The sequence below is a fragment of the Pleurodeles waltl genome, chromosome 8, assembly GCF_031143425.1.
Source record: "Pleurodeles waltl isolate 20211129_DDA chromosome 8, aPleWal1.hap1.20221129, whole genome shotgun sequence".
In the NCBI taxonomy this organism is placed as follows: Eukaryota; Metazoa; Chordata; class Amphibia; order Caudata; family Salamandridae; genus Pleurodeles; species Pleurodeles waltl.
Genome location: NC_090447.1, coordinates 463,780,495 through 463,924,673, shown reverse-complemented (window position 1 = coordinate 463,924,673; position 144,179 = coordinate 463,780,495). Strand labels below are relative to the sequence as shown.

Sequence of the window (144,179 nt, the reverse complement as noted above, 5' to 3'; positions counted from 1 at the left end):
GTTAAACCAATCAGTTTTAAACAATCTAATCATGGCATCCCTCCCAAGATGAGCTTGTCCATGATAAAATCTTGCTATCTGTGTCAAAAGGCTGTTTGGAAGAACAAATTTCCCTTCACTTGAAACCCATAAATCATCTAGTCTCTTTACACATTGTGATTTGGTCCATGAGAGTTTCTCATCCTCACTGACATCATGCTGTAAGGATTTCAATTTGTCCATTGTATCTATAACCTTTAGAGCAAAGATTTCGCTTGGTTCAAGTTCTGGTTCACTTATCAAATTCCATTCATCCCTGAGCAATATACAGTTCAATGCGCAAAACCTTGCGACTTGATCCGCATATCCATTTCCCAGGGAAACGTAATCTTGTCCCTTCGAGTGTGCACTGCATTTTACCACTGCTACCTCTCCTGGTAACTGAATGGCATGTAACAATTCTCTTATTCTTTCACCATTTTTCACTGGTGATCCTGAAGAGGTCATGAAGCCTCTCTGTGACCACAATTGTCCGAAATCATGCACTATTCCAAACCCGTACTGGCTGTCAGTGTAAATGGTAACTTTCATTAATGCAGAGAGTTGGCAAGCTCTGGTAAGGGCTACCAATTCTGCTACTTGTGCAGAGTAAACTCCTTGAAGCCAAGATGCTTCCAAAACACCTGTTACAGTACATACAGCATATCCTGCCTTCAATATTCCCAATGCATCTCTTAAACATGAACCATCAACAAAAATGATTTGATCGTTTTCTTCCAATCGGGTGTCTTTGATATCAGGTCTTGGTTTGGTGCAAAATTCAGTCACCTGAAGACAGTCGTGCTCGATGTCTTCAGCGTTCTCAATTTCAGCATTTTCACTGGGAAACAAGGTTGCTGGATTCAACGTAGTGCACCTTTTCAGCTGCACAATAGGTGATCCCAGAATTATTGTTTCGTACCTTGTGAGTCTAGCACCAGTCATGTGCTGTGTTCGGGAACGTGTCAAAAGTATCTCGACTGAGTGAGGGACCATGACTGTTAAAGGGTGTCCCATCACTATTCCTTCACTTTGAGTGAGGCTGATACCAACTGCGGCTACGGCGCACAAACACCCTGGCAGTGCTGCTGCGACCGGATCCAAAGTAGCTGAAAAATATGCTACTGGTCTGTTTACACCGCCATGGGCTTGAGTCAAGACAGACAAAGAGCAAGCATCACGTTCATGACAAAGCAATGTGAAAGGCTTTGTGTAATCAGGCATACCTAAAGCTGGAGCCCTGCACATGCATTCCTTCAATTCAATAAAAGCATCCATCTCATCTCCTTTCAGCTCGATTTCATCCAATGCATCCTTTTGGGTCAGTTTCAGTAAAGGTTTTGCCAGAGTTGAGAAGTTGGGAATCCATTGGCGACAGTAGCTCACCATTCCCAAAAACTTCCTCACCTCCCTCCTCGTCTTTGGGGGACTCATTTGGAGTACACTTGTTATTCTTTCCTTCATTATCCTACGTGACCCTTTTTCTATTTGATGACCCAAATATTTCACTTTCTTTTGACAGAATTGTAGCTTTGAGGGGGACACCGTATGTCCATTTCTTCCCAAATGGTTCAGTAGGGCAATGGTGTCAGCTGTGCAGTCACTTTCTGTCTTGGACGCGATCAGTAAGTCGTCAATGTACTGTACTAGGGTTGACTCGAATGGCAACTCCAGTGATTCCAAATCTTTCTTAAGAATCTGATTGAAGATTGACGGTGACTCCGAAAACCCTTGAGGAATTCGACACCAACTGTAAACTCTTTCTAGGAATTTGAAACAAAAGAGAAATTGGCTGTCCTCATGAAGAGGCACAGAAAAGAATGCTTGCGATAAGTCGATAACTGAGAACCATTCGGCATCACAGGGAATTTGAAACATTATCACAGCTGGATTCGGTACTACGGGACAACATTTTACTATTATGTCATTTATTTTCCTCAAATCCTGAACAATTCGGACCTTTCCACTGGGTTTTATTAGTCCCATTATTGGCGAATTACATGGACTGCTCAACACTTCTTTCAGTACTCCCTGTTTTACAAACTCATCAATGAGTTGGGCAACTTTTATGAGGGTGTCTTGTGCCATGTGGTACTGTGGGGTCTGGGGAAAGGTTACATTGGGTTTTACAGTCACTTTCACTGGTTCCACTCCTTTCACCAGTCCCACCTCTTTCCCTGTCATGTCCCACACTTCCTTTCCGACTGTTTCTTGTAACTCAGCAGGAATGTCTGCCTCAGTGACCATTGGATAAAGGGTAATCAGGGGATACTCTTCATCGACAGTTTTCACTTCATCCCCTCCTACACTGTCCTCTTCTTCCCCATCGCTACTCGTCTGAATTTTAATTCCATCATTTGAACACATAATTGAACATCCCAATTTGCACAATAGGTCTCTCCCTAACAGTGATATCGGGCTTGAGTCACACACCACAAACTTATGTGACCCTCGGTAGTTGCCAATTCTGACTTGTACTGGGTCTGTGATTGGGTTCGTCAGGTACCTATTTGCAACTCCCACTACCTGTACTGTTCTTCCTGAAAGTGGCAAGTTTGGTACTTCAATGCTCCTAACAGTGGAACGTGTAGCTCCTGTGTCAACCAGGAATGAAACGCAATGACCCATAACTGTTCCCTCCACATACGGACCCTTTTGATCAACTTCCAAAGATGCTGCAAGCACACAATTTCCCTCCTCATCTGAACTTTCACTCTCCCATACATCGTTTATTCCATTCTCGCTGTGTAATGGGAACTGGTGTACTGTGTCATTTTGACTCATTCCCTGACCCGCAACCTGTTGAGGAAGCATTGCTTGCTGCTGATTCATTGGTGCTAAGGGTGTTTGCATTTGCTGATTAGTTACCATGTGAAACTGCTGTTGCATCGGCTGCAATTGTGTCATCTGCACACGGGGCATTTGCACCTGTTGCGGTTGCATGGGTTGTAAACCCTGCAGCTGGTTTATATTGTTTTGGAAATTTGGATTTGGACCTCTGAGTTTCGGTCCTCTCATAGTCTGAAATACATTGACATCATTGTTTTGCTGACCTACACCTTCCTGCACCATCATTGGGCACTCCCGTTTCCAATGCCCGACGATTCCGCACGTGTGACATGGCATCACCTTCTTCATTGCCTGTATACCATTTGGAATCATAACCGTATTCAAATCAGGACCATTATTCACAAAACCTCCTCGGCCTCTGCCTCTCATCTGCGGCTGAAACATAGCATTTCCCTGCTGCTGCTGCTGCTGCGGCATCTGTTGTTGAAAACCTTGCAAACCTTGTAAACCTGTCTGAGAAGCTCTGAGCTGCATCACCATCACCTTTTCTTTCAATCTTTTCTGTTTGGTCTCAATCTCATCACTGCAGTATTTCGCATAATGCAACACTTCATCGATCGACTTCGACTGCCAACAAATCAAATGCGTTTTAATCATCTGGCTGATTTCGGGTCTCAACCCTTCCACAAACCTGAACACAAAATGGAGCATGTCCTTTGCCTCAATCGTTTCCGTGCCACTGTAATTTTTAAACGCTTTCAACAACCTCTCATAATACGCATGTATAGACTCTTTAACCTCTTGGGCTGTTCTATCAATCCACTGCCAATCCACATTTTTCGACGCAACCTTGGTTTTCAACCGTGGTGGTACAAGCTCATTACCGTGGGTGATGGCGCACCTGTGTCCCTGTCTCTCTCTGGTTCACTCGTCGGCCAACCTACAGCCCTTTTACAATCTTCCCACAGATCTGCCGGAACCACAATTTCAAACAAAATATTCAAGTCTTCCCAGAGACATTTCACGAGCTTCACAAATCTATCTGTTTGTTGATACCACTCAATCGGCTTCTCTCTCAATTTGGGAAAGTCATCCATAAAGGATTGAATATCGCATCTGTGCCACGGTACATGTACAAGATTTCCCCCTGCTGTCTCTCTCATTGGTAACATAGTTATCAAATCGTCATTATGTTGTTTTTTCTCATTCCTCTCTAGAGTATTTTCTTTCTTTTTATCCTTTTTCTTAACCCATCTGCTTTCCCATTTGTCTAAACATCTCCATACCTGTGCACTCTGCAGTATCTCTTTAAGGTGAGTTTTCATCCCTGCGGATCTCATGGGTTCAAAGTCTTTTGTGTCGAAATCTAACCTGTAACTTCTACTCAGGTGTTTAGTCTTACCTATATCAATCTCGTGTCTGTCTGCAATTTCTTGTAATTTCTTATATATGCTGCTCACTTCTCTTGTAATCCTAGGGCACATGTATCTTAGTTCTTCCTCTGTGTACGATTCTAATCTGTTCAAACCCATTGTTCCCTCAACCAGTTCATCTGCCTCCATACCCAACCTTATTTTATTCAGGTATTCTTCTCCCTTCCCACTAGATGCACTCTGTGGGGAGTTCAGGCTGTTGAACCATTGTGTTAACTGTTGCGTGTTCAGTCCCATCAATGTAGCAGTTACATCAACTGCCACTGACGGTTTCTGTAATGTTTCAGTCTGTGAGGTTAACAGTACTAATAGTGGTGGATGTGACCTTACCACGGTCGACGGTGCACAAATTGGAATTGGACTAAATTCCGACAAGGACCCAGATCCATTTGGCATTGACGCTATCGGAGTAGTCTCTGGAGTGGTTTCTATGCATCTCCTCCCTGTCCCGTTCTGTATCATTGACTCTTTGTCGCTTGTGCTTGAATTTGCCTGTATGTACAGTGGTACTGGTGGACCTACAGTGATAGGTAGAGATATTGCGTCTAGATTCTGTCTGTTCCCCGAATTCTGTGGCATGTTAATTCCCACATTGTGGTTCATCATTGCTGGCATACCTAACTGGCTTTCTATTACTCGCACTTCTTGTGTCTGCTTTTGGGGCATCGAGAACTGTGTTGATTCAGCTTGAATCAATGTCGGTCTCTTATAGTTTTGTCCTCCCTGCGCCATTGAATCGGAAGTCCTTCCCATGTTATGCTCATCACAACAGTGCCTCTGAACCTTTGGCTGATAGTTATCAGCAGGTTTCAATGTAGGCACTTCTGGATAAATTCTCTGAACCTGTGGTATTTGTGGGGAAAAAAGGCATGTCGGAGCTGCTCGGTCTCTGAGATATTCTCAAATTGGGTGTTACATTACCCTGTGTTGGTTCTGGAGGGGCAGTACTGATACTTGAGCCTTGTTCGTTTTCCACATACGGTGGCGGGCGATCATTCAACAATTGCATAATCAACTCCTCATCGTCTGACTCGTCTCCCCTTTTTGAGTTTCTGTTGCTCTCTCTATCTCAGGACTGACTCCTGTTTGTCTTATAGGTAGCTTTCCTTCCTTCCGTTTCCCCTTCGTCAGTAATTGCTGGAAACAATTTAATCCCCTGCAATACGTCCGATCTCCAAACCTTTTGTGTGGTGTCCCATCTAGCATCCGCTAGTGTCTTTTCTTCCTTTCTCATTCTGGTCTCGAACTTCTTTTGTTGTTGGTTTCTAGCTATCAGCTCCCAAATTGCTAGTGCCTCAAATTGTGCTGGTCTTGGAGGTACTTTCATGTCGTATAGCGCAAATCTCAGATTTTCTAAAACCCTCAGATTAAACGACCTGTGGATAGGGAACGCTACACTCCCATGTTTTTCCGTTAATTTGCACCATTGTTTTAACCATAAACATGGCGCTACACCCTTTTCTTCAATGACAATGTAAGCTGGTGTACCCTCAGGCGGTGTTTCTTCTCCTACATTTGCTTTAATATAAACATCTCCCCTCATGGCACTCTTAAATGCTTTGAAAAATTTCATCTTTCCGTCTCTTATTTTTCTTAATATGTGTAATCAATAAGTGACTTTAATTCCCGGAATACTCTTCGCTTGCCTTTCCCCTTCCAATTGCGCTTCGCGGACTGTGTCCAGTCCGTGCGCGACCCTTCTCACCAACCGACCTATCCCAGTGCGGCTCCTAGTGACGTCACACTCACACACTGCAGCTGACAAAGTCCTGCGGCTTGTCTTCCTTCACTCGTTTCTCACTCACAAACTAATTTCTGCAATATAATGCGAGCACTTTACCAATATAATAAAACAAATCTGTCGGTTTACTACAGGAAGGGTAACACAATCGCTTCAGAAACCTTAGGGATTTTTCACTAGCCTCGGCAGTTATTCCATCTTTCTCGGTTTCCCACTTTCGCAAGCAAAATTTGACCCGCAAACTTTACTCTCAACTGATCAATGAACTATTCTAGTGCACTTTAGAATTCGTCAAATCTCAAAGTCGAAGTTTTCTTTCACTCCGCAACATTCATACCGACTCGTTGACCACGCCCGATCAACCTATTAAACCAACCAGATTACAATATTAAACAAGTGTCTCATACACTTTTCAACATACTCCGGAGTCTCTTGACCTCGCAGGGCCCGTCTCAACATCAACAACCACGTGGACAATTTTTCCTGCTCAAAGCGCTACACACACATGAAGTTCGACGACTTCCCTACTCTCACACCTTTAGAATAACACTGCCCTTAACCCCCTAAAATCCTCTCACAAACTCCTCAATTAATCTGCGGCAATAAGCTATGCATGCGCAAAACCCTAACTTCACTCATACCGTCACTAGAAACGCCGAAAACATTCTCACACCTCCATGTCCTCCATTCGCAAGCTCCGAGATCCCGGGAAAGTCACTGGGGACTTAGGGCATCATCATTCCTCCAACTTGTTTAACCAAAGAAAATTCTAACTTGACTCTGTCTATTGTTCGGATGGGGTCCCAAAGGGCAAAACCATCCTCTGCTACCATCTACTGGTAACGCGTCCAGCCCTTATAAATTACCTGTACCTGGACACGTTGGAGGTCGGTGGATCTTTTAACCGAGTCGGGCTCTCCTCATCCTAAAATAGCTGAGTCATTCAGATCAATAATCAATAACTATTGTAATCGATAGTCAATACTCAATTAATAGATCAATATAGCACATCGGAAATCAATAACAGTTGGTATTTCGGTGCACCATGACCTTTCAGTCATGAATAACCACACCAGTTTATTAAAAGTTAGTGAATTTATTTCCCTATATTAACAAAGCTAGCACGATGTATATATGTCTCAAAACCAATTGATATATGTATATGAACATTACTAGCTGTCCATAACGGCGGAAGAAACGCAATCTACGTAAAATCTGAATAATGATACACTCTGTTATCGCAATGCAAATCACCAATATGACTAACTGTATTTGACTAATTGCATACATTGGTCAGCATAACAAGATTTAAATTTAGCATGGTACATTGAATGAATACCTCGACTAACCTCTAATTAGCATCAGCATGTGGGGCTTCATGCAAAACGAATTTAGTCAACACAAATTTGGAAAACTTCTAGCTAGGACCCTACCAAAATAGCAGTTGGTACCTAAAAGGAAAAACACAATGCATAATACATTTATCCTTTAATATTTACCAAATACAATCAGCGTTCAAGAAAAGTCTTCGTCCTTCAGGTACCGGTTGATCAGCATGGGGCAAGTTTCAATGGGGCAAAGTTAAGGGCAAGCTTCCTTGCAGCGGCAAGGAGAATGGGGTAAAGTTACTGCATGGGCAAGACGGGGGCAAATCAAAGTTAAAGTCTCTAGGGTGAGAATTCTTAAAGTCTCTTTCTCTCATATAGAGAAAAGGGTATCAGGGTGTTGTCCAAAATGGAGTCTGGCATTAGGCTTCAAACTGGCATCGAGGAAAATGGCTGACTTCTCTTTGTCCGGTGGGTTTAAGTAAGGGTCATTCCAAATCCTGCAGGGTCTTCATTGGAGGGTTCATAGGTTGGCTTCAAATTGTCCAATGAAAAATTGTCTTTTACTAGAACTCATCTATGCATACATTAGCCTTGGAGCCTTGGAACACAAGTTGTATCATGGTTTGCCAATTATTTTTGGTATCTGTACCTTCATTGTCCGCACCTGCAGAGACTGACCTTGTATCAAAGGGGATGAAACCGGCCTAGTACGAAACCTTGGAGATAAGTGTATTAGTCATCTCTGTTGGAAAATACAACTTCAAGCAAGAATATATGTTTCATTAGTTCAAGGAAACGCCACGCAGTTAGAATTTGAGACCAGGCAACTAGGCCAAAGCCTGTACTAAATTTAAGCTAAGCAAAACAGTTTTCAAACAAGAATCATGGCATACATTTGTAATTATGACGGATTACTACATTTTCAATACTTCATGATTAATAAAGCTTGTTTACAATGATGGCGAACTACCCCGAGGGCACAATTTCCCTTGTACATTATTTTATTTACTAAAATCACACCACAATATATGTTTTGATTATGCGATATGTATGAATATATGTCGGACCTTCTTTTTCTGCGTCATCACCAGTGATTAAGTATTGGGGTGAAGTAGTGGGCCAGCTTAAGGAAGTCACTGGGTGGGATATCCCCCGACCATTAATAGTTGCCTTCTGGGTTTACTGCCTAGAGACCAGAAGCTAAAGCTCAGCAGGCGGTTTGTGTTCTGGGTCTCACGGTGGCTAGGCGAAGAATCGCAATACATTGGATGAGTCACCGGTCCTCAGCCAGAGAGAGAGAGAGACCTGCGGGAGTTGACGTGGAGGAGGACCACATGAGACAGACAAGAAATTATGCTAAATTACCTGAGGTGTTGCTGGCATGGAGATGAATGATACAGGAACTGCTAGGATCCGATCTCGATGGGAAAACCATGCCAGCGAGTAGGCAGACTCCCAACATAGAGGGTGGGCGGGAATAACCTGACCTATTATGAACCTAGTTGCCTGTGTACAAACTAGACTAGCAAATTCTCTAGACTTTACGTGTTTACACGGCAATCTGTTGGTGAAATGTTTGATAGGCGAATGGTCCCGGCATGGAGGGTTTCTTGATGGTTGGGGCGAAAGGGGTTTGTTGGGTTCTTTGTAGATGCATTGTTATGGTGCAGCAAACGTCAGTCAAAGAATTGGCAAAAAATATTGGCAACATGTATAGCTGGAACTGTTTTTTCCGAGTAATGTGTGCTCTTAGATAAAACACCTTAATAAACACATTTTTTTTTAATTTATTGCCGATGAGCTGTTGGTTCACTTTGCCATTTTTTCCATTCCATTCCTACATTTTTAAGTCATCTGTGCGTGTTTAAACTGTATCTTCAAGTTACAGTAATTCAAAGTCAAAATTAAATTTATCTACACCAATAAGGACCATATTTGCCTGTGATGCGATAAAGTTAAGAATGGTTTCTTTACTTATTCTAGGTAAACCTGTCTGCTAGAAAGCAACCATACTGTTCTATTAAAACTATATGCAAATGTATTTCTTTTATTTCAAACGTGCGGTCACCATGTTTAGGTGGTGACGTTTTTTTTTCTGTTTTTTTATTTTTGTGGCATGTGTATGCAATTATATATTTGTTTTAATTAACCATTGCACCAGTTTGCCAAGGCCATACCTAATTTGCTTTATGAAAGGTTATAGATAGGTTTTTTCAATCACCACAAGAAGACAGAAACAGAAGACTGGCTTGAAAAACCGATACAACGTTTATGAATGAAGTGTTTAGATGGTCCAAGTCTTCAAACTTGTTGTCCTTGAATGTTGACAGTATCACATGCTGTTCAAATTGCCTTTCATCATAGCTTTAAACATCTTATCATTTGCATTGACTGAGAATGTTAGTCTAAGCTTTATGTCCCAATTAGTAACATGAAAACTAAGAAAACAGCAAAATGACAAATGCTAGTTATCATTGCATTCCTATTCTTGGCATTACACTGACAATGAAATAACAATTTCATTACAAATAGAGCCATGTCACATAGTTCAAACAAGGACATTACATTTCAAATGAAGAGCAGTAATCATGTGGCATACTCACGCTACTTTGTCATACAAGATCTGGAAAATGCATGATTTGTGCATGATTATTTTGCAGAGATCAGATACACTTACACACCATCTTTGCCTTTGCACAAAGCAATTTAGATGGCCAGCACAACTGCAAAAAACTACTTTAACTCGAGCAGTGCTATTGCCGAAATTGGCACTGAGGATAAAGGGTCTAATTTGCATTTTTGCAGTACAGGAGCATAACCATGAATTCCATGAAAGCTCCTGCCTCCCCAATATTGCTACATCCTTGCTCCAATAAGAGCATCATCTGGGTCTGCCAGTCGAAACCTGTTGACAAGGTGGACCATCCACAACTGAACTGAGAGGTCACAGGTCACAGTGACATTAGCTCTACCATATTTAGAGCAGTATGACATAATTGCTTTTTCCTTCCAGGGACTGCTATGTGAGGCAATGAGTTCTTAGTAAGAAGATGTGAAAATGTCCCGAACGTGCAGGGAGAAGCCTCTTTGCACGTCAAGGACATGTGGCCTTTGCTTTTTAAAAACAAACCACTGCTTTGGAGATTTGTTGCTGGAAAAAACTGAGAATGGCAACTGGCTAAAAAAACAACAAGGTGGCTCATTGGTTATTCAAATGTATTGAAAGTGCACCCTCTGCAATATCAATGCATTTTTATCACAGAAATCCTCACCATGTTGGCAGGGATCTTTAAATATCAGAGATGGTCATCCACCTAGGGAGGAGAGGCCAGGGCCTTATAGCTGACCTGCAAGGCTCATAGCACACTGGCCATATAATACATGACACCCAAATGCTGCTCTAAACCAATAACAGAAATAAAAGCAGTTACCCATCAATCAATCACTTGCAAAGCGCACTACTCCCCCGGTAGGCATTGGGGGAGCTGGGGGAGAGTTGCTACTGCTCAAATAACCAGGTCTTGTGGCATTTCTTGAAGGTCAGAAGGTCCTGGGTCTGTCGTAGGTGGACGGGGAGGGAGAGCCAGGTTTTGGCGGCGAGGGGTGAAAAGAATCTGCCGCCGGCTGTGGTTCGATGGATGCTGGGAACGGTGGCGAGTACAAGGTTGGCGGAGCGGAGTTGGCGGATGGGCACGTGGAAGGTGAGTCACTCGTTGAGGTAGGCAGGGCCTGCATTGTGGAGAGCTTTGTGGGTGTGGATGAGGAGCTTGAAGGTGATCCTCTTGTTGACGGGGAGCCAGTGTAGGTCTCAGAGGTGGGTTGAGATGTGGTTGTGGCGTGGGATGTTGAGGATGAGGTGTGCAAATGCGTTCTGGATACGTTGCAGTTTCTTCTAGAGCTTGGCCGTTGTTCCCGCGTAGAGCGCGTTACCGTAGTCCATTCTGCTGCTGACGAGGGCGTGGGTGACCGTCCTTCTGGTTTCGATGGGGATCCATCTAAACGTCTTGAGAAGCATGTGGATGGTGTTAAAGCAAGAAGATGAAACACCGTTGACTTGCTGGGTCATGGTGAGCGATAAGTCTAGGAGGAAACCTAGGTTGAGTGCGTGGGTGGTGAGAGTTGGTGCGGTTCCTAGGGTCCCTGGCCACCAGGAGTCATCCCATGCGGTGCAGTTGGAGCCAAGTACGAGTGTCTCAGTCTTGTCCGAATTCAGTTTGAGGAGGCTCATCTCCATCCAGTTGGCGATGGCATGCAGTCCATCGTGGAGATCGTTTTTTGCGGTGGCGGGGTCCTTGGTGAGTGAGAGGATCAGCTGGGTGTCGTCTGCGTAGAAGACGATGTTGAGACCGTGAGATCGGACGATGTTGGCGAGTGGAGCCATGTAGATGTTAAAAAGAGTTGGGCTGAAAGAGGATCCTTGGGGAATGCCGCAGATGGTCTTGGTGGCTTCAGACAGGAAAGGAGGGAGGCGGACTCTCCAAGTTCTACCGGAGAGGAAGGATGTGATCCAGTCCAGGGCCTTGTGGCGGATCCCAGCGGCGTGGAGGCGTGTGCGGAAGGTGTGGTGACAGATGGTGTCAAAGGCTGCCGAGAGGTCTAGGAGGATGAGGGCAGCGGTTTCGCCTTTGTCGAGCATGGTCCTGATGTCATTGGTTGCGCCGATGAGTGCAGTTTTGGTGCTGTGGTTCTTACGGAATCCGGATTGGGAGATGTCTTGCATGCTGTTGTCCTCCAGGAAGCGGGTGAGTTGGCCGTTAACGATCTTCTTGATGACCTTCGCTGGGAAGGGAAGGAGGAAAATGGGCCGGTAGTTCTTGAGGTCTCCGGGGTCTGCCTTGTTTTTTTTTAGCAGGGTGCTGACTTTGGCGTGTTTCCAACTCTCCGGGAAGGTGGCGGTCTCGAAGGAGCTGTTGATGATCATACGGAGTTCGGGGGCGATGATGTGGCTTGCTTTGTTGAAGACACAGTGGGGGGGATAGGGGTAGGAGGGTGATCCGGAGTAGATGGTGCTGATGGTCTTGGAGATGTCCTCGTCGTTGTTGTGGGTCCAGGTGATCAAGAGGCCGTGGTGGTAGTGGAGGTCAGAGAGTTGAAGCTGCTGGTGATGTCCGTGATCTTGCGGTGAAGAAAGGTGGCGAGGGAGTTGCAGAGGTCTTGCGAAGGAGGGGGGTCGATGGAGCAAGACTTGGGGTTGTTGAGTTCTTTGACAATGCTGAAGAGCTCTTTGTTGTTGTGCGCGTTGTTGTCGATGCGATCTTTGTAGAAGGATCTTTTGGCAGTCTGGATGAGCTGGTGGTGCTTGTGGATGGCTGTCTTGAGGGCGGCGTGGTTGCTCTCTGTTTGTTCGTGGCGCCACATCTTCTTGATTTTCCGGCACTCCCGCTTGGATGCTTGAAGGTCCGCAGTGAACCAGAGTGCTTTAGTGCTGGTGCAGTTGTTGGAGGGTTTCCTCAGCGGAGCAGGGGTGTTGGCGCAGTCGTTTAACCACTGTTTGAGGTTGAGGGTGGCTGTGTTGGAGTCAGTGGTGCTAGGTGGTGGGGCAAGGGTGGAGATCAGCTGGTCTTCCGAGATCTTGTTCCAGCTGCGGCAGGGGATCTGTTGTGGGCGGTGATGAGCTGTGGGTTTCTGGAAGGTGAAGTGGACACAGCGGTGGTCGGTCCAGTGGAGTTCGGTGGTATGGCTGAAGGTGATGTGGCTGCTGGCGGAGAAGACAGGGTCAAGTGAGTGGCTGGCTGAGTGGAAGGGCGTCGTGACAAGTTGTTTGAGACTGAGGTTGGCGAGGTTGGCGATCAGGGCAGAGGAGTTGCTCTCGTTGGCGTTCTCTAGGTGAAAACTCAAGTCACTGAGGAGAATGTAATCCGTCGAGGCGAGGGCCTGGGTGCTGATTGTGTTGGTGATGGCATTGCAAAACTGTGGTCGGGGGCCTGGGGGTCTGTAGACAAGGGTTTCTCTGAGAGTGGTGTTGGCGTTGACGTGAATCTGGAAGTGGAAGTGTTCGGCGGCATCAATGGTGCCATTGGTGTTGGTTGAGATCCTGATGGTGTTCCTGTGAACTATGGCAATTCCTCTTCCCAGTTTGTTGGTGTGGTCTCTGCGGGTAATCTTATAACCTTCAGGGATGGCTATGGCGATGTCGGGTTCTGAGGAAGGGTTCATCCAGGTTTCGGTGAGGAAGGCGACATCTGGGGAGGCTGAGGTGAGTAGGTCCCAAAGTTCGATGGCGTGCTTGTGGACGGAGCGGGTGTTGAGGAGGATGCAGCTGAGGTGGTTGGGTGTGGTACTGTTGTGGTGCTTGGTAGCTTGGGTGCAGGTGAAACTGCTGATCCGACAGGAGAAGGGTCCATGGGTGTGCCTTGTGGTGGCTTGGACGCAGACGGAGGAACGACCTGGATGTTGAGGGCGTGGAGTTTGTTGGCCCTGTAGCAGCGTTTGGCGATGTGGGGGGGGGCGCTAGGGCCAGAGGGACTGGCGGTGGGCACGATCAAGGCGCGGACGGGCGCAGACGGGCTTGCCTCTGGCGGGAGCTGGGAGCGAATGGGGAAGTAAGGGGGGCGGTGCCGCAGGGACGAAGCGGAGGGAAAGAACGGCTCAGAAGAGCCGAAAACAGGCAGAAAGCGAGCCTAAAAGCAGCAAGGCAGAAAAAAGGGCTAAAAGGACAGAAATAGCACAATTTAAAAAAAGATACAAGCAGATACAAAAACACACTCACAGAACTTACGGAACCCACTAAACACCAGGGATGAGGCACAGGCAGGTGCCTGCGGGTGGTAGAGGGCCACGAACTCACGGCAGCAGCGAGGGCAGGGTGGAAGGCACGGGCACAGTCTGGTGGAGCTGCGTGACGTGAGGCACGAGCTCTAACTCTAAAAGCAGGTCAGTGGTCACTCCACTCCGAGCACCGTGCAGCGACCGCCATTAAGAAGGGGAGGTGGAAGGGAGGAGCAGCTGGGAGGCGGGAGCTGAGGGCGAATGAGGGCGCAAGGGGGGTGGGGCCGCAGAGACGCAGCGGCTGGAAAGAACACTCAGAAGAGCCGAAAACGGGCGAAAAAGCGAGCGCGAAGCGAGCGCAAAAGCAGCAAAGCAGAAAAAAGGTCTAAAAGCACAGAAATGGCACAATTCAAACAAAGTTACAAGCAGATAGAAAAACACACTCACAGAACTTACAGAACCCACTAGACACCAAGGATAAGGCGCCGGTGGGTGCCTGCGGGGGTGGAGGGCCTCGAACTTGCGTATTGTGGAAAGGATCATTTGAAATCATAGACAATTTTCCAGTGCTACACTAAACAAAGGAAGTGCAACCCCAGGGTAATCAATGCTGCAAATAAGTTAATCTGAAGCAACTAAAAATGCCCTTACTTCAGAATGTAGACTTTCCATTTCAAGCACAAACACACCTACAAAATGGGCATTTAGACTCCTAGACTTAATGCAAAGTCTAAATTACATATTCAATGATAATACAGTCCCAGTATTAAATAGCAGTATCTTGTTGGAAAGCAATGTAAGAGAATAGAGTTGACTGTGTTTTCCTTTCTAAAGATCAAAGGGCTTTGGTTCACTGGAGAAAGAAAGAAAACACTGCAATAGAGTTCTTGTACACTGCGACACTTTTACGCTTCGTGAGGTGGCACACTCCCATTGTTACTTTACTCTATCGACCTGCAACACTACACTTTTGATTCTATGGGCTCTGAGACGGTGGCCCAAACACACATGCGCTCTGAGGGGGAGTGCTGTGCATTGTTTATCATGTTTCTACTATAAAGGTTTTGCAGCTGCTGCTGCTGGCAGTGCGGCGATGCTCCTCTGCTATGGCGTAGTAGCCGCCCCTGTGTATTAGCAATTCGTCTTTTGGTCTTACGTGCAGTAGCAGCCTGATTCTGCGATGACTGTCCGATTTATTAAAAGTTACTAAAACAGTACTGCCTTTGCTCAGTCCCCTACAAAACTTTTCCATCCATTTTTAATAGTAGTCAGCTTTGGGTTTGAATGCTAAGATGCTTCAGAGAATGTTAATTATATATGACATAGACCACAGTCCACTGACAGGGATGCACTTGGTCAGAAAATAGGCCTGGACACGAAAATAATAGTGAACCCCAATACCTAATCAGATATCTAAAAAAGTGGCCCATGCTTGCAACAGTTTTGAACTTGTAAAAACATGCTGTGTAAATCTTTTAGAAGATGTGGAGGACTGCGTGGATTTGAGCTTGCTTCAGGCTGTGTTTATTTCAACATCAGATAAATTAACAGTAAAACTCAACCTACCAGACCATAAGATGGGCCCATGAAGAGCAGATGTCCTACTTACCCATGAAAGAAGCCCTTGATACCAAGTTTGGTCTCACCCCTGAGAAGTACAGGCATAGGTTCAGGGACAGCCACAAACTGTGTAGTCAGACTTGGGTGGATTTCTTTAATTATGCCAGTAAGGCCATCTGGTTGGGTGAGGGGCAGCAAAGTATGAGAATATAACAGGCTGTATGATCTGATTCTGAGAGACTACCTGCTTAATAGTTGTTTTAAAGCACCTGAGTGTCTAAGAAGGTACCCGGGAGTGACCCTAAGAAAGGTGGTTCAGGATTCCCCCAAGCAAAGGGAGTGGGTGGTCCAGGGTTACACAGTGAAGACCCTGAGTAAAGTGGGAGGAAAGGGTCCCCATGCCCTTTCTGAGAAACAGGAGGGAGGTTCTGGTGGGCGTTAGCCCAGGTGGGCCCATTTCCAACCATGATGCTTTGGTTGTTCTGAATTAGGACATAAGCAGGGGTACTCTCTCTGCCCAAAGAAAACACTCACTGGTGGGATCTCTAAGGTGATGGCCAATGTGGAATTAGGGAATGTAGGCCCTCATTATGAACTTGGTGGCAATCACCGCCGACTGCTGCGGTGACAGTGAACAGAAGACCGCCAGTGGCGGTAGACTGCACACTGCCAAATTGTGATGCCAAAAAGTTAAACCTCTAAAAATCCTGCAACCTCCACCCACCGCCAGGGCCCACAACGGTGGAAAGGCAGTACACCCTACCCCGCCACTGCCAAATCCTCCACCCAACAAATAATGATGCACAAATCAGCATGGCGGATAGTGGATGCCGAACGACCATTGGCGGTACGGACCGCCACGGCCAGCAATGGGACCCACTAACAACACATTGGCAACTTGGAAACCCACACACCTGACACACATCCACAACACTATAAAACACATACACACATACCCCACAATCCTTTGCATTACCAATAGCACAACTGAGACAGACTACACAACACCCATACACTGGACACAACGTAACACAAGTCACATACACAAATACACTACCAAAACACATACAAACCCCAAACCATTCATCAGCCACACACAACCACACAACAACACCCTCACAAATACCCCCACAAAACACCACCCACAACACACACCATGGCACCCCCTAAGCACCCCCGCTTCACAGATAGGGAGCTAAGGATCATGGTGGACGAAATACTTAAGGTCGAGCCACAACTATTCGGGGCACAGGTGCAGCAGACACCCGTGGCCAGGAAGATGGAGCTATGGCAGACGATTGTCAACAAGGTCAGCGCAGTGGGAAACCATCCACGCACAAGAGAAGACATCTGGAAGAGATGGAATGACCTGCACAAAAAGGTTAGGTCTATGGCATCCAGGCACAACATTGCCGTACAGAAGACTGGTGACGGTCCCCCACCTACCCCCTGAATACACCGACTGGGAGGAGAAGGTCCTAGCTATCCTGCACCCAGAAGGTCTCACCGGACTCACTGGAGTACTGGACTTGGGTAAGTCAACCACAATACCCAAACATCCACCCCACCTATAATGCATGTATCACCCCACCCCTCACACTACCACCAGGACCCCATCCCCAGCATGTCCACATCACCCACATCCAACTACCCTGCACGCCCACTATACCACAAACAGACGTCCATCCTATCCCCTGTACACAGTCACCCCCCGCATGGAATCCCAGTGGCACTACAGCACCCACAATGCACATCCACCCCCCACAAAAAATGCAAAGAAAGTTCACAAAGGGACCTTGCATGCCACAACGGGGAAATATAAGCACAAAATAGGGCAAAGCAGTGCATCAGTTGTCCAGAAACTAAATGACACCCACATGTCTATCCCCCCCCCCCCCACAGGCACCACCACCCATGTCACCAGAACAGAAACACCAAGGAGTGCCAGTGCCCCACACAAAGACAGCGGCCCCACTCAGGGGAGTGCTGAGGGACGTTTTGGATTTGAGAAATACCCAGGCCCATTACACAGTCCTGGACTGTCACCCTCCACCAGCCCCACCCAAGATACCACTGCCTCCATACCACCCAGCCAACATCATCAGTTCTGGCCAAACTACCCCACACCAGTGTCTCCCGGCCACAGACTGGCGGACCACATGTACAGAGGCCAGAGTTTCCACCCACCAACAGGCAGGATGATGAAGGGCCCAGTGCAAGAGGGACTTCCAGACCTGTGCAGGGGACACAGGCACAGGGGGCTAGGCCCAGTGGAAGGACATCAGTGGTCCTAGGAGCATCCCACCTTACCCAGGACAGGATGGGCCAGATCCTGGCCACCTTGGAGCACAATCAGAGGCTGCAGGTAGCACACCACCAGGAGGCCATGGAGCAATGGAAACAGCTCAATGCCACCATGGCCACCATTGCAGGGGTGCTGCTACACCAGTACCACAGCCAGTTTCAGACCTCCACACACCTGCAAGCCCACACCACAAGCCAGGATACTGTCCTGCCATCTACATCTGCAGCAGCTATTGGACTGCCGGCACTGCCAGGGGACACACAGGAAACCAGCACCCTTACCCCTGCAGCCCAGATCCAGCAATGCTAACGTGCCCTCGGACCCAGACATGCCACAGAAACACCAGCCAAGACCAAGCCCACCAGTAGGAAGTGAGTGTGCCCTGAACTGACTCCCTTGTGTGCCACTGTGCTCCCTTGTTGACTTGTCACTGCCATCACAACATCTACCAATGGCCACATGGAACTAAAGCCTATGCTACCAACACTGGAGTAGATGTACCTGCACTTGTTCATACACCATGTGCCCATTCCCTTTCACTGTCCCAACACTTATGTATATTTTGCCACACAATCAATACATGTATACACTTAAATTGTATGCCCTTCATCATTATTATTTAAGATGTGAGAGTGTGTATGCATTAGCCAGCAAATTTCATAATCGTGCCTTTATTGCAGGAAGGGATCCAGGGTACTGTACTGTCTGAAGTATGTCACCCTGTACATAATATTGGGTTACCTGGCACATGTCACTTCAGTCATCAGTCAACAGTGTCAATGACTATAGACACCACATTACCAATTACATTAGTCAGACTAAAATATGCAGTGAAAACATCAGCATCATTGAACAGTACCTTATAGTCACTGGAAGTCTAGGCGGATCAGCTGGTTCCTGGAGGTTACATCTTCCCCTTTTTCTTCCTCACCATCACTCACATCGTCTCTCTGAGGTTAATGGGCTGGTTGTTCAGCACCCTCCACTTCTAGAAGGGGGATAGCTTTCCGCACAGCCAAGTTGTGCAGCATGCAGCAGGCCACCACTATCTTATACACCTTGTCAGGGACATAGCACAGGGATCCCCCAGAGAGATGGAGGCAACAGAATCTAGCCTTCAGGAGACCTATAGTGCGCTTTATCATCCTCCTAGTACGTCCATGGGCTTCATTATAATTCCTCTCTGCATCTGTTCTGGGAGTCCTCACAGGTGGCAGGAGCTATTGCAAGTTGGGGTAGCCAGAATCACCAGCAAATGTAGGTGAAACAGGACCTTAACAAACTGACATTGCATGCACATTGGCTGAATGCCAGCTATGTACAGCTACAGATACAGTGTCATACACACTCACCTATGAGCCATCCTCTGTCCTCTTGTAGATTAAGTGTGGTGCACTGCTGTTTCTCAGGAAAAAGGAATCATGGACTGAGCTTGGGAACATGGCATTGACATGTGATATGTACTGGTCAGCAGTACACACCAATTGTATATTCATGGAGTGATACTTCTTCCGATTCCTGTACACCTGTTAATTCACTCTTGGGGGTATGAGTACAATGTGGGTACCATCAATGGCACCAATCACATGGGAGATGTAGGCAAAGGCAAAAAAATGCAGATTTGATGGTAGGAAGTTCAGCCCTTTGGGGAAACTGGACATATGTTTGCAGGCATTGGACAAATGCATACAAGATGAGTCTGAACATTGGCTGTGAGACCCCTACACCCATGCCCATGGTAACCTGAAATGAGCCAGTAGCCAAAACATGGAGTACAGATAGCACTTGCACAGTTGTAGGGATGGCATGCTGATTCCGATTATATGGTTTCAGTATAGCATCCAACAATACACAGAGGTCATGGATAGTGGCTCTATTGAGTCTGTAGGTGACAACGATGTGACGTTCCTCCATAGTTTTCAAATCAACCAGGGGTCTGTAAACCAATGGGGCTCTTCCTTGCCACATGGGTCTGTACATATGGGGGGGGAAAAGACACATATTGAGTGTGAACATGCATGTGCATCACCTGATGTCACTGTATCTCTGTAAGTGAGACACATAGGTAATACACACATTATCAAATTATGAATTATGAATTACAGCGTCAGGCATATGTGTTCTGAGTAAAATCTGTCATAATGGCAACCCAGTAAGGACACAATTCCAAAGATAGGTGCATGTCAGGATCCTAGACTAATGTCAGCAGGTGACTAAGGTTGTAGATTTTGAGGCCCTGGATGAGGCCCCCTGACTAGGCTATGGAGACGTGGTGCTCGCAAAATGGCAGCCTCCTGCCATCCAGGTATGGTGGTGTGGTAGTGACTTCATTCTGCTGGCTTTAGTCATCATGGCAGAAGGCGGTGTTCACCGCTGTGCACCCGATCATTGGATTCCATGGCTGTCAAAGGGGCCTGGGCCAATCATGACTTGACTCCTGATTGCTGTGCAGGCTAGTACTCCACTTCATATGCTGCTGTGTCCTGACTCTGGTCCCTAAGATGGCATGGGTCACAGGGAAATGGGCCCCGGCCTTCCCCCTGGAGGAGCTGGACAGGGTCCTACCCCTGGATGCAAAGCCGTATGGGCAACCAGAGGAGCAGGTGAGTTGCTATGTGTCCTCCTTATATGTGTGTGAATGTGGCGGATGCCTGTACGCCTTTCTTTTCACTGTGTGACTGCTCACCTGTAGCGTGTCTAGCAGTGTATGTCTTGGAAAATGTCCATATCTATGTCTCAATGGGCCATGTCAGGTTGAACAGGCATGACATATTGGACACCCACACCCACACTGACATCTGTTTCTTTACTCTGTGTGTCCCATGTAGGTCAGCGCCCATCAGAAGAGGGGACTGTGGCAAGCCATCGTCAAGGAAGTGTGGATCCTGGGGGTCTACAACCGGCAGAGCACCCACTGCAAGAAGTGGTGAGAGAACCTGAGGCGCTGGGCCAGGAAGACTGGAGAGGCCCAGCTTGGGAGGCCCTCCCAACGAGGAAGGGGTGCCCATCAGACCCTCACTCTCCTAATGGTCCGCATTCTTGGATGGGCGCTTAAAGGCAGCACAGCAGTCACAAGGGTAAAAGAGTACCAACACTGTTATTATACCGCTTTGATGGATGTATGTTGGTGCCGTTGTATGTCTGAATTCTAGTGCCAGGCACATGGACAGGTGTGTTCCTGCAGTACTACCCCCTAAAAGTCCCTGGAATGGTGTGAGGACTAGTTTGGGCAGTCAACTTAGGCACACAGGGGGTCCCCTTATTGTCATTGGGTATCCTTTTTGGCCTGCATCGGGTGAGCATGGTCTCTCATGGGTGTACTCCACACAGTGTATCAGGCCTGTGTTGTTTCTGTGGGTAATTTCCCCTATTCTAGGGTAATGGCCACTAGTCAGGGACACAGTCATGACTAATGTTGTAGGTGCTGTGTGTAGGTGTGCGACCTGGGTGGGAGTGTGTGGGCCAGCGATGTACATATATTCAGTTTTTGACCAAGTTGTCCCTTTGTTTTGTCTCTCCACCACTGTGCTCTTGTGTCCTTTGTGTACATCAGCATCATCTGGTGAGGGAGCAGTGGCACCAGCGAGGGCGGATGCAGCAGTCCACAGTTCCAAGGCAGCAGAGTCGAGCGACGCCAAGGGCACCAGTGGGTTGGAGGGTGAGGGGAGTACCACGGGGGAGGCAACTACCACTGGAGGTAGTGACTCTGATACCTCCTCCGATGGGAGCTCCCTGGTGGTGGCGGACCCTACTGGGCCCACCCATTCTTAATCATCTCCGCCACCGCCCATACCATCACTGCCCTCCCAGTTGCTCCCCAAACCAGTTGCCCGTGCCCGCTCACCCACTAGGGGGGGCATCTCCTTCACCCCAGGCACCTCATCCCCTGCCCCAGTCAGCCCTGCTGCCCTCACGGAGGAGGCTGTTGACCTCCTAAGGACCATCTCTGCAGTGCAGACAACCATCATGAATACCATCCAGGGCTAACATCCCAGATGCAGCAATGTAATGCCTATCTGGAAGGTATTCACAGTGCCATGTCTGGCCTACAAAGATCTTTTCAGGCTCTGGCCTCCTCTTTGATGGCAGCCAGTGTCCCTGGTCTTTCCGTCCCCCCTCCCACCACCTCTACCCCTTCCAGCACACTACTCCCTTCACCCATCCCAAGCGCCTATACAGAAGGCATGCACAAAGATCAACACACAGGAAGCACACAGAGAAACACAAGCACCACACTTCCCACCACAAGCATGCACACACCCCACATACCAATGCACTAACACCAACATCCACTTCCACCGGTGTGTCAACCTCCCCAGCCCCCCTGTCTGTCACCTCACTATGCACTCCCACATGGAATGCACCCTCAGTCACTGCTGCTGCCCCCATTCATGCAGCCATCACAACATCTGACATCCAGACATACACCCCAGACACGACACCTGCACTCACCAAGAGTACATTTACAGACACTTGCAGCACTCACCAGACCTGCAGACAACATCCATGTACACTGGCAGCCTGTTTTGTCCCACTGTGTCCACCCCCCCTCCTCCCAAAACATTCAAACATTCACAGACATCCACACCACACATATCCACCACACATCAGCATACTTTACAGGCACCTGCATCCATGTCTGTCACATCTACACCTCATACAACCACTCCCTAAGTCTCCACTCCCTGACCGGGCTCCAAATCCCCTCCAACTGCCCCTAAGAAGCTTTTCCTTTCCCATATTGATCTGTTCGAACCCACTGCCCCACCTCATCTCGTCCCTAAACGTGCCCATCTCCTTGCCCAGTGCACCCCTTCCATGTCCAAGTCCGACCCAGTCTGCCCTTCCCAATCCCGTGCCCCTTCCCAAGGCGGAAGAAGCCCCATGTTGCCCCAGGTCCCTCTGCCACCCCCGGTCCAAAGCTACTCCCCCTCCTTCCAAGGGCAAGCCCAAACACACTTCACCTCCCAAACTAAGCCGAAGCCCCTGTTCCAGACATAAGTGCCCCTGAGATGCCTGGCTGCCCCAATGATGCCCCCTTTAAATGGAATACCTTTTACCCATGCAGGTGTTCGGGCTATTTTAGCCTTTCATTGTCTTTCACATGGACTGGGCAATGGCCTTATTGGGACATTACTTTTTCTCTAGTTAATAAATTTACAGTGTCCAGTACTGCTGTTGGCACATTATGCTGATGTTGTTTCGTTGTTTCACTGGCGGGGCGTGGTGTGCACATATGTGTATCCTTTCGCGCAGCTATTTGTTGCCTTGTGTCTGGTAAGTACATCTTGCTATGGTATGTATGGCTTGGGATGTGGGAGGGATTGGGAGTGCGTTGCAGGCTGGGTGTGGTGGGTGTTTACCTGTGCCCTTTCTTCCCATATGCGTCTTCGTGTCGGTCACGGTCATGGAGGTATATGACAAGGAGCAGCACTGGCATTATTTCCAACTCTCTCTCCATATCTGCGTTGTCGTGTTGTGTGTGCCTCCGGTGAGTGTTTCCTTTTAAATTGTTCATTTCCACCACACTTTGCATGGTGGTGGTTTCCACCCTGGAACTGCTGAAGTCTGGTAGTTCATTATTTGGTGGGTGGGTAGGACCTTTCCACCGGCCTGTGGGCGGCCTCCTCCATCCTCGTCAGACTACAAAGATGGTGGTGTGTGGATGGACCGCTACTTGTTTCTCATTAACTTCATTATTTGGCGGTCCGGACCGCCAGCCGTTGGAGGTAGTTACCGCCAGCGGGGCTGTGTTTACTGCCATGTTCATAATGACCACCATAGTCTCCAAGGGCAAGTGGTAGAACATGTCCTAATTTCCCTTAGTGGGATGGTAGACTCAGAGAGTGAGGTGGTGATCCCTGAGGGAGGAAGTCATCACTTTCCCCAGATCAAACTGAATAGGGTCCCTGTCACTGCTTTGAGGGACATCAGGTGTGGCCAGACCAGATAGTGTAAGAGTTGGTTTCCCCAAAGCAGTACACTGGTCAACTGTGTAGGGTAATTCAGGCCAAAAGGTGGGACATTTTCTTCTCCGTGGCCCTGGAATTTCTGGAATGGGGTTTCAGGTGACCCAGAAGAGGGTCATAGTTAGTCCCCAGATACCCATAAACTGCATTCTGGGAAATTAGTTGCCACTGGTGACAGGAGGGCTAGGAGGGGTGGCTACCCAGGGTCCCCTGAAAGGTCAGTTTTCTGAGGGTACCACTCCTGTGCGGAGCATACACAGGCCCTGATGTAGGAACAGAGGGAGGAAAGACTCACCCCTGTCACCTGTTCAACCTCAGGGTACATAAGATGGGCTGAAAACCACTCTCAGGATACCACCTATAGAATGGTGGGAGGTAGATTGGAAGTAGGGAGGCTAACACCTGAGGCTGACACCCCCTCTCTGAGAAACCTCAGAGGTCAGAGAGCCCTCAGAAGCCCTTAGTGAACTCCTTGCCAGCCACAATATTGGAAATGAGGCCTGCCCAACTTCCCTCCTTGGAGCTTCCACCTGTGGGTGGATGGCGTGGGGCCTTGCTCTTGGCACTGACAGCTGTCAGCTGCCTCTGTTTGTTGTTGTCCTTATGGGCAGAGTTCTGCTTGGGTTGTGGACTGAAGTCTTTCCAAGCGGTGGAATGGGCAACATCACTTTGCTGGCCATGGTCGTACTGTCTACCCACTGGAATGCATCTATGAGCAAATTAAGGTAAGGTGCTTCACAAACGAGGCACAAAAGTGAGGGGAAGGGTTACCCATGTGTGAGTCCAGTGACTCAGGAGAGAAGTAACAGAGGCATCCAACTGAGTTCAGTGAGGCACAGAATTAACATGGACCACTGCATAAGAAGGCCAACTTTCACGTTCTATTGCCTAAGCAGGTGAACCCATCAAGGTATTGATTAGTTTACCTGGCTTTTGGCTATAGGTCAAACCTGACCCTCTCTCCCAGGGTCAACCACAAATTTTTTACCTTCACACTCCTGTCTCTGGCCTCTTTGAGGCCTTACGAGGACACGTAGCTAAGGTGACGGCCTGACGAGTTGTTTATTTAAACGCGCGTTCATTCAGCGCGTTATACGGCGAAGCTCTAACCTTGGACAAAAGCCGGTTGCCAGCTTCTTGATGTAAAGCAGCAGCGCGCCTGCGCTTCTTATTGAATCACCGCTTGTGCAGCCCATGACTGCATTGAGTTCAAGGCACTGTTTTCATTGTCCTGAGGAGGCCGGATTTGTTAAGGCCGAAACGAGTCGACTATAACTTCTATGGAGTGACTGTTGGAATTCCTGAACATTGGGATTTGAATAACCTGCGGATTGTATCGGACATTTATTTTAGTGATTGACTTTTCTCACTGCTGCTAGATACTTTCCTTCTACAACTGCCACTACCTGTATTGGTGACTGCTTGCCACTGGATGGCCAAGCAGCCTATATTTTATGTATCATGGTGCCCGAAGGGAATTTTTGCGAATTTTTGGGTTGTGTTTTTTGTTAGATTTGTATATAATTAGATTTTGTGTAATAATGTTTTTAGGTGATTAGGTGATCTGTTGGCACTATATTGAATTGATTTAATAGGAATAAAGAAATTACATTTCAGTGAAAAATTGAAGTTTTCGCTTAGATATTTGGCATATATTTATCCCTGCTGGATATTTTGATTTTTGTATTGCAGCCTGTGTGTGCAGGTTCAAAGTGCCATTACATTTCGACCTGATAAAATAAACCTTTTGCCAGGCCTAAACCTGACTTTTTAATACATATGTCACCCATAGGTTAGGCCCTAACCAACCCCTAGGGCAGGGTGTATTGTATTTAAAAGGTTGGACATGTACTTTTAAGGTTTAAATGTCCTGGTAAGGAAACTCTTTAATTATTTTTTTTTCACTACTGCAAGGCCTACATCTCCCATAGGATAACATTGGGTTATCGTGTTGCATTTAATAAATTATAACTTTTTATTGGGAGTATGTAGTGATGGGACGGAAAAAGTCCTTGGCATGGTAAAATACGTGTACCCCTGTCCTGAGTGCACAACTCTATTGTTGTCTGTATCCCTAAGGCTCATTTTTTGTCATAGGCAAACATGGCGTGAATGTGTGCCATGGCATAGGCCTGTCGGATTGCGGTCTTGGTTGACTGGAAGGAGTGCCAAAGCATTACCCTCATGGTGGTGCAAGGCTACCGCCTTTACCAAGAATTAAGCAGCAGGAGCACAGTGGTGGCAGCATACTGTGTAGTGATCCGTAGAAGTGAACAGGTCCTTTTGAACCTGTGTCACCAGGAGTGAGGCCTACAGGTTCAATTCCCTTTGAAAAATTATGCTGCTGTGTGCTTAACTCCTGACTATTATAATTAAATATAAACATAACTCAAATGGATATATATTCGAAAGAGGATTGGAGACAAATATTAAACGAAATTAAATTTCAAAAGTTTATTACATTATTCACATTGATTCATTAATATATAATGATAACATTACCATACATGTACTCTAATGTTACTGATCAAATACACACAATGACAACCAAAAGCGTAAATGAAACAAAATAATACAGTCCAAACGAAGATATTATTCTATTCAACTTCCCAGGTGTTTCGCACAAAAACATTCAGACATCAAATATCCACTCATTCACTCCACACATACAATCCATTCAGTCATGCTACTCAAACTTCAATCAACAAAATCAAAATCCCTAACACTCAGTTCCTGACATTGGACTACTATTTATACAGTAGATCTATCCAATTGTACAACATTTGATTACAATATGTATATGCGTTGTTACATCTACACAATACCTCTATGAGACCCAAGTAATCTCACGTTTTACTGATGACATATATTGCCTTTGTCCATACGTAATGATTTGTTTACAAAATTATCCAAGGTTTCATATAATCCATCCAGGTACATCTCATACTTTTGTCATCTAATGTTTAGCACTGACGTGTTTCAGTGGCAGCCAGACGTCTGCAGGAGCCACCTTCTTCAGGGCGTAACAATTAAAAATCACCTACACAAAAACCCAGTATGCTTCACAAGGCAGGCAAACGAAATAGGACAAATAGAATCTCCTGAAAAATTGCCAGATGGTGCAAAAATCACCTGAGCCACCCAAAGAAGGGAGGTTATGCGAGGAGAGGACAAACCCTCAATCCAGAAAGTCCATAAGTACTATTGCTCCCGAATGTAGGATGCTGCTTACAAAGAGTGCAGAACCAGGCAAAAGTCTCTGCTAGAGTTTCTCAAAAGGAATGCAACCCGGTAGTGTACAGATAACCTAAATTTCTTCAGATGGATTCCATTGTTGGTACGTTTGTCGTATGTGTGCTCGCTAGAAGTACAATAAATGAAGGGTGAAGTGTTGTGCAGCATGCCTATGGTGAGTGAGTCTGCTTGTCATGCCTGTGTTTGCAACTAGCATATCGCAGTCCAATAAGGAAAGCTACAGTGCCGAACAGTGCGCACAGACTGAATTTGTGTGCTGAATGTATGTAGTGAAACAGTGCATGGAGGTAATGGTGCTGGACAGTATACGTACTGTGAATGCACACTGAGTGTTAGTGTGCTTGCAATAGTATATTACATGGAGGACTCTGGGTTCCATTTTGGGAAGCCCAGGCATGCCTGGTGAAGACATGAAGGGTAGAGGAGTCCGCCCAGACAGATTTGTGCATTTCTACATTCCTGTGCGCTGGGTGGGATACACACTGGAGGAAGGGAGGAAAAGATCCCCCCTTTGAATGGTGCTCTTTGATTCACTGATAGATCACAAAGAAGGGACCATAAGAAATCATGAATAGTGGGCTGGGAGCCCAGGATTAACCTTTTGATGCACATATCACTGTGGCTGACATCCAGGTGTGAACCCTTCTCACTCCCATGAACTGTGTTGCGGGTCCATGAACTTTAGAGTATTTCTTGCTGTGACAGTCTTTCAAGAGGGAAGAAGAGAAGGGAAAATGTATCCTTCAAAAGGAGCAGAACCCCAGCATAAACCTTTAAAGGCTCAGAACCTAAATTACATTACAGGGGCCCCACGACACCCGTTCCCGCCAGATACCGCCTGATTTAACGCCGCGGTCAGAATGGGCATTGAAGCACCGCCAGCCTGTTGGCGGTGCTTCCGTGGGCCCCGGCCCTGGCGGTCTTGGACCGCCAAGGTCAGAATGACCCCATTAGTCTCTTCCTGCAACCAGTTGTAACTGTTGTCCAAACCTTACCGGCTTACTAGCAGTACCTCACCAGAAATACAATAGTAAAAGGTGATTTGTAGCAGTCGCTTACGCATGGACTCAAAGTACAATACCTCAGGGTTGTCGTGGTTAAACGGAAATTACCCTTTTCTCACAGATTTATTATGTCTCATACAAACAAAGGCAATAACACAGATGCAGTAAAGTTATAATAGTTTTTATTCAACATAACTGCAATTTGTGATAAGTTGCATGAACTGCAATGATTAGGATAATGAATATACCAAGCAACAGTATTGTGAAGAGGAGAGTCATTGTTATAAAGACCCCCACCATTATGCAATATATGAAAGAAATATATGTATATGTAAAAGATGGAATAAACCCTAATACCCTAAGGAGAGTAGGTCTAACCTCCTACCTAAAAAAGGAGAGCTGGGTTCGTTAAACCTAATCTGCCAAAGCCGTGTCCATGAGAGGAGCCCCCAACCCTTGTTACCTTGGAATGAGGTCTCTATCTCAGACTCCGCAGGGACACGAAGACTGGGTCAGTGTCAAGATGACTGCAGCATCGGTATCAGCGATGGTTGCGATGCCCTCTGGTCGGAATCCCTCTGATTATCTGTCTAAAAGTGTGTTGTATTTATATAGATCTACAAGGTCCCCTGACATAAGTGTTATTCATAACAATAGATAACAGGCATGCTTGGGACGGCAATTAATATCAACAATCCCTCGAAAGTATAGAGAGGGAAAATCCCTAAGTGTGAATGCCTACTGAATGTTTGTCTTTCGTGCTTGATCTTGACGCCTTGGCGCAGTGACACTGATAATAGAACCCATAACAAGTGGCCTAACTATAAACAAGGCCGCCATTTTAAAGGAAATAAATAATTAAATGGACTAAGCCAGAGCAAGCTAAGTAGGTTAAAAGTCACTGGGTGACGGGGGCACAAGTTTACAAGCCTACGGCTAAGCTAACTCCTGTTAACCCGTTAAAACAAACTAGGATTCACTACAGTCCTGTTGCCAGCGGAAGAAGAACTGGACCTGCACCTTGCACCCGGGACCCCCAGGGGGACTCCAAGGACTTCAACACCATTGAACCCTGCACCTGGATTCTGCCTACTGTGAGTCCTAACCGTCCAAGTGGTGCTCCCTCAGTCCTGAACCCTTAAATTCAGGATAAATGTGGTCTGGCTGCCAAGCTATGGTTCCCATCAGAACCAATCAAGTGTGGGGCAACACAACATAGCCCTCACAGTCCCCGACGGAACTGATGCAGCTCGACGCAAATCAATGCGGAACTCATCTTATAGCCCACGCAACCCCTCATCAGAACTGACGCAATGTGGTGCAATGCCCCACATCCAGGACATACGGTATAATTCTCAGTAGCTAACCTGGCCCATGCATCTGGCCCACACTTTATCGCTGTCAGCCTAAATTTATGACTTTGTCCCATTCTGGTACAACTAGAAAACCACAGTTGGCGCTTTGTGTTTAGAGGCACTATTTTTACTTAAATCTTTAAAATTGCATATCTCTGGTTTTACTGAGCTGTTTTGATCTCAAATAATTTATCAAATTTTATTGTTTCTAAATTGGTTGGATTTTTTGTGTGTTGTGTTTTCACTTTATTACTATTTGGGTGCTGCATAAATACTTTGCACATTGCCTCTAAGTCAAGCTTAACTGCTTTTGTGCCAAGTTAACAGAGGCTTAGGCACAAGTTAATTTAGTGACTTTTTGTGGTTTACCATGACAAGGACTGTGGTTGTTGCGTGAACAGGGTTTCACTCCACTCAACCAACAACCGCATTTCTCACATTTATGAAGAGCTGTGCTGCACTTTCCTGATGCCTACTGACTTGTAAACACTGGGTTACCTTTTCATTTGTTTCTAAGGAATATGGGCTGTACACACTAACACTGTGGATACAGGTGTGAATCAGGGGTAGAGACAAGCACAAGTTTGAATACTCGTATTCGCAGCTTAATTATTATGTGATTAAATGCTGTAGGCTTTGGAGCCAATCATTTAAAAAGATTCAGGGGGTAATTCAGACCTCGGCGGTAAAAGGCACTTACTGCCGGTCAGAAGACCGCCATAACACCGCCGCGGTAAACCGCCACGGTCATTCTGACCCGCAACTGGCAAACCGCCAAAAACCCGACATCCACAAAAGTCCGCCACACCAAAGGTTAGCAAAAAACTGGCGATGACCAAACCTCCACCGTCACACCAACAGAAAAACGCCCATGCCATTACGACCCACGAATCCACGCGGCGGTCTTTCAACCGCGGTATTCCATTGGCGGTACACACCGCCGCGCTCAAAATACACACACCCTTACAAAACACAACTGCATTGGACAATTTGAAACACACACACCTGATACACATACAAACAACACTCCCACACACCCAATACAATATAAAACACACATCCACATCACCCACAAACCCCTTCGAAAAAAAAATTCGACAGAAAGCCAGAGATAGACAGCACTGCTTAGACAACACCATCACACAGAGGCAAACCACACCATCACCCACACAATATCCACGCACAAAACACCACACATCACCACACTCACCACACTCATCAACACATACACCACCCCACACCTCCTCCACATCACGCTATGGCACCCCAAAGACACCCCCGGTTCTCAGACGCCGAACTCCGGGTCATGGTGGAGGAAATAGTTCGGGTAGAGCCCCAGCTCTTCGGGACACAGGTGCAGCACACCACCATTGCCAGGAAGATGGAGCTATGGCAAAGGATAGTCAATAGGGTCAACGCTGTGGGACAGCATCCACGAAATCTGGATGACATCAGGAAGCGCTGGAACGACGTACGGGGGAAGGTGCGTTCCATGGTATCAAGGCACAACATCGCGGTGCAGAAGACTGGTGGCGTACCCCCACCTACTCCCCCAGAATTTACAGCATGAGAGGAGGAAGTCTTGCACATCCTGCATCCTGAGGGCCTCGCAGGAGTATCTGGAGGAATGGACTCTGGTAAGTCAAATCTTAACTACTTCTTCCCACCCCCACCCCACCTGCATGCCAGCACATACCCCCACCCTCACCCCCACCCCCATCACACCTACTCCCTGCAAATGGCTCACCATCACAACCCACCCATCCCAACACCAAGACCTGCATGCGTCCACAAAGAATGGACACCCATCACCAAAGCATGCCCACTGCACATACACATCTCCCCCACAAGCCACCCTCACAAACGCCCACACACAGGAATGCCAGCCCTGGGGTACACGGGCACCCACCCATTGACCGATATGGCACACACTGAAGCAATAACCATACCTCTATACCCCTGCAGGACCCGAACGCCACTACACCGCCCAGTAGGTTCCAGAAATGTCCATCCCACCCCCAGAAGAGGCCACCAGTGATGACAGCAGCTCTGTCTCCCTGGACCCAGATGACCAGCCCGGACCATCGGGGACCTCTGGACAGTCGGTTACCCTCACACAGCCACAGGCCACAGCAGACCCAACCCCCTCTGGGAACACCAGCACAGCTCCCACCCAGCGGGCCCATGCCTCTGTCTCCAGGACACGTCAATCAGCGGTGTGTCCACCACTACAGGGCACCCAGGTTAACCCACCACCCCAACAACAACAGGGACCTGGGGGCAGTGGTAGTGGGCACACGGTCCAAGGGACAGAGGCCCAGGGAAACAGGGGAACTGGGAGGGCTGCTGTGCGACAGGGGGGGGACAGGCCAAGGGAACCCACTCTCCACGAGGCCCTCTCCTCCATCATGGGAGCATACCACCACTCCCAGGAGACAATGGCGACGGTACTGGCCAGGTTCCAGGAGATCCAGGTCATGCAGGAGCAACAGTACATGGGGTTCAGGGAAGAACTCAGAACCATCAGTTCCGCAATGGGCACCATCGTAGGGGCACTCAACCAGATTGTCACCACATTGCGGGACCATGTGGCACCACAAAGGGCCCCTGTCACTAGCATGGACCAAGAACAGGCAACCACCTCCGCCGGCGCTAGTGGACAGGAGGCCCCCACACAACAACAGGCCACCAGAACCCCACCTCCTGCAGAAGAAGAACCACCCCGCAAGCGGGGCCTGAGATCTCGTAAGAAGACAGAGTAGGATGTCAAGACCCCCGCCAGCAAAGGATACCCCCTGGTGTCATCCCACTGTCCCACATTGTCACCCTGTCCAACCTTTAACTGCCCCTGCTCCACCTTCCACAGGCATATGGACAATGCACCTGTGAGACTAAAAAGCAGGACTCTGCCATGGACATTCCTCCACCATCACCCATCACCGATTTCCCACCATGTCCCTAAATTCAGCATTTTAATAAAAAAACTTATTGCACAAAAACAATCTGGAGTCTGCCTGTATTGTGAACAAATATTTTGAACATAATGCTGCCAAAATGTCCAGTTACACAGTGATGAAAACATACCACTGTCATTCAGCTGTAGTCCATGGGGAAACAAAGCAGAGGTCACGCAGTGGGGGCCACATCTCTGAAATTAGAAGGGAAAGTCACAACTCAGTTAACATACACAGGGGAATAGATCAGACAGTAGAGACTGTAAGTAACTGTAAAATGCCAGTGTTGATTCTTACCAGTGTGTCATTGAAAATACTGTAGTATCACTGTGTCCCTGTTGTCTGTGTCGTCCCCGTCGTCTTCCTCCTCTTCACTCTCCACAGGTTCCACCGCTGCCACAACACCACCATCTGGACCATCCTCCTGCAGGAAAGGCACCTGGTGTCGCAAAGCCAGGTTGTGAAGCATACAGCAGGCCACGATGATATGACACACCTTCTTTGGTGAGTACATTAGGGATCCACCTGTCATATGCAGGCCCCTAAACCTGGCCTTCAGGAGGCCGAAGGTCCGCTCAATCACCCTCCTAGTACGCCCATGGGCCTCATTGTACCGTTCCTCTGCCCTGGTCCTGGGATTCCTCACTGGGGTCAGTAGCCACGACAGGTTGGGGTAACCAGAGTCACCTATTAGCCACACACAGTGTCTCTGTAGCTGTTCCATCACATAAGGGATGCTGCTATTTCGCATGATATACGCGTCATGAACTGACCCAGGGAACTTGGCATTTACATGGGAGATGTACTGGTCAGCCAAACAGACCACCTGGACATTCATCAAATGATAACTTTTTCTGTTCCTGTACACCTGTTCACTTCCTCTGGGGGGTACCAAAGCCACATGGGTGCCATCAATGGCACCAATGATGTTGGGAATATGTCCAAGGGTATAGAAATCACCCTTCACTGTAGCCAAATCCTCCACCTCAGGGAAAACAATGTAGCTCAGCATGTATTTCATCAGGGCAGACAACACTCTGGATAAAACCTTAGAAAACATAGGCTGAGACATCCCAGATGAAATGGCCACTGTTGTTTGGAATGATCCACTAGCCAAAAAATGGAGTACTGACAGAACCTGCACTAGAGGGGGAATCCCTGTGGGTTGGCGGATGGGTGACATCAGGTCTGGCTCCAGCTGGGCACACAGTTCCTGTATAGTGGCACGGTCAAGTCTGTAGGTGAGTATGACATGTCGTTCTTCCATTGTCGACAGGTCCACCAGCGGTCTGTACACGGGAACAGCCCCCCATCTCCTCACAAGTCCCTGTGGACGGTGCCTAGGAAGGACAACATGGAGCACAGAGTCAATCAACCCACAGGTACGTTCACACAGCTTGCACTGTACACGATTCTCTATGCATTGAATGGCATGTATGAGTGGCAATGCAAGGCCTAGGCCTGTGTGACGCAGTAGAAATTAAGCCATGTGGGCCTTTGAAATGGCGGCTGCCTGACCTGTGAAGTGTGACAATGTGATGTGAGCTCATTGAGCTGGCGTGGCACACCGTGGCGGTAGGCGGTCGAAGACCGCGGTGCAAAGCCGCATTGGTTAACATTGAACCCTATGGGTTTCAGGAGCCAATGAGGATGTGCGCCGGTGGTCGCGGTACGCACCGCCGCGGTACGCACCGCCGCGGTCGTAACCGCCATTTTCTATCTGCCTAATCACTCGAGACCTGATCATCCACAGGAGAGGACCTATACTGCAAGTGCTGCTGTGACCTCGGTCTGGAAGTGACAATGGCTGCTGCGACTGGGGAAAGGGCCCCTGCCTTCACTTCAGAAGAGTTGGAGACCCTCATGGATGGGGTCCTCCCCCAGTATGCGCTACTCTACGGTCCTCCAGACCAACAGGTAAGTACACTGGGACCATGCTTAGTGGCAATGCCTGGGTTGAGTGGGGTGAATGAACGATGGTGGTGAGGGGAGCGAATGAGGAATGCATCGCACGACAGATGAGAGCATGTTCCACACGGTAAGGTTGGGGAGGGGGGGCCACTCACATCGACCATGCAGAAAAGTGATGATGTTTCTTTTCCCACCCTGTACATGTCACATAGGTCAGCGCCCATCAGAAGATCGACATTTGGCGTGCCATCGCCAAGGACGTCCGGGCCCTGGGGGTCCACAACAAACGGGGCACCCACTGCCACAAGAGGTGGGAGGACATCCGCCGCGGGAGCAGAAAGACCGCCGAGGCACTGCTGGGGATGGCCTCCCAACCTAGGAGGGGTGCCACACGGCAATTGACCCCCCTGATGTCCCGGATCCTGGCGGTGGCCTACCCCGATTTGGATGGGCGCGTGAGGACATCACAGCAGACACAAGGGGGTGAGTACCAGCACATTCTGCTATCTTTGCGCGCAGTGGAGGTGCCTGGGTGGGGGAGGAGGGCTGTGGGTATCCCTAGGCCAGGGCGATTTCTGTAGGCTAGGCCCCTCCGTGAGGCATGGCCCTGTGCCCCCGCCCCCCACCTCTGTAGGGTGCCTAGTACAGCTATTCATGGCCCTGTGTCATCTATGTGTGCAGTTGTCGTCCACAGGCTTGTAGGCCATGTCCCAGTGATTGAGTAGTGTACCCCAAGTGCGCGGTGTAGTGCAGTGGGCTTCTGTGTCTCTCCTCTCCGCCAACGGTGTCGCCAATGCATGCACTCAACATGTCTTTATTTCTTCTCCCCCCCCTTTTTTTTGGTCTTCCTGTTCATGTGTGCATTAGCATCATCAGGCGGAGGAGAAGTGGCATTGGCGCACAAGGGAGCTGCATCTCACATGGCCCCGGAGGGCCATGCAACCGACTCCGATTTCACCAGTGAGATGGAGGGCGAGGGGAGCTCCACAACGGGGACCCGTGGAGACGTCAGCGACACCGACACGTCCTCGGAAGGGAGCTCCCTTGTGGTGGCGGCAACATCCGTGCCCACCGCTACAACAGGTACAGCCGCCACCCAGTGCACCAGCTCCGCCCTCCCAGCAGCCCCTCAGCGTTCGCCCCGTGCCCGCTCGGCCAGGAAGCCGGCCATCTCCTTCGCCCCAGGCACCTCAGGCCCTGCCCCAGTTACCCCTGCTGCCCTCAGTGCGGAGATCATTGACCTCCTCCAGATGCTCATTGTTGGGCAGTCTACCCTTTTGAATGCCATCCAGGGTGTAGAAAGGGAGGTGCATCGGAGCAATGCATACCTGGAGGGCATTCATTCGGGTCAGGCTGCCCATCAGCGATCGTTCAATGCTCTGGCCTCAGCACTGACGGCAGCCATTGTCCCTGTCTCCAGCCTCCCTCCTCCAACTCCCTCCACCCAGTCCCACTCCCCTGTTCCTCTGCCTATCCCAGCTACACCTACAGACCAGCCTGCACACACCTCAACACCCAAGGGCAGCTCATCCAGACATAAGCACCACAGATCACACAAGCATTCACCCAAGCAACATCCACATGCAGACATGCCAACAGCCACTGCCTCCTCTGTGTCCCCCTCCTCCTCGTCTCCCTCCTCCCTCCCTGTGACGTCTCCACTCACACCTGCATGCACACCACCATCAGCCAGTACGTCCATCATCAGCACACCCTCCAGAACACTCCGCACACGTGCAGTCACCACCCCCACTGCCATTTACACGTCCCCTGTGTCCTCTCCCACTGTGTCTGTCACCCCCTCTTCCAAACCACACAAACGCAGGCAGCCACCCACCCAACAGCCATCCACCTCACGACAGCCTCCGTCACAAGCACCTGCACCCAAAGACAGCACACTTGACTCTCCTACAACCACATGCTCTTCCTCCACTCCCATACCCACTACAACTACCCGTCCCTGTCTTTCTAAATTGATTTTACTTTCTAACCTTGACCTCTTTCCAACCACTGACCCACCCCCTCCATCTCATAAGACTCCAATCAGCACCTCAGCCACCACAAGCCCTGCATCTACTAGGACCATAGTTCAGGGCTATTGGAGTCCACCAGCTCCTAGGGCAGGAACATCGGCCAGCAGCAAGGGGGCAGCCAGCCCACCCCCTGGGAAGAGAACCAAAAAAGTGAAGGGCCGGCGCGACAGGCCTGAGACGGCTGCCCCCAAGGACACTAGCCTTGCCCCGTCACCTGGCACATCCACAAAGGGAGGCAAGGGCCCCAGAGATTCTGCGAAGGAGGGCAAGGGCAGCAGGGCGGACAAGTCCGGCAGCAGGCGAGCTGCCCAGGAGGGCCCCACCAGCCCCATTTGGGGTGTGACGGAGGACACCCACGGGCCCAGGACTCCAGCACAGGAGGGCCCCGCAAGCGAAAGGTCGGATGGCGACTGAGCGGGGAATATTGGGCAGATCTGGTTCCCTAGGAACACAAGACAAGCACCACTGTACAGGGCCCCGCCAAGACAGGCACTGCTTAACAGGGCCCGCCATGACAAGCACCGCTGAACAGGGCCCGCTGTGAGAAGCACCGCTGAACAGGGCCCCGCCAAGACAGGCACCGCTGAACAGGGCCCGCCGTGAGAAGTACCGCTGAACAGGGCCTGCCGTGAGAAGCACCGCTGAACAGGGCCCGTCGTGAGAAGCACCGCTGAACAGGGCCCCGCCAAGACAGGCACCGCTGAACAGGGCCCGCCGTGACAAGTACCGCTGAACAGGGCCCGCCGTGAGAAGCACCGCTGAACAGGGCCCCGCCAAGACAGGCACCGCTGAACAGGGCCCGCCGTGACAAGCACCGCTGAACAGGGCCCCGCCAAGACAGGCACCGCTGAACAGGGCCTGCCGTGAGAAGCACCGCTGAACAAGGCCCCGCCAAGACAGGCACCGCTGAACAGGGCCCGCCGTGACAAGCACCGCTGAACAGGGCCCCGCCAAGACAGGCACCGCTGAACAGGGCCCGCCGTGACAAGCACCGCTGAACAGGGCCTGCCGTGAGAAGCACCGCTGAACAGGGCCCCGCCAAGACAAGCACCGCTGAACAGGGCCCACCGTGACAAGTACCGCTGAACAGGGCCCGCCATGACAAGCACCGCTGAACAGGGCCCCGGCAAGACAAGCATCGCTCCGCTGGGCCCTTCCTGTCAAGCACCGCTCCGCTGGGCCCTTCATCTCAAGCACCGCTCCGCTGGGCCCTTCCTGTCAAGCACCGCTCCGCTGGGCACCGCCGTCTCTGAAGTGCTCTGCTGGGCCCTTCCTCTCAAGCACCGCTCCACTGGGCCCTTCATCTCAAGCACCGCTCCGCTGGGCCCTTCATCTCAAGCACTGCTCCGCTGGGCCCTTCCTGTCAAGCACCGCTCCGCTGGGCCCTTCCTGTCAAGCACCGCTCCGCTGGGCACCGCCGTCTCTGAACTGCTCTGCTGGGCCCTTCCTCTCAAGCACCGCTCAGCTGGGCCCTTCATCTTAAGCACCACTCCGCTGGGCCCTTCCTGTCAAGCACCGCTCCGCTGGGCCCTTCATCTCAAGCACCGCTCCGCTGGGCCCTTCCTGTCAAGCACCGCTCCGCTGGGCACCGCCGGGCACCGCCGTCTCTGAACTGCTCTGCTGGGCCCTTCCTCTTAAGCACCGCTCTGCTGGGCCCTTCATCTCAAGCACCGCTCCGCTGGGCCCTTCATCTCAAGCACCGCTCCGCTGGGCCCTTCATCTCAAGCACCGCTCCGCTGGGCCCTTCCTGTCAAGCACCGCTCCGCTGGGCACCACCGTCTCTGAACTGCTCTGCTGGGCCCTTCCTCTCAAGCACTGCTCCGCTGGGCCCTTCATCTCAAGCACCGCTCCGCTGGTCCCTTCATCTCAAGCACCGCTCCGCTGGGCCCTTCATCTCAAGCACCGCTCCGCTGGGCCCTTCCTGTCAAGCACCGCTCCGCTGGGCACCTCCGTCTCTGAACTGCTCTGCTGGGCCCTTCCTCTCAAGCACCGCTCCGCTGGGCCCTTCCTGTCAAGCACCGCTCCGCTTGGCACCGCCGTCTCTGAACTGCTCTGCTTGGCCCTTCATCTCAAGCACCGCTCTGCTGGGCCCTTCCTGTCAAGCACCGCTGGCCCATTCGCAGGGCCGGATCTGTGTCGGGCAGGGCTTCACGAAGCACTCTGGCCACCATGCCTCCTCCATAACCAGTGGAGTCTGTAATCCACCTGATGGACTGTGGCTTTGCACTTCCCAGGATGTAACAGTGGTCAACCCACCCACTGTTTAGACTTGAGAGACTGTGGCTTTGCACTCCCCAGGATGCAGCAGTGGGCAATCCACCCACTGTTTAGACTTGAGAGACTGTGGCTTGGCACTCCCCAGGATGCAGCAGTGGGCAATCCACCCACTGTTTAGACCTCAGAGACTGTGGCTTGGCACTCCCCAGGATGCAGCAGTGGGCAATCCACCCACTGTAGAGACTTGAGAGACTGTGGCTTGGCACTCCCCAGGATGCAGCATTGGGCAATCCACCCACTGTTTAGACTTGAGAGACTGTGGCTTGGCACTCCCCAGGATGGTACAGTGGGCATGGAGGCCCCTCGTGGATCTGGCGTCGTGGACTTATGTGGCTGAGGTGCCCCCCCTTCCCTTCCCCCTGAGGTGCCTGTAGTTTTATTATCTGATGCCCCAGCAGTGTTCTCTCCAATGGAATCGGGTCTCGTGTGTGGGCTTTGCCCATGTGTTTATGCACATTGGCCCACGAACAATGGAAGGTTGCCAAAATGTGCCGGACTTTTGGCCTATGTATATATTGTTTATGATGTTATTTATTTTATTTATATATTTCATATTTCACATTACTTCAAATGTGCTATAATATACTTCAATTTTAATGATCATTTTATTTTGTCTTTGCATTATTCCGTGGGGTTTGGGGGGTGTCACTCTGACTTGTTGCTCTGCATTGGTGTGTAGGTATTTGGGGGGGGGGGTGTATCGCGTATGTGTGTGCCTGTAACCTTTCCTCCTCCCCCCTCCCCTGTATCGTAGGTGCAGTACTCACCGTTGTCGTCTGCGCCGGCGTTCGTGCTCCTGGTAGAGGAGCAGGTAGACCATAGCTGGTAGGATGTTTAATTCGGGTTCCATGCTGTTCTGATTCCTCGTGGAGTGTATAGAGGTGAGCGTTTTCCCGTTCGTAGTCTGTTTCCGCCGTGTTTTTATCGGCGGGGCTCCCGCCCCGGAAAAGGTGGCGGATTGGTGAGTTGTGATAGGGTGGGTGGTACATTGTCTGCCGCCTGCCTGTTGGCGGTGACCGCCGCGCTGTTTGTTTGTCCCGCCGTGGCGGTCGGAGTGTTAAAGTGGCAGGCTGGGTTGGCGGTTCCCGCCAGGGTCAGAATTCCATTTTTTTTACCGCCTGCCTGTTGGTGGGTTGGCCGCCGCTTTATCACCGACCGCCAGGGTTGGAATGACCCCCTCAGTCTAAATTTTAAATTGCGACTAACTTTGAAGTTCGTCATTTGCTTACACAAATTAAGAGAGCCAATAGTATTTTATTTATGCCAATTGCTATAGTTATTATGACATGTTAGTCTGTTTTCACTCTCCATGAACTTTAGGAGGGCTTGTTGGTTATGTGTTTTATGGTGATAATGGCGTAAATTGAAATGAGTCCTGTGTTGCCGGTCAAAGTATAAAATAAAGACCTCTCTGAAACATTACCCAAGCAAAGGTGATCTGAATGTGGGTGTCACTGAGAGAGAAGGGGAAAGAGAAATCTCGGGATAACATATATTGAGATAACTTGTGATATTTCATTTTTGAATTCCTTGAAACTAACACTTCAAGAACCTCATTCTACATTTCTTGAAGCTTCTCGGCGACCAGAACCACCAGTTTCCCATTGTTTGTTTTCCCCGGGAGGGCTGCGAGATGGAAAAATTATCCACGCCGCTCTTGTGAGATCTATTCGGTGCAGCTATCAGATTAGTGGCTGAGTGGTTCTGTGTTCTGACACAATTCGGACCAGAGGCCATATGTACAAACACTTATTCCCATAAACACAGAATGGGTCAAAACCTTTGCTACATCTGGCCCCAGATTACCAGTTCCCCTGGTAATTGATCATTGCTAAAGTCTCCCTCAGTGTCCCATTTGTAATCGATGGGAACTCTGCCCCCCTTGAATAACTGGTGCTGCGGTGTCAGTAACTCTATGTACTTAGGCCATTCGAGTGACTAGAAGAGAGGACATAATGAGGCCTTAAGTGACCATCCCGCACCATGCAAGTTACCTGATTCCCTGTAGCAGGTACTTAAAGTGTCCAAATATCTCTAATGGGGGTCAAAACAGAATTTATGCCATTTCAAAGCATTCCCAGTGCTGTCACATTTGGGAACTGAGACACAGGGATGTATTGTAATTAGGCCTGGGTTGAGTTCACAGAGTTGCGCTACACAGAGCTCTGTGAAGTGCCCAAAAAACTCTGCAGCGCTACGCATAGTTCTGCAAGCGCCAGAGTACATTAGGTCACACTATTCGCACTGATTTTTAGTGCGTCCCGCACAGAAAAATCAGCGTGAACGTCTCCTTGCGCAGTGCAAGAGGGCGCTGCTTCTTTTCTGCCACTCAAATTGATTTTCTACTCAAGCTGCAGCTACCTTAATGCAAAATGAAGATTTCTCAACCCGAGCGGTCGCAACCATCTGCGACCGCTCGCTTTGAAAAACCTCACTGGGTGGTGAGCTTGAGTAAGATTTTCCTTGCTTGCGCTGTCACCAACTCACCATTGACGAGCGAGGAAAAAACTCTTCTCCACTGCGCTGATTTTTTCGGAACTCCGTACTCTAAGCTTAACTTAATGTGATCGAGTGTGAAGGTCAACATTGGTACTCCCAGGGCACTATTGCAGGGGACTGCACCAATAAAGCAGCAATTTGCACCGACATTTCCAGAACACATCATGGAACTGTGCTGATGCAGATAAAATCTCGCAATGGAATTTGCACCAACTCAACCCTGAAAGTTGGCGTAAATAAAGAATTCACTGTCATGACTGAAATTTTTCACTGTCTATTGTGGGCTACTATTGTTGCAAAAAATGCACTGGCTCCACTGCACTGTCATGGAATCCATAAATGCTGGAGCAGATAATCTGGTTCCACGTTCTCTGGATCCAAAGTCATTGATTGAACAACTCGACGACACATGCCCTCTTAATCTGAACTCCATCCCTCTTCTGTGATGTACCTTGTGAAAATGTTTCACGTACTCAGAGCTTGACCACTTGCTCACATGAAAAAACGGCACAGATTATTTGCATTTTGTTTTTAGCATCTTCCATTTACTTTGATACTAAGGTAAGTGTCACTGATGATGTCTGTGATAAGACAGAAAAGCAAAGGTTCAAGGGCTGTAATGGTTGTTAAATGCCGTCTCCCAGAGTTTGAGAGAAGAAATTAGGCGCAGGGCTATTAAACGGTGGAATTGACATAACAACTGGTATGGCCATCTGCGTATTATAGTGCCGCATTGGAATACTTTACCCATTGACAGAAGAAAGCTGTAAATTAAACAGGGAAAAATAAAAGTAAAAATAATTATTGCAGCACTTGAGCAGAAGGGGTGCTAGCAGCCATTAAAGCCTACTTTCCAGGGCTATGTCAGTCATTAAAAGCCCACTTTCTAGTATATATGCCCGAGTCTCAGGCAAGGACATATAAAAAATGGCTATTGCACTATTAGAACATTTCACTGAGGACACATTTTCTATTTTAAAGAGGAATAACCAGAAAAGTTAACATGGGACCAGTCACTATTGGCAATCTGTCACTCGGTTGTCTTCAAAGGAGCTGTCAACATTCCAATTTTTTTATATATTTTCGACAGATTTGATGAGGATTCTCTTCTGTTTGATTGTGTGATGGATTTAATATATGAAAGGATGGACAAATCAGCATAGGATGGGGAGCATGTGGAAATACACAATCCAGAAGGAGCAGGACAGATGTGTGCTGTACAAATGATGACATAGCATACTACAACATGACATACCACACAAAAAGACAATAATATACTGTATCATACCATAACAAAACACTAAAGAAAAAACAAAATTCTGTATATTTGAACCTTGAAACAACATAGTTAGGACAGCTACAAGAGTCAGGTAAAAGTGAATTTGAAATATTATAAGTATTTTTTATATAATAATTGATTCTTTTATTTAGACATCTGTATAACACTTTGGGTACACGTCTTCAAGTACATTATAAATGTTCCTGAAAATGACACGTGTTTGACTGTGTACATATATAGAGGACATTCTGCCTGTGAAAAGACCCCAGAATCGTTTCGGATTGTAACACCAGAGGAAATGTCCACATGTTGGCATCAATTGTAAAAGCACTTTTCAAACACCTATGAACGTTAAGGGCCTGATTGTGATTTAGATCTTGGTGGACGGGTTACTCTGTCACAAACGTGACAGTTATTCCGTCCACCGTATTGCAATTTCCATAGAAAATAATGGAATCGTAATGCAGTGTCTGGGATATCTGTTGTGCTTGTGACAGAGTAACCCCGTCTGCTAAGATCTTAATCAGGCCCTTAATGTATTTCAAGATGTGCAAGCTGAAAAAAAGTAGGGGTACTAGCCTCAACTTTTTTCCCCACCCAAAAGGTGGGATCATGGAGTTTGCACCAATGCTAAACATTAACTATCATAGATATTGATCTTGTTTTTGACACACAAAATTATATTTAATACAGATACAATTCTGTTTGCTCTGTTGTTCTATCCTAAAGCAGCAGAAATAGTGACAAAGGGGTTGACTCTATTTTTACATAGTGCAGAATGATGAATCTTAATATTAGGCCGGTCAAGGAGAGTTTGTACCAACCTTTGGAAATGTCTTTGTGCCATGCAGTGCAAGTTTGCAAATGAAATGACACTCAAACCCAATGACTAGTGTAAAATAACATTTGAAACAATGGACCGAAGGAAAAATGAAACTTTTGAAATGATCATTAAGTGCAAATGTGTTGCATGGGTATCAGTGCAAATGTTGTGACCAAGGGCCAGATGTAGCAAAGGTTTTTACCCATTCTTTGTCTACGGGAAAAAGTGTTCGTACATATGGCCCCAAATTCCACTGCGGTTGTGCAATGTTATACAATCTGGGAAACAAAAAACAACCCAATATCGACAGCTGAAGGCAGTGAGATGGACTGGTCTGCAGTTCACAGGTTTGAATTCTGGCACGGTCAACTTCACCTTCCATCCTTATGAGGTATGTAAACCGAGGACTCTTCGTTTAAGTAGTATTCACAAGTCGAACAGCGCATAGCAATGGCACAAGTGCTTGTTTCAGGTGCTATATAAAAATAAGTCATTATCAGTACAAAATATACATGCATTGCATTCCTTTGGCTCACAGTCTAACATGTTTTTTGTTTTTTTTTTAAACAATCATTCATTATTTTTCTTCCAGAACATCAATGTCTTAAATGCTCCTTTCTGCAAAACACGTCTCATCGCACAAGCACATGCTACCCTTGTGAATATTTCCTGTTGTGAAAGTGTGCCTTCATGCACTTTTAAAAATTCAATGTCCAATTGAGTGGGCGGTTCAGCACGAAGTTAAAGCATAGCCTTTCTGAGTTCTTGCGCGCCTGCACCTGTACGCGCAAATAGCACCCGCAATCAGGAACACCGCTGCCACCGGAACTGCTGCAACATACCAGGAAAAAGAGGACTCTGAAAAAATGCAAATAGCAACATTAGCATTTTGGGGCATTAAAAGGGAAATGCATAACAACAAGCAAATCTTAACCAGGAATTCACGTTACAAAAAAACAGAAATTGCCTCAGGTTACATTAACAGCTGATTAAACCAAATGCGGTGCTCAACACAAAACTATTTACCATTTTATTTAGAAGCACAGCTGCGGACAAAAAGTAACAATGTAGATATAGACGTAGAGGGCATTTCTTATTCTGCACTGTTGCTTAAAGACTTGGGCCCATCTTTACTAACATTTTGCGTCAGGGATGCTACATCTTAGACGCCAAATGCCAGTCGAAATTGGCAAAGTAATTCAAGGGCCGATGTGCGTCGCCTTGCGTGCCTTTGTGGGAAAAAAAACACTAATTCAAAGCAGAGCTTTGCACTGTGTTGTGTTAGATTGCATCAGGTAGGCATTACATGGGTGGAGCACGGGTGTTCCCAATCATCCATCCATGTATTTTGATCCAAAGCCAGATTAATTGTAGGCAGTAAACCTGGGTTTGTGCCACAATGGTGTGCCTACCAGAAATAGGTGTAATGAGGATAAATATCTAAATTTTTCCTCATTACTTCCTCTTTGTGCTGCATTCTGCAGCACACAGCACAAAAACAATACTGCCCTTAACACAGGCACTGTTGCACCACGGCACAAGGGTGCCTACGTTGGCACTATGTTACCTGAAGTGCACCAACACAATGAGAGGGCAGAAGTGCCCCATATTTCAGCAGATATGGTGCATTTCCGCCCTCTCCCTTTCACGCAACACCTTGTTGCATTGGGTTGAGTGAAAGGTTAGTAAATTCAGGCAAGACAAGCACAGTTATTGGTTCGTTGCACCAACAGCATTGCTCTGGTTGCTACTGCCAACCAAACAACTATCTGTAGCATTAGCTAATGTTTGACTCCAACTTCACAGGTAAGTGTGTCCGCCTTGGATCTTGGCTTGACTTGGCTTCAAGACTAGATCACTCTTCCTAGTGATCTGTCTCTAAAGATGTCCTTTGGCTTAAATAGGTAGAAAATGAATAATGTGCTTTCTCTTCTGAAGCTCATTCAAAACTGGAAGGTAAATCTGCCTCTCTGGCAGTAAAGCATCATTCATTTCTAGCATTCTATTCTACTAAATTGTGTATGGAAATGTGGTATTTTGTGTAATTAATATGCTGTGATCTCAGTACTAGTGTATCTACTGTTTTTTAATTTGCTTCACTGTGTTGACAAATATATTCCTGATACCCTTGCAATCTAAAGACGCTAATTCTATGTCCTCGGACTTGTGCCCAACTTCTTGAACGCGGCTTTTGGCACAGACCATCCTCTTAAAGAAGTAGGATTATCATGCAACATTTCTGAGCAATTTTATTCAGCAGTGAATTTAAACATCAAACAGATTGATATATTATTTTTTTTTATCCAAAGTGCACTCAAGTTGATACTTATTCAGTAAAGCAAAAATAATGAAGTTAATGCACTAATACCCGAAAATAAATGCTTGCATCCAAGGGAATATTTATAAATCATACATGTTCTGAACCAGTATTTCCAGTCGAACATTAATTCAGCAGTACTGCTTACCTAATAGCTGGTGTGTTATTATATTTTTAGGAACACAGAACCAGTTTGGAGTGGTTTCGTGTTTCAGGTGCCACTTCAGGCTGTTCTTCAGAAATATACTTTGTGCAGTGAGGCTCCCCCCAACAGGGTAGTCTCCATCCTGAAGTACCCACAAAAGTGGCAGAAAGAGATGTGAATTTTCCACACCTGGATATCAACAGCATCACAGACAGTGATCATAAAAAGCGAAAAAAGCTGGCCTCACTCAAAGGACCCATCTCGCCATTAGAAACTGCGACTACAGTCCTAACCATCACCCCCACCTACTGCCAAGTGACAGTACTAAAGAAAGACTTATCAGTAGGCTCTCTCAGCAAAAGGACCTGATCACATTTCTGTAGGAGCCCTGTCTCTCCTGTCCCCACATCAGTGTCTAGGTCTGCTTGATGAATGTAAAAAAATACGCTCCCACTAGCTGAGAAAACAAGCTCTCCTCCATTTTGTGCACAAGCATAATCCAGTGGCATCCAAAATGGACCTACTGACCGCCATTACTTTGCTTCACTTAAACATACACTACATGTATCACATATGGCCATACACAAACGCACACAACAAACTCTTGGGATGTTAACACTGTGGACATTTCAGATCTGCAATGGCTCTTCTGGCTAAACAAACAACCTTGAATGAGATTAGGTAACAAAACAAGGTGTCAATTTGACTGCATTGGCTAGATGCTCTTAGTCTGGGCTAAATAACTAATTGTTAGTGAGTGAGTGAATCATCCTTTCAAACAGAAAATTGAAGAAAGGCCAATAAATGAGCCATTTCCTAAAGAAGATTTTTGCACCACCTCCACTTGTGCAGTGCATGGACACTGTATCGAGCTTGGGATACTCCTAACTATGTTTAAAAGGGCTGCCCTGGGATTGACGCATAGTAGGCTAGAGCTTTTAATGTTCAAATTATGTGCACACTCAGACTTGCTTATTTAAGCACTCGTCCCCAGACATTGAGCAATATATATTATGCTTCTTTCTACAGCTTACATGGTTAGATTGCTTGGATTTCAGAAAGCCTTCTCCTACTATACTCCAAACCCCTGCATGCAAAATTTACCTTGACTTACTCCTGAGAGATTCCTGTCCTTTTTTCAGAGTGACCCTCTCCTCAACTTCCATCCTGTGTATGCCTTCTATTTCTGAGTGTAGCCTCCGCTCAGTCTCATGTATGTCTGTCTTGATGTATATTATTGTAATTCTGCATATGGCTGACACAACAGTTCATAGATCACAATCTTTCCTTCTTTAAAACCCTGTACCAGCAACCTATCAATACCTAACCCCACCAACCTATTTATTTAACTCACCAACCATTTTCCTGAAACCACATAGCACCAGCTACTGATCACAGCCAACTGGAATGCTGTTTTTTTCTTAAGAGCACATGACTAGTCCCAATAACCGACAATACCTATAGATTAACCACTAACCCTAGGTTCCAGAGTAGCATGCTACTCACCATAGAGCTTGTCAATGCCTCGTCAAAGTTAGTATTCACTTTATAACTGCAATTACAATTAAATGACAATTATGGTCACATTCAGCGTCCCCTTATGGGAAATTTTCAATCAATTCAAACCACCCGAGGTGCTCTTTTTTGAGACGATGTCTAAAAAAAGATCACACACCACAATCCTGTGAAACATCTGCTCTCAAAATGAGGATGCCTACTAATCTAAGCATTTTGAGAGACTGAGCCATGGAGGGTGACCACTGAAATTCCTGCCACCACATCTTGCACAGAGAACAGGTCCTTATCAAGGTCCTTGCTAAATTAATAGTGATCACAGTCCATCATATGTGTGCCCAGTGCAGACTAGGCACATGTGTTGTATTAAAAAAAACTGCAAGGTGAACTTGTGCTTGTAATGGGGACAGAGAAGCAGGGAAATATGGAATACTCATTTCAAACCACTCCTCTGTCTTTCCCTGATCTCAGATGATTTGATTTTAAAAAGAAGGCTGGGATCCCTCCTCCCCACTACCTGCCTACAACTCCTTATTCCAGTGAGGCAGGTGTTTTTACTTACTCATTAGGGCCCCTGCACTTTGTCTCGAAAGGCTTCCTGGGGGAAGTTGTGCTAATTTTCTATGTGCACCTCCCAAGAGCCTGCTTGCCCCTGGGCCTGTGTCAGTGAAATGGCATGGGTGCAGGATCACAGGCATTCCCCTCACTTAAGTGGAATCACACCACGCACAAATGAGGTAAAGCCTCACAGTTTGCATTGGCACGAAATGTGCATCCACCTTACTGGTGTCACAGAAGGGGCTACAACAATGTTGATATTTGGATCTTTAAAACAGAAGTGCCTCGAGGACTCAGAAAACGGGTGCAAATGCATAGTCTGCCTAAAGGCAAAACTGTAATAGGACCTATTTTGTTAATCAAAGTACTCACTGTAGCAGACTTCATATTGTCACTGAGTTATGTGAGGTATATTCAAGATAAAAACCATTGCTGAATTATAAACTACTTCTTCTATTGAAACAAGTAATTGGTGAGGCCAGCCAAAGGTGGTAGATTGAGAGAACAGGCATTTTGTGATGTATGGCTTCCATAGGAAATGTCTATAATGACATTGGTTACTGACTGCTGGTTACTCACTGCAATTGTGTAGCAATAGTGGGAAACAAAAGTTGTTTCCCAATGTAGCTATGTCATAAAGAACTTCTAGACTTCGCTGGCAGGGCTCTCTTAGAGCCTCTCAGTAAAGCATTGGCTATTGCACAGCTTTGGGATGGGAGGCTGGGAAGGCACAGAGGGTGGTCGATGCTAGGAAAGGATGTTGTTTTACTTTTGGGACAGAGCAGAGAGGCTTTGTTAAGATGACTCCAATACTACTCTGCCCAGTAGAGCATTTACAAACAGGGGCAAATGGTTTGGGTGGGCCACGTGACCCATTAAAGCATAGCTAGTTAACAGTGAGTAACAGGGATGGTTTACATTTCATGGGCAACTCAAGGTGTCATTGTCTATTTGCTGTAACGCAGAGCCCCTTGATGGAAAACACCTCAATTATTTACTGTTACAATCAACAATTCTATGTATAATACAGGAGCATGGAATCCCTGTAAAAAGGTCTAACTGGAAGTTTCTTATTATAGTAGAGTTGTAACATTTCTTGCCACCTGCAATAAAGAAATTTTGTAGCTGCTCAACTGTAATAAGTTATTACAGTTGACTTCTGAGGCCACAGTGTCTGAGGCCAGCAACCAGGATTAAAGACAGGTCACTACAACTGCAGTTTCAATAACGAAAATGGGAACTGGCTTTTTCTTCTTCTGATATGTCTTATTTAAAAGAAGGCTTGCAGAAAGGTAATGTTCATGGCAACATGCCCTTTTCATGCTATACGTCATTATAAGAAAGATTGAATCTCTACATGTTTCTACACAATTTATGCCACAGCATTTTTAACTAACATATTTGAAACTGCTCCTACTATCTGTCTGTAAACATTACCAGCTGTTTTTGGTGTATTTAATTTCACAGTACAGATTCTGCTTGTATTACTTTTACTACAAGGAACATGAAAAATCAAGACACCAAGGATTTAATCAGTTTTGGAGAAGGTAATGGTGTGACCATGTAATATAGGAAATGGGTGTTCCCCCAAAAGATTGAAGCAGAAATCTCTATGACACCAAATTTCATGGACACAATATTGAAAGACAAAATATTGAAAGGTAAGTGAGTATATACTTTTTATACCGAACGCCACGTGTATGCACCTTGGCGATATAGGTGTAAGTAAATACTTCTTCTATATGCACTTACTTTTCAATATTTTGTCCCTAAATATTCTGTCCACAATATTAGTGTATATTGATATTTCTAGTCTCAACATTCAGTAGTATAATCCAAGGAATAAAGAGTGTTGTGCACTGAAAACTGATTCACAAAACGTGCTTACAAATTGTGCGCCAACTCTTTTCCGAATCAATTCAGTTTTTGCAAATTAACCTATGGAGTTATAGGTGGCTTCACAAAATGCTGATTCGCAAGGGGTGTCAGAATGACCTGCCTAATGAATATACATTAGGCAGGTCGCAATTAGCGACACTTGTAATTGGCCACAATCACAGGGATGGCGGACTGCAAGGGACAGCAGACCATTATGTCTGTGATTGTGTTAAATATTTTTTATGAAGTCCATTTTTCCTAAAGAAAATAAGACTGTGCTTATATTTAAAAAAAGTTTTTTTTGTTTCTTTTTTTAAGGTTTCATTGACAGTTGGCAATGGTCATGGAAACACTGCCAACTCTACCTGAAACGTTTTTCAATATTTGGAAAATGGATGTGACGTCAGGGAGTATTTCACACCCCCTCCTGCTTGTGAATTCGGCACGGCTAGCAAAGCCATTTTACGAACCAGAAAGAGTTTTCTGACTCATAAAATGTCTTTTGTACATATAGAAAAGTCTTTTTGAGGTTACAAACCATGGTAATTTTGTGAATTGTCAGGTCTGCAATATCAAAAGGGCTTTGTGCATGAAGCCCAAAATTCCATCTGTCATACATTAAAATATAATATAATATCATAAATGAACCCGACCTTCAGCCTCATTCCTCTATGTGGTCACATAATTCCTCTGTCTTGCAATATCCTTGTAATGTATGACATGTGGTTCTTTATCCCACATATAATACCTGGAAGCCTACAATTCCAATGTAAAAATCTGTCTCTGATTTCCTTATTATAGACAAAGCTTTCAACTGTAATAAGTTATTACAGTTGTAATGTGATGTCATAATGTCTGCTGACAGAGCCAGTAGCCATGTTTAAATGCAGGTCACAGAGCATTCGTTGCACCTTCAGTTTGAACAATTAAACCAGAACTGAATTTTCTTCTTATGATCTGTGTTTCTAAAATTAACAATAAACAGCAGAAAGGAAGGAGAAATGTATGGCAATGTGTTTATGTTTTGTGTATAGTGCATTTCAGGAAAGAAAGAATGGCTCAGTTACTACTCATTCTTAGCCACAGCTTCATTTTAAACATATTTTTACTCTGATTAGAATTACACTGATTCTCTGCAACGTATTACTCACTGCTTTTTCATATGTTTAACTTTGCATTTAAGAGTTGCTTTGATTCTCCATATCTACAACTATACTTTCTATTTCATACAAAGAGCAAGGAATTAGAGACTTTAAGAGGTTTGTGGGAAGAATGATGGTGGAAATATAATACTTTCTGATGTAGGTTAAAAAGTGCATTAGAGTTCCTTGAACTAAGGAACAAAATCAGCCTTCGGCCTTGTTCCTCTATGGACTCAGAATTCCTCTTTGCAATATCCTTATAATGAACAGCGGGGGTATATTTTCAATGTTAAAAAAGTATATGGGTGTGATCTTAAAAGCCTTCAACATTCTCTGTAAAGCCGCAGTGGTAGCACTAATCCTATGACGTAGGACTTCCATACAGTAAAGAAGTCAGTTTATTAATGCTCCAAGGCCCCACTCTGAGTAGGTGAGAAGAAGATGAGAAATACTATTCAGTGAGGCTTTTGACACGCAAGGCAAATAATTCACATTCCAAATGTTTCCCTAGGAAACGAGACATAACACGCAGAATCTGATTTAGTCCACCTAACTCTGCATTTTTTTCTGGCATTTTACAAGTAATATAGGTAGGTATGATATGTCGACAAATGTCAAGGGAAAACAGCGGAAATAAAATAATCACACAACTCCGAAATCCAACCACTATGTAAACTCTGGTTTACAGCATGATCAGAATTTAAACCACAACTCATAGTGAGGCCTAGGATAAGGACTTCCTGATGCGTTTTCTCCAAATCACTTATACGCTTTTGACTTCTTGAATTCTATGATCTGTAGCGGCTCAAATGTTTTATTTTTTGACATTTTAAGGTGTATTTTGTAGCCTTTGGCTCAAGTGTATCATGGTTTTAGTATTGGGCTAAAAATGCATTTAGATTTAAGGCCACAATCTATTACCACTTAAGGTTTACAGCCAAATCACGATGCATTTGACTAGTGTTGTTAAGCTATGTTGTTATAACTGTACAGTCTTCTACATGGGAACACAATTCTGGAGACGAAGGGGGTATGTGTCATCAGAGGTCGAGACAGTGTAGCAAGAAAACTAGAATAGGAAGCATCCGAAAGGACGATTCCATAATCTAATTATGTTTAACAGATCTTTTTCACACAGGGCCTAGACTACTTGCACAGCCAGGATCTCACACAATGGATTAGAACGGCTCAACATATTCACAACACTCATTTAAGATGTTACAGGAACTTCAAATTAAAGATGATTAAGATGATTAAAGATGATGATCCTCAAGATTAAGCAAGATTTCCATTTTTCTGAAAGAAGAACTCACTGGAAGGATTCTAAGGCATAAAGTTCCCCCACGTAGCAGAGTTGCCAGCTGTAGTCTTACGGCCTCCGAGGTGACTAACCAGAATACATGCTCCAGCATATAATGATTCCCAGAGGAACAGTAGTCGTTGTGCCAAGAGCAAACTCTAGAAGTGATTCTCACTGACAAAGATGCAAAGCGGGGTATGCTAATGAATCACATTGCAATTCTACTCACATCTACATAAAGTTTAATTACGTCCAACGTCAGGTTGATTATGTGACTTTCAAGTTAGTCACAGATAATGTGACACTCTATTGAGGACTAAGGTGACTCCTGTACCCACTAGGAGAATAACTCCAGATGTGTACTAGAACCACTACTGCGGTTGTATCTGTGAACTAAAATCATGTAAGTGCCCCTGTTGTCCAACATGAGGTGCCTGGCACACCATGGAGTGTGCACTATTTATGAAGTGACCTGTCACCCAGCTGCACTTAGCAGCATCTACTACACTCATCAACCACTTAATAATAGTGATACTTTTCTCACTGTCTTGGGAGAAGGAACAGTCTCATTTACTGCCTCTTTGTGATCATTAGATGTGCATCACTTTGTGATCATTAGATGTGCCTTAGGTCCAAGCAAGAGCATCAGGCACATGTTTTCGCTTGCAGAATCTAGGTGGTGTGGGAGACAGTTCTTCTCATTGACCTCATTGACCTGAGCAAGTCTGGGTACACTGAATGCTACCATCATTATCACCATCCAGCCTCTACTGCAGAAACCTGGTGCTATATTAGATGCAACATCACACTTGATGATGCATTGATTTATATGCAGCTATATTCAGGATGAAGGCCCTTTGATTTGCATATATGGTTAATCAGCTGCTCATGATTAAAAAGTTAGAATTGGTAGCCTGTTAGCAGTGCTTAATTTGAGTTGTTGGTGTCCAGTGCTCAGCACATAGGGGGTCATTACAACCTTGGCGGTACAGGACCGCCAGGGCTGAAATGACGGAAGCACCGCCAACAGGCTGGTGGTGCTCCCCTGGTCATTACGACTGCGGTGGAAGCGCTGCGGTCGCACCGCCGGGGCCAGCGGTTTCCTGCCACAATGGCCCCGGCGGTAGTAATCCGCCAGGGCAGCGCTGCCCACGGGATTACAAGTCCCCTTACCGCCATCCTTTTCCTGGCAGTTTGAACTGCCAGGAAAAGGCTGGTGGTATGGGGATTTGGGGGGGCCGTGACCGCCGGGACCATTTGGAGCCAGCTCCCATGTTGCGTCCCACATCCCCGCTGGGCCGGCGGGCGGAAACTCTCCATCGGAAATTCTCCCAGCGGGGATGTCATAATGGGCACTGCGGGAATGTGGCCGCACAGCGGTTACAACATTGGCGGGCGGCGGTTGCCACCCGCCAATGTTGTAATGACCCCCTTAATTCTCAACATCAGCACTAATGACAGGCCACCATATGGTGGTGCTGTCTGTCCAATTTTGAGGTGAGCACATCAACACTGTTTAATAAATGAATATACATTAAAAATGAATAATAGCTGCCGCCCATGTCATTCTTATGCTTTATTCAGCCTGAAATAGTCAGAATTATCTGACCTTTAGGAGTGCCGCGAGCCCTGACTGGTGAAAATGAGTGTAGGAAAAATCTTTAGAGGTTGAGCACTGCCTGTTAATGACACGTTCTAACCTCAGTCACCATGGCACCTGAGCTTTGCGCCGTCTTCATCTACCAGTAGGGATGATCAGAACCTACACAACCTAGTAGACTGGGCTTTGCTAATTATTCCATCAAAAGTGAGTAATTATCAGAACTCACATTAATAGCTTTTAAACAACAATGTGTATTTCACTTATCTAAGTCTGGAAAATGTTTCCTGTAGCTACATGGCCACTTCCGCCATGTGTGCTAAGAAGACAAATGTGTACATTTGTTTAACTTGATTTGATGATTGCATTTTCGATTCAGTTCAGTGAAATATCAAACGCTTGAATAACTGATTCTTGAACTACACGCAGGGAGTGAGAGAGAAAAGCATGGATTATTCCATTGAACAGACAGAAGTCACTGGTTTGGGCCTCACTACTAGTCAGTTAATATGTGAGCTAATACCTCGCCTAGTAAATATTGATAACATGGGGTGTGGCATTCACTGGGTGTAGTAGTACCTTTCAATTATGCACCTTGAATGAGGTATTGTGTAGTTTTACATCTTACTTTACTCTGCTGTGAAGGGTGAAACAATGTATATTGCAGGTATTCTGCAAGTTTTTCCTGCCACAATTTATGCAGGGATTTTTTTTCTGCTTGCAGTAATTTAGCACACGCTGAAATCCAGATATGGTTTGCAGCTGAAAACTGAGTTCCCTGGCCACAAGAGCAGTACATATAAAATCATTAAAAAAAATTATTGAAGTTCCTGAATAAGTTTTTCAATTGGAGTCTGGAGCACAGACAGTACACAAGGTTTATTTTAAACCTTTTTTACCAGCTTATGATATTCCAAATCTTTGATTAAAACACCCACTGTGAGAAATTGCGTTGTGGGTTGACTGGGGTGCGAACCCTGGTCAAGCAACAGCCACAATCCCCTGCAGGGTGAACCACAAAACGTCACTAAATTAAACTACGCTTGAACCATGGTAGCTAGGCACAAAAAGCAGTCAGGCTAAACTTAGAGGCAATGTGTTCAGTATTTATGCAGTACACAACCAGCAACACAGTGAAAACACAACACAATAAAAATCCTAAACCAATTTAGAAAAATAGAGAATATTTTAATAAATTATTTTACATCAAAACCATATACATCTAATTAGTAGAAGCAGAGTTCTGAATTTATAAAGTTTAAGGATCAAAATAGCAAGTCAGTTTTATAAAATGGCCTCCTGGGCACCTTTAGCACCACAACCAAGCGTCCAGAAGTGCGGGGGCCTCTTAGGGGTGCAAGACCCGCTCAGACTGGGTCCAGGTGCAGGTTTAAGATGGCGGGAGCCTGTTATTTCCCTGTGGCTCAAAATAGGAGACCAGCTGAACTAGCCCTTGGAGTCACTTCTGGGGTCCTGGGTATAGTTGGTGATGGAGGGCTCTGCAGCACAGCTGATCTCTAAAAGTCCCAAAAGGCATCAGGCAGCAAATCAGTCCTTCAAGGTACAGCAGCAGTCTGGTAGAGTGCACAGCAGGTCACAGCAGTAGGCAATCCTCTGAGAGTCCTTCCACAGGTCCAGTAGTGAACTGAGGAGCAGTTTGGATAGCACTCTTTTTATATCCTAGTGCCCTTCTCCTAGAAGTTGGGAGACGTTTCCAGAAGGGTTCTCTGAAGTTCCAGGAATTTCCTGCCTTCCCTGCCCTGGTTCCTAGCTGGCTGCACTGGCAATACAGAGTGGTTAAGTCTATTGTGTGGTGGCAGAGCCCAGCCTACTCAGTTGCAAATGGGGCTGTGCTTAGTTCTGCCCCACCCCCATCAAGTCAGTTAATGGCCGAATCAGGCTCTGCTAATCCCTCTACTGTGTGACTGTCTGGGGTGAATTCACAAAGTCCCAATTGTCAGTTATACCCAGTCATGTCACCTAAGGCCAGTTACCGGCATAGAGGGCTAAGGGCAGGAAAGTGACAACGTTTTAAAAGTGGAATTCTGATGATAAATCTGACCTTACCATTAAAGAGGGTTTATCATTACAAGTTCTTAGGTGGCAAAAATGACATATCTACCACCTCTGATTTAGGAATAACAATATATTAATTTTAATAAAGAATTCCCAGTCTTACTCTAAGGGAGGGGTAGGCCTCTCAGTAGTGAGAAAACAAATTTAGAAGTTTTTCAATACTAGAACATGTAAATTCTAAAAAGTACATGTCCTACCTTTTAATTACACTGCACCCTGCCCTATAACCTACTTTAGGGGTGACGTATGAAATAAAAGGGTTTGTTTAAGGCTTGGCAATGGGTTTTAAATGCCAAGTCAACATGGCAGTGGGACACTGCCTTCAGGCTGCATTGGGAGGCCTGGGACACGTTTTAAGGTGCCACTTAAGTGGGTGGCACAATAGGTGCTGCAGGCCTACTGGCAACATTTAATTTACAGGCCCTGGGTATGTGGTCTACCACTCTACAAGGGACTTGCATGTAAATTAAAAATGCCAATCTGGTATATGCCAGTCAAACCATGTTTAGAAGAGTGAGCACATACACTTTAGCATTGGATAGCAGTGGTAAAGTGCACAGAGTCCTAAGGCCAACAGAGCAAATATCTAGACAAAATGGAGGCAAGCAGGCACGAAGTTTGGGGGAAGACCACCCTAAGGCTGACAAGTCTAACACCAACCGAGTGAACTGTAAGTAGTAATCCAAGGCCATCGTTCTGTAAATTACCACTTTAAATCTTCCTTTCTGACAGAGGAAAATTGAATAGAATCAATTAAAAAACTTGCAGGGGAAGTAGGCAAATAGGTGCCAACACCACCTGTCATCATGTGAATTATACCTGCTGGTCTTAGTTGAGCCGGAAGCATATGGATTCCATAGTCATTGTGTGCGGTGCATGTAAAATCTGTGTTAAAATCCTCTTCTTTCACTTCATCGAAAACAAGCTGTACTTCGATATAATTGCCATCATTTTCTGTTGTTGCCCTAGAGAGGGAAAGACAATATAAATGTTTAAAGACCTACATTTAATGCACGAGGCATGATCAAAATCTGAAAAGTGTAACAGCTTGCAGTATTCACATCTACCCCATTACTGAAAAACCTTATAAAGACAGATTACCCATAAGGACAGTCCCACTGTGTTCTGAGTCAAACACAGAAAGTTGATACCTCATAATCAAGTAAGCTTGTGCTTAGATTTGGTGTGTTACAAGTGACGATTCCTGAGCTTAGACCGAGATTAATTCAAGTATTCTATTCATCACTGTTTTGTATAATTATTATTATTATTATAAATAAGTAGGATAGGTATGCCCAGAAGTGGATCCTGTGGTCACTGTGCCAACTGAACCAATCTGTACCCAGCTGATGAGCCCATAACTTGGACAAAAGCGGTCCTGGGTTGCATGTGTGCCGGTTCAGGGAGTACCTGACTTGGCCGCCATCTATCATTCTTTTATATACTTATTGTGTTGCCCTAAGTGGGATGGATACTTCCAGACTTCGGTCCGTGCACACTTTGTCACTGGAACCAACCTGTACCCGGCTGATGAGTCCATAACTAAAGCAAAGCGGGTCCAGGGTCGCTTGTGTCGTGGTTCAGGGACGACCCAGATTGGCAGTTCAGGCTGGACTGCTCCAATGGCAGCAGGCTCAAGACTGATTTGTATATAGCTGGGTCCAAACTGAGGTGGCTTGGTGTGCAAAATAAGGATGAATTTGGATGCGGCCCAGAGTGATTACTCGTGGATGAGATTAATTCAAGCATTCCTTCCATCACTGTATTGTATACTTGGACAGAGAGCTCAGCGGGGATGAGGAATGGGACCTGAGGCATGAAGAGGGAGGGATGAAGATGTCCTAAAAGAAGACAGGATAGTATACATTTTAGGATTTCCTCATTTGCTCACTTTGCTCATCACTTGTGAAGTGAGTAAGTTGGCTGATCAGTGAGAGGTGACAAATGAAGTGTAGTAAAAGAAGAGCGTGGAATGAGGAATAGAGAATAAGACATGAGAAGGGATGGTTGAGGGGTGACAACTGAGGAATAAAGAGGAGATGGTGTGGATCAATGCACGAGGACTAAATGAGGAGTGAGAAATGGGCCGTAGAGACTGAGGGCTGAAGAGTAATGTGAGTTGAAAAGTGAGGATGGGGAATGCGGAAAGAGGGGGGAATAGGGGATGGAGTGTAAGGATGACAACTGAGGGATAAGGAGTGGAGAGTAAGGGATGAGAAGTTAGAAATGAGGAGTGAGGGAGGAGTACAGAGGGAAAAGGCCTGAGTAATGAGAAATGATGGCTAAAGAATGAGGCATGATAATATCCTAAAATAGACGCTGTATATGAGAATACTGTTCAACATGCAGATACATTGACTACATAAAACTTACTTCTTATTTCTTTTGTATAATCTAACTTTGGCCAGATCCATCTCTTGCAAACTATTTCTTGAAATATCTTTGTGGTCGAAGTTCACTATACTATGCAGTAAATAGCAGTAGACGTCAAATATCCTGAGACCCACTTTATCCTACATCCCCCTCCATTGCTTCAACCTCACGTTTCACTTTCATGCTGTGCTTCGCTTGTGCTTTTAGCACACATCCTCTTAGAGACTACCCTCTTCTTGCAATTGGAATGTGAACAGATGTCAGTGTGGAACGGAGGGCTCTAAGGTGGGTACTTCATGGTGGGCAAGGGGGCAGGAGGGGGTATTCACAGACAGTGAGGGTGTAAACATGACTGTGTAGCAATGCAAGATATGGTAAGAGGTTAGCTGCTGATTAGAAAATAATGTCAGTGGTGCAGCGACAGCAAAGAAAGCAGTTAAAAAAGGCAAGAAAAATGCAACACATTTTTTTAGTCTTAATTGGTATATGATTGTAGTGATTTTGTATTACTTTTTTTCTTAAAAACAGGATACTAAGTTAAATAACATAACTGATTACTATGGTTGAGACATCTGCTTTATGTGTTACACTAAAGTACCAATAATATGGAGCAAAGATTTAATCATTGAAAAAAATGTCTTTTGGGAGTTGTGGTGACATTTTATAATGAAGGTTAAGGGGTGGGATATTAGGTATCCAGATCTTGGGAATAGCACAAGTTAAACTTTTACTGCTGGAATAAATGTAGCTTGGCAGGTCAGGTCACAAGTGCAGTTCCTAGCACGGCCATCTTTGCCTTCCATCCGCCTAAAAGTGATACTTTCAGTAAAATAAATAAGGTAACATTAGCACTTCTTAGATAATGTTCTTAGAAATGGTAGACGTGTGGTATAAATTGCCATATAAAAACGAGTTTATTTTATATTACTCAACCAATGAAGACTGATGTGAAGGGCACTCTTGCCCCAGTCATGTAGTGTCTCTCGAAGCCCATGCCCATGTTGGCCCTTCCCTTGTGAAGCTTCTGATATAACTATGGCCTTGCACCTTGTCTGAGACGGGACTTTTTCTCGATGTTTCTCTGTTTGCTCTGCAAACAGGCTGCAGGAGCCTGAGAAGACAATGAGCAATGAAAGGAGAATTTTCATCAAATGCATGCTGAAATCCCAATTATTAGTACAGTGCATGCTGAAACATCAGGGCCTTATTTAGAGTTTGTTGAGTGTGATACTCAGTCACAAATGTGGCAGATGTCCAGTCCGCCATATTGCAGGTGCATTATTTCCTATGGCACTTGTAATATGGTGGACAGGATATCTGCCACGATTTGATCGAGTATCTCGTACGTCAAACTCTAACTAAGGCCCTTAGTTTTGATTATTAAGGTAATTTTAATCTGCTATGTAAAGCCCCAAGTGATGCCACATTTTATGAATATTTTAAGATTTTTAATGGTGTTCACTTAATGGAAGATCTGAAAGCCTAGTGCCATTTGTTTGCAGACCCTCCCACACATTTGATGTTGTGTGCAGGAGTGTGTAAAGTTGCCAATATTCTCTCATAAACTTCCCATAATTCTTGTGAATACTACAATTGCCAGGAGTCCACCAGGTTTTCAGTTTCTGGGTTATCACATTAATATAGGGAACCCTCACAAAGCTTTTTATTTCTTTGAAGGAAAAAAAGATTACAATGATCCATCCGTGTTCAGCGTCCACAATCACTTGCGAGCAAATATTACCTTTGCAGGGACAGACTATCTTAGTGTGGAAATATAAGCAAATATTGAGTTTTCACAGACTATGGGGTCGATTATGGCTTAGGCAGACAGAAAAGCCCGTCTGCCGAAGTCCAGACGGTAAGGTTGCCGCCAGTGCAGCTGCCTCCCCGTCTCCCCATTACGAGTTTCCCACTGGGTCAGCTGGCAGAAACTCTGTGGGAAACGGCCTACTGCATTGTCGCCAGCTCGTAATAGAGACGGCGGCAATGCTACAGTGCGGAGAGTGCACTAGCACCCATTGCAAAGTTCACTGTCTGCAAAGCAGACAGTGAACTTTGCGACGGGGCTGGCTGGGGGGGCCCTGCACAGCCCATGCCAAGTGCATAGGCAGTGCAGGGGCTGCCTTGGGCCCCCCTGCACCCTGTCTCTGCCAGCCGTTTCATGGGTAGTCGTAATCCCCAGGGCAGCATTGCTTGCAACACTGCCCTGGAGGATTAGGACTGCCAGCACTACCAGTCCGTCCTGTAGCAGTAAAGTGGCAGTGCTGGTGGTGTGACCACAGCACTACTGCTGCGGTCATAAGGTGGCAGTCAGACCGCCACCACGACCCTGGCGGTCGAAGACCACTAGGGTCTAATGAGGGCCTATAGGTAAGCCAGTAAAATGTCACACCCCTAGCTGCATGAGATGGTGCAAACTCGATAGGGGCTCAGGTAGTGAATTACTTGTTAAAGAAAGTACGTTTGAGGTAGCAAGAGGAGAGGGAAAGGAGAATAGAAGTCTAGAATTTGCATTTGTCTGCTTAAATGTAGGATAGCAGCAGGTTATATAACTAAATCTACAAAGATTACCCAGCTCAATCAAACACATACGATCAGTCACAGAACGATGACATGTTATGTCAGCACAAAATAATTGAAATCTGTGATTTGTAAGGGTCTATGCAGGGCTCTTGAGTTGACGCATGACTCACCTAGCCATCACAACCTCAGACTTTAACCACATTACGCATGCAGTGTTTTCGGTTTCCATACCCGTGCCCACCACTCTGCCGATTGCAACTCAGTGGTTTGCAAAGACGCACTTTTAAACTTATTACATTCATTTGCGGACTACTTTTAAACCTGCAAGTCAGAATAGTTTGACTAGATAATGCATTTCAGCACAACAGGTGTTTTCCCGAGAAGTTGTAAAATCCTACCAATGCAAGGTAAGATTTTTCCACAAACAACGTGGGTACTGTTGTGGAAAAGTTAGCTCCTCGGTATGATTATGTGGTTAACTTAAAGGTTTAGTTTAAAAAAAATAGATGCTGATTTTGCAACGCAACTTTTAGGTGCATCCCAAATTGTACTCAAGCATATAGTTTTGTTAAAGTATTGTGTTATGGGGCAGTACAGGAAATGTTTGCTAAATTTGCATTATTGCCAAATTCTACCACTGTGCCCAGAGCGGGAATGTATTTTGTATCACGCTACTAACTTAAGAAACGTGAGAGGGTTTTGATGCATTTTCATTAAATATAGCATGTTTCAGAATATACTGCAGGACACTTCCATAAATGTGGTCTTTCATCCCCTAGCCCTTTTAATTATCTTTCTATCAGTCTTTCTTCCCTTCTTGTCTTGCTCTCTCTTTGGATTCTCCTTTGTTCTTGAAATCTCCTCCTACCTGTCTTTTGCTCCAGTGCCACCTCCCTACTGCCTATAAACTGTGCTAAAATGACACAGGGAGGATGATATTTAATGTTACGCGAATAAACCTTTTTCATCCAGGAGGCAACAATCTGGTCCCATTTTCCCCATGCGAAACACTGCGAACTAGAGCTCTATTCCGATTGATTTAAATGAGGTGAACCAGCAATAGATTTTCCACATTTGAGTTGAGCTAAAATAGAAAGACCCGGACTGGACTTCAATGTGCGGATGACACGGAGTGATCTGGTAACTTTACCAGCAATGGGAGCGGAAGATATTTGAAATGTAATACATAAGTGAACGACTGATCAATAAATAACCCCAAAATCTATTGACACTACAAAGTAATCCCAAAAGATGGCCGAAATGTGAGCTATATTGTGCTTCAGCCAGAAAGCTTTTATGCCCTTTTCATTGGCTGAAATGTAAAGTATTTGGGGGCTGGCAGTCATTTTTTATTGTACCACATGGAAGATGGAGTATTTATTCTGGAAGACCACTTATTAAATGCGGAAAGAACCATAATAGTACAATTTCACCTCCTGATGCACAACCACGCCAGCCCTTACTGAAGAAGGCTGATTTCAATTTGAATGTCAGAATATCAGGCAAAGAAATATCCTCAGTCATTAATATTGTATCCATAATATGGTTTACATTGCTATCATTAGATTAGATGTAGATTTTCTAACTCCAACTGGACACAATTTTTGAAAACAATATTTAGGACACCATATCTATGTATGGAAGTGTTCTGAAAACAATATTCAGGTCCCACACCTCAGAAGAATTGCAGAAGAGTAGCAGATTAGGGTTGACGTGTCACGTTGGTCAACAGCATATAACTAGAAGTGGAGGAATGGAGTTAATAATAAGAACTGATGTTAAGCTGAGATAGGGATCTAGCCTGGCTCTAGCAACCTATGAACAGGATCTAAGGCACCATGAATAATTCACTACAAGCTATCTGCTGTGTTACACAGCTGACATGTAACAGTTTCATGCTGTAGAAGGATCTAGATACATACAATGCATACTTGTTAAAATTCACTCATTTTTACATTTGATTATTAAATGTAATCATTGGCCTGATGGGTGTGAGAGGTCAACCGTGAGATTGGAAACCTCACTCATATATGCCAGTTCAACATATGTGGACATAGAATGACGAGGAGGCATCAATGGAAGATATGTGTGGAATGGGTGGAGTGATGCATGCATGTAAGGGTGTAAGCCCAAAACCTACCCTTCCTCAATAATTTTCTGTTCACTTGTTTTGAAATTAACAAGTTAGAAAACCTTCATGGCTGAATTGAACACTCTCTATTGCCCTCATTATGAGTAGCACAGTAAACTGTGAACCCTATGCAAAAATCTGCTCGGGCAGGGATCGCAATTTAAAAAGTTGCAATGTTTATCACAGTCAGTAATTACCAAGGATAATATATATCACAGCCCTCATTACATTTCAGTAGGTCAAACCTCCTGGTACTTAAAGAGGGAAACTGGCCTGTAAACCGCAAGACATTAATATTTTGTTGCAAGAGGCACCACAATTTACATGTTTTGTCCCGTTTTGAGTTCAAAACTTGTAAAGGCGATAAGTATCCCACCCGATAAATTCTGAAAATATCAGTGTCAGATATTATTGGGTGCACTAAATATCTAAACAAGCAGTGGACCACTCATAACAAGGACTATATTAATAAAAGGTCTGTGTTAGAACTGGCATCTTTAAGGTGGTCTTACTGCAGACTTTTTGCCTTTTACCTCCTGTTTTTGTTGTATCTTTTTGTTGGCCTTAGGACTCTGAGCACTTTTACCACTGCTGACCAGTGCTAAAGTGCATGTGCTTCTCCCCTAAATGTGGTAGCACTGGTGTATACACAATTGGTATATTTAATTTACTTGTAAGCCCCTTGTAAAGTGGTATACCATATATCCAGGGCCTGTAGCTTAAATGCTACTAGGGGGCCTGCAGCACTAATTGTGCCACCCACTTCAGTAGCCCTTAAAAATGTCTCAGGCCTGCCATTGCAGATCCAGTGTGTGCAGTTTTGCTGCCACTTCGATTTGGCATTTAAATCTACTTGCCAAGCATCAAACTCCCCTTATACTATGTATAAGGCACCCCTAAATTAGGCCTTACATAGCCCACAGAGCAGGGTGCGATATCAGTGAAATGCAGGACATGTACCTTTGAGTTTTACAGGTCCTGGTAGTGACAAACAGCCTATTTCGGTTTTCACTACAGTGAAGCCTGCTCCTCTCATAGGCTAGCATTGGGAATTCCTTAATATACTTTGAAGCAGTAATTCCTGATCAGAGAGGAGTAGCTATGTCATGTTTCATATCCTTAGAATGGAAATAATAATTCCTATTTACTGGTAAAGTCGGATTTAATATTACTATTTTAAAAATGCCACTTTTAGAAAGTGGGCATTTCACTGCTCTTACTGCTCTATGTGTCTGACAACCTGTCTCTAATACACGTTTGGACTGGGCTGGATGACAGCTACTTTTGTGCATTCTCTCCAGACAGCCACAACACAGGATACTCAAATGCACCTGCATTTATCTGCACACTGATGGGACTTTCGGGCAGGCAGGATGGGAGGGGTCCACACTTACCCTTCAAAAGGTAGTGACTTGATCCCACACGAAAGACTGATTATCCCCCCACACACAGATACCCTGTCAGACAGGGATGGCTTGATCGAGATCCTTGTGCACTTCAGAGAGTTCCTTTTAAGTCACCGCCGCCACTCAAAGACATTTTAGGGTATAAGTACTGGGTGGCTGGCCCCTCAAATCAGATCACTATTGGACTTGGGAATAACTCTGTTGGAGCAAAGACTGCTGTGCTGAAAGGATTGCCACTCTGCCTGTACTGACTGTTCCAAGGAACTGCTTCTCTACATCACTGAGCTGCTCTGCTGCCTGTTGATCTCTGCCATTCTGAGGACTAGGACTGGACCCATCCTGCTGAAAAGGTGTGTCTCCAAGGGCTTGCTGGCTTGCCCTCTGCAGTCTCAGGGCCATCAGAGACTGCTTGCAACTCTCCTGGTGCTGCTAGACTCTGCCATCTGTGAGTCCTTTCCTTGCCTGAGGTGCCCCGTTCCAGTCCTGGGCCTCAGTATTGGGCTCTGCAGCTGATTCCTGCAAAAACCAATTGCCTCGAGTGTGTGTAAAATGTTGCCACATAGATCCTTTCACATTGATGCAGTGGCTGCTCAGCCACACTTGATTCACAGCCTGTGCAGCTCGAAGATGACCCTCTGTGTGGCCCAGCGACGACGCATCACATTCACTTCAACGGAGCACGACTACGACACAGTGACCTGGAAAATACTGACACGTCGTGTCCTCAACGCACACGTTGCTCCATCAAAGGTATTGACCCAGTGTGGGTTTTGTATCCGGCCTACCGTCCATCATGGTCAGCCTGAACTTTGGATTTGAACTGATCCCTCACGATCTCGAGTAATCTTGTAACTGCTAGTGACTTCTAAGCACTATTTCTAATTTAATCTTTAAAAATTAATGTCTCAACTTGATTGACTGATTAGATTTTTGTTATTTTTGTCTTGTTTTACTCAGATAAATATTCTCTATTTTTCTAACTCTATGTGGAGTCATATTGTGGTGTTTTCTTTGTGGTACTCTGAATGTGTGTGTGTGTGTGTGTGTGTGTGTGTTGCACAAATACTTTACACCAGTGGTTTCCAACCATCGACTTCTGAGGACCCTCACTGAATCACTACTGGAAGCTGGGGACCCCCAAGCAATTTGTACGATTTAAATTTAAACATTAAAACAGTAATTCAGAAAAAATACACAAACAAGTACACAACAAACAAATTCTCGATTACTAAAGATATCATTTTTTATATTGATAAAATATGCAAAAATTGAAAATCTTTAATGGGAAGGTTGGCGCTGCAGCTTGACAGCTAACTTTTCAATGTTTGGTTTTATTTAGGAAAGCTGAATCCTCAGGTCAGAGTCTACATTTCCCAAGTAATTTCTGTTTTTATTTTTTGGGCACATTAGATCTGGAAAAGATTTTTCACACAAATATATGGTGGGGAATGAAAGTAAAACCAATAGGGCTTTCCATATCTCCATAACCTCTCTGTCACATGTAATTCACTTGTTGTATAGCACCTCTCATACCAGTGTAGGGTGTCAGAGCACTTTATAGGGGTCTACAAAGTGTGCGATTCACATGTCATCCCCACTGGCAGGCATTTTCTAAGAGTGCTTGGTCTAGAGAAGCACAAACTCAGGATTCAAAGCATAACAGTGATTAGCGTTGGCTTTAATAATAAGAATATATTTCTACTCAAGCAACACTTTTCTTTTAGCAGAATAAGGATATTGAAAGACTGGAGAAAATAACAAACTTTTTAATTTGTGCCATGCAGTTTGCATGCAGCTCTTTAATGGCAGTTCATCGCTCACTGTGCTAAATTAAGATTGTAACTTATGAACTGCAAAGTAACAAAAGAATCTTTGTGACAAAAGCACTAGCCCACCGTGCTATGCACGTAAAAATACTTTTATTTGCATGATACACGTTCTTTGCAGCAGGAATATTAACCATCTGTGCTACCTTAGATGAGTCAAAACTGCCACTGGACAAAACTCTCCAGCAAGTACATTAATCACCAGAGTTATCTTGACGCTTTTATTTTTGCCGAAAAGCTGCTGGTTGTACAAGGAACTTTGCAGTGCTCTTAAAACTTCTGCACAAATGAAGAAATAAAAATTTAAAAACACACAAGTATTTCTGTCTGGAGGCCTCTGCTGGATAAGGGCCGTCCCAGTCATGCGGACCCCCTGGGAATGTGTCACAGACTCCTGTGGGTCTGGTTATCACAGGCTGGGAACAGCTGCTTTACATATTGCCTCTTAAGTTAAACCTGACTGCTCTGTGCCATGCTACCAGAGGGTGAGCATAGGTTAATTTAAGAAGTTTAATTGACTTACCCTGACTAGGATTGTGGTCCCTACTTGGAAATGATGCATACCTCTGCCAACTAGAGACCTAATTTTTAACAGTCTTCCTATGTTGTTGGTCATTTACTGTGTATCAATCAGTTAACTATCTCTCAAGCTTTTATTGAACTAGGAGATAGACGTAGAACATTTTATATTATTGTGAGATTCCTCATAAACTAACATGCAGAAGAACCATTGTTACTGGTTACAATTTCACTATAGCTAAAGTGCGAAAAGTAATTCTTTGCTGTTTGGAGATTGATCCCCCCTGCTAAGCTCTTTTTGTTTTACTCTATCTGGCTTACGTTAGGAGAGGTCTCCTTTCTCTCACTGCAGGGACCAAAAGACCCACATGTATGGCAGTAAGGGCAGCACGCTATATCAGACTTTTAACAGGTTGTCTAAGGCTGGTGTCTTTAGCAGTACTACATGGATTTGAACCTTCACATACACAAGTCGCAGGGAAAGAGCCTATGAGATGTGGAACAGCACTACTAATATTGTCTACATTATACTATAATCTGTAAAGCAGAAATGGGCAGAAGGATACTAGCCGTCTCAGCAGCACAAGAGCTTGACAGCTACATGGAAGATGATGCAGGGGTGGGGTCTAGTGTCTACTGGAAATATTTGTCAGCACTGCTTTCTCTCTCTCCAATTGCAGATGAACCAGCATTTCTCTTCTGCAAGAAACACCTGGGTTGGAATGCTCTGACCACCATCTGAATGACATATATCTTGATAGTTTAATAATTGATTTGCCCAGAAATCGTTATCACTCGAAGCACCTTGTTCTAAAGTGAGAACCGTAACAGCATCCCCAAGATATTTCGCACTCAATGTGGGAGGAGGCAAGAGATTTTTCCACTATATCTTAATTCAGCCCCTTTTTCTAGTAATTCTATTCTACAGCTTGAGAAAGAGACGTCTTATGGTCCCCGCTATCCTTTCTAGTACCTATTTTCTTAGGGTCCATCAGAGATGGGAGCCAGTATGACACAACGTTAACATCCTAATTCCTTGGCTGGACCCCTACCCTCAGTGGTATACCTTAGAGTTCTTCCTCCCAACATCCTCTAAACCAACAGTGTTGTTTTCCTGAGGGTGACAAACTTTTGATGAGCATTTCAAAGAACAGTACCAACTAACAACTGACCAACCTTTAAACTAATAAGCCTCTTCATCCAATTTTACAAACCACTAAAAATCACTTCGACATCACTTAAAGCCACTTAAATGGTAGACCTAAGCAATGCAGAAAAAAATGAATGCCCATAACACAGCCTAACTTGAAATTCCACCTAGCTTCTTCAGGCTCTCTGAGCTAGACACAGCTTGCAAGATAGCAGCTGAGAGCTCTGTTGGCAGGCAGCCCGTTGCACAACACTCCCTAAATATTTTTTTTTATTTTTTTATTTTTTGGGGCGGTTGAATCTAAAGTTCCACAACAAGTTTCAGGTTGTAACCAACTAAAAAGAATAGGGTTAGCTTGTGGGAAAAAATAAGGAACATTCTTGGCATCATTCATTTGTACATAAAATAAAAAGCTGGTGAAAACAAAACTATACACCCCTATCCACATATATGCCCATCAACCCAGCTATGTTTATAAAGTGTCATAACACAATGCCATATTCACATGAAATGCTGTTGTATGTATGTCTGTTAGTCATCCACTGTGCAACTTCGACACTATATTGCACACTTGGCTCAATGAATTGGGCATTTTAAAAAGAGTGCTATAAAGTTGGCCTCTGTACAAAAAAACATTTGGCAAAGCAAATAGGTCTCACCTTTCAGACCAATTGGCTTTGCCAATGGTTTTAGCCATGCTGGATAATGTCACGATGCTGTGCAGGATAGCTAAAGAAGAAACAATGATAGGATGCTGCTATGTCGTTTTGTAGGTGAGAGCACCAGACTTGTGCCCCCCTACAAAAAGACAGAGGCCTTTTTCCTTTTTGTTTTCTAAGTTTGATTTGTAAAAAAAAAAAGTAGTGCAAGAGAGAGATGGGTGGGAGCTGGTTAAAGCAATACGGGTTGGAGAAGCAACATGGAGGGTGGTGAAGTGGCGTAAACAACTTCAAAGATGTGGGGAGGAAGTGACACAGATGGCTAGCGGGGGGTTCAGAGTCATGAGAGAGACAGCAAAGCAGTGCATGGTGGGTGGGAGAAGAAAAGTATACAGGTGAGAGAGAGCAGCGTGAAACTGGGCTGAAGAAGCACACGGGGGGATTGTAACTCAGTGGAACACTTGGGTGAGCACATCGTGGAGGAGGGCAGCAGAGAAGCACTGCCCTGTTCTGCTCTAAGGTCCACACTTGAATGGATGCACTGGGTACAGACGTGGTTAGTACACCCCATTACAAATAATGTGCTTCCATCAGGGCAGCTGGGAACTCATGTCTGCCCTCAGGGTAGTAAATTACAGTGCAGGCAGTAATTGCCCTGGTTTTAAAAGGGGCACATAGATCCCTCACTCCATCCTCCTGCTGAGGCACATCTGGGGGACATGGTAATCCATTTCCCATATTGCAAGGGTCACCCTCAGGGTGCACGGTCTGGGCGCCATCTCTTTGTGAGCCTCCTGGCTGTCTCTTTTCCTTTGTCCCCATGTTTTTAATATGATGCAGGTGCAGAGGCAAAGTGTTTCTTTTTTTAGGATAGGGCCATCCCCTCATGTTAATGAGAGGGTGGCCCCATTTTAATTGCTCTACTGCTATATGTGTACTGGTGTGATCTGCATCACACAAAGGCCTGCAGAAGCACCTAGGCCAGGAGAGAAGAATGAGCACATTTTCCTGTTGTACCCCATGGGACCCAACACAATGTGGCCACAGCAGTTCCTGCTGTTCTACTTCTGTTGGGAAGATGTCTCCATTACAGCTGTTTAGTCATGACCTGTTGTGCACACTTAGGTGGTCATTCTGACCCTGGCGGTCTTTGACCGCCAGGGCGGAGGACCGCGGGAGCACCGCCGACAGGCCGGCGGTGCTCCAATGGGGATTCCGACCGCGGCGGTAAAGCCGCGGTCGGACCGGCACCACTGGCGGGCTCCCGCCAGTGTACCGCCGCCCCATTGAATCCTCCACGGCGGCGCAGCTTGCTGCACCGCCGCCGGGATTCCAACCCCCCCTACCGCCATCCAGATCCCGGCGGTTCGACCGCCGGGATCCGGATGGCGGTAGGGGGGGTCGCGGGGCCCCTGGGGGCCCCTGCAGTGCCCATGCCACTGGCATGGGCATTGCAGGGGCCCCCGTAAGAGGGCCCCTACATGTATTTCACTGTCTGCTGCGCAGACAGTGAAATACGCGACGGGTGCAACTGCACCCGTCGCACAGCTTCCACTCCGCCGGCTCGGTTCCGAGCCGGCTTCATCGTGGAAGCCTCTTTCCCGCTGGGCTGGCGGGCGGTCTGAAGGCGACCGCCCGCCAGCCCAGCGGGAAAGTCAGAATTACCGCGGCGGTCTTTCGACCGCGGAACGGTAATCTGACGGCGGGACTTTGGCGGGCGGCCTCCGCCGCCCGCCAAGGTCAGAATGAGGGCCTTAATCTTCTGTGTTGATTGCCAAACAGAAATTCAACCCTGCCAAGTTTGCCAGGTCGAGGAGTGACCACCTGCTTCATCTTAGGTTTTTTCTTTGCATTCTGCAAAGTTTAGTCTATATATGACACACATAAACAGGCACATTACCAGATATACTATTTCATATGGGTTCAAACCAGTGGCCAATATTATTCACACAACTCTTCGCCAAGTGCCTTCACCAATTGAGTAACCTAGTAGCACTGGGTAAACTCACATCAGTTGCAACGCTTTAGCATCCTACATCACGAAGCAGGTAGCTACACTAAAAAACAACACATTTTTATTCTACGCCTTTGATTCATGGTCAAAGCAGTACCTAGATCCAGGGGCCTACAATTAATACTGCACTGTAATGTTTAGACTTGGTGGAGTCATTATCTCCTTCAGGAATTGAGGAGTGACATCATGACTATATTAGCCTAAGGAAGCAGTCAGTTACAGTGCTGTGAGGACTAACTGACACAAGTGTTTGGACTGTGTCTAACTGGCAAACCGTCCACCCTTAAGCCGATCGTGACACCATAAAGATGCAGTGTCACTCTACGTCCCAACCTCGGGCCTGTCATCTACATCAGGTCTGTGAGGTCACAATGGTGACATTGTGAATGATAGATGCACAGGTGAGACCCATTCAAATTCGGTCCTAAGCCCTGAAGTCCTGGACCCGGGCGAGAAATCACAAGCTCACCTTTGAGAGAGTTAACACTTACCCTGTTGCAAAAAGCTTCAAATGGTAACTTGAACACAGGAATCTACTCTACCAGACAAGCAAATTAGGATGTGACCCAACAGCAAATATATTTGGAATGTTGTTCAGGCCCATACATACCTCTATAAATACTCTCCTGTTGCTTCCTGCTATGTCATTTTAGACTGCTTTTCGCCCCATTTAACCCCATTAATGCAACATGATGCATGGGCACATGGCCACAGTGTAGAGCAAACTTCTTGAACAAGAGTTAGCGTCACCTGAAAAGAGAAGTCAGACGAGGCCATGGGAGCCTTGTGATTTAGTCAGATGCAACAGAGCCTTCAATTGAAAGCCACAAAACTGATCCTGTTCAGGTGAGGGTGTTGCAGATCCCTGAGCTGATGCAACTTGGTGGGCTGGAGCGATGGGGCCTATTCTTCAATGGTTTGTACAGCAGCCAGCTTTATTGGTAGCTCTTGTTTCTGAAGCAGAAGTCGAGAGATCTGAGCCAAGCTCAGGAAGGTGAGGCTGAGGAAAAGGTGAATTATTTTTTCAATTGTTTTAAAATTGTTTTTACTCCAATTTTGATCTGATACCCTCTTTTTGTACCATGGAATGGAGCCATAACCCTTATCACCATCATGCTCAGAACACATCTTCAAGCCATCTAGATGGGTGTTTGCCACCTCAATGACACATTCACATCAAGATATACTCATACTTCGCATTGCACCATTAATGCAATTTAGACCAAACTCTTGACTTCTTCATGCATTCAGCCTAACACCAAGTAATATATTTGGCTAAGCATGTGCAACCACAACAGCACATCCGTAAACTCATACCAATATGAATCTCAACCACGTAAAAGAAGGTAACTTAAACTTACCACACAGGTATAGCTTTGCATCAAGCCCAAATGATCGGAAAAGATGCAGAGAAACATAGTACCACTTGAACCAAGCTCTTGACAACCATGCACCATGGCAGAATAAAACAAGTATCTATGTCCTTTGAATGCATGTCATGCTTCATAAAAAAATCCTCAACAGGATCTAGCCAACCGCAATTGCATAGAAATTGAAATATAACCCATCACTAGACAATACCCCAGACCACGTATTTTCAAAGTAGGTCCTGGAGGGCAGGATCTGCACCAGATTTGCAGGTTAACCAATGAATATATAAATTAGTTCCTTTGAGAATTAATGTATGCACATTTATTAAATGTAGATTGTCTGAGAATCACACATAGATCCATCTTGAATCTGTAATTTATATGAGTCAAAGGCTTATAATCATGGACGTCATTTAAGGATCGCCAGAGGTCGCAAGTGGAACCCTTGGCTTAGCCCTTGATACTCCTGGCACTGCTCTTGCGACCCCTGGCCTCAAGGGTCGCAAAGCCAGTATGAATCACAGAAGCATTTCACATTTTGGTATCAGTGTACATTCCCTTCATGGCCTTGCAGGCCCCAGGCTTCCCTAAACACTCTGGGACATATTTCAGAAAAGTGGCGGTGCACCCAGTGCAGTGCCACTTTCCTTGCACCCGTTAGTGCCCCTTACCACCATCATGTGTGCATCATATCTAAAATACGGCACACCATGGTGCTGCGTAGGGGGCAATAGTGTCATCGTTTTTGATGCCATTGATGTACTGTTCAGGGTTAGAGCCAAAATGTTGGCGCTAACCCTAACAGTTCATAGGGGCATATTGTAACCAATGGTGTGCCCCTTTTTAACGCCCACTCTGAGCAGTCGTTAAAAATGCCAATAAAAATGGCGCAAAGGAATCTTTGAGATTTCTTTGCACCATTTTTCGGCCCCTCCTAACGGGGGAATGCCCCCCTTGCATACATTATGCCTGGTGTGGCGATTTTGGCCTTGTTGGACCACATTAGCATAAACAAATTACACTAATATGGCGCAAGGAGGCACTAGGGCCTCTTAAATCTGGTCCCTGTATGTTTGCCTCACAGGCTAGGGATTTTGATATTTTCTTGACCTTTCTCTAGTGAAAAAGAAAGGAGTTAGAAGGAGTTAGGTCTTCAGCGGGCGTTCATTGTTTTCCCTGTTCAGCTGGGCCCATATGCAATTGTGGGCCTGTGAGCTGCCGTTTAAGAATGCAACATTTTTTTCAACCTGCAAACTGTTACAGCTTTGAAGATGTTAACAGTGAATACTTTGGTTTTACCTTTTTCATTTACCCTAGTGTTCCTGTATGTTGCTTCTGCAGCACTAGATGAAGCCAAGTATTTTCTTTGCTTATTTGCATAATTTCCATATTTTCCATTTTTCATGTGTGAGGCTTTAATGCCTTCTATACCAGGTGATCCACATTATCAGGAAACTGAAGACCAAATTATGCAATGCTGTTAGGTACATTATGTGGCAAGAAAAGCAAAATATGCATCATTATGTGTACACGTTCTATGGTAGTGTTATTACTCTATTTTGAAATTGTAATATATGTCAGTACTGGCCTTGACCCCTGAACAGAGAATTCTACAAATGAAAGCTTGGCAATTAACTAGTTCTCAAATGTCTGGCATTTTGTGCCACCATGTGTTGCACATTAACTTTGGATCAATGAAAATAGAATTTTTCTTTAATCAGCGGATTGCAGAATATGTGACAAGTGTTGTACACCATAATTGTGTGGAAAATGCAGCATCTACAGAATCATACAGTTTCAGTGACCCTGCTATATGCTGGACTTTGAGTAACACTTCTCATCACTAGCAGTGTGAGAGGCTCTGAACAACTTCACGATTGTTTCTAAAACGCCAGCTTTATGAACTGTTATGCCGGCAAGGTTTTTAATAAAAGTAAAATGGGAAGAAAACCACGGTCGCGCAACAAGAAACTTTCCAAGTGCCTTGAGCAGCCTCTGCTGCCACGCACTCAATATTCTTTGCAGACAGAATAAGAACAATGCTCATTGTGCCCAGAACCTCAAAGCGGTAAGGACAGGTCTGAGCCACAGTGAGCAAAACACTCTTGATAGCCATAAATTCCTTCCAGATGCCTCACCTATCTTAATTTTTTATTCTAAGTTCCTACAATAATATTTTTTAAGTTTCTAGCATTTTATTGAGAGTTCAAATCAGCATAGATCCTTAAGCAATATTTCATTGTAATTGCATTTGCATAGAGTTTCGTATACCCGTTGAGGAGTGAAGCACATTAGTGGATAGATAGATACAATGCATTGTGGGACAATTCAATTGAAAGAGTTGTTGATTGCAATGTGGATATTTTGGGAAGTGTTTTGGTGGTCTACAGGTGTGGCCAAAATGGTGGTTTCTTAGTGGTGTGTGAAACACAGGGTCAAAGGTGTGGTGATGTCACTTCCCATTGTCAGGGTCAAAAGTGGCATCACTTCGTGTGATATCACAGGTCTCAAAGGCCACATGATGTCACTTCCGCTACCCATGGATTTTCTATGAATCGACATTCATGCCTATCATTACAGTGCGCTATTTCTGAGAAGCAGCAGGATGGTATTTCGGCTCCCTAAAACAGAAGAGACAACTGTCTATGTTTTGTTTCTTTGGTGTACTAGGACAACGTTTCCTAATGTGTGTGTTTACATCATGGAATGCTTGATGATCCTAAGCTGTGGCAGTCTCAACCACTCTTGTGCCAACGCCAATAAAAAATGAAAGAAGACAGCTTGTCTGATGGCTTCATTATTCTAAGGGTGAAAGTAATTGAAGATAAATCTATATGCTCTTTTAGGTAGTTTTTGAAAATTGTGGGCATGGCCCGGGCCATGGCTGCGGTTGCAATTGTTTGCTTATGGAAGATGCATTTCAGAAGCTCATTTGTAAACTTGATAACCACAAAACTAAGTAAGCTTTTGACATCAACTTCCTACTCATAGCAACTTCACGTTTTAACTTCCCCAGAAACCCCAGCCAGCAATGAGTCATAAAATGGCAGTGAGGTGTCTGCACACTTGGGTTTCTCTTTTACGTGAACAACTGTCACTTATGATGCTCACTTAAGATGCTGGTGATGTTACTGGAACACGGCCTCAACTGCCATAAAAGATTCCCTGACTTTGGTGTCAGGAGTGAGACTTCTTGAGTCAGAGTTTTCTGGTACAAGACATTGTACAACCTCTGGTATGGATGCATGCACTGGTCGTCGAAGTTAAACTTAGAAAGATACATTCTGATAGAATATCAGCCTCATCTAGACCATTACAATCCCCACCTATCTTAACACATTGACACTGTCGGGAACCCATCTTTACACTTGCTTATCCAGGTACTTGTCTGCCCTCAGTCTGCCCCAGGCATTCGCTACTGGCCCATACACATAAAAGCCTAATGCGATATTGTGGTCTGTAATCTGAGAAACAGAATTTTTGACTTTGTTGAACTGCCAGTGTCATGCTCCAGGAATGGAGTTTGCCTCTAAACCACGTCATTCAAATGGCATTGCTTTTTTCATTGGTCTACCACTGGTACAAGCTATGTCATGACTGAATCATTTCATCACTTAATAATATACAAACAGCTTGATTTAGAGCTTGGTGATAATGGAAAATGCTCCAATTGCAAGTGGGAATGTTGAATCCAGAGGAGAAGGCACAGGTGCAGTTTCCTCCACCATAGGAATAATAAGTTGCAGCCTTTGTTGACTCCTGTTCAGACTAAACAGGCCACAACTATTTTAACTCCCAAGCATCTGGGAAGTTATTGAAGTATGAAATTACTATATGATGTGTGCATGCGTACACACTTAAGAAAACAACACCTCAGTTATTGGCTCAGAGCCTCAATTTAGGTGACAGTTTTTTTTTGGGCATTATTACTGCACCTGTTGGGCCACCAGTAGCTGCACAGGGGCCTGAAACTGTCAGCCCAGCCCATTCCACCTCAAGGCCATTGCCCCAATGGTGACACCATTCCTGTGGAAATGTGACAATGTACTTTTGTGGGGTGATGGGCGGATCAGTGGGAGTGAGGTGGTGCACAGTTGAGTGCTTGATGCAGGGGTAGCAAAAAAACGATGGATGTAGGCCCAGATCACTGTACTGGGGGTGAATGTTTGACAATGTTCAGCATTCCGTCCATCACTTGTTGTTTTTGCTTTGTTGCCCTAAGTGGGAAGGGTATGCCCAGACGTGGGTCCCGTGCTTCCCATGCCACTGGATTCAAGCTAGCCTGGCTGATGAAGGGTGAAACCCCGAAACCGGTCCCAGGATGCCTGTTTCCAGTCCAGGGAAGATCTGGCCTAGCAGTTCGGGCTGGACTGTTCCCATGGGGAACAGGGTCAAGACTGATTTGCATATGGCTGGGTCCAAACTGGAATGGCATGGGGAGCAAAAAAACGATGGATATAGGCCCAGATCACTGTACTGGGGGTGAATGTTTGACAATGTTCAGCATTCCGTCCATCATACCGCTGCTATCGATAGTTTGTGTCTTGGCTTTGTGTGAGGGAATCACGCACTCCTGATTCCCAGGGCAGACATGTTCTGAGTATGAGGGAAGAAGTAATTCTGTGCCCTTGTGTTACTGTGGGATCCGGATTGAGGGCCAGATGTAGCAAGGCTTTTGCGCCTCGCAAATGGCGAAAAACACCATTTGCGAGGCGCAAAAGCCCTCACGTGATGCAGTAACGCATTTTGCGAGTCGGAACCGACTCGCAAAATGCGTTTCCGACTCGCAAATAGGAAGGGGTGTTCCCTTCCTATTTGCGACTCGCAACGCGATGGAAGTTGATTTGCGACCGCGAAAGCGGTCGCAAATCAACTCGCAGTTACCATCCACTTGAAGTGGATGGTAACTCATTCGCAAACGGGAAGGGGTCCCCATGGGACCCCTTTCCCTTTGTGAATGATCACAAAAATATTTTTTCAGAGCAGGTAGTGTTCCTATGGACCACTGCCTGCTCTGAAAAAAAACGAAACAAAAGGTTTCGGTATTTTTTTCCAAGTGCAGCTCGTTTTCCTTTAAGGAAAACGGGCTGCAGATGGAAAAAAAAAAAACTGCTTTATTGAAAAGCAGTCACGGACATGGTGGTCTGCTGTCTCCAGCAGGCCACCATCCCCGTGAGTGCCCAGACTCGCAATGGGGTCGCAAACTGCGACCCACCTCATTAATATTAATGAGGTGGGTCTTTGCGACCCCATTGCAAGTCGCAGAAGGTGTCTGAGACACCTTTCTGCATAGCAAATTGCGAGTTGCAATTTGTGAGTCGCTAGGACTCATAAATTACAAGTCGCAATTTGCAACGTACCTACATCTGGACCTTAGTCCCTGGCCAGATGGTATAGGAATGAAAAATCTGTGTTACTACTACACCAATTTCCATATGTAAACCTTAATTCCAGACATATTATTGAGTATATGCTCCTCAGGGGTGACTTCTCTACTATGGCGGAGAAGCATCGCCCCCCTGCCAGCAGCAGCAGCTACAAAACCTTTAAAAGTAAAACGATAAAAAACAATTCTTATTATTGTTTTATTTTCAAAGGGGCAGGGCCATGGGTGATGACAGGGACTGAGGGGGAATGGTGTTCACTCCCCTTAGTGCACGTGTGTTTGGCCGGCTGTCTCAGCACTGAGCTCTCTCCAACCCAGCACTGTGTTGCCAGGTTGGAGACAGCAAGCCCAGGCTCCCAGTTGGCTAGGGAGCGCAAAGTCAGGGTGCTCAGGCCAATCATGACAGTGCTCTCATGCTGCCAGCAGCATTAGGATTGGCCGCAGGGCGGTGCAGGGGGAACAGGTACATTTAAAAAAATCATTATTATTATTTATTTGTTTTGTTCATCCTCCCCCGCCCCACCCCTCCACTTTGCCAAGATGCAACTGATGCACCTCTTGATTTTAGCAAGTCACTATGTGCCTATATTTACATAGTATGACAACACCTGGAAAAACTGAGTGGAGTAACAATGCACCAGTTACAATGCCATTACCCATATTTTTACTTGTGAAGAGTAAACCACAATGATGAACTTTTCTGTGTCTCTGGAGATTCTAGTCAGGCATGGCCTCTGCTGCATTGGTTCTTCATCTCGGTTTAGTTTCATTTTTGCTTTTTCAGACTTTTAACATTCCATCACCAAATTTGATTGTGGCTTGGCAAACGAGAAAACTACAAAATGACAAAAAGAGCCTGCAAAGCAGCAGCGGCCTGTCCATATGGGCTGAGGGGCCACACAACCTACCTTTTTCCCTGCAAAAAGGGTGTCTGTCAAGCTGAACAAAGGTCAGCCTGACAGACACTCTTCTTATTCAAATCAGGAAGCCAGGAGCTAGAAATGTGTGAAATTCTCTAAATATGCATGTCCCTGGCTGCCTGAGCTGAACTTTGCCAGGCTGAGTATTTTACAGCTCTGTGGGTGTGACCTCATGAGCCTTGCAAAAATGCCTTGAGGACCCCCACCCCTTTAAGATGAGGGGGAGCATCACTAATTTCTTTGGACCTGGATGCTTCAGTTTTAAGCCCTGAAGTGCCCAGGACTGAGTGTCAATCAGTGACACCTTGCGGCTGAGTGGAGTCATCAGTCTCACTAACCCCATCCCACTCTGTGACGAGTGATGGACTGTTGCCTTCCCTCATTGGCTGACCTGAGGTCAGCCAATGGGGGTAAACAGCAGTCCTAACCCTCCTGGGACTTGCAGGCTTAAACAGCAGTCCTAACCCTCCTGGGACTTGCGGGCTTTCTCTCACTACCATGAAGGTAAGTTTTATGTGTTTTTTATGATTGGTGCGTACATGTGTGTATGTATGAATGTCTGTGTATTAGCTAGTGGGTATTGTGAATGGGTGTGTGCGCATGTGTGAATGCATCTGTTTGAGTGAGCGTGTATGTATACATGTGTGCCCCTCCCCCACCCCACCTTCCCGGGAAAGAAATTACCGACGGCCTCTTCTACAAAGCATGTCTACTTAGAAAATGAGTAATAAAACTGTGATTTATCTGATATATTGCAGCCTCCTGGGCCAGTTCTTCCACTGGTGGGATCTTTATGTGTGCAGTGGTCCTTCATCAGCACAGAAGATTGGAGTTCACTAATTCACAAAAACAGTTGGTCACTGTTAATACCAGAAATATCTACAGCTAAAATATAATGAACCATACTGCTACTTTGTAGCAAAATGTTACACGTTATTTCCTATTGGAGGGTTAACGGATGATCTGAAGGCTAAAAAATCAAGGAAATTTGAGGAAAAGTAGTTTAAAAAAAAAAACTCTAAACATACTGAAATTAAAAAGTAAACTGAAATTAATATTAATACAGAAGTATGCAAGCTTGTCGTTTAGAGCAACACACCGGTGATGGCATTCAGAAATGACAAGTCGAGTTACTAACAAGCAGATTTATAATAGCTTTGGAAGAAAAATGGCATAAAATATTACATCAAATTGTAGTCCCATTTTACACATTCTTTTCCCTCAGTCATGGTGAACATGGAGTTCCCTGTGAGTTGAGATGACGCCACAAACAGGTGGAGACTGAATTTATAGCACAGCAAGTTGGAGAGTGTATGTTAATGGATGAATGAGAAATGAGAACACTAACTGTTGGGCCACTACTTTGGCGGTTTGAAAAGAATGATTTTTTTGTGGGTGCTTTGATGGTAGCTTGGGAGGCAAAAGTAGCATCCTTGGAGATGCTTCATTTTCCGATGCAGTGGAAGAGATAATTGTCGCAATTTTGAAGAAGTGCTGTAGCTGTTCCTCTTTGGTAATTCAAATTAAATGTGTGTGAAATATGTGCCATTGTTGAGATATTTGCATTTGCTCTATTAAACAATGGAAGCTGGCGGTGACTGCAATCAGGTCTTAACCATGAGTGCGCAGCAATAATAATCCTCAGCCTTCTGCCAATCCACTACGGCGCGCCATTGCATTCTATTGAGATGGATGCAAATCTGAATAGGTTTGCTTGGACCTGCTTCGGCTTGGATCCAATCCTTTCTCTCAAAACATAGCCAAAAATAACAATAATTACAGTTAACTCACGCTTATATTCAGTGTCATGTTCAGGGGTCACCTCTTTTCTGCTTTTATTTCAGTATCTAACACCATGGCTCCATTTATCAATGGTATGTCACATTTCACTTTATCGCAGATTACACCAGAATATACTTCTATCTTGATAATAGTGCTAACCTTACTTCCTGATTTGGGTCCAAATACTTACACAAATTGTCCCTCTTTAACGCGGCCATCTTGGAAGAACTCATCAATATATGAGTTGTTTGCCAGCCACCAAACCACTGTTAGTGAGTTGCTCCCATATCCAGTGAACACTTTGCATGGGATGATTAACCTTGAGCCTGTTGATGAAATGAGTATATGTTATGCCTGTGCGTGTTTTTTCACCCTTATGAAGGAGTTACTAACACTCAAAATTAAACCAAATTTTTCTCCAAAGAACTCTGTCATTTCAAGAGGCTGTAAATTTTGAGCCAGAATTTAGTGGCACTCTAGAGCATATAAAGGATCGATCATCAACGCAGTTATACAGAGAGCTGGAAATACATTGCAGCATTATTGAGTGTAGCAGAAACATATCCTCTTTGCGGAAATGTAGCAAAAAAGCATTTTAAATGACAATAAAGTACTGGGGAACCATCTTCAGTTAAGCACTGAAAAGGACAAGTGAGACTCATTCCTGATATAGCAACATCATGCAAGTTACGTAAGGTAAATTCATGTATCTACTCTCAGACGCCCACTGCACGATACCCATACTCAGGTGCAGAAAGACCCCCCTCAAGTTTTAATGAGTATACCCACGCTTCCAACTTGAGCAATTTCATTCACATACCTCATAAACACTCATAGAGCGCAACAGGCAACATATTTCAAAGCATAGCATTGTATGCTGATTAGTGCTGGCTCAACTGAATGACACGTTGTCAACAATGCTGCTAACATTACCACCCAGAAACCTTGGCACATTCTTCATCATGGAAACATGGCACACCCCCACTTCCACATACATCCTAAATGTTCTTGTCCCATCAATATGTATCCTGCAGGACACTGATAGCACACACAAAACCAGAGATTGCCTTCCAGTTCTCCTATAATCCCTTGGGTCATGGTCCTCAGCAACCCATCACCTCCTCTTCATGAAGATCCTCCTATGGCATATGTCCATGTCCAAAGCTTCCACCTACCACCTGACTGTATGTTCTTTAAAACTAACAGAGCATTCACAGAAGAAGTCACAGGCCTCACCTCTACCGCCTTATCCATTATTCCAAAAACATGTTTCTAATTGTCGTCACCTTTCCCAGAGTAATTGCCACAAGTAGATAAAAGAAGGATTCCTTTACACCCAAAGAACCCCCATCCTCAAATAACACACCATAAGACATACTTACAAGAAAGGTAGCATCCTGAACGTGGTCCTCAACTCCATGCCACCCCTCGCCTACCATCTGCGTAGTTCTTGACTGGTTTTTGCATTGGCCACACACACACAAACACACCCTAATCAATCGCAGTTGGTGATCTAAATTATGATATGGTTCCTTCATAAACACACATATAAACTCACTTGAGCAAGAAAATACTACTTTAGCAGATACATAAAACACCACAACAAATATCACCATGCTCCTAGATGTCTTGCACACTACTCAAAACCACAACATCAAAACCCATGCCCCACTAAAATTGCGATCTACAAGGCAAAGGCTCTCCCTACCTTGCAACATTTAAGAACTTTCTGGTAGCAAAATATGTCTCTGCAAAAAGAAAAAAAATAGCACAAAAGGGAAAAGGGTAAATACATAAGCTGTCACCATAGAAGCTTCTAAGAAGAAAAAAGCTCTAATAAAAGTTGCCAACAACTACATCAACCCAAATCTCAGCATTACATTGGTGCATTCAATGTATAAATGCTTTAATATTATATAATAATACACAGTAATAATTAAAAGCAACAGAAATCACACCAAAGCCAACAAACAACCATTCTAAACTCTGTCAAAACCATGCCACACTGCACCCTAAATGGGTAACATACAAAACAATTACCATCTCAAAGTTAAATGACATCTTCACTTCCCACCACGAGGTTACGACTTAAGATAACAACATCATTCGGTTCCCCACTCTGATGTCTCTCTAAGTAAAAATATTGACCCCCCCCCCATACCTAACATAATCAATGACTCTATAATGCATGGCATCTTGTCTGATGTATTCAAACAGGAGAGCACGTCACTCCAGAAAAAATCTAGTATTGACCTGAACATCTTCCCTCTCTTCACACCCATCATCCACCTCCAGTTTCTTTGGACGGTAATTGAGAAATCAGGGGGCAGCTAACTCCGAAAGTAAATCTATCTAATTGATCATTTACTAGTCTACCGGTCAATTTTCAGGCCACATTTCAGCACTGAAACAGGAACCATCTATGTTGTGGATGATGCCAATCCCATCATCTGGTTCCGTTGGATTGCTCTACAGATTTCGAAGCTATCAGTCTTTTAGCCCTCAAAAATATCCTTTTGACCATTATGGGGTCCAAAGCCACTGTACAACAGCAGTTTGCTTCTCAACTCACTCACTGCCACAAATTTTAACAGATGGATCAGATCTCAGTGGCTTTCAGGACCAGCATTCTTCTCCAAATCACAACCATGTCATTAGTAATAGTAAAGTGAACTGAAAACACCTTGTTATTTAGTCATAGATGTCCACCATCTAAATTAATGACTCATGCTCATCAAAACATAGATGTCCAGGGCCTACTTCAAGCTCAGGTCAAAAAATGAAATCTAACTTAAGCGTGAACTGCAGCAGATAAGGTCTATTGCAGAACTGGCTCAGAAACATTTGTCTGAAAGGACTCCAACCCAAACTCTCCAATACCGCAAACCACTCTGCTTCATTGTCAATGGTGACCTTTCCTCCCTCATAAACTAACATCACCAAGTAGAGCCAGACAGCCTGGAATCACCCTTCCTCATGTGATTAGACTTCAAAGCAACGTCCAAGGAATAATACTTTTCCATTTAGACCAGGGCAATACCCCACTTACGAGTATTCACTATTTAACCACATCTCTGCTAAGAAGCATTGTGTCCACCAATGCTTCTCTCATCAAAAGGTTCAAAAAAATCATTCATATCACCTCTACATCGAAGAGTCTACATTGGCGGCCACTGCAAGCCCATACCATCTTCAAGACGTATGCCTTATACACAACCACCTACCTCGTGGAAGGAAAAAATAACCACTCGAGGGCATTATCACAACACAAAAAGCCGTCATAAGCATAGAGGTCAAGACGTCTAGAGAAAAAATGTACAAGTGGCAAGCCGTTTTAATCTGCGTGTTAGGATTTTGGAATAACACCTCGGTTTGGCCTTTAGATAAGAACTAAAATATCACAATTCAAGGATCACTTTATCCATTACTTCTTTGGTCGCCAGGTCCTCCAGCCTGTGCCCTAAATGTGAAGAAATGCTGCCCTCTTTCAACCACCCCGCACTTTATACTCAATCTAATAGGTGCACAGTTCAAGATAGTCCAGCAGACATATAGCAGCCTCATTCTTCCAAGCGAGGTGTGCACTATATAAATATCACTATGAACATATGCATACATATAACAATATTCCATTTTTTGCAAGACGATATGCTAGTAACGGCTAGCGCCTACATGAGCAGTTCAAATAATTCCATGCCTTACCAACAGCTGCTGCTATTGCCTTCCGATCTGGATAGACAATTATTGGATGGCTCTTCTTCTCTTGCTCTGGCCAGGGATAAATAGAAAAAGGGATGTTTATCCAAGAGGAACGTCAAATATGATAGAACACCAAAAGATTTTTAAAACTAAGAAATATAAAAAAGTCCAATAAACTTCGGCTGCCTGTTTTAGATCACACCAAAAATAGGACAATATTGACCATGTATACACCAGTTTAATAACAATTACCTTTTTACATGTTATAATTTACATTAGAAGTTGCATTGAAAGTTGCATACAAGGTGAAGTGCCACAGCTATACAAAATACCACAAGGTGACCCACATGGTCTTGAAAAACAGGTTATCAGCTTGTGAGTCAAGCACAAAGGTGAGTTTCTTGACTATCATGGGATAGAAGACTTATGAGAAAAGGGACGAGCTACACAACAAATAAGGTAGAAACAAAGAAACAAGAAGAAAACAATAGATTATTGAAGGAAAAACCTGGAAAACCAAGTTGTCACTACAAGGAAAAGTGGTTGGGAAATTAGAAAAGTACAAAAAATTGACAAGTTACAGTCAAAAAGGTGGTTGCAAATATTGGCACTTTCTGTGGGTGCCGTCATAGTGTTCTGTTTTTGTGTCAGTTTGAGAGTCTTGATACAGTCAACATCACAAAGCATGAGAACTGAGAATGGATTCTTCACAGGTCGTTCAAAATAAAGAAATGTTTGATGGGCATAATTTTGCATGGATTATATATAATTCTGTAAAATAGCCAGTCTTTGACATTAGAAAACAACCCTCTGTTGTGTGATAGAATTCTCCAATCTCTCCATCTTGTCTCGCACATGGGCCCTGGCACCGTTTTCTGAACATCTTTTGCCTTCTATTTTTTTTAAAGCTTTAGCAAAGCCAATAGCTTTGGCTTTTTATATATTTTCTATTAAACATTTTATCAGCACGATTTGTATCTGTGTTCAGAGCAGCCAGGCACATAACAAACACAAACTATTTTACATCATGACATTTACGGTCAGTAATCATTATTTTGTCTAATCTTTCATTTCATGATTTTTTTTCAGTCATGTTCCAGAGTTTTCCCTTCTGCCGGCATTGTTACCTTAACATACTTTACGACTAACGGAGTTATGCTCTTTCTAGCGAGACCTAAAAGAAGGGCATTTGAAGGTAAGGGTGGTACAGTGGCACCCTCTAGCCTCTTTTATGCGAGTCTTACAATTATAATGTCACTTTGCATATTTATAAAAACTGTTTATGATTAAGCTACGGAAGCCTTAAAGATACAGCATTTTTTTTTTTTTTTTTTACAAACGAGCGCATGGGATTTTGGCGTAAATAAGGCTGTTCTGGCTCCCTTATGCTCCCCCTTGGGTCCCTTGCCCCCTTTCCCCGTGCAACCCCTCTCTTCCACGTGTGACGTGTATCCCTGCCCCCAAATCTCTTTGTCTCGTTCAGTTTTTTTTTCTTTTTTAATTGTGTTGTCCCTGTCTGGTATCTGATCTTCTGCCCCTTTTTTAACACAAAGTTCCACCAATCCCGTCTCCCTTTCTCCTTATTATTATTATGTATTTATTTAGGAGCCTGGTGTGGTACCTTTCCCTCCCTCCTTACACTTCCTGGGCCCTTGCACTTGTGCTCCACACCAGAATCCATCATTTAAAATTATTTTGCTTTCCTTTCCATCAATTAGAATGTTAGTCTGTACGACAATTCATTAGTTATTTTGTTAGATGAAATGATACGAGTTAACTTGTTTAGTCAACATAAGGCAGAAATCCCTGATGGAAGTAAACATCTGTGCCACCTCGCCCACTTCCTTCTTGAACAGGAATCCCCACGGGATGAAAATTAGCGGTGTTCACTAGAAATATACTGTAAAAATTAAAATGGAACTTCACAACTTTCCTCCAGTAAATCTATATCACCTATGTTAGTGTATATCATATGTTCAGTCTTTACAAGATGTAGCCAAAGAAAAGTGTGAGTACCAGTAATGGTAAACTTCAGACGTGTAAGGAAAAATGTGCATTTCACTGATTCCATATTCTATTCTATCTTAACTTTAATCGGCTGTTAAAATAAACCTTTTTCGAAGCAGCCTTATCTGGTTATTACAAACAGTAATAACGGCGTAAGTTGTGTATGTTTTGAAAAGCCTGTCCGTGAGCTATATTGTAGCTCATGTCTCTATTTACAACTGTAAATCTTGTGTGTGGCCAAACTACCTCCTGCTCTTCTTCTATATTACAAATGCCCTTGCTGTTGTCCATTCTCCACTCCAGCCGGCTCAACACATCTTTCCTCTCTGCTGTCACTGATGGCCAGTGCTTAATTTGTGAACAAAAACGTGCCGGTGCCCAAAGAAGTCCTTTAAAACACGCGGCTGCAATTAAATGTGCAAACACAGAATACTGAGGCAGCATAATCCTAAAGCCATCTCGGGACTCTTCAATCCATTTACAGCCACTCCCTGCCCCTTCAGTTCACTTTTGCAGTTTTCTACTTTCTCTCATTGTGACGCTTTTACGTTTTTCACTTCCTCCGTCTTCCCCAAAAGTGTATTTTGCTCGCACCAAATGCCTGAGGCAGAAGAATAAGCACCGGTCCTCAAAAATAAGTGCCGGTGATCAGCACCGGCAACAACAAGCACAAATTAAGCACTGCTGAAACCCATTCTGTTCTGCCTGTGGTGGTGCTCGGATTCTCCTCCGTTCACTCTGAGTCTGCTCCTCGCATGGCCAAGGTGTTCCCTCATCCTTTCTCCTCCTCCATGGTTTCCCTCCCTATCTCACTTCTTCTCCAGGGCTGCCCTTTATGCTACAACACTGCTCCCACAATCCTCCTCGGCTACTGCTACCATGGATAACTGATGCTCTACTCACCCTTACAATAGTTACACAAGAGTGAACCCACAGCCTCCAATCTCTAATCTACAACTTCATGTCCAAAATAAACATCTTTTCTCAAATTTAGCATATTTCGGCAGTTTAATACCATCAGTAGAATCTATTTATGATAATCAGGCTCTTACCGTAGCATTGGCCATGGAGGGAAGATATACAGAGAGAGCCTGATTTAGAGAAGGATGGCGGTGTATAATCCTCAGTGGTAACATAACGTCATCGCTAAATGGAATTTAAATATCTGGAAAACGTGGTCACATAATTTCATTCATAACTGCAATTTAATCCTTTTAAAAACGGTGATAATAAAATTTCATTCTAAAGTAAAATGGAATCTTCTGAAAAACAGTGGTAGCATAATGCCATTCATAATCTCTGAAAAACAGTAGTAACTTTATTTCCCGGACAGGACAACCCAATCAGACCTTGCTCCAAGTAAGGCTGAAACCTTTTTAATGTGTGCGAAAAGATTTCTTCAAAGTTCTTTTTTCAGAATTAAACTTAGCCACATATTACATTATACAACACATAATACGTGCTGCGAATTATATTGTAGCTAATCCTATGAACATTTTTCCAGTTGCACGTGTTTTAAAAGTCCTTTTGCAATAAATGGGAGTTTATTTTACTTATTCATAATTCGGAAATATGTCCCCTACAATAAGATTTTCCGCCGATATATTTGGAGCTTTCCAACAGACTTTGTGCATGAATCCGACAATTGTCTGCCTTTCCTGTTTTGCCCACCTGGAGGAGATAGTGCTCCATTTATTAAACAGATCGCTGCATGTATTGTGTAAAACTGACATAATACTATTTAGGTATGTCTTTTAAGTGAGAACTGCGTACCTGCTACATTAATACCAAATGCGGAAAAAAAACTGTCTGCACAAATGTTACTTCACTAAATGATTAGGTCACCTAACCATTCTAATATCACTCAGCTATGAACCTATGGTTTTTATAGAAAAAAAAATTGTCTCGTCTACGCAGCTATTGTTCAGTGGGCTTACAACCCATCCACAGCGTACCACTGATTGTTTTCATAGTCACTGACATTCGAAATCTTTGGATTCCTTAGCTCCTGTAGGTTTCCATTCCTTTCTTGTGTTAGCTTACATTTGTTATTCCTCATCTTTTTGCAACACACTACTATTTTTATGCTATAAGCGTTCCTGGGTTATTCCTGGACGTGGAATGTGCTTTCCTACTTTTCGGCTTCTTATTTATGTTGATTCACCCTTTCTGCCATCTCTCGTGATGCTATAGTTACTTAGACCCACAATTGTAATACTCTATGCCATTCTACTCCATGATACTTCGTCCTACACCACTCCACTCTAAGCCACTCAACACCACTCTGCTTTATGCCGCTATACTCTATGCCACTCCACTCCACCGTATTTGACCACTCCAATCTATGCCACTCTACTCTATGTCACTCTATGCCACTTTATTCTATGCCACACCACACCACTCTACTCTACATAACTCTACTCTATGCTAGTCAACTCTACCTTACACCAATCCACTCCACTCCATGCCACTCTATTGTACGCCACTCCATCCCCCATTCTACTATACACCATTCCATGCTACTCCACTGTATGCCTCTTCAAGCCACTCTTCTCCAGTCTACACTATGCCACTCCTCTCTATTCCCACTACTCCACACCACTCAAAGTCACTCCACTCTTTGCCATTGTACCCTATGCCACTCTGTTCCACTGTAAGGCACTCTATTCCAGCCTATGCCACTCCACTCTACTCTATGCCACTCTACTCTCTGCCACTCCACGTCCTGCCACTCCAATCCACTCCAAACAATGCCACTTTATGGCATTCTACACCACGCTCATCTCTGTCAATGTACTCTACATCACTCATCGCTACTCCACTCCACTCGACACCTCTCCACTCTACTCCATGCCACTCTACGGCCCTCAACTCTAATATTCACCAATCCACACCACTCTACTCTAAGCCACTCTACTGTATACCTGCCTGCTCCATGGCACAACACTCTACTGCACTCTACACCACTCCACTCTACTCTATGCCACTTTACTCTATGCACTCAACTCTACGACATTGTGCACCACTCTGATCTATGTCACTCTACTTTACTCAATGCTACTCCATTCCCCTCTACGTCTCCACACCACTCTACTCCACTCCCTCTATGTCACTCTACTCTACACCACGCCATTCCACTCTACTCTGTGCCACTCCACTCTACTCTGTGCACTCTACTGTATTCTGCTCCATGCCTCTCTATGCCACCCAACTCTACACCACTCCAAGCTACTCCTTTTTTGCCACTCTACTATATGCCCATGCAACACATGTGGATTTTGACACTTTCCAGATTTACAAGGTTTTGTAAACCTGGGAATGCATCAAAACCCTTTGCCACCCAAGGGGTGCCATATAAGTGACACAACGGAGAGAAATATCTTTATTTCTTCCTGTTGTTTTCTCTTTCTATGTGTGCTGCATTTTGCAGCACAAGTAGAATGAGGAAATCTTCCCTTGGGATTGTGTTTTTGCAGGAAGGTGCCCCTTCCTGCACAAAAGCAATCATCCCCACAACCAGGCACCCCTGCATCATGGCGCTAGGGTGCCTGTTCTGGCGCATGCCAGCACTTTGTGCACCAGCAAAGGGGAAAAGGACAGGTATGTGCAGTATCTGAAAGATAAGCTGCATTTCTGTGCTTTTGTTTTGACGCAGGGCAGTGCAGTGCGGTGCTGCCCGGCGCCAAAACATTGTAAATCTGGCCCTAAGTGTTTGATTACCTACCTGCCATTCCCACATAATTCACAGAATTCCCACCTTCCCCAAGAGAATGGAAGAAAACTCACCAAAGTTAGAGTTTGCAACCATGGCAGAAGAGGTTTCTGAATCAATGTCGCTCCATACTCCATTGGAAGAGCAACTATGAAGGTGAGATCTACAATAAAAACTCTGTCAGTGCCCATGTAGAATAGTAAAATCCCCAGCACCAAATGTGGTCTCTGGAAATATACCACACTGGATGGGTATATTGTCAGTGCCCGCATACTGAATCTTCCTAACATGCCTCCGTAGTTTTCTCAGCTTATAAGGGACAATAAACTTACTTCACTTGAAAGCCTACTAGTTTTTCTCTGGCGGTCTTTCGCAGGGGAATTTTGCCAGTCCTGGTTGTGGATAAGCCACTCCAGATGGGTGGCTGATTTTCTAATATTTCTGTCAGAGTTAACTCTGCATCTTGGTGCAACCAATAGTAAAGTCAGAGGAATCCCCAATATTTAAGATTTTCACTATGTAGGTGAGACATGATGGGGGAAATATATGGCCTAACTATTCTCTTTAGCTCTTGCCCAATTGTTTATTGTTTGTGAACTATTGATATGCTATTGTTTGAACTTGTAATTTGTTTTCATTGTATATCCTATATTTTGTATGCTACCACGTTCTTCTTTAAGTAAGAGAACTTCTTAATCAGCCATATAGGGCTTCATTTAGAGTTTGGAGAGAGGACTGGAAACACTCATTTCTGTAGGAAAATTTAAAGACGGAAGGCTATATGTCAACGAAATTTCCCTCCAACTTTTGGATAGTATTGTGAAGGAACTTCAGCAAGTGGATTGATTGCATTGGCTTTCCTCCACAAATGAGTGGAATTCCAATCTGTAGGGACGATTCACACAGTATTTAGGAGTATGTAAAAAGTACTCATGTAGTACACCCTCTCATATTCATAAATGCTTTTGTAAATTGGCTCTACAAATTCCGTTTTGATTGCCCCCAAAACACATACCAGCCTATTAGCAAAATTTAAAGAGTGAAAAATTGCAAAAAAGGTATCGTCCTTTCTATTTGTACTAATTGTATATGAATATTTTCTGAATATTTCCATTTAGGATTTTTGGGGGCTAGTTTGCCATGGCATTAAAGGCCTCATTACAAGCCTGGCAGTAACTAGACCACCAGACTCGTGGATGGCGGTCAGACCGCTACCAAAGCCGTGGTCCGACCGCCACATTACAACCCTGGCGGTCGCGCCACCAGGGAACCTCCAGCTCCGCCAGGATTGGAGGTCCCGGCAGTCTGGAGGTGGCAGCGATCCTAATCCACCAGCCCTTCTCTGCCAGCCATTTCATGGCGGTACCACTGCCATGAAAATGATGGCGGAGCACATACACTTGGCATGGGCAGTGCAGGGCCCCCCTGGCCAGCACCATCGAAAGGTTCATTGTCTGCTTTGCGGACAGTGAACATTGCGATTATGCTGGTGCACCCTGTGCTCTACAGCATTGCCGCCGGCTCGATTACAAGCCAGAGACAATGCTGTAGGCTGTTTCCCGCTAGACCAGCAGGCAGAAACTCAGATTTCCACCTGCTGGCCTAGTGGGAAACTCTTAATGGGGCCGGCGGGGATGTAGCCAGTATGGCTGTAATCTCCCCATCAGAGGTTTGGCGGATAGTGTAAACCATCCGCCAAACTCATAATTAGCCCCTAAGTGTGTGTGAAGTAGTACTAAAAAAGGACTATTTTGCATACTTAGGAATGCCTTTTTGAAGTTGGCCCTCACATGACTCTGACCTTGTTCACAAACCTTTCTTCTATGACTCAGTTTAATAGAAGTCACACCTAAGTCAAAAGTAAGTCACACCTAATTCAAAAGTAAGTCACGCATATACAAAGAAATTTATTGAAAGAGCCAATTACCACTGTACATCATTACTAGGCACATTACACAACATTCCATAAATTTGAAAACCATGATTATCAATTATTTACCAACAGTTTGAAGCTTAATGATCCTCGTGGCTCTGTACGTTTTCCCTGTGTGTTCAAATGTCATTTCACACGTATAATATCCTTTATCTTCCGCAGACACATCCTCAATCTGGAGATATGTTGTGCCTTCTGAATACTGGAATTTTGCACTCATATTTGGCAACACTGCATTATCCTAAAGGAAAAATAAATTCCAGTTTCAGCACACAAAGAATCATTTGAAATGTTTAACTCTCTACCTATCTTTGTATTTCTGATAACGAATATTTTTCTTTTTGTGATCATTGTAATTCCTGAACTAAAACACAAGAGCTGTACTTCTGATACTAAGAAAAATAAACTCATATGAAATAGCCAATTAAGAACTCGTATTTCATCTCATTCATCTGCCTCAGGACGTTCATTGACATAAAAAAGACCAATGGACCTGTTTCTGTTTTCATCTTTAAAAACAATTCTATAGTAGCCATTGTGTCGTATTCTTTGTTCCTCTCGGACTGTGTGACATATATATGAAGTCAGGTATTTGTGTTTTTTACTTTTGGGATGGACTGCAGGAGGGTTGCTTCGAGGGTGGCAGGGATGGCACTTATTTTGGGATTCTATAAAGAAGTTGAGGAGAGGATACTATTTAAGGTGGTGGGCCAGGCTGAGAAGGACACCATGGGCCTCATTTACAAGAAACTGGTGCATTGGAATTGATGCACCAGTTTTCTTGCACCTGCCCTGGAACCACTAATGATGCCATGGTAGCACTGTATTTATGATACATCACTCCATAGCACGTTTCCACAATTGCGTCAGAAATTCTGATGCATCTGTGGTGCAAAACCGACGCAGTACTGGACTAGTGTCAAAAGAATTATGCCACTCCAGCAAGGCAGGGGAGATCCAATATAAGAAAAAAGCCCAGCTTCATTTTAATGCCTGCTCTGAGCAGACATAAAAAAAACTAACAGTCTGAAGGTGCAGGATGGCGCAGTGAAATCTTGTAGATCTCACTGCGCCAGTTCGGCATGGCTTTTAATGGGGGAATGCCCACCTTGCATACATTATACCTGGCGCAGGTATTAACTGGTGCAAGGCTTTACAAACTGGCACAATGGTCCCATAGCGCCAGTTTCTAAATGTGGTGCAGTGTAGGGGACCGCTTGCACCACCACGGTGCCAGGGGCTTGTAATTAAGTGTAGTTGGTGGATGGCAGGAGACCATTTATATATTGTTTCCAAAGTACAACTTGTGAGAGGACCCAAGGGGAAGTGAGACCATGTTGTGCACAGCACCACAAGGCTCCTTTTCCTTTGAGCAGTTAATCTTTGGGAGCAGCTAGGTTGTGGAAGAAAGAATAACATAATGGGGCCATATACAACATAAAATTGTTCATGAATTATTGCCACTATTTGTGAAATTTGCTTCCTCAGTGTTCAAGTGATATCATTGTCAACTCACACTTCACACTTCACTTTTGTTGTCAATCTTATGCCACCTGGAGTCCCTCGATGGAAAACAATGTTATTTTTGACAACGAACCATCAGTAACTCTGTACGTAATACGATTCCTTGAAGTGAAGCCGGAGTGAAAACTTTGGGGTATGTTTACAAGAATTTGATGCATCGTCATTGATGCCTCAGATTTCTTGCACCTGCTGCAAATGCCCTAAGGGTACCATGGATGCGCTGTATTTACAATGCAGAGTTCCATGGCGCAAGTTTTCATCGATGAGTCAGAAATTCTGATGCATCTGTTGGCGTTAAATTAATGCATTGCTGGAGTTGCATCCTAAAACTCACCCAGTTCCAGCAATGTGTCAGAAAACAAAGGTGAGTCCCATTCTAAAAGCCCTGCAGCAATCCTTAAGTCTGGTTTGAGGAGGTGTAAGGATTTTGACGCAGTTAAGTCATAGAGTGACACAGTGAAAAGTTGTAAATTTCACCTCGTCAGTTCTATGTGGCTTTTTCCATGGGAACACATACCCTGCATACATTATACCTGGTGCAGGTATAATGTGACACAGGCCTCTACAAACTGACGCATTGCGGTCCAATGCATCAGTTTGTAAATATGGAGCAGTGTGGAGCACGGAGTGCGCCACCACTGCATCAAAAGAAATGTTGCATCGACGGCGCAATATCCTTGTAAAGATGCCCCTTGATATCCCCACGTCCTACCTATTCTACCCAGTAGTCTTAATTTTAAAACTAGCAAGGAAGTTAGGTTTAAAATGGCAGCTTCAAGGCAAGCTTGATGGTAGACTTTGGAGTTAGGTAACTCATGGCCCCACCAGTTCTCTGTGCCAGTGGACAGGCTCCAGAAATAAAGCCTGCCATGAACTCCACAGTGGTATTAGCTCATGTTTAAGTGAGCAACCCTGTGAGAAGGTCAGGGGGGGTTACTAATACAGATAGAAGATAATGGAAGTGCTGTACTAAGTTCTGCAGCAGATGCCTAGAATATAAGAAGGTGAAATTGCAGACAAGTTTGTGTTGATGCAGTGGGTTCCCTCCTACTGTGGTGATTAGTCATTTGGGGGCAATGCTAACTCTGCCTATAGTGACAATGATTCTGCGAAGCTATTGGCAATGAACGATTACTAACAGGTAGATGGGTCTCACTCTCTCAGCTATATGGCTGAAACTAAGTTGACTTGAATTCTTTCGGAATGAATGTCAAATCATATTGTATTAGCTATAAAGAATAATGTAGTAATGTCATATTTACCCAGAATGACAATGTTGAACTTAAATTTATATATCAATCAATCAATCAATCATTAAATTTACCCGTAAGGGTTTCAAGGCGCTGAGGTGGGGGGGGGCAGCTGCTATCGGTCGAAGAGCCATGTCTTGAGGAGTCTCCTGAAGGAGAGGAGGTCCTGGGTCTGGCGCAGGGAGGTCGGGAGGGAGTTCCAGGTCTTGGCGGCGAGGTAGGAGAAGGATCTGCCGCCGGAGGTCTTGCGTTGGATTCGGGGAACGATGGCGAGGGAGAGGTTGGCAGAGCGGAGTTGGCGGGAGGGGACGTACAAGTTGAGTCTGTTGTTCAGGTAGTCGGGTCCGGCGTTGTGTAGTGCTTTGTGCGCGTGGGTGAGAAGTTTAAAGGTGATCCTCTTGTCCACGGGGAGCCAGTGGAGGTCCTTCAGGTGGTGGGAGATGTGGCATCGGCGGGGTATGTCGAGGATCAGGCGGGCGGATGCGTTCTGGATGCGTTGGAGTCGTTGGATGTCTTTTGCTGGGATGCCTGTGTAGAGTGCGTTGCCGTAGTCAAGTCTGCTACTGACGAGGGCCTGGGTCACCATTTTTCTGGTTTCCGTCGGGATCCACTTGTAGATTCTACGGGGCATGCAGAGGGTGTTGAAGCAGGAGGAGGAGACTGCGTTGACCTGTTTGGACATGGTGAGAGCGGAGTCGAGGAGGATAAGGTCCTCTTTGCCCGTATTATGCTAACTCTTTGCAAGATGGGCAAAGACATTATTGCTAGGCAAATGGTGCACTGCATTATATATGAACAATAATGACGCATACCAGTTTTTTTTGGTGTAAACCATAATTTTGCTTATTGACATTAACATGCATTTGAATTTTATAGGACACAGACCGTTGGATTCAAATTTTATTTTAGGTCTGCTTTACATGACCTATGTGTTACCCCATTATGGGAAACAATTTGCAATACTCCATGCTCGAATACATATCAACTAACTCAATATGAATATATTCATAACAAACTGCATTTCCAAAAAAGCTCAATTTAAACACAAGGAATTAGTAAGAATTGCTATTCAACTTTAAAAAATATATTTCTTCCCTGTGACGACTATTTGTGGTCAATGTGCTAAATGGTTGTTTCTGAAATTGATCCCTGCTGTTCTACCCCACTCTCATCCATCCCTGTCTTCACTTTCACCTGCCTGTCCTTCCATATTCTCAAGAAGGCAAGGAAATTACTGATTTACCTCAAAGCTTCTCACTTTGTAAAATCTTGGCAGATCATTTGACATATTTACCGCAGGAACCACCTCTCCTCGAGTAGCAATTCTACTAAGGAAGGAGGGGGGGAAAGTTCATTGAAATACATTGTTCAGTCTTGGGACTAAAGGACCCTCTCATGATAAGCCTGATGGATGTCACCGGTAACTCTCTAAATATGAGTTATTTTAGGGCTAGCTGAACAAAAGTTTATATTAGTGGCACCTGCATAATCTGTGACCTGTGGCTTCCACATTTTCTCTGGTGCACTTCTAATCCCTATCTTTTCAATCTCCTTCTTCCAACTCCTCACTGCTGCTTTAGAGCCTGATTTATATGTTAGGGATAAATATACTCTTTTTCAACTAGGTATCCTTACTGCCAACATAAGGCTGCCTACTCGATTTAAATGCTAACTAACCATTGGCATGGCTATGGCAGTGACTACTCCACCGCCATAGCCAAACCTCTCCAACAGCCCAACAGAGTAAGGGCAGAGGGAGAAATGGCTACGTCTGCTGTAGGAAAGTGCCCCTTTTTGACATGGTCACCCCCACTTTTTGCCTGGTACATGATGCAATTTTGACTGAAAGTACATTGGGTTCCTTCTATCCAGGTCCCCAGTGCCAGATTCTTTCCCAAAAACTGTGCAATTGTTCCCCACTTGGCAATACCTTTGCCCCCTGTAAGTCTCTAGTAAATGGTATCCCTGGTACCTAGAGCATGGGTACCAAAGATATTGTGCCACCCTCAGGGACCCCTCATCTAACACATGCAGACTACCAATGCAGGCTGCATGTCTTTGTGCAGCTAAAAGTGAAAACACGACATGACACATAGCTTGTGTGCCATGTCCCCTAACACTGCATGCAATATATGTAAGTCACCTTACAGCAGGCCATGCAGCTCTAAGGCAGGGTGCATTGTATCGCCTGTGAGGACATATCTGCATGAGCAGATATGCCCCTGCAATGTCGTTGTCGATTCTTTGACATAGTAAGTGAACAGGGAAGTAATTTTACATACATGTGCTGGACATTGGTCACTACGAGTTCCCCAGCTATATGATGGCTTCACTGAAACTGGGGATGTTTGGTATCAAACATCTCATATTAATAAACCCTCACTGATGCCAGTGATAGATTTATTAATTCATGAAACCAGAGTGAACCTTAGAGGTGCCCCATAAAAACCTACCAACTACCAGTGTGCAAGCTCACTAGATACAGCCAGCCTGCCACCACTAGACACAACTCTGACCCCCAAAGGTGAGAGCCTTTGCTCTTGGGCAGTCAGAAACAAAATCAGACCGGCACTGGGATAGGTGTTTATACACCCCACCCAACAGGATGACCTGCCAATCTGTATTCCGAGGTGGGGGGCTTCAAAAAAGCCCACCACCCCGATATGCAGATCTGGCTTCACTCAAAGGAGAGATACCGACCCCCCTTCCCCAGGGCCCATTTGGCACCTGGACAGGTGGGACATTTAGTATTCAGAGAGGTGTGTCTACCCATCAGGTCAATCCCACCCCTAAGGTGTGCTGCCTGATGTGGACACAACAGTTAGAAATCTGCCATCTTAGTGTTGGTAGAGTTAGGATCTCTGGGACAGGGTTATACCCACTTCCCACAGGAAGTGGTCATATAGAGGGTGTAGTGACCCGAGGAGTAAGTAGCCCATTGGCTACTTCTCCACACTCCCCAAAATGCCCCTGGCACTAGGAAATTAGATTCCTGCTGGCCTATGAAGAAGGACACTCAAAAGCCCAAGGAAGGAAGCACCTGACTTGGCCCCAGCCCTGCTGGCCTGTCTGCTGTTTCCACCGATTTGCGCCAAAGTAGCCTCGTCCTGTAAGCTGCTGCTCCTCCAAAAGCCTGGGAGGACTGCCTGTTTCAACAAAGACCCAGGAACTCCTGTGGAGCAGCGCAGTTGTTTCCCTGCTTCTTGCAGGCACCCCAAGAGACCTGAAAGGACTCCAGGCCTCAAAAACCTGACAACGGAAAGCACCACTGCACCCCTGCCACCTAGCCCGAGCTGAAGTGGGTCAACTGTGCCAACATGGTCCCCCAGCCCCCCAGAGACAAAGCCCACCTTGGATTTACCCACACCCCCTGCAGCCTCTGCCCGCAGGCCCCATCAACCACAAGTCTTCCCGGTGGAGAAAACTCAGCACCTTAGGACACCTCTGCACCCGTCTTCCCTGGCCCATGGAGAAGAGGACCAAAGGTGTCCTTTCATCCTGAGCATCTCAAAGCTTGAACCCACCTGTTGGTTCTCCTTGACTGGACTTCCTGTCCAAATCTGCACCCTCTTTTCCACTGGACGATGCCCATTGACTAACATTGTACACCCGAACCTGTAAAACCCCTATGCATCCGGCCAACCCAGTGCTGCCTTGTGTGACCGTGTTGGTGTGGTCCTGATCCTTGCCCAATAAATAAGTTAAGCCCAGGAGATTGGTCCTGTAAGTCGCTGTACTATACCTGAATGCAGTACTTCTTTTTCTCTCCGTTAAATAACATTGCTGCTTCTGAAAAATGCACTGTGTTGACTTTTGAAACCTGAAACATGAAAGTAGTTTTTTTCTAAAACGTACCTACCTGATCATATTGATTCTGGTGCCTAAATATGTATAAAAATATTTGTTATTTTAGTAAATTGTTGTGGGTTTCCTTATTGAGTCATGTGTCTCATTTATTGACTCTGTGTGTATCTGAAGATGTCTAACACTCCTCTCTGATAAGCCTAAGGCTGCTTAATCACAATGCCCCCTAAAAAGAGCACCCTGTGATTGCTAGAGCAAGCCTCTGTCCACTGGTAAGGGAACCCCTGGACTTTTTGCACAATATATATCATATTTTTTGGTATATCATATAAAGAGCCAGCTTCCTACATCCATCCACTGAATCAGCATGGTTGATACATACCTATTTCTTTACTGTCCATCAGAGCCAGGTAAACCCTGGGTATAAGGGACAATAAAACACTATTCATGCTTCTCTTGTTGTGAGACATGACTCCCATGGTGAATGGAGCATTAGATTTTTTAATTTTCAAAAAGAAAATCTCTTTTCAAGATTTTCTTTTTGAAAATAAAAAAAGAAAATTGTTTGGTGCCTGGCTGAGTCATGCTTACACAGCCCTGCACCAAACAGCGAAATGTATTGGCACATACCTCTGTGATGGTGGTTCCTACCAATTAACTATAAATGATCACCGCTTGGTGGTCATTTATAAATATGAGGCCAGTCCCTCTGCCCTGGGGATGGAGTAATTAATTTAGTCCCTCTAGCGGAACGGCAGGCCATCAGCCAAATAGTAAATGAGGCCCTTAGTCTTTCTTTTTAGCACAACAACGGCCTCAATATTCCAATGATGACTCTACAAGCACTTCATTTCTGCCAGGCACTTGGCCATTCTGCAGAACAGCACTGATCTAACATCTGCCTTACAGACAGTCAGAAAAATACCCTCAAGAATTGCAACTGCGAAATGTGAAACAAACCTGTGTTGCAGTGAAGACAGCCAAGACTGATCAAGACTGAAACTGCATTGGGGAATTGGGTATACCAGTATTACTCCTGCTATGACAGGTACCCCTTTGTAATCCTCCTCGGTGCTACATCAGGATCAGATGTCTTACCAATATGAGAAGCTAAATTCAGCCAAGAGGGAGAAGCTGCATCCAAAGGAAAAAGTCACATGTTGTAGTCAGAGGCATGAGGAAAAAAAGTCATAGCTTCATAGAAAAGGAAAATGCTTCAAGTGAATCCCTATGCCTGATCTGGTGAACGGATACTGAGTAGGATGGGCCAAATTGTTTAAAATTAAGCTGTGTGAGAGATCATGAAGGCCAAGTGATGATGAATTGATTCAACAAAAGGTAGAAAAAAGACAATCAATGCCTTATAGGGAACGGTGGAGGCAATGGTAAAAAAACATAACAGTTATTGGGGAACTTCTGCTTTAGGATGATGTGTCCAAGTTGTGGTTGTCCACTTGGCAGGATCCGAGGTAGCTGCCTATGACAAAAGTGATCTTTTTCTCCTGGATGGGATGGCTGCAGGGTCACAGTGGAGGAAGAGGCCTGTCTCTACCCACCCCATTGCAGCACGCCTGCTGTATAGAATATTACCTGCCATGTTGGAGGGGAATTTTCACCCACAGTTCTTTCTGTGACAAAGCAAGACAACTTTGGGTGAAAATGCATGCCGAGCGGACTGTCATTTCAAGGTGATACAATGTTTTGTTTTTCAGAAACAAACCCCAAAAGCATAGCTTCATTTCTGAAATACACTGAAATGTCACAGAACCAGAAGGAATTTTCTCCCTTTACTTTGAGATCTTTGTTATAATTTTCCTGCCCAGGTTTGCAGTGCCTTGCATGACAGACAGGGGAAGAAAAAAGAGAAGGCTTTCCCTATATAGGGCTTGCCTCCTGATGTTCAAACAGTGGCAGTCATGGTCTGGTGCAGATTGGTCACTGGTCAAAGCTTTTATCAATGAAGGCAGCTCCCCACTTCCAAGTGAGGTGGGTGATCTTCAAGTTTGGTAGAATAGGAGCTCAATCAATTTGTGATGATTCTGCTATTCCACCAAACTTCAAGTGAACCCAAAGTATTTTATGAGGAGTTTCAGAGAAATTTAAATGGTATATGTGCTTTCATTAAGTGCTGAAGTTTGGAGGTTTGGGACAAAACAGAGAAATAGCAGGTAAAGAGAAACTGTTCTTGTTAGCACCAGGACTATTGTTGTTGTAGTTCAAAGTACCAATAATTGCTGTTGACACCTTCATTATGTTCATTCATTGGCAACTCATTGTGAAGCAAGGTTTTGTATGTAATACAAGTTTTACAACACAGGTTAGCATGCTACAAGTTTTGAAAGCATTCTCTTCAGCATACATACACTCATTTCATTCAATACAGTCCATAGTACACTTTGGACATGTACTTGGGTGCCAGTAATTGACAAGCAGGTGTGTTTTTGTCCAACTGTCCAACTGAAATAGACAGGTTGGTGATGTCTTTTGTGTTTGTGCCCTCGACTGGATGTTGATGTAGGATCATTGAACTCTGTGAGTGTGCAACAGAATTGTGTTCTGTGTGATCTAGAGCACTATAATCAATAATAGGCATGACCACGTGATGCAAATGTTTGTGCTTATTTGCTAACTTCAATGTTTATGCAAGATACTTGAGTTGGTTTATGTGGTTTTATGCAAGATATGCCTTAACAATGGAGTGTACAAATTTTATAGCTCAGCTGAATATGCAGTGAAGACTGCAAAGAGCTGTTGTTCATTGTGAAAATAGAGGGTGTATTCTCAAAAGCTGACTTTATTGGATATTTTTCTTTAATCTTTTGTAAGAAACGTTGCTTAAAATCCCCATCATGAAATGAAATTTGGGGAAGTGCAGAGAACAGAATGCAACTCATTTTACAACAAACACAATATTCATAAAAATTGGAGTAACAATTAAAAAATGCAAGGAGTATGTAACAGTTATCCGCTGGCCATTTACACTCAAATTTAGATTTTGGGTCAATTGTTGGTACGTGCTGGAGAAAATGAAAAGACACACCAATAACACTCCACATAAGAGCAATTGAAAGGTGACTCTCCATGTCTAGGTTGTTACAACTGTAACCACGTGATCAAAAGGATCAATATTTACTCATTACAAAATTTGCCAGAAGTTTCCCATTAGCAATTATGAATTATGGAATCATGGTAACTGAAGTTCAAAGGGAGCTGTGTACCCACTGGCATTCTCATGTGGCGGAGGCTATGTCGGACAACGTTCCAGGATATTAAGTCTATGGATTAATGACCATAGATCATACATACAAAACCATGACAAGAAATCCACAGTGCCACAACATTTTAGGGAAGCAGGACATTCATGAGTAAAGTTATACTCTCAGATCTGTGAATCTGAGAAATCATCACAGGAAGTTGCAACTTTACTCAAATATTAATACAGTGTTAGGCATGGTGGATATGTAAACTACAAATATGTTACGCTAATGGACGAACTAAAGACTGAATTTCAATTGCTTTCTTCAATAATTTTGATTCAGCTTCACATAGTATAACTGGCAGAAAAGAAAGACTAAGTGTAGGTTACAGAAAGTAAAAAAAAAATTTTTTTTAAATGCGTGTTAATTAAAAATGCAAACTTTCAGTTTGGAGCACTACAGACCAAGTGGTGATAGAACATTGTACCAGATATTTATTGACAGACTATGGGTGACAGATTGATTTTTTGTTAAATGCTCCAATCCAAGTTCTTCAATTTAAATTCTACAACCCATTTTATTGAAAGAAGCACAAGAATATGCTTTTACTTTTTGTGTTACTGAGATTTGTCATTTAAATATTCTGCTACTGAAGGGACTGTGGCCCTGAAACACGTAAAGGAATATGAGTTTGAAAGATGATTATCTGAACAGAGGTGTAAATCATAGCATATCTGTTGAGTAGTGAACTCAACCTGTATATTTACAACTATATAACTGTGCGGAAATCCCCTGGGAAATAAGGAACTGAGCAGACTAAGATAATGTGAGAGTTTAGAAAGAAGATATGTCCTATTGATCCTAAGTAAGGGCGAAGAACTGTTACATGAAATATTGTGGTACCTATGAACTTTTCTAAAAGAGAAAAGATGCCTCACCATGATCAAATTATTCAGGCAGAAGTTACAGTGTCAGATGAACTTCTCCAACTGAACACATAAATGCCCCATTGGGTTATACAACATACTTTTACACATGTTCCACAGTGACAGTTGATCCAGGGCGTTTGCAGGCCAACTAGGACAATCAGCATAAACACATTCATAAAAAGCACAAAGTAAGAGTTGTACCTTGTACCACTTCAGTTTCCAGTTTGCATCCATCATGATAAAATCATTGAGGTTGGGACAAACAATTTTTCCGCTTGTTAAAGTGAAGACAGTTTGTTCATATGCAAGTTCGGATAGGGAGTCTTCTGGGCGTGTAACAACTGTTAATGCAATGACAACTTCCAAGCAGTACGATGCATTCCTGAAAGCAGAGATTGCATGCAACATGTTATATTTCTAGTTAGAGAATGAGAAAGCAAATATAGACAATGGTTATTAAATAATGTGATTTTAGACATTGTTTCATAATTGCCAGTGTAATCATGAAATAGTTTACCTAGCAAGTCTATGAATTAGGAGGCCAGGCAGAACCATTTCAAGAGAGGAGGACTGGTCTGTTCATGCTTTGAATGCTATGCAAAAGGAGAGCAACAGGAGGTAGCAGTGCTATTGATGTAGCAAAGCCAGCCAGGGCGGTCCCAGGCTGACTGGGAGCCTGTGCAGGCTCTCTCCAGCCCCGCAACTGTGTTGCTGGGCTGGAGCGAGCCCTGTGCGCATGTGTGTTTGGCCAGCCCGAGACCACCAGCCAAACACACATGCACTCTGAGGGGAGTGCACAGTGCACTCCTCCCTGCTCGTCACCCCCAATACCCCACCCCTTTCACATGGAAAGGATAATAAACAGAGTTTATTATCCTTTCCTTGTGAAATGATTTGCAGTGGTTGCTGCTGGCGGGGGGAGGACAACGCTCCTTAGCCCAAACGGAGGAGCTGCGCCGGTTGGAAAGGTATCTTCCTCTCTGCTTGCCCCTTTGAAATGGCTTACTGAGAATTAAAGATGGATGTTCTTCATAAACCCTTACAGAAGACTTGTGACCAAGCATCTGGCATGCAGATGCTTTCCCTTTTTTACCTATCTTTTGACCACCTTAGTTAGTAACTTGTTGTCTGAGATTACCTTTTTCAAATTCTTTTTGTCCTTTTGTCCTTTTTGTCTTTGCCCGCAAGTGTTCTGCCCCAATTTAGAAAATAGCAGGGTTTTCCCTGTGCTCAGCTAAACTAAACTTTGATAATTTGAATTGCATTAATGCTTATCAAAACTGAGCAACATTTATTTTCTGTATCTCAGATTATCTTGTTGATGTTTTGCATTGTCCTTGTTGAATGCTTAGTTTTATTAATGCTAGTTTGTTTGAACTTATTATGTCACCTTGGGCAACTCCTGGTAATTCTGTATCTTTATGACTTTGTTTTGTGAGATGTCTACATGACTGTGAACTGAAAGTTGTAATAAATCCCTTAACTTTATTCCTGACTGGAGTTTTCCTTGTATGGCCACATTGGTCATTCTGTATAACTTAATTGGTTTTGTATTGAAATTGTGTTGTATGGTTCTACCACATCTTATTCAGGGTCCAAAGATCAATTGACCTTGTTGGCAATTGATTCCTGTGAAGGAAGACAATGCTCCATCAAATCTCATAGCAGAGAAATAGATTGTCCCACAAGAGGAGAGAACCATTCAAGTACTTCTCCGTCCCCTTTTGGATCTCAAGATAAGTACTAACAAGACTGGGGAGATGCGCTGGGTCCTAGACGGATCTTTACTGACACAGGAAGGGTAGGTTTCAAATATGCGGCAGATATTAACAGAGTTTCTCCAAACTAATCAATACTCTGCATCTAATTATGCAATTTGAGGGGCAAGCAAGGCTTGGATACGGGGTGAATGTATTGCATATGTTGCATGGCAAAACAGAAAACAATACCAGAAGATAGATACACTTCATATAAACAAGTGAAGGAGGGAGAAGGTGTCTCTAAGGTTCACTCAGTTTCCTTTGTCCAAACACTAATAACCAAAAGAAGTGAACTCTCATACCATATCATTCCAGGCCCTCTGAGATCTTTCTCAACAGACACTCAACTATGTATTTTACCCTCAACTGTGAATGTTATCTCCATGATATGACTTTGTGGGTAGCATAATCACGGGGTCTCCATTCACTTCAGTATCCCGTTGTCCAAATTAAGTGACGGATTTCTCAGTGAAAAGGTAAGTGAAAGAGTGTGAGTTAAAATGACCTCATATATTAAATTCCAATACTGTCAATGCTTGCCACTTTCAATCATAGGGTGCATTTCAGTCATTAAAATGTCTATCCTACCTCTACTTGCATTCATATTTTCCAATGTATTGATTATAGCAAAACAAGCTTTTTGGCTGAACTAGATCAAATGCTACATAAATTTAGCTGGCAAGACAGGAAACCTTGTACAAAACTGTCTACTCTTCAATTGCCAGTAGAAGAAGGTGGGTGTGTGCTTCCTCATATGCATAAGTATTACCAAGCCGCCTACCTAAATTGGCTCAACAAGATGACCATTCAAGAAGACCAATCAAACTGTTTCTATTTACAGCTCATGATTATAGAGACAGGACTTTAAATGTCTGTATTCCTCAAAATACGTAAGCTACCCAAGTAATCAAAATACAAATACTCTATAGCGTTTTGGTCAAAAAATCTGTGCTAATACAAGAGAGCTATAATTTTTCTCTAACTTGTCCTCAAATCTCTCTGAAAGATGCCAGAATAGTCAGATTTAATTTATCTTCAAACAATATCAGGAAATGGGCCAGCTTGGGGTATCACAAGCTGGAAGATTTCCTTCTTGCTGGACAAATTAAAACATGACAACAGATAAGTTTAGCTCAGGGAGGTGTCCCGATAGGACTTAAGTTTTCATACCTACAGATTTCACAACATCTCTTTAAATATAAGGCTACAGCCAGCAGAACTTCTGATCATATCAGTAAGGCCCACTTTGCTAAGAATCTTATTGGGCTGGGGAACTGGTACCAGATACTCTATCTGTATACACATGATACCACTGCATGCACAGTGTTTGAGTCTACCTCTTGGTACATTGAAGGAAAGTTAGATATAGTGGGCTGGATCAGATTCAATCATATGTCGTATAAAGCTTTTTGTGGCACCAACTTTAAGCGTATGGCATTTTTTTCAAAATGGGATCTATTTTATACCCCACAATGTATTCAGCAGATGTATCCAGCAGCTTCCGCGAGATGCCGGAGCTGCAATCACTCTTGTGGGGAGTGGGCCCATATGAGTATCCTTTGCCCCAAACTGTTCAGCTCTTGGGAGAAAACCTATGGCTTTCTGAGCAATAAAATTCAGGTTGCGATTCAACCAGATACACGCGGTGCCCTGACTGGGATTCCCCCAGCAAATTTCCCATTTGATTTACGTGAACAACAATTCTTTTTTTTGCCTTACTTGTGGCTAAGGCACTCATTTTACAAACATGGAAATCCCTGGTTGCCCATACATACGAGACCTGGATTGTTCTGATGCGCCAGGTTCAGACACTAGAAGAGGCATATTCACAAAGGGTGGGGGCTAAGCGCGAAGCAGAAGGTATTTGGAAACACATGGGAGATTATGTATTAGCAGATGATATAACACGAATGAGTTAACTGTATTTTGGGGATGGAATGTACCGATTATTCTTGTTATGCTAATTTAAGTATTTATTTTTTCTTGAGATAATGACAACGAGATCTGCTGTACCATGATTTTGTTTACCTGGTTATCGGATAAAAATAAATTTTTTAAAAAGTATTGAAATTGTGTTGTATGGTTCTATCACGTCCTATGCAGGGACCAAAGATCCACTGACCTCATTGAGCATTGATTCCTGAGATGGATGAAAACTGTCCAGCACTATGAAGTGATATTTAAAAGGATGTGCAACAAGGGGCTGTAAGGTGTATGTGAATGGTAACTTATGTGAGGGGTGGGCTTTAGAATTTACAAATATCCATTTCCCTGGTAGGTAGATTTGTGAAATATTTGTGACTTAGATCTGCCACAGTGAAGCAAGCTTTTAGTCAGCATTGACATCTCAGCAGTCAACAGTGCATTTGCAGTAAAATGTTTTGTGAATAGCCACAGATATTTTAGCATGGACACCGCGGCCACCTGTGGCACAACTTCCTCTCCTTTTCACTTCACCTCAGTTTTTCATAAGTAAAAATCCTCATACTAGATGGACTTCTCTGGCGAAGTACAATTCTACGTGGAAATCCTAAAGAAAAAAGTCACTTTTACTCTCATAACTACACACATCAGCAAAAAACGTTGGCAGCAGATTTTCCCTCAAGGACCATACAGAGGAGACCTAGTAAACAGCCTATATCTGTTGGATGTTTAGCCATCTATTTTAAAACCAACTATGCGTGTATGTTTAGACAGAATTGATGTACAATGAATCAGTCTGAATGTAAAAGTATCAGTTGTTGGTGTGAGGGCTGCTTCGACAAAAAATGTTTATCATCTGCATTGGAATACCTAAAGTATTAAGCATTAGATGACATGAAATATTGGCACCACATGAATACTTAAAAAATTGAGGAAATGCAGGAAAAGGTATTTAACTCCACTTGTGGGAGAGGAAATGATGCCTGATTGGGGAAGGTGTATTTTGCTTCATGAAAAAAAATGCGTGTTATATGTGCATACAAATTGTATTATATATTTAAATAAAACCTATGATATTAAATATTAATAAGAAGTGTTGAATAGAAATGCTAAATTCATAATGTTTTCAGGAGGGATACAGTGTGAAGCACAGTGAAGAAAGACAAGTAAACATGCCGGTGGCCATGGCGGTCCAGGAGTCCAAAGTGATAATCAGAAAGGTCTGACTGTTCAGTTGCCCAAGAGTGAGCTGTCCATATCACTATTGAAGAGAGAGAGGGAGAATGACAGATCAATGTATCACCTCAGTCTGTGTATGTGCCACCATATTAAAAGATGGCCAAGGTGAGTTACTGGCCTCTGAGGAATGGAGGCATTTAGAATGTAGGATAGAGGGGCTTAGTGCCGCAGCCTGATTCATTCACTATGGACCTCTACAAATTCATGACCTGTCGGACTCTTCTCAGAAACACCAAAATAAGCTCAATTAAGTTATTCTCATTGTGCGGGTACCTTGGTAGTATGTATAATTATAACTGACGTGTATTACCTCAAACTGCAGTGATAGTGTCCGGTGTCACCTACTGATGATGGAAAGAACAAAAGAGCATCATCTTTTGCCTGGATTTGAGAATCTTCTTCTGGGACCAGCTTTTGAGAATCATTTCTGTACCATGCCAGATTAAGTGACAGGCTGGAAGCTTTGGCAGGATCCAAGTGCAGATACTTGAAAGCAGGACATCTCAGGACAGTTGGCTCTCCACTTTGGACATAGATGTTAAAATACGTGATACTATTCGAACATGTTTCTAAATTAAGGACAGAAAATATTAAGTTACGTCACTCTTCTTGATAAATTAACAATCGCAAATGCCAATATACTCCATTTTAAATAAACTGTATCAAGAGCACCTTTTCAAGGAATGGTAAAAGCTTGAAGTTAAATCAGAAGTGAGTCATTTAATTCATGAGTGACAACTTTCCAACCAGTTCATGCTGTACACAATATGATGAACATTACAAAGAGGTTGTATGACACTATGGGCCAGATGTAGCAAAGGTTTTTACCCATTCTGTGTCTAGGGGAAAAAGTGTTTGTACATATGGCCCTATGTGTAGGTCCATAATATCGACCTACAAAAATATCTCAATCACAATCTCAACTACCACTACTACATCAAGGTAAGAACATTACTACTATTCTGAACTTCACATCTACTTATCCACACTTACTTTGTGATGTAGTAGGTAAGTTGATGTAGTCGACTTTTTTAATACAACACATCACATGTGGTATAGTAGTGGTATATAGATAAAGACTTTTGTTGATACAGCTATCCATCAAACAGCTCATAATACCCAATATTGAAACCCATCGATGGTTGAGACACCAACTTGTTCTGGCTCAATTGTTGCTTAATATCTATGTTTATGAAGGTTGAGCACGGCCAACGAGTTCTTGATACCGGTTATTATGATTTTAGTTTCACTACTGTCTTCATCACCCAATATCCAGGTGGTTCGCTGTGACCATGCAATAGAATGGCAGAGTTATTTAGAATATATAAATATATTCAAGCTTATGTGAAAATGCGATAAACTATTCCATTTTAGGTAGCATTCAGTTGCGAAAGCATAACTATAGGAGAACAAATAATCATAGAGAGAGGTTGGACCTTCTCCCCTGTTCAATATTTCCCTTCGGCCTCTCCTTTTGCTCCAACTTAAATTATCAGAGAGATACATAACTCTTCCTTAAGTTGAACTGAAAACACCTCTTACAAAGCTATCATGGCCATAATATTGACAACCAAAATATTGCAAAGGTAATTATATATAGGCAAGTATACATATATACTGAACTCTACATCTATGTATTATAAGGATTTATATCGTCAAGTTACATCTATGCAGGCTGAGTTCCTTTATAAGGTTATGGAACTCTGACGTGACTTGCAATTTCCTTATCATATACACCAGGAGGTACTTCATCCCATATATATATATACATGGTCACATTATCACCTTCCCCACAAACCACTTAGCAACTTGGTGCATAGTTCTTTCATTTGGAAGAGCGAACATGTTTGGAAACACAATGAATAAAAGTAAAACCTATGGTTTCGGGACCCTCGGGGGTCCACAAAGCCTCCTCAGGGAGTCCGTGACTGCTTAGAAAATTAAATAATATTAAAAGGTCCCCAGCTTTCAGTAATGACTCAGTGGGGGGTCCCCAGATTCCAATAACGATTCAGTGGGGGTTCCTGGGGTCCAGTAAAGATAAAGTGAGGATCCACAGAAGTCTAAAGGTTGCGAACCACTGCTCTAGTGTAAAATTAAACATATCAAAAACCTGCTAGATATTTGTACCAAACAGATATTAACAGTTCAATATAAGTCAGTTTAAAAAAAAAAGATGGAGTAACTCAGAATGTGTAGACGTATGCAAAAAGATTCTAGCTTTTTCTAAGGAGTGAAAAAAACAAACACACTCTCTCTGCTTGTCATTGTAAGCTATTAAAGTAGAGCAGAAGAAAGAAAAGCAACATTCCATTTTCCTTGCTTTAAACAGCTGCTTCAATTATGTTTCGTGATCTGATCTGCATTTCACCCGGAATGTTAGCTCTGGAAGCAGGCATTATGACATCAAAACTTGACTGTAATGGCTTATAATAGTCAAGTTCTCACCTCGTTTCTTATAAATATAATTGGTGACTGGGTGCGTCACAAGTTGCCGATTATAAAGAAATTAGAGACTGATGTTTATACAGGGATTACAGAATTATATTTATTATAAAATGATTCAAGCCTTTGAACAAAAGTTGCACACAAATAGCTCCAGCATTAAACACTAGAGTTATCTTACCATAAACCTGTAGAATACAGAAGGATCTCTGTAGCAGTATTAAGGTATCCTAAGATGCAGTGTGTTTACAGATATTTTTGACGAAATGACATTTTTACCAAAATAGATGTTTTTAACAAAGTTGCGATTTTGGGCAAAAACACTTAGGTCAAAAACATGGGTATATTTCTCGCCCCATTGGCTTGCCCTTCGGAAGGTTATTATGTATCCCTTGGCTCCTTTGTCAAGGCATGGTTTTTCTGAAGTTTGTAAACACTGGGGAACATTAAAAATATTAATGTTTTTGATTTTGATTTTGTCCACCTGACCTGGCCAATGGTGGGGGTGCATTGGATGGCATTAACACTTTCCCCAGTGGTGGGTGAGACTGATCTTTGCTGTGTATTACCCTTCCCTCGGGCACTGGCATCAGACTCAATAGGCGCGAGGCACCCACTGAACTCTGATTATTACTGTACTTCAAAGTTCTAGCAGCAGCCAGGGGGGCGATTCCTTCCTTGCACTAAGGCCAATGACACACTAGCTACGCAACTGCTTCCACTCTTGTCAAATGGCAGTGGGGGTGTTGTCACCCTCATTGGCCAAAGGTATGTGACTTTTCAGTCCACTGAACCCACGCCTTGCCCAAGAGTGAAGGGGGAGCTATTTTTTAGGCTGTGTGCAACTGTTCTGGTAGGTCGAAGTATTCACAAAGATGGTCCCTCAGAAGCAATGAGATACTCCATCTTTTGTAACCGTTGAAATGCCTCTGGCCTGAGAGCAGTGGCAGACTTGCTTTAGAGCAATGAGACAATGCCTGGTGGACTGGTCTTACAGGTCAGTGAGTGGGTCGGTGTTTTGACAGTTTGTGGGCCTGTTTAATGGTCTGCTGGACCAGTTTTTACTGTTGTACTCCTCGACAATAGAACATTGCCTGTAGCAAGCTCAAATCCATGCAGTCTTCCATACGTTGCGATACAACTACACAGCATGTGTTTACAAGTTCAAAACTGCCCCAATTTGCAAACATTGATGACTTTTTTAGCTAGCTGATTTGCTAATGACCCACTTTTACTTTGATCCCCAGGCCTATTTTCTTTCCCAGTCCAACCCTTAACAGCGAGGCATCTCAACACTTTGGGAACAGGAGCAGAGAGGTGAAGAATGATTGTTTACCGCATATGAGCTAGTGTTTTCACCAGTTTATGAAACATTATCCTTTTTGCCTGGTGATGACAAACAATTATGGAAATATATAAATGTGTACAGAACATTCAAATCTTTCACTTATATCTCAAATCTCCTGGATGAACTGTCATCAAACTAAGATAAAGCACCAAATGACATTAGAATGCATATGAACCATTAACATTTAATTGACTTTCACTGCTGATTGGCATGTGAGTGGAGAAATTTCTTGTGGCAAAATCTGCAAAGCGAAACACCCAACACCCATATTTTGGGACATGCCCTCCCAACTTATAAAATGTGTTCTATTTATGCTATCAGCTCTAAATGTGGCACAAAGACTGCCTATTCAACACCAATTCCAACAAGTTTGATGCAAATTGTTGAAAAGGGCATGGTTATAATTTAATTTCTAGGTTGAAACAATTTACTCGACTTCTCCTTCTTCAGTGGTTTGGGAGGGTGCACCTAATATGCAGCTCTGTCCTCAAGTTCATAGAATTACCCGGGAAGCTGTGTTTTTTCACTTGCCATGAGAATGTAAAGATCCACAGCACTAAGATCACACATGCTCCAAAGGATGCGTCTGCACCTTAGAGGTGGGTGCCAAATGAAGCCTGTGTGGGGTTTATTCATACATATTCCGGATCTGGTGGCACAGTGGATTAATGCATCCACTGCAAGGATCTGTGTTTGACCTCATGGTCACAGGTTCCAATCGGCATTCCATCCTTTTGAGGTCAATAAAATGAGTACTATAGAGTTGGGTAAAAATAAACATTTGCTATTTCATCAACAAGATACCCTCCTGGGCGAACGTGTGCTTTAAAACTATACATTACGTGCTTTAGAGGCTGACCCTGCAACTTAGAGCAGGGGGCACTAAGGCCCAGATTTATACTCTGTTTGAGCCGAATTTGCATCATTTCTTTTACGCAAATTCGGTGCAAACCTAACTATGGCTTTCTAGGACCACTAGGGAGCCCTCAGGGGCTCTCCCGCAGTCCCTATATATTTTTTTTATTTAAATGTTTTTTTATTATTAATCAAAACCCTTAAGGCTTCCCTCGCAGTGCCATTGCTTCAGCAAGCACAGAGCTGCTTTGACAGCAGCTCTGTGCTTGCTGAAGCATTACATCTCTGCAGGGGACAGAGATGAAAACTTCGGATTTTGACAGTGGGACCAGCTTTGCAGGTCCCGCTGTCAAAACCCAAAGTGTTTGCTATGGCTTGGCTACAGCTGCAGAGCCATGGGGTGGAGGTACACAGGGTGCGGGGGCCACGCGGCCCCCCTGCTCCAAACATAGTGTTGCCCAGGGTGTGGAGTTCCCTGGGGAAGCACATAAATGACATTTTGCCCCAGGGATGGTGGTCCCTGGGGCACAGGGGACGACAGGGCCTCTGCATTATATTACATGAATGCACCTGAGAAGGTGATGGTCCCCAGGGCAGCGGGAGGGGGCTGGGTGACCCATCTCAGAATAAACCCCTGGAGAGGCGGTGGTCCCCAGGGCAGCGGGGGGCCACAGACCCCCCACATACAACTAATAAGCCCCGGGGAGGTGGCGGTCCCCAGTGCAGCTGGAGCTGCTTTTATACACATAAGCCCACGGGACTTGGTCCACCCGGGGGAATAATAGTAACAAAGCGCAAACGAGGAAGTGAGTTATAGTTATCTTAGGGCGCGAGTTATTGTTACTTGAAATAACTCTAATTAAACCTGTTGAATTTCTATGGTTTTGTACGAGTAAATTCAGAACCTACTATAACCTCCCTGTAACCTTTAATTCAACCACCTAAGGCAGGCGCAGCAGAGGTTGGCTGCAGGGCTTGGCCTGCGGCAAGGTCCTGCAGCCAATCCCTTATATTCACCCACCCCCACGCCGCGCACGTCCCTGTAACCTTTGTTTTTTTCAGTGAATATATATATATATATATATATATATTTATATATATATATATAAATATATATATATATATATATATATATAGTGATTTAACTCATTGTCTTCTGCATGAAACTACTTGAAGGGCTACTCTGCTGTGGTGAAATTACAAGTGGGAGAAGTAGACATAAGACTTTATGTAATAATGTTTGTGTCAATGATGCAAAGTCAATAAAATTATTAGAAACATTGTCATAATATATAGATGCTTGAAACAATGAAAAGGCTAGCTAAAGTAAACAGGACCAAGTACTGTTCCCCCTTTATTATTAGAAAGGACAAATGTTAGGTTTCCCAGCCTCAAACGTTGTCATGGGTGACTCTTAGCAATGTAATCAGGCAGTACCAACAGTGTGACTCTACTAGAAGTAATGACTACATAACTGGAGTAAGTGCCAATATTTAGAGGGTGCATGATCGTGGCCCAGTGGCAGTAGGATAACTGAAGGTTTCATCAAACTCACAAAGGGCGATGGGAGGAATGCACGCAATAAGTCTAACCCAGGGGTCTTCAAACGTTTTGATGCTGGGACTCCCTCAAAGATTTTTAGGTGCAAGGGCACCCTCCTGACAAAAATTTCTATAACCTGGTACACCTCATCATTAACAATAATAAATGTCCCCATTTCCTACAGCAAATCTTTTTTACGGTGAGGAAATAATATTAATATGAAACACTGTTTAGAAAAACAAAGGTCAGTGAGTGTGGGTGTGTGGTCAAAGGTGTAACTAAAAACAAAGATCCTAATTTATAAGGATTTGGCGTAGGACAGTGTCACAAGTCTTCTTGCTACACTGCCCTAAGCCAATACAAAAGGACAGGACTGACCGTATTTATGAAATACAGTGCATTTCTGTCCTTTCCCCCTGCGCTGGTGCACAAATTGCTGCCTAGCGCCAACATAGGCAGGATTGTTTTTGTGCAGGAAGGAGCACAAAAACAATCCAGAGAGGTATTGTACCTCTTTCTATATATGCGACAGATAGCAACACACATGGAAAGAGGAAAAACAAGGAGAAATTAAAACATTTCTCCTCATTATGCCTGCTCTGGGGAGCCGTAAGGTTTGGCACTGCTCCAGTTTACATGATTTTGAAAATCTGGGGCAGCGTCAAAATCCATGGATGCTGCATGGGAACACCCACTGCAATGACCATGGAACGCCTCCTTGACGCAAAGTAAGTCAATGCAGTGGCTTGCGCTGCTTTGCCTGACTCCATATCTTTGAGGCCATTCAAAGCCACGCAGGGTAGCTTTGCGTTGCCTCATACGTATGATTGAGAGGCTTGTGCCGCTGAAGCACCAAAAAAAGTGATGCTCCAGCAGCGCAAGCCTCTCATAAATAAACCCCAAAATATTCTACGTTGTTTTAAGTCTTTCACTGTCAGGTAGCTACATATAAATTAACAGCCAGCTGAAATGAAAAATAAAGAAAAGAAAGTTGTTACTCAGTGGGACATGCACTGTAATGCATTATGAAACCTCTGTTAGACAATGCACTGCAGAGGTCTGTGTGTAACCGGAGAGCGACAGAAGTAAGTCCTGGTTGGTGCAGTTGAGAATAGTGACGTGTATTTTTAGTGCCACGAGGTCACAGCCTGTGACAGAAAGCACTGTGAATATGTAAGATAGTAGATTTAAGTAATACCAGAACATATGTAATACCTTTTTTTTAAATAAATGTCCCTTCACCACCTCCAGGTGAAGTAAGTGCTGTGTAACTACAATTAAAAGCACACACACTTCTTAACTCTTTGCACTACCCCTAAAAAAGAACAGATGTTTGTCATCGCAAAGCTTTGTGACTGGATCAGCTCCCAGTCGCAGATGACTCTTTAAATTTGCAGATCAGCTTGTAGAGCACATTTGCATTTCATTCAGGAAGCCAGGAAGCAGGCCCCTCCTATGAAGGCCTCCTTAGCTGTCTGTGGCTTTCCCAGCACCGAAGACTCAATAAATCAAAGTTCACCTGAGGCATTTTAACAATCGGCTGGGGGAATGCTGGCCCCATTTCCAGGACTTCGTGGCCCCCTGGGGGTCGCGACCCCCAGATTGAAGACCTCTGGTCTAAACACTGCCATTCACTTGGGGTAGCACTCCAAACCATCATTCTTTTGACCATCAGGCCACCTTAGTCATATGCAAATCAGTCTTGACCCTGCTCCAGAAGGAACATTCCAGCCCAAACTGCCAGGCCAGTTAGCTTTATTTGTTGGAGAATCATTTATGTCTTTCCTGATTTTAGCAATAATCACAGTTAAGAAATCATTAGTTTAGCATGCATAGTACACCCTTCCTTCTTGATTATACTTCTATATCCCATTCGGAAACTAGGTCTCATTGTTCACTGATCGAGCAGAGGTCTGTAAGAGGGGAAGCTGCTAGCTCGCTTATAAACGTGTTCTAAGGACTTGCACTTTATTACAACCATGGTGTTGCATTTACAGTTTATCTTTGTCTGATGGTCTCTGTGCAGCGTCTAAATCTATGCAAATTACTTTACCTATTAACTAAAGTTTATCTAGGTACGGGCAGCTGCGTGGATTTCCCTCCTCCTGTCAGTGTGACTTCCTTCCCTCTTTGGTGTGGGCTTCCCCTCCTTTTAGTGTGAGGTCCTCCTCCCTCCGTGGGGGTTACCCTCTCCACCCCCACAGTGTGGATTCTTCTCACCCTTTCTGTGGATCGCTCTACACCTCTCCTCGTGTATTAAGTACTGTGAGATAATTAAGCATTGGAAAAACCAAACATTTGTATGCGAGAGCAGTGATCCCTTACCGGCCGTTTCCAAGCGCTGAACCCTGAAGGCGGACACGCGGAGTAGCCAAAGGGCAGCCATCACAGATAGGGACCGCCACATCCTGCCTCAGCTCCACGTCCTGTCGTAAACTCGGGATGAGCCACAGCACCTGGAACCAAGATGGAAGTTAAGTGTTTACATTGTTTTAAAGAAGGGATTTGATAGCGAGGACATATTTTCTATAAACTGGGGTACACTGTGCCACAGCACCAGGGGTGTAGGTACAGTAGCACTGAGACCCAGGGATTTGAGGGGACTACCGCACCCCAGTTAGCAGCTGTTTTTACTCCCGCAGCAGGGGATGCGGACCCAATATCTTTTCTTGCCGTAGGACATACGGCCACTTACCACAGCGTTTCACAAAAAATACTGCGAGCGCACAGAACAGCTTACAATGTGACCTACGAAGCACGTCAGGATATGACCATCTCCAAAAGGCTCTCTTTCAAACAGTCCTGGTAATGAGTGTTTACTCTCTCATTCTTTTCTGCCTGTGTGGTTGGTGGTACCATGTCTCATGATCCATCAGTTACAACATAGGTCTGGCCTATAGGGCAATCAGACAGTTCCGACCGGCTAGTCTGAAAGGTCGCTGTGTGGGCTTGTTTTTGTTTGTGAGTCTATTCTACGGTCAGGTCAAACAGTTTTCGATGCTGATTTCCCCGAAAATAAAACAAACACTGCCTGCAGCAAGCTCGAATCCATGCAGTCTTCCAAACCTTGGAAAATATTTATATAGAGTGTATTTACAAGATCAAACTTCCCCAGTTTGCAAACTTGGGCCACATGTTTTAACTATCTAATTCACTAAAAGCAGCCACTTTTATTTTGGCTATCGGGCCTATTTTCTGTTCCAGTCCCACCCTGGATATCATGCACTAGTCAATATGCATGGTTTCTGTGGCACATGACGTGGCAATGCCGGCAGGACATAATAAAAGCCCTGCGTGTTTCTTGGCACACGTTTCCCTGATTTCCACACTTTTTTCCCCATGCTCGCTCTGACATTGCAATTACATCTAGTTTTATTCACATGTGAGAATTATGAATATTATGTGTATTTTCCATAAACATTGTTGTTGCACAAAAATCTGAAGTTAGGGACGTTTTTAGCCTCAAAGTTTGTTTATTTGACCCTCTCTTTGCGACAGAAAAGGGGATCAAAAGTCAAAATTCAAAACTTGGCAGGAAAAAGGCTGCAAGCGCAATACAAGTTTGTAACTCTACTCTGCAATACATAAATGCGCCAAAATAGGCCAGACAACGCCAGTTGTATTTAAAAATTAGGTGGCTAAGCACAGTTAGTAGAATACCTGTGAAATTCAGGTAACTATGCAAGGAAGTCTGCGCCCGATTATGCTCTCATATTAAAAGCAATCAACAGGCCTTATTGCAATATGTATTATGTCAGTGGGAAAGGAGGATCAGAGACTCCAAAAATAAAAGTTGGGGCACACATTCCCCAGGCGCTACAGCCAGATGCGTACCAGTATGGGTCACTTGCAAATGGCGCTCTTTTCGACAACTTGTCGCATGTTATTGTACAATAATAGACACCCAGCTGCAACATTATGGTAACAGATCATCTATGAAGTTCTCACATGCATTGAGTTGTATGTCAACATATTATCAAAAATATCTATAATTCATTCTGATTGATACATATTTTTCATTAGTTTTGTTTGTCATTTTTGTCCACTTCCAACCCTCGTTTTGGTAACAGTAATGCAGCCATAACGTAGAAATTCTAAGTGGGCCCAACTTAATTTTCCCCCCAAAACAATCCAGAAGATTGTGCAGTAATCAGGATGTTTACATCTCAACCATATTTGGTAATTAAAATAAATATGGCCATGAAGTACATGGCGCCATTAAAATGTATCATGGGCCCTTTGAGACTCTACAGCCTCAGCATTCCTATGCATGAAGGTTTTCAGATATACTCTCACACAAAGTCTTTCACCACATTGGCAGGGATACCTTCACAGAACCAAGAATCAACAGTGAAGCTACTGGCAGCAAATGCTGAGTACCTGGGCCCCAAAAGATGAAGGCGCAACCCTCGCAGTTTCAAAAAGATCAGAAAATTCTAAATTTCCTAGATATCACCCCAAACTAGGGGATGAGATGTTGCCTAATTGGCAAGAGATGCTGAATTTGGAAATGAAGAACCGCGTTCAAGTCTCACGTTGGTACAACATTCTGGGGTTCTAGCCAAAACACTTAATCTCCTCTTGCCTACAAAAAATAAAACGTGTACCTGTAATGTAGTCTGCTGGTCATGCAGGACACTCTAATGCCCTTAGTTGTATGTGTTTGTGTGTGTTTGTGTGTATGTATATTTATATATATATATATATATATATATATATATATATATATATATATATATATATATATATACATATTTCTACACACACATACACACACACACACACACATAAATAACTGCCACACTGTATCCAACCACTATCTCACTTAAGTTTTCCCTCTCTATCACCGTATTTTGCAACACATTTCAATTTCCTAGTGTTTCAGCAGTATATTATTAAAAAAATTAATGAACTAACAAAATGATTGCCTCTTACCTTGGTTGTGTGCCTGGCGCCTGTGCCGTGCAATAGTCTTCAATTAAAGTCTGTGGCAGAGGTTGTCCTTGACACAGCTACAGAGTCGGTAAACACACACTCTTCCGTCTGCTTTGGGTAGATTTTTACCCTATTAGACACTGCTTCCCAATCTCCTCTTTCTCTGATCCTTTGTATGTTTTTCTTCCGTAGCACACAATGCCTTCAGTTTCTCATGTGGGTGATACTTCCGGGTAAATGCACTTTGCAGGAGAGGAATCGCCCTGGGCAGCCCGTGCCTCGAGTTTTTATCTCCCCGGACAGGATTGGAATTTCCTCGCCTATTTCCCAATTTGCTTTGTATCAGAAAATAAGCTGCTCTCGGTTGACACACCTTTTCCCCTCCCCGGGGCAGAGAGCATCCCCGCATCCTTGTTGCCTAAATGAGGAAATGACTTGATAGTAGAGAAGCCAGTTTCCTTATTTGACAGATGATGACCCAAGCATTTCCAGATGACTTGTAAGGCGAGCGCACAGTTTTGAAGTTCCTGATGTACCCTTAAAAGGGAACAAACACATTGAGTTAATTTAAAAGTTGATTTTAAAGTTGAGTTGATTTAGATTTCATTGGATCCAGTTATGTTTGCTTGTTGACAAACATTCTGTCCAATGACTTTCTGGTCAAACTTTAGTAACAGGAAACCACGTTGTTCTTGTAGTATTCACATTGTTACACCAAGGACAGGTCGATATGGATTTAACATGGTGTATGTAGACACAGAGGCAGTTTAGCGTCAAAAAGTTTTGCGCCGGCTAACGCCATTCTGCAGCGCCATGCGGGCGCCGTATTTATTGAATGGCGTTAGCCGGCGCAAGCAGACCGGCGCTGCCTGGTGTGCGCGAGAAAAACCACGTACACCAGGCAGCGCCGGCGTAGGGGGAAAATGGCGCATGGGCGTCTTAAAATGGGGCAAGTCAGGTTACGTCGAAAAAATCGTCGTAACCCGACTTGCGCCCATCCCCCATCAACATGACTCCTATCATTGTAAAGATAGGAGTCATGCCCCCTTGCCCAATGGCCATGCCCAGGGGACTTCTGTCCCCTGGGCATGGTCATTGGGCATAGTGGCATGTAGGGGGGCACAAATCAGGCCCCCCTATGCCACCAAAAATTATTTAAAAAAAAAAAAAAAATACTCACCTGAATGTCCCTGGGGTGGGTCCGTCCAGCCTTGGGTGTCCTCCTGGGGTGGGCAAGGGTGGCAGGGGGGGTCCCTGGGGGCAGGGGAGGGCACTCTGGGCTCATTTTGAGCCCACTTGTCCCTTAACGCCATGCCTGACCCAGGCGTTAAAAAGCGGCGCAAATGCGCCGTTTTTAGCAACGCCCACTCCCGGGCGTCTCTTTTGCCCGGGAGTATAAATACCACGTAAAGGCCTGGGAGTCATTTTTTAGACGGGAACGCCTCCCTTGCATATCATTAACGCAAGGAAGGGGTTCACGCTAAAAAATGACGCACATTCCGGGAACTTTGGCGCTATTCGCCTCTAACGCCATAGTATAAATATGGCGTTAGTTTGCGTTAGTTTTGCGTCGAAATTGCGTCAAAAAAAACGACGCAATTTCGGCGCAAACGGAGTATAAATATGCCCCAGAGAGAAAACCCCTTATTATTAAAGCATAGCTATCAACTTGGCCCCAGGTCATGGGGGCGAAGCTTTTTTTCCGCCAGCCGTGATTTTTCTGGAAACAACCATTAAGCATTCTGCCATATTGTGGCGATTTGCAGTCTATATGAATAGAGCTGCAGGTCCCCGGAGAGCGACACCCACCCTACAGACATGGGCCTAGTTGACAGCCACGAGATGAGTAGCACTATGGAGGGAGAGGGGAGGAGAGAAAGCGAGGGACAGATGTGTGTGTGTGTGGTGTGTGCACGTGTGCGAGAGAATAAGAACAACTTTATTGCATACGGTTAATGAAAACCATTACATAAAAAGACGTGCGACTGATACAAAGTCACAAATCTGGGCCTTGTACACCTCTAAGGGTTCGCAAGCATAGGAATAAAAACGACTGTCATGCTGTTATGACAAGTTATATAGACAGCATTTAAGCTGAAGACAATAAGGTATCTATGCAGAAGGAATTGTAGCAGCTATTTTTGTTTGAAGGTTTCCGCACAAAGCGCAGGTTGCATATATAGATTTGCAAAAGATAGGAAGTAATGCAAACTACATGAAGGTCAGTCAATTCAGATGAATACACCATAGAGGACCAGGCTAACCTAGAACTGTGGCAAGCATGAAGTGATGCACTAAGTGAGGCTTCCTCCAGTTTTGCCTGGTGCTAAGGTCTCTGAAATTTTAAAACTGGATTTACGGACTCTATGTGGGAAGACTCAGGAGGAATAGGCTGTTTGCGAGCGAGACTGAAATAAAAGCTTTTTTAAAATAGTAAAATACGCATATGAACAGTTGTGCTAATAAAATATGACAAGCTTTTCATTCTAACCAATCAGAAGACCCCGTGTATGTAGAGCCCGATCCTGATGCTGGGTTACATTCTTGCATTAAAATACACCATAAAATCTCGAGACTCCGTATATTTAATATGTCAGAGCGGGTTTAAAAAACATTAAATGAGCCAGGCTAACAGTATCATATAAAAAATATTTGGCCAAGAGGTAGTGGTACAGTAGATTTAGGGTGACCACCGGTCCGTAAATTTCACGGACTGTCCGTAATTTCGCCCTGCTGTCCGTTGTCCCTGATGAAAGCTTTAACGGCATTTGTCTGTAATTTTAGCCTTTCACCAAAAGGGCAACGGAGGCAGGGCGAAATTACAGGCAGAGGAGTTTCCCCAGCTGGGCTTGAAGGCAGGGAGTCTCCTGTGCTCTCAGGGAGGGAGGGGCAGACAGATAAGAATCAGACCCTCTTGCTAGGGGGTCTCCTGCCCTAAAGACATGCAAATGTGGGCAACTGGTAAATCTACAAATACAAAGGGGATTGAAAACCTGCATTGACTTTACTAAAAGGAGTCACTTGAAGTTTTCTGGTGGCAAAGATATTTCTTTCAGAGAGGTATTGTAATGGTGTTCCAAGGTGAGCTGTGGAGTATGTGGTTTTAATGTAGTGTTATACATTTTTTTAACACTAGTTATAAACTGTATATTATTCAAATTTGTATTTGAGAAACACTTTTTTTTTATTTAACCGAAATGTATTTGCGCATTTTGTAGCAGCCTTTATTATGATGTAATTGTATTTTTTACAGTTCTTTTAGGTACTTCGGTACCTCATAGTACTAACAAACATTGGCAAAGCAATAGGTCTCATCTACAAAAGAGTTATTGGCTTTGCTAATGTGTTTTAGCCATTAGCTATGTTATACACCAGTATAGCTGCTGTTCAGCATGGCTTAAAGCTAGTGGCATAGTGGGGTGGAGTGGAGTAGAGTAGCATAGGAGCAGTGGCGTAGAGCCCAGTGGTGCAAAGTACAGTGCAGTGGGGTACAGTGCAGTTGTTTAGAGTGCGTTAGCGTAGAGTGCAGTGGTTTAGAGTGCAGTGGCATGGAGTGACATGGGGCAGAGTAGAGTGGCATAGAGTGCAGTGGAGTAGAGTGGCATACAATAGAGTGGCAGAGAGAGCAGTAGTGTAGAGTGGTGCAGTGGCATAGATTGCAGAGTAGACTCACGTTGCAGGGAGTGCAGTGGTGTAGTGTAGAGTGGTGCAGAGTAGGGCAAAGTGCTGTAGAGTGGAGTGATGCAGAGTAGAGTGGCATAGAGTGCAGTGGCATAGAATGCAGTAGTACATAGTACATTGGTGTATAGTACGGTGGTGGAGAGTGTAACACTGCAGAGTAGAGTGTCAGTGCAGTGATGTTGTGTGGAGTAGAGTGGCACAGAGCAGTGGCGTAGAGTACAGTGGTACAGAGTAGAGGGCAGTGGCGTATAGTGCAGTTGTTTAGAGTGCATTGGCGCAGAGTGCAGTGGCATAGAGTGGCATGTGGTAGAGTTACATAGAGTGCAGTGGAGTAGAGTGGCATACAATAGAGTAGCAGAGAGTGCAGTAATGCAGAGTGGTGCAGTGTCATAGAGTGCAGAGTAGACTCGTGTGGCATAGAGTGTAGTGGTGTAGAGTGGTGCAGAGTGGAGTATTGTAGAGTGGTGTAGAGTAGAGTATAGTGACTAGAGTGCAGTGGCATAGAGTAGAGTGGTGTAGAGTGCAGAGTTGCAGAGTAGAGTGTCAGTGCAGTGGTGTAGAGTGGTACAGAGAACAGTGACATAGAGTACAGTGGTGCAGAGTAAAGGGCAGTACAGTTGTTTAGAGTGCACTGGTGTAGAGTGCAATTGCATAGAGTGGCATTGGGCAGAGTAGAGTGGCATAGAATGCAGTGGAATAGAGTATATTGGGGCAAAATGCAGTAGTACAGAGCAGAGTGGTGTAGAGTATAGTCGCGGCCAGAGCAGTGTTGCAGAGTGTCAGCTTGCAGTGGTGTAGAGTGCATTGAACTAGAGTGCAGTGGTCAGAGTGGTATAGAGTACAGTGGCGTAGAATAGATTGTTTCAGAGTAGAGTGCAGTTGCATAGAGTGGAGAGGTGCAGGGTAGAGTGCAGTGGCACAGAATGCAGTGGCACAGAGTGCAGTGGCACAGAGTGCAGTGGCATAAAGTAGATTATTTCACAGTATAGTGAGGTGGCTTAGAGTGGAGAAGTGCAGGTTAGAGTGGAGTTGCATAAAGTGGCATAGAGTGTGATGGCATAGAGTAAAGTAGTGTAGAGTGCCATGGCATAGAGTGCAGAGGTGCAGAGTAGATTTGAATGATGTACAGTGTATTGATGTAGAGTGCAGGGGCATAGAGTTGAGTGTTACAGAGTAAAGTGCATTAGCATAGAGTGTATTAGCTTAGAGTGCAGTGGCGTACAGTGCAGCGTTGCAGAGTGACAGAGAGTGGAGTTGTGCGGATTAGATTGGTGTTGCCTAGACTGGAGTGGTATGGCGTGCAGACGAGCAGAGCGCAGTGGTGTAGAGAGGCATAAAGTAGAGTACAGAGGCATAGTGTGAAGTAGCATAGAGAGCAGTGGCATAATGTGGAGTGGTTCCGAATGGAGAAGAGTGCAGTGGCATGGAGTGGCGTAAAGTGGAGTGATACAGAGTAGGGTGCAGTGGTGTGGAGTGGTGCAGAGCAGAGCAGAGTGGAGTGGAGCATGCATGGTGTGGTAACAAACTGCCATTACAGACAACACATTTTTGATTGAAATGACCATTACATTTGCACAGATATACAGTTTTTCAAATCAAACTATATTGTGCACAGACGATGATGTGTGGAAATTGCATCACCTAATGCAATGATTTGTTTTAATCATGTAAAGGTATTTGTTTCCAGCACAGTTCAGAATTAACAAAAATTTGCTTGATTTGTACTTCTAATTCTGATATATTCTAAAGTCTATTTAAATGTTGTCATGTGATAGAAAAAAACTCTTTCCTAACCCCAGTATCCAGCAAGATTGTCGCATAAATCCTCTCACTTTGAAGTCAGAGAAAGGATAGTAAACACTAAGTTCCCACCAAAGACAGAGCCTGACATTTGACTTTGTTCTTTGAATGCACAGCAAATATGATAAGATAAGAACAAGATTTACAGGCCTGTTTACAGAAAGGGAGCACTCAGCAGGATACTGTAAATAAGGTTTTGGCAAGAGAAGGGACAAACTCAAGCTGCATAGCCTAAAACAAATAAAACCACCAAATTGAAAGCAACAAATTGTGAGTTAGAAACCACAAGGCCAATGGCAAGCAACGGGCAGAAGGCATTCACAAGGAAGCACTATGAATTTACTTAAAGTGACAGCTGTGGGATACTTTGTGGGAAAGTCCAGTATTTTAGTCTATATCTTGCAGAGGTTTGGCTACATCAATCACCCAGGTATTATGACAAGAAGACCTGGAGTGGTTTCCATGCTGCAGGAAAGGTCTATACACCCATTCCATCAGTTTGCCACCATATCCTATGACACAGAGCTTCTGGCACACCTCTTGTAGGGTTAGTGCTATGTAGCAGACATGAAATATGGCATTTAATGATTATTTAAGGTAGTTGTAAGTAAGGAGTTGACCGGGATGAAGATGGTAGTCTGCCACAAGGGTTTGGAAATTTAGTAGCTCACTGTTCAGAAACAAAGTCCCCAATTTTAAGACACCTGCAACATGCCACTGATGGAGTTGCTCTGAGTACAGCCATCCTGTGTGAGTGGGAAGGCTTAGCAAAGGTGGTGCAGGAGCATAGGGTTCTTCGTGTCAGTGAGTTTACAGGTTCTGGCAAGGCAAGAGAAAGCCATGCATGATAACCCCGGATGGTGATCCATAGAATGGTCAGTAGGAAACGATGAGTAGTGCATTAAGCCTTCCTTAACAGTCTTTACTGGTAAACCCCATCTCATGCAGGGAGGTGGGCAGAAAGCCAGTGAGCCACCCACTGGACATCTGCAGCTGAATAAAAGCATTCTAAGTCCAGAAGATCTAATCCACCCGCAGTCACAGTTAGCTTTAGAGTGGAAAGAGCTCTCGATGGCGCTGCAGCGACCAAATCAGATGTGTGGCATGTCTGAAGAGGGAATGAAGGACGAGCAGGGGAAGGTTTGCAAAATAATACTATTATTGGGGTAGCACACCATCTTCGCTAGTGCCATATGGCCTCTACAGAAAGCAGAAGAGAAGACCAAAAAGCAAACTGAGCTTGGAGGGACCGTTCGCTCTGCCGAGATTTTCATCCTGGAAATCAGTGTAAGAATGGTAGATATTAATCACTAGGTATCAAAAGGTAACTGGTTCCTAGTTCAATCTGAGATCTAATTGTGTATGAAGGCGAAAACAGTGCCATATGTTAAAGAAACACTAATTAAATTTTAAAATTTGTACATTTTGTTTGTGCAATTTACATCCCAAATATTTTGAAGATTCTATGTGTACTTGACACTTAGGGATAACCCAGATCTCTAGTTTGGCTTTTGCTCAATTTCAAAATCATATAAAGACATGGACTAAGCGGGCAATATCCTTGCACAACCTTGCAAGGGGTCTGGCCCCTGCTCACCCTTCACAAGCACTAACAGTGAACCATTGCACCAGAAGAGTTTGCCAAGGTGGATGGGTGTTGATTGTTCAACCACTTGACAGTGCCCCTTCTGTTTCGCTCCTGTGTGCAGACAACTCCCCATGTACCCAATACCTTCAAATAGTCTTGGTGGACCCATCTTGTCTGATTTTAGGAATTGTCCCACCTTGTTCTTCTCTTCTTTATTTATCCAGTTGTTAGCAACAACCCTTTGAATTACTTGCCGTGGATCTCCCATTTGATCTCGATTTCATCCTACTCTTTTATTATCTTTGATTGGTAGTCCGGGCTCCCATTTCTGAGATAAATGTAGAGTCCCAAACATACACTCTAGTGCAGCGAGACTACAGACAAGTTATGGGTACATCACATCCTGTCATTAGGTGTGAGACTGTCACCCACACCATATGCCCTGCCTCTTTAAAAAAATTAGGTTGAAAGTCCATGGGCGGTTGGGGTAAGCCAGATGTTTTTGTTCAATTTGTTTAAACTAGCATAAGGTTAATTACCTTAATGTTTCCCAAACTGTTTGCCAGGGGTTTTGAAATGTTCAGAAACATAATCAAAATGTTGCTGTTACTTTCTCTTCAGGAAAGATCGGGTAGATTTGGGTAGGGGTGATGGCCTTGCCGTGAAGGGAATTAATTTACTACTGAACAAGGACGTAATGTGACACCAGAAGGTAGCACACCAGGAGGCAATCACAAAAGGTCCACAGTGAATAAATAGTGCTATGTTAAAAAAGAGTAAATAAATGCACTGACAACATAGTGAGGCATGGCCTCTCTTGCGTGTGTCTGTAAAACTGGCGTTTGTTCTTAAATTTTTGTCCTGAATTTTGACCCTTTGTCCTGAATTTTTGTCCTGAATTTTGACCCTTTGTCCTGAATCTTTTACAGTCCTGTCCAGAATTTGCCTCAGTGCCAGGTGGTCACCCTACTGGTAATGCCATGGTTGTCCTTCCGTCGGTGCCATCTTTTCACTGACTCGAGGAAGGATCGATGATTCTGCGATCGATGAACTGGTGCTTGCCTGCGGGGATCCGAGATGACGCATTTTGTCCTGAGCCAAGGCCACGAACTTTGTCAACTGGATATTAAGATGAAAAATTGTCCAGCGACGATGGCTTGTCTGCCTGTATGAACTCCCGAGTATTCCATTCTCAATTTAGCCTGATTTTTCGTTCGGCCAGCAGTGCGGGACAAAGACACACAACATGTTCAAGGGATTCTTCACACTGCCCACAGCCCCTGCAGAGTATGCCTTCCGTAGGGTCGACACCAGCTAACAAGGTCTGTCAAGAACGGCCACTCGCCCAGCCTCAAAGCCGTGATCCTTGTCTTCAGTTGACTGAAATAAGTGCAGACAGGTAAGTGGCGAAAGATGCTGGTCGATAAGTGTTACTGTCCGACCAGGTGTGCTTGCGTTTCATGAGGGCATCTCTATCAGAGAGGTATGATCAAGCACAGACACGTTTTCTGAGACCCAGCTTAAAGGTTTGATGGTTCAGGTTTCTGTCCCAGAGATCTTTCAAGTCTAGAAGCACCGGACATTCCTCAAGAAAAAGATGGTGTACTTGACCTGAAAAGCTCATTTTTATTTGGATCCATAGCAGTACTTACAGTTGTGCCTCCGCAGCTGGAAAGGACACTTACAGCCCCTGGCCAAGTAGGCCTAGTTCCAGTCTGATCTGGGCAGCAGAAAAGAACCGTATAAATTCTTGTGCTAAGTATATTGAGTGTGCTGCTCTGTTTTCCCAATAATATTACACTACCGTAGGACAGAATGGGTGACATTTTGGCTCTCCTAACTTCCAGTAATGGGCAAAGGGTTGGACCCTGAAGAGTCTTTGATAGTTTTAATAGGACCGACTGAAGTGCCAGAGTGTCTGCTTCATCTCCCTTCTGATGCTGAACAAATAGACCTCTTGCATTTATAAGTACCCCCAGATCTACCTATTGATCGATCTATCTATCTATGTAAATATATATATGTATATATATATAGTCAATCCAAATGGTCTGAAGATAATTATACGTTGCGCGCACTCCACTGCCGGTGCTAATGACGGAGGAGACCAACCTCGGTTAAAATCAATATCGTCGAAGTATTCATAGCACTACAGGAGATTTTTCAAAGCCTTTATTTTATTTTGACAGCAACCACCAACACGTTTCAATTTCAATTAAGTCTTGTTCATGGCTGTGTACTCCTGTACTTTTCTAGATCTTGGGGACGGCTGCAAGGGCGAGCTGGGAGGAACGGCTACCTTTTTCAGGTTAGCTACACCACCACCTAACGTTCTATTTTTGTGTTTACCAACACCTATACAACAGGCACCATTTTGGGTGAACTAACAGCGCTGTTTGAGACTTACATTTTAAACAATCTAAACAATCTCAGAACTATGTACTTTTAGTGTGCCCATGTGATGTCTAACAATATGCCATCTATCAGTAATGTGTGCTGTTTACTAGAAAATACATGAAATGGGGACTTCTACGGAGGTTTTAAGTTGTCACATCCCAGAGGTACTGAGGCATAACCAAAATATTTCCACAAAGAATTGTTAATGAGTATGGTACATCTGTCTTCCCAACAAAGGCCCTCATTACAAGTGGCCCATAGTGGTAGTACCTCATATTTTACTACTGTAATACCACTCAAGGTCATTACGAGTGTAAGAGGACTTTACACACAGAAATACCGGCTGTGTTAACTCCAGGTTCATTAATGTTATTTATTTCCAGTTGTAAAGATATTGCACCTGAAACAGTTCCACATGTGATTTTTACAACCCTGTGGTAACATTATATAGATTGCAATTACAAGCTGCTTTTTATGTTCTAATTCAGGAGCAAAAGTTCCACATGGTCACAGGAGGTGGTAAATTTCACAAATGGTAGACATACGAGTTTAAAAACATTTACACTGGTTTTAATCATGAAATATACAAATAAAACAATTTAAATATATGACCATTCTAATTTAAATCAGATTTTGAAAAACACTTTATTGAAATGATCACTGTAATTAATAGGATCCTTTGAAGATGGAAATGTAGTATTATATGCTTTCTGTGCTTTCTTTGCTGGTGGATCTTGATTTTTAATTGTACTGTATATTGTTTTCTGACTGTATCACTCTTTTATGATTATTTTAATAATCGAGAAAAGATGATTCATTATCTTCAATAGCATTCTTTGTGGAAACCTTCACATGTGCCTCTATATAGCCCTCTGAAACTTACATCACACTTCAAAACAACACCATAGAAGAATGGCATCACGCTGAATGCTATGCAAATCCAAGTTCAAGCGATGAGTCTGCATCCACAGTAGGAGAAAGATGCTCAGCAATACCAATCAAGAAAACCTTGCAGATGTAAACGGGCAAGACTAATCAGGATATGTTTATATTGTTTTAATCTGTCCAACTTGTTCACAGCATATAGGCTGGATAGGGATTCCATAGTGGATTTACTGAATGGCATGAAAAATACACTGGAATCTGAAACAGGCATGACCTCTGCTTTACCACCTCTCATGAAATTACTGCCAGTGCTGCATTTTCTTGCTACATGTATATTCCAGACACCAGCGTGCCCTCTCCCGCTGTGCCACAGCCCGAAAGTTTTGAAACAAGTATTACCAGCCTTACTGCAACCGGTGCCATAATGCATTCAATTTTCGCTGGACCCAAGCCAATCATAAAGGTAAAAACAAAATTGTATGCAATTGGTAGGTATTCTAATGTGATTGGTGCACTGGATTGCACCCACGTAGCATTAATAGCACCACAAACCAATGAGGACACATTCCGCAGTAGGGCACAGCAACACACAATAAAGGCTTGAATGGTGGGTGGTGTGGATCTTGTCATCACAAATTATTGTGCCTGTTTCCTAGGATCAACCCATGATTCGTCGATACGTAGAAATAGTGTAATTCCTAGTACAATGGAGAACTGGCATCTGGAAAGAACATAGCTTGTAGATGTGTGAAATTATTTTTATAGTGTATGCATAATTAAACTAGAACTCCTATGATGCATTATTTTAGCTATTAATATGATGATTTTAATGTTATCTTTATATCACTATGTGCCCCGAGTATTCCATTCTCACTTTAGCCTGATTTTCCGTTCGGCCAGCAGTGCGGGACAAAGACACACAACATGTTCAAGGGATTCTTCACACTGCCCACAGCCCCTGCAGAGTATGCCTTCCGTAGGGTCGACACCAGCTAACAAGGTCTTTCAAGAACGGCCACTCGCCCAGCATCAAAGCCATGATCCTTGTCTTCAGTTGACTGGAATAAGTGCAGGCAGGTAAGTGGCGAAAGATGCTGGTCGGTAAGTGTTACTGTCCGCCCAGGTGTGCTTGCGTTTCTTGAGGGCATCCCTATCAGAGAGGTATGATCAAGCACAGACACGTTTTCTGAGACCCAGCTTAAAGGTTTGATGGTTCAGGTTGCTGTCCCAGACATCTTTCAAGTCTAGAAGCACCGGACATTCCTCAAGAAAAAGATGGCGTGCTTGACCTGAAAAGCTCATTTTTATTTCGATCCATAGCAGTACTTCCAGTTGTGCCTCCGTGGCCGGCAAGGACACTTACATCCCCTGGCCAAGTAGGCCTAGTTCCAGTCTGATCTGGGCAGCAGAAAAGAACCGTATAAATTATTGTGGTAAGTTTATTGAGTGTGCTGCTCTGTTTTCCCAATAATATTACACTGCGGTAGGACAGAATGGGTGACATTTTGGCTCTCCTGACTTCCAGTAATGGGCAAAGGGTTGGACCCTGAAGGGTCTTTGATAGTTTTAATAGGACCGACTGAAGTGCCAGAGTGTCTGCTTCATCTCCCTTCTGATGCTGAACAAATGGACCTCTTGCATTTATAAGTACCCCCAGATCTATCTATCTATCTATCTATGTATATATATATATATAGTCAATCCAAATGGTCTGAAGATAATTATACGTTGCGCGCACTCCACTGCCGGTGCTAATGACGGAGGAGACCAACCTCGGTTAAAATCAATATCGTCGAAGTATTCATAGCACTCCAGGAGATTTTCCAAAGACTTTATTTTATTTTGACAGCAACCACCAACGCGTTTCAATTTCCAATAAGTCTTGTTCATGGCGGCTGTGTACTCCTGTACTTTTCTAGATCTTGGGGACGGCTGCTAGCGCGAGCTGGGAGGAACGGCTACCTTTTTCAGGTTAGCTACACCACCACCTAACGTTCTATTTTTGTGTTTACCAACACCTATACAACAGGCACCATCTTGGGTGAACTAACAGCGCTGTTTGAGACTTACATTTTAAACAATCTAAACAATCTCAGAACTATGTACTTTTAGTGTGCCCATGTGATGTCTAACAATATGCCATCTATCAGTAATGTGTGCTGTTTGCTAGAAAATACATGAAATGCTGACTTCTACGGAGGTTTTAAGTTGTCACATCCCAGAGGTACTGAGGCATGACCAAAAGATTTCCACAAAGAATTGTTAATGAGTATGGTACATCTGTCTTCCCAACAAAGGCCCTCATTACAATGGCCCATAATGGTAGTACCTCATATTTTACTACTATAATACCACTCAAGGTCATTACGAGTGTAAGAGGACTTTACACACAGAAATACCGGCTGTGTTAACTCCAGGTTCATTAATGTTGTTTTTTTCCAGTTGTAAAGATATTGCACCTGAAACAGTTCCACATGTGATTTTTACAACCCTGTGGTAACATTATAAAGATTCCAATTACAAGCTGCTTTTTATGTTCTAATTCAGGAGCAAAAGTTCCACATGGTCAGAGGAGGTGGTAAATTTCACAAATGGTAGACGTACGTGTTTAAAAACATTTACACTGGTTTTAATCATGAAATATACAAATAAAACAATTTAAATATATGACCATTCTAATTTAAATCAGATTTTGAAAAACACTTTATTGAAATGATCACTGTAATTAATAGGATCCTTTGAAGATTGAAATGTAGTATTAGATGCTTTCTGTGCTTTCTTTGCTGGTGGATCTTGATTTTTAATTATACTGTTTATTGTTTTCTGACTGTATCACTCTTTTATGATTATTGTATTAATCGAAAAAAAGATGATTCATTTTCTTCAATAGCATTCTTTGTGGAAACCTTCACACGTGCCTCTATATAGCCCTCTGAAACTGACATCACACTTCAAAACAACACCATAGAAGAATGGCATCACGCTGAATGCTATGCAAATCCAAGTTCGAGCGATGAGTCTGCATCCACAGTAGGAGAAAGATGCTCAGCAATACCAATCAAGACAACCTTGCAGATGCAAACGGGCAAGACTAATCAGGATAGGTTTATATTTTCTTAATCTGTCCAACTTGTTCACAGCATATAGGCTGGATAGGGATTCCATAGTGGATTTACTGAATGGCATGAAAAATACACTAGAATCAGAAACAGGCATGACCTCTGCTTTACCTCCTCTCATGAAATCACCTCCAGTGCTGCATTTTCTTGCCACATGTATATTCCAGACACCAGCATGCCCTCTACCGCTGTGCCACAGCCCACATTTTCGAAAGTTTTGAAACAAGTATTACCAGCCTTACTGCAACCAGTGCCATAATGCATTCAATTTTCGCTGGACCCAAGCCAATCATAAAGGTAAAAAAAACAAATTGTATGCAATTGGTAGGTATTCCAATGTGATTGAGGATTGCACCCACGTAGCATTAATAGCACCACAAACCAATGAGGACATATTCCGCAGAAGGGCACAGCAACACACAGTGAAGGCTCGAATGGTGGGTGGTGTGGATCTTGTCATCACAAATTATTGGGCCTGTTTCTTAGGATCAACCCATGACTCGTCGATACGTAGAAATAGTGTAATTCCTAGTACAATGGAGAACTGGCATCTGGAAAGAACATAGCTTGTAGATGTGTGAAATTCATTTTATAGTGTATGCATAATTAAACTAGAACTCCTATGATGCATTGTTTTAGCTATTAATATGATGATTTTAATGTTATCTTTATATCACTATGTGCCTCAGGGATTCCTCTGAGAATGTGGGATTAATGATACCCAATTCGGGGTTAATGATATCCTTGCTTTAGTCTTCAAGAAATGCTGACGGAGCATATAGCTTAGAACATAAAAGGACAAGATGCTCTGCTGAACATACTTTTGACCGGTTAAATGCAGCTTTCAGATGTTTGCATAGGAGTAGTGGCGCTTTATTTTATGCAACTTATGTACCTGAATGCGTTTGTAAAATAATTATGACAAGCTCTCGTCCACAAAACTTTTGCCAATTAGTTTATTTCCTTTGCCTGACGATGGACATGATGGCATTCCTGCTGCAGGTAATGATGAGGAAGATGAGGCAAGTCATTATGGACAACGTCAGTTTAATGCTAATGTAGCCTGAAAGAGGGGTGACATTATTTCAAATGGCATTTAATTATTAGCGATGAAAGACAAGTTATTGAAAACAAGTTTGTGATGTAAAAAAACATTTATTTGCTAAAAATGTGTAACTTTTGTGGATATATCTTTTTACGGTCAAGATACAAAATCCACATTTGCTTAAAAAGTATTTTATAAGTATAAAACGAAGATTCTTTTTCTGAAAAAATAAACATAAGTATATCACACTTTAAAGCCATTTTTTTATTTCAGTCTTTTGATTTTTTGGATAGTGGCTGATTGCGACTAGGTAATTTTGCCCTAAATTTAGATCTGCACCTGGGCCTGGTTAGATAAACTGTTTGGGAAGTCTGTGAATGAGAGGGTATGGTCACAGGTGGGGATGGTGGAGTGCTACTTTGTTCTGTGTCCTTAAGTTGGTGAGGAGGGAGAGAAAGCAGATGAGATTCCAGTCATTCAATCAGAGAGCTGTGGGACTGGATGGCAATTGTATAGGCTTGTTGACTCTGGCCTAGAAGCAGTAGCATATCCCTAAATGCTACTTCCCCTCACCCAATTAACGAGTGCACTCTCTCACTGCAGCAGCCATTCTATTCAAATCATGTCCCTTGTCCCTGTTAGCCTGCATTTCAAGAGGTGTTAGTGTGGTGTTGTCTTTACATAACTCCGCAATTGAATTGTGTGGCACAGAGCTGATCAAGCATCTTGGCGTTACATGACCATAAGATCTAGCAGAGAGTCCTTGACAGCTGGCAAGACACTTCAAGCTGTACCAGGGACTTCATAGTTTGCTGTAAGGCTCTGTCAACAACTCTGCAGAATCTCTATCCTTTCAGCTTTTCAACTATGGCCCCATCTTCCTTGCCAAGTTGACAACTGAGTGTTGGGACATTGGTTGATCCTCATGACAGTGTCATGATCGTCTCCATCCTCTGTGTCCGATGGCTCCCGATGTGGGAAATCAAGATAAAACAGTTGGCCAGATCACGGCTCCGTTATTGCAGCATTTGCTATTGGAATAGTGTCTGCAGAGGTGGTGACAGTAACTGTGGTAGTAGTGGTTACAGTAGACCTCTCAGTTGGTGCTGCCGTCTCTGTGGATGTTGTGGCTAGTGTGGAGATTGCTGTCACTGATGTCTCCATTCTCTGCCTTTTAACTGGCTGTCTGCCTCTGGTTGATGGCTGATCTTCTAGATCTTTCTTCTACACAGTATTGCATAATACATTTCTTTTATGTTAGAATTGTATACTTATAATGTATACTGTCATACAACTTTTAAACATTCAATGTAAGTGTTTGTTTCATATGCACAAAACATTTTGAATCATACTAGCTTCCTACCCATTGTCTGGAAAATAAATGCCACATTAATCAATTTTTCAACATATATGTCATTTCCCTGTGCCGCAAGTGAATGAAGCCATCCCATGATCTCCTGTCACTAGGTGTGATTCAAGGCATAACAAATAAAATAGGTTGATATTTCAGACCTCAAGCAGTTACACTGGCACATTCTAGTTTCTTGCAGAATTCACACTACCTTCAGTGGAAATATTATGTGGCCAATATTGAAAGTAAACATTTTTATATTAGTCTGTGCTGCATGTTATAAACAACTCTCCAGATCCTAGGTAACTTTATTATTAATCTACTTCACTGATTTCCACAGTCCATGAAGAGTTTTCATCTTTGGTATATGTTCCTTTTGCTTTGTAACTTCTTCAAGCTAAAGCAACAATGAATTGAATTGAGTGTATTGCAATTGTATTTACATAGCGCTCACTACCCTTAATGAGGTGTTGAAACGTTTTACGGAAAGTAGCAGGCTACCTTTGGACCCAAAGTTAGTAGTTGGTCCATTGGTTATCGTCGTTAGTCTTGCAAGCGAAGGAAGCCATTCCATGCATTTGCTCCACATTCTTTGTGGCAAGTAGTGGCTTAGGTGTGATCATTAGAGGAAGGTGTATGAGAGGCAACTGATTATGGTGTCAAGAAAAGGTGCTCAAGACAGAAAGGCATGATATTTAAAACAATGTATATACAGAAGCGCCTTTCAGAAGGGAAGCAGAGGCCCGTTCAAAATAAAAAATGGAGAGAAAAAGTTAGTAAAGGTTTCATTCAAGGTCCGATTTTTTATGCAGGATCTCAAGGGATATAACAGATGGATTTTTTACATACAATCTGTGGGTGTAAACCTGTTGAAAGAAATAGTTTTAAAGGCTGCTCTAAAGAAACTTCTCGAGACACAGAGGTGCCACAGATACTTCCCGCATTGTGAAAAGGAAGCCCAATGCTTGTTGATACCCACTTTACGAACGACTGTCAAGCAGTGCAACATTTAAGCATGTGCCATTACCTGAAATGCCAATTTGACTATGGCACGATTGCCCCACTGTATGCAATGCCACCTATACTTTCAAACCCAGAGCAAACCCTACGGTATACCTACTACAGCAGTATATTTAATGCTAAAAAGTATTACTGCAGTTTATGCAAATCCTTTTACACCATACATGAACTATACATACAATATAAAATGTTATGTACACACCTACCAACTGAAAAATATAACAAGAAAGGTGCTACACACATTGCAGCAATCATCATCAGTAAATGTGTCCACATGGAGAGCACCGGGTGCCACAGGACAGACACCATTTATAACAAAGTGGATGTGTCTGAGGCCCTCCTGAACCTTCAGCATTCACCTTGCCTCGTATGTGCGTAAGAGCACCAAATATTCAATCTAGCAGAAGCCCAACTATGTCTGCAATAGATCTAGATGTGTAGTTCTAACTAGGCCAGTTAACTATTCTCTGTTCCAATTAGTTTTAGCTGTCTGTATACCTCCAGAACCTAGCTCAATAGAAGTCAATTGGAAATGCCTCCAGTCTGTAAGGCTGCATACAAAGGAGACTGCAAAGTACCGCAAAACCTTCCCAATCAAATTGTTCAATAGCCAACCTTAAGAAGTTAGGGACAACTGACATTTATCTTTTTGGAAAACCCCTCTTCATAAAGTGGAACATCTAGGGGCATATTTATACTCCGTTTGCGCCGGTCCATTGGGCAAGGGGGCATGACTCCTGTCTTTGCTAAGACAGGAGTCATTTCTATGGGGGTTGGGAGTGAAAAAAAATGGCGCAAATCGGGTTGAGGCGAAAAAATTGCCTCAACCTGACTTGCCCCATTTCTTGACGCCCAAGCCCCATATCCCCCTAGGCCGGCGCTGCCTGGTGTACGTCGTTTTTTTCCACGCACACCAGGCAGCGCCGGCGGCTAACGCCGGCTAACGTCATTGATTAAATACGGCACCCGCATGGTGCTTCAGAATGGCGTTAGCCGGCGCTAATTTTTTTGACGCAAAACTGCGTTAGCGCAGTTTTGCGTCAAAAAGTATAAATATGGCCCCTAATGTCTAAAAAACCAAGGCCGTTTAAAATGTCAGGGTCTCAATTTCCTTTACAAAATCTGTCAAGAGAGTTTACAATTTAAGGGTCTCCATTTTCAGTAAAATATGTGCTGTTGGGGTTGGAGTTTCCCCGCATTCATGATCTTTGATTTCTTCACATTGATTGTAACAACCAGTAAAGTTAATGAACAAAATATGCAATACGTTGTAAATACTAGAACAGTAGTATCCCAAGAAGACAACTGCAAGGTGGTGCATGTAACTTTAAGCCTCAGTGTGTCAGCACCAGTACAAGTTGTACTAGGTCACTAACAAGAATGGTAAAAAGAGAGAGAGCAAGCATAGAGCCCTGCAAATTCAAATTCAACAATTGTTTCTAGTTTTGGTCCCATTGTACCTTTGAGTGCAAGTGAAGTTGCAGCAGTAAGTTTGTCATAGACGTATCTGTAACACTTGCTGGATCACTGAAGCAAAGCCCTGTTGCAGACCAACAAAATATTAAATAGATGGGACTTTTCTTCAGCACTGTTCTAGCAATCCGGTAGATTTTAAGGGGTAGAAAGATTTGCCCAATTGTTGAGCTGCCTGCAAGCAAGGCATTAGCAACTTCGCAAACAGTTTCAGCATCGAAACATGAAACTAGATAATTTCTGGGAATAACTGATCGCACTTTTTATAGATGGAGAGAAAATCTGCCTATTTTCACGAGGGAGGGAAATAAGGGACTTCGGTATTGCGTTTGTGAGTCCCTGTGAGTAAGGCACTCAGAGGTTTAACTGAAGCTAATGTCCGTCAACAAGAAAATATGGATGAATTGTATGGCCTGCTTCACAGCCTACTATACCATGTAAGACCTGAGAGTGATAATTCCACCTTATGTCATCAATATCGGATGTGGTGGGAAGGCAATCAGGACTGGGCTGGTTTACCGAATAAGCAGAAGTTTTCCTTGTAGACCGAGCTTGTGAGTGCAAGTTTCTTTGAAAATCCGAGCAATAGATGGGAAGGTAATCAGTATCGGGTAAAAAACAAGCATTGGCAATGCCAATAATTTGTGCTTGCTTGAATTGAAAAAACATTTACTGAGATTTACTAGCACAGCATAGAACTGCTATTACTATAGGGCAGAAGTACTGTCCTTACCTTTCACTCACATAAAGCTTAAAGGGCATCGGGGGTGAAAGGACACACACAAACACACACGCACATGCGCGCTAAGAGGGTGAGGCAGAGAGAGAAGGGTGGTGTTGAAAGAGGAGGGCAAGTTAGAACGAGGAGGATGTGGAAGAGAGACAAGAACATTAGGGGAGTAAGAGGAGGTGAGGAGAGAAAAAGGCAAAGGGAATGGGGGAAGTGGAGACAGAGAGGGGTAGATGGGCAGGGGAGAGAAGGAAGAGATGGAGAGGTGGAAGTGTGAGTCAGAGAGAGGAATGAGGGCAAGTGGGGAGGGCCAGGCAGAGTGAGAGAATAGTGAGGTAAGAAGTTTGTGGGTGAGGTGGATGAGCTGGCAAAAGACGGGTGAAGTGGAGGAAAAAGATGATAGTGAGGTAGAGGGAAGGGAGTAAGGCAGAACAGCTTCAGAGAAGCACACAGGTACACATTGACAAAGCAGGTACGCACGGCCCTGCCAGTTTGGTAGAACATAAATCGCATTCCCTTACAAGACCATGTAGCGTTGCCTAGTTCAGCTCCCAGATATCTGAGAGACACATGGAATGGCGGGGGGTGTGGAAGACAAAGCTGATAAAAGGAGGAGATGACCTTATCACTGCCCTTAGGGGGACCAGGCAAGCCATTGCGAGACCTCTACGAGGCCCAGAAGTGGAATTACGAGCCTCCTTTACTGAACTCGCAGCTCAACACCGCCCCCACCCCCCATTCCGCGGCCACGGGTGTAGCTACCATTGGTGCAGCAGGTGTATTGCGCCGGGCCCAAAGGGGGCCATTGAACCCTGACAATTGATGTATTTTTCTACCCCAACAGGAGTCACAGGAGCCATTCTCCTTGCACCAGGGCAATTACATCTTTGCCACACTGCTGCCTGAGATTACCATGTCCATCACTGAAAGCAAGGAGCTGAAGCCGCAGAGAATGCCCATGGAGCCAGCACATCAGTAAAGGCAGGACCTGCATATGGGATTCCACATTGTCTTCAAATAGGTAATTCAGGTGAGGCCAGAAGTAAATGAATCTGCTGTGCGTAGGACATCATTTAAAGAGGTGCACCCCTTTGTGGAAGGAGTCAGGTGTGAAGCATTGGACTGCTTCCTGCCAGTGGGTGTTCTCCATGCAAACACAAATACTCCGGCTTTGGGCCGCTGCATGCCACTCGCCCGACATGCAAACATCATAGCACCTGAAGTCCTTCTTTCTGGTCTGTCTGCAAAGGCTTTAATCAAATATGGGGGGGGGGAGGGTGCACATGGGGAACACTGACGTATGTCAGGCTGTGCTGGCTGCGGCCTGTGCTTACTGTTTCCTTTCCTTTACTTCTTTAGGGCATGAATCATGATGGTTCCGTGCAGTATGGTTTTAGTTTTCATATTTACAGTCCCAGGTTGTGGGCTGAAACGTAATCTTTACGAATCGCGGAGTTTAATTAATAGAAATAGATCATGGCCTCCAGGGGTGTAATGCAGACCCAAGCAGCACAGGGGGAGGGGGCCACCCTTCAGGGACCCACTCCCAAAGGGTCACCATTCCCCGAATGCCAATGGATATCTGTGAGGTTTGGGAGACTACTGGGGGGTTATCGTTTTACGTTACGCCACTGGTGGTCTCACAGGCAAAGGATCTTAGTCGAGGGTGGTCCAGTCTGCGAACGAGTCAGCCTAAGGACGTCACCAGAGCAAAGGTCAAGGCGCACCGTGGTCCTATGAGCTGCTAACACAAACAGACACATGTCCTTGCAAGTGAATGACATGGCTCTGTGGGAGGGGGTGGGGGAAGGGGCAGAACGACTTCAACATTAATCTTCTTTCTTCCTTTTTATAAATGTTTAATTAAAAAACACGCCATCGTTTGTATTACAGTGTTTTTTCGTGTGTAATGAGAGAGAAACTCTTAAGAAATTCTGAAATTAATTTCCCGTGATGAGAGTGTGGGATCCTGAACAGCTGTCTAGAAATGCGACACTGGAGCTCAGATCAGCAGTAGATACATTGTCTCAAATCAATCCACTTGTCCAGAGGCCTGGAAGTGCGTCGCTCTCTGCCGCTTGCAGGAGCTGGCGGAGTTGTGTGAGGCTGTTTTTATTTGTCGAGGTGTATTACAGGGTGCTGTCTGATCCTTCTTTTCTGAGAGCAATAGCTAAGTTAAACAAGCACTTGCAGTGCAATGGGTCTCGCGTTTCCTCGAGTTAGAGCTGTTAACTTTGTAAATTCCAAACTGGACTTTTCTTGCCACATAAATTGAAAATAAAATGTAAAACAGTTGACATAAACAAGCCAATTCAAAGCCCCACCGCCACCATAAGCGTGAGCGCAAAGGAGAGACACGAAAGGAAAAATAAGTTTGCTTGCAGTAAAATGTATCAGCAAAAGTGCAATTAACCATGTAACAGGGTCGGTGTCCAACGCGAAAACCAAACCACGCCAAGGAGTGACAAATGTAAAGCATTTACCAATGATAACAAAGGATTTTTGAAAGGCAAGCCCACGAATGAGTGATAGTGATGGGCGTGCGGTGGGAGTGGTTAAAAGCCCACAAGACTTACAACAGGTGAGAGCGCTTGCACACTCAAACTAAAAAAAAGAAAGGTTCAATAGCGTGGATTGCAGTCAATGACTGGAGGACATGGGCTGGCATTCTTGTCTGGTACCCCAAGGACAATTGAACAGTGGTGAATAGATAACAGTTCTGCAGGACCCAGTGTGGTATAACAACATCAATATTAATAATTACTGCAATGACATTATTATTAATTATTATTATTATTACATTGTTGTTAATATTAATAATACTACTACTAAAAATAATAATAGAAATAGTAATAGCGCCCTGTTATATTATATAGCTCTTCACATCACTCTTCTGCCATTACTGAGGATGAGTAACTTTGAACACTCTGAACTATCCTGCTGGATGGCTGTGATGTCTACAAAGTGAAGACGAATACAGCTTGATGTGACTGTGCAGTGAACTGAAGTGGGAAGGAGGGCATGAAGCCCTTCCAAGCACCCACTCTTTATTGTTTCACTGCACCAGACTGTGTCACCAAAATGAGCCAAAGCAACACTCACAAAGTTAGATACTTTAGGTTCAGGGACCAAGTGAGGACACAAGACTAAGGTCCCGATTTAAAGTTTGTCAGGCAAGGTACTCCATCGCAATGGTAACAGAGCATCCTGTCTGGCAAACTCTTGGCTCACCGGCCCAATTTTGAGTCAAGCGGACCACCACGTTTGTGCCAACAGAGTGAAATCTACTCTGCCAGAGTAAACCTTCCACAAACTACCTGAGGGAGTAGGGACCATTGGAGTTAAGCCATTTGACACTCCCCCTATTTAGAGTGGGAGGGCATATGTCTTTTACCACCTAGAATACATCGCTGGGAATATCATGGCAGCGTGGGACAGAAAAAATAAATAAATGATCCCCACACTATGGTAGAAAACTCCCATTGTGTTGTGGCCAATATTTTGTATTTTTCCAAAAAAATAAACACCCACTTTTAAAAGTTTGTTGCAATCCGTTACCTACACAGAACAGTAAGCAAAGTGCGTTATGTAGAACATTTAGCATTATTACCCAATTAAATTGGTGTTTGTTTGATTAACTTCAGAATGTGGAAAGTCTAACTTACCCATTGGTTTTCCTGCATGGTAAATAAGACATTTTTTCTGATCAGAAATGCACATCCACCTAAAAAGAAGTGCACTTAAGTGGCAGGCCTGCCTGGGCTGGTGGGACAATAATTTACTTTGCTGATGCTTTTTTCTTTATATTCTTTATCTTTTTTTACTTTTTTGTGTGTTTTAGCTATGTCTTGAGATTACAGGAATTCAAAGTCAATGACACTTTCTTCTTTTACCAATTAGAATCCTATTCTGGGGTGAAGATTCTTAAAAATAAACACGTTTCCATAATGTCTCGAAGTACACATGCCTGCTAAAAAACACCCACATGTTTCTATTTAATTTATATGTAATAGTTCTTTTTTTTACATAAAAAAATATTGCAAGCATATACCTGTATCATAGATGACATCTTTTTTCAATTCTTTTTTTGGCACGTGCTTGCAATAAAACGAAAAAAACCCACAATACTCATGGCTCCAACTTGCCATTATGCATTCCACAGGACATTATTATTACAGTTATTGTTACAATGGGATGTATTTCCGTGAATTTGCACTAGTAGTAGCAATGTATTTCATGTCATTGCATGTATTTCATACATCACTGCACGGAGATTATTGTGAATGTCACGTGAGGCCTGCATTGAATTCCATTGTTAAACAGCAGTTTGAAATGTATGTAGGTCTTATGTTGACCAATGCAGAGTTCTCATAAATCAGCAAAATGTGCCATTCAAATTCCATCCACCTGCTGTTGTTTATTCCAAGAACAAGAAGTAAATCAGCAATTAGAAAAGGTGCAAAATTTGCAAAGAAAACTGGCCTTGCTAAGTTGCTTTATATTTGGAGGCAGTGTAAATACTGGCGAGGACATGGTGTTTCCCATGCTGGCATATGATGTCAGTATCCAGCTCTGTAATGGGGTTATTTATAATGGCATCTTATTTCTTGGCACAAATATTTTGATGTGTTGATAACTTGCATAGGAACTGTGATAACAATTATGTCCTGGCAGACTACAGAAATTGGTAATTTTCTTTGGACGTTGTTTAGTAATATAGGGCCACATTTTTCATAGTATAGAGTCGCCCTTGCGCCGCACAGGTGGGCACAAGGGCAATGCAACACGAAAGTCAGATTTATCAAGCCACACAGGGCCACCTTTTGTGGAACTGCATGGCTTGATAAATCTGGAGTAATGCAACGCAGCGCAAATCACTTCCCTGCTTTACTCTGCACCAGGGAGGTTTTCCATGGGTGTTACCATGCATTTACCATGGATTTTGGCACATTCTCAGATTAACCATTAGCGATAGAAACGGGAATGCATCAAACTGCTACGCCTTAAAAAGAAAAATCTTCATTTCACCCCATTTTTTCCTCTTTCTACACATTCTGCAGCACACTCAGAAAGAGGAAAATGCCTCTGAGAATTGCTTTTGTGCAGGAAGGTGTCTCTTCCTTCACAAAAACAATGCTGTACCATGACACAAGGGTGCCGGCACTGGCACCAGGCATCCAAAAGTACAGCAAAGGAAGGAAAGGACGGGCATGCACCCGTTAATGTTAAATAGGGTACATTCCTGCCCTTTCCCTTTCACACAGTGCAGAAATGTGCCTTGCTGCATTGTACTGCATGAAAGTATGACAAATCTATGCCTTAGTGTGATAGCTGTGATGAGTGGCAAAAAAAGTATTTGTTGGCAAATAATACTCTACTTTGTGGAGGCTTTTATATGGTAGACTGTCTGGCCTGTTTGGACAATTTTTCAGGTTGTGCATGAGGACCAGGCTAACGGCTGAGACCGCCCCTTGATCCCTGAAAATAAACATCAAGTGCTGCCAAACAAGAAGGCTTTAACCCACCTGGGTATCATACCTACTGGGTGTGGACTCAGTGATGAAGCTTGCCAATGGATTTCATGTGAATCCTTTTAAAAATAGAATACTACTCCTTCCTTGAGGTGGCTTACGGACAGTTGGAAACTCTCTTTGTGTGTGGAATAATAGGCATGCGTCCTCGGAAAACTATCGATATTGTTTACCAGTAGGCCTATGCATTCTAGACTCATCCGCCATCTACTAGCGCAATCAATGCTACCTCTATTGCCCCCACTTTATTGACAAGAGGTTCTGGGAGGGCTGTACTCTAAATACTTTAATTACATCTTTTTTAATAATAGGCTTACGTTTCCTTTTTCTCCAGAACCAGTGCTCAACTTATTAGTCAGAGGTTCCTCGGTTTCATAATCTTCTTCCTATATTGTTGGCGAAACTTTGACATTAATGAGTCAGCTCTATTAAATAGTGACTAAATAGATTGTTAGGTGAGAAAATTGCCAGCTGTTTTCGGATGAACAACTCAAATAGATTGTATGCGTGGCAAAGCGCTTTTGCGGCTTTGTTTCACAATACCATGAAGCAAGGCACTGTGTTCTTCCGTAGTGGAAGGACTTACTCATTAACTACTGCGACTAAAGGACAGAACATGACCATCTGCACTTGTTGGTCCTGCAACTAAGTTAGGAGGTGGTGTCAATTTAACAGCCATCTTGTGGGATGTGATTATCCTCCAGCTCATGCATGAGGTCTTTTAGGTCAGCATCAAGGCCCCAGATGAGCTCACTACAGGTACCCTGTATTTTGAACACACTAACCTCGTCTAGAACTAAATGCAATAATTTTTTCACATATGAACAAGAATGAATACTGGCTTCATAAAGTGTTGCTTCCAACTTGTAGGCCTCTTGATGGAAAGTAAAACACCTTCCTCTTTGGCAAAATGCACCATTCAACACCCAGAAATATTTACATTGTTCCTTCTTTTGTTTAAAGGGACTATCTGGTGATGAAAAAAGGGTGTTCTCTTTACCTGGTCCTGCATCACTAACAATCACCACCAATAAGCATTCTAGAATGTTGCTTTGCTTGATGACATCTGCTAAGGTATTGAAATATTATAGCATAATTCACTGGACTGACGCCTATAGGGATCTAAAAACAATTGACCTTTCTTAGGGCCTCCCCAAATTAGTACATGCAATAGAGTAAAAGGATTCTTTCAACATCACTGTAAAAGTAATTAAATCACTCTTTAGTGGTGTGCCCCTTTGGGAAGTCCCATGGAGGTACTTATATTCCAAGGAAGGAGCCTCAGGCTCATCTATCAGCTCCATCTATCAGCTTCTCCTCTACCACTCTTGTGATTTTATGTCAAGACAGGAAGCTAGCATTATGCATAAACTTATATTTACTCCTTCTGAGTTGCACATTTAAAAGCTTCCAACATAGAACCTATAGACATCACAATGAATTAGAACTTTCAGATCCATAAATACTCCCGGTCCTCCATCAACCTCGTCTGTTGTTTACTGCCTCTGACCAGATAAGTATACTTTGTGGATTTTCTATCTGTAATAGTAATAATTAATTAATATTATGTAGAAATTATTTGAGAATCTGTTTACTAACCCAATTGATGTGTATTAATGTTTAGA

General features: G+C 44.1%; 1 protein-coding gene across 1 annotated transcript; it reads right to left on the bottom strand.

The window, feature by feature from the left end:
* Window positions 1–42,097: 42,097 nt before the first annotated feature.
* Window positions 42,098–118,345, bottom strand: IL1R2 (interleukin 1 receptor type 2). The gene is made up of 9 exons (XM_069204427.1): window positions 117,935–118,345; window positions 115,325–115,455; window positions 107,120–107,378; window positions 102,089–102,269; window positions 91,250–91,424; window positions 83,535–83,600; window positions 80,023–80,158; window positions 56,593–56,738; window positions 42,098–44,100 (listed from the first exon to the last, which is right to left on the bottom strand). The coding sequence occupies exons 2-9, from the start codon at window positions 115,404–115,406 to the stop codon at window positions 43,973–43,975; spliced, it is 1,173 nt and encodes a 390-aa protein (XP_069060528.1). The 5' UTR covers window positions 115,407–115,455; window positions 117,935–118,345; the 3' UTR covers window positions 42,098–43,972.
* Window positions 118,346–144,179: the final 25,834 nt, after the last annotated feature.

What these genes read in the sequence shown, in the direction of transcription:
- IL1R2 (XM_069204427.1), bottom strand. Translation starts at nt 115,406, where the DNA reads ATGTGGCGGTCCCTATCTGTGATGGCTGCCCTTTGGCTACTCCGCGTG. An exon ending in CACTATCACTGCAGTTTGAG is followed by an intron (nt 102,270 to 107,119) that starts GTAATACACGTC and finishes CTCTGCTTTCAG; the next exon opens with GAATGCATCGTACTGCTTGG. An exon ending in GGAAACTGAAGTGGTACAAG is followed by an intron (nt 91,425 to 102,088) that starts GTACAACTCTTA and finishes TTTTTCCTTTAG; the next exon opens with GATAATGCAGTGTTGCCAAA.